General features: G+C 45.7%; 1 protein-coding gene across 2 annotated transcripts; it reads right to left on the bottom strand.

Moving 5' to 3' along the window:
• Positions 1–9,305: 9,305 nt before the first annotated feature.
• On the bottom strand, positions 9,306–93,159 carry LOC109884564 (high affinity cationic amino acid transporter 1). Of its 2 annotated transcripts, none has more exons than XM_031808164.1 (13): positions 92,906–93,159; positions 85,207–85,449; positions 75,120–75,302; positions 69,386–69,544; positions 69,097–69,262; positions 68,699–68,832; positions 60,646–60,868; positions 46,842–46,978; positions 23,973–24,075; positions 16,429–16,637; positions 15,942–16,093; positions 12,010–12,118; positions 9,306–11,011 (listed from the first exon to the last, which is right to left on the bottom strand). In XM_031808164.1, the coding sequence occupies exons 2-13, from the start codon at positions 85,391–85,393 to the stop codon at positions 10,815–10,817; spliced, it is 1,959 nt and encodes a 652-aa protein (XP_031664024.1). In that variant the 5' UTR covers positions 85,394–85,449; positions 92,906–93,159; the 3' UTR covers positions 9,306–10,814. The 2 variants fall into 2 exon arrangements, with proteins under 2 accessions (XP_031664024.1, XP_031664025.1); XM_031808165.1 differs by having other exon boundaries at positions 85,207–85,394.
• Positions 93,160–123,250: the final 30,091 nt, after the last annotated feature.

Below are 123,250 nucleotides of genomic sequence, written 5' to 3'. Positions count from 1 at the left end.
ACGTCTCCCAGATGTTTACATGAGCAGTATAAACTAACACGTCTCCCAGATGTTTACATGAGCAGTATAAACTGACACGTCTCCCTGATGTTTACATGAGCAGTATAAACTAACACGTCTCTCTGATGTTTAAATGAGCAGTATGAACTAACACGTCTCTCTGATGTTTAAATGAGCAGTATAAACTACAGAATCCACAGAATCCCTGTGGGATGCAGAAACTGACAGAGAACTTTTTTGTACAACAATGTCTCTGGAAAACTTCCATATTAGTTCCAGGATTATCCGCTTCGATAACCGAGACACCGGACCAGCTCAGCGGCAGAGAGACAAGCTAGCTGCTATCAGATCAGTGCAGAGAGACAAGCTAGCGGCAATCAGATCATTGCAGAGAGACAAGCTAGCTACAATCAGGTCAGTGCAGAGAGATAAGCTAGCTGTAATCAGGTCAGTGCAGAGAGACAAGCCAGCTGCAATCAGGTCAGTGCAGAGAGACAAGCTAGCTGCAATCAGATCAGTGCAGAGAGACAAGCTAGCGGCTATCAGATCCGTGCAGAGAGACAAGCTAGCTGCAATCAGATCATTGCAGAGAGACAAGGTAGCTACAATCAGGTCAGTGCAGAGAGACAAGCTAGCTGTAATCAGGTCAGTGCAGAGAGACAAGCTAGCTACAATCAGGTCAGTGTAGAGAGACAGGCTAGCTGCAATCAGGTCAGTGTAGAGAGACAGGCTAGCTGCAATCAGGTCAGTGCAGAGAGACCAGCTAGCTGCTATCAGGTCAGTGCAGAGAGACAAGCTAGCTGCAATCAGGTCAGTGCAGAGAGACCAGCTAGCTGTAATCAGGTCAGTGCAGAGAGACAAGCTAGCTACAATCAGATCAGTGCAGAGAGACAAGCTAGCTGCAATCAGATCAGTGCAGAGAGACAAGCCAGCTGCAATCAGGTCAGTGCAGAGAGATAAGCTAGCTGCAATCAGATCAGTGCAGAGAGACAAGCCAGCTGCAATCAGGTCCGTGCAGAGAGACAAGCTAGCTGCAATCAGGTCAGTGCAGAGAGACAAGCCAGCTGCAATCAGGTCAGTGCAGAGAGACAAGCTATCTGCAATCAGGTCAGTGTGGGACTAGTGGGTGGAACTCCTTCCCCTGTTTTACAACCCTGGGCCCAAAGTTACTGTTGATGAGCAGCTTATGCCATTTAGGGGCCGCTGCCCCTTCAGACAGTACATACGGTCTAAACCCGCAAAATATGGAATGAAGATCTGGGCTGCCTGTGATTCTGCTTCATCATATGTGTGGAACTTCAAGTGTATATGGGGAAGCCAGATGGAGGAGCCCCTGAGAAGAATCAAGGGATGCGGGTTGTCCTGGACGTGACTCAGAGACTCCGTGGCCACAACATCACGTGATAACTTTTTTACTTCTCACAAGCTGGGACAGGTGCTCCTCAAGAGGAAGCTGATGATGGTAGGAACAGTATGAAAAAAACAAGCCAGAGATCCCACCTCAGCTGAATACACGGAACAGACCTGTCAATTCCTCTAAGTTTGTGTTCACTGCTGACACATTCCTAGTGTCCTACATGCCAAAGAAAGGCAACAATGTGACTCAAATTGTAGCAAGATTTGAAATGTATTTTATCTTACATTGGATAAGACTCAGAGCTAGAAAATGGTATATCGTACACTAGAGTTGAGGAAAAATGTGAATGTAATTTTGCTTTTAAAGTTGATAAACTTGTAAACTCACTTTTGAGAAAATGGCCTTTGAATGTTTTGGCACCTACTGGAGATCTCTTCTTTGTCTACACCCATTCAGCATCGTTCACACCCTCTTAAGCCTCAGCCCCACCCATCTCATTAAGGATTCACATGTGAGGTCATGTGTTCACCAGTGAGTAGTGTAGTAAAGATTAAGACTAAAAGTGGTAGTAGCCTATAATAAGGAACAACAGTGTCCAGATAATTGTTTTAATAAATATTATAAACTTACCCAGACACACTTGTCTAAATTGATGGGTCATGTGATAGAAACGCTGTAACCACATCCAATGGTGGAGAAAGTACTACATTGTCATACTTGAGTAAAAGTATAAATAATTTCAACTTCCTTATATTAAACCAGACGGCACAAATTTTTTTCTTCTTTTTGACGATAGCCAGGGACACATAACATAATTTACAAATGAAGCATTTGTGTTTAGTCCACCAGATCAGAGTCAGTAGGGACGACCAGGGATGTTCTCTGTTTAGTGAGTCCTCCAGATCAGAGGCAGTAGGGATGACCTGGGATGTTCTCTGTTTAGTGAGTCCACCAGATCAGAGGCAGTAGGGATGACCAGGGATGTTCTCTGTTTAGTGAGTCCACCAGATCAGAGGCAGTAGGGATGACCAGGGATGTTCTCTGTTTAGTGAGTCCTCCAGATCAGAGGCAGTAGGGATGACCAGGGATGTTCTCTGTTTAGTGAGTCCTCCAGATCAGAGGCAGTAGGGACGACCAGGGATGTTCTCTGTTTAGTGAGTCCTCCAGATCAGAGGCTGTGGCCCCATCCGATGACACCCCCGGACAGGGGCAAACAGTGGCATGATTTATTAATTCAATGATTACCAAAAATTGTCACCTTAGTTTGTAAATATATGTAAACATGTCAACGTGCAATGTTGAAATGTTACTCCACATTTTGACAGACAGATGACACAATCTTCAATCAAGAATTACAATTACATTTTAGTCAAATGAAATTACATTTAGTGCATCCACCAATGTGTCACAGTCATATTAAGTACATGTTCCCTCAATAAAGTAGCTAAGAAAAGTGTACGTGCAAAAAAGGCAAGGGAGTTCATTAATCTACACTACAGGGGATTATAATGAGAGATTAAGACTATTCTACACTATAGGGGATTGTAATGAGAGATTAGGACTATTCTACACTATAGGGGATTATAATGAGAGATTAAGACTTTTCTACACTATAGGGGATTATAATGAGAGATTAAGACTATTCTATTCTATAGGGGATTATAATGAGAGATTAAGACTATTCTACACTATAGGGGATTATAATGAGAGATTAGGACTATTCTACACTATAGGGATTATAATGAGAGATTAAGACTATTCTATTCTATAGGGGATTATAATGAGAGATTAAGACTATTCTACACTATAGGGGATTATAATGAGAGATTAAGACTATTCTACACTATAGGGGATTATAATGAGAGATTAAGACTTTTCTACACTTTAGGGGATTATAATGAGAGATTAGGACTATTCTACACTATAGGGGATTATAATCAGAGATTAAGACTATTCTACACTATAGGGGATTATAATGAGAGATTAAGACTTTTCTACACTTTAGGGGATTATAATGAGAGATTAGGACTATTCTACACTATAGGGGATTATAATCAGAGATTAAGACTATTCTACACTATAGGGGATTATAATGAGAGATTAGGACTATTCTACACTATAGGGGATTATAATGAGAGATTAAGACTTTTCTACACTTTAGGGGATTAGGTGTGTTTTTCCCCCTGTCAGAATGGATCTGTTACCTCAGGTGTGTTCCTCCCCCTGTCAGAATGGAGCTGTTACCTCAGGTGTGTTCCTCCCCCTGTCAGAATGGAGCTGTTACCTCAGGTGTGTTCCTCCCCCTGTCAGAATGGAGCTGTTACCTCACGTGTGTTCCTCTCCCTTTCAGAATAGAGCTGTTACCTCAGGTGTGTCCCTCCCCCTGTCAGAATGGAGCTGTTACCTCAGGTGTGTTCCTCCCCCTGTCAGAATGGAGCTGTTACCTCAGGTGTGTTCCTCCCCCTGTCAGAATGGAGCTGTTATGTAAAGTAATCCTGTAGATTACATCTATCATCCTAATGTAGGTGTAGATCACATATCATCCTAATGGAGGAGTAGATTACATCTATCATCCCTGTTACATTCCCCAGATTATGTGTTGTAGTTTGTGTATTTGCATGTGTTTATTTCAGGAAATGGCTTCCTGAAATCCCTCAAGCAGCTGATTGGTCGACTCCATGGTTAATTGGAGAGCTGACCCCGCCCCCTCGTCAAGACACAGCTGTCTCCAATTACCCATTCCTTCAGAAGCTATATAAAAGCCAGTGTTCTGTTCAGGAGAGAGAGATTTTCTGGGAGGTCATTGCAGAGATTTTGCTAGAGAGATTTTGCTAGAGAGATTTTGCTAGAGAGATTTTGCTAGAGAGATTTTGCTAGAGAGATTTTGCTAGAGAGATTTTGCTAGAGAGATTTTGCTAGAGAGATTTTGCTAGAGAGATTTTGCGAGAGAGATTTTGCGAGAGAGATTTTGCTAGAGAGATTTTGCTAGAGATTTTGCGAGAGAGATTTTGCGAGAGAGATTTTGCGAGAGATTTTGCGAGAGAGATTTTGCGAGAGAGATTTTGCGAGAGAGATTTTGCGAGAGAGATTTTGCGAGAGAGATTTTGCGAGAGAGATTTTGCGAGAGAGATTTTGCGAGAGAGATTTTGCGAGAGAGATTTTGCGAGAGAGATTTTGCGAGAGAGATTTTGCGAGAGAGATTTTGCGAGAGAGATTTTGCGAGAGAGATTTTGCGAGAGAGATTTTGCGAGAGAGATTTTGCGAGAGATTTTGCGAGAGAGATTTTGCGAGAGAGATTTTGCGAGAGAGATTTTGCGAGAGAGATTTTGCGAGAGAGATTTTGCGAGAGAGATTTTGCGAGAGAGATTTTGCGAGAGAGATTTGTTAGAGATTTTGCTGGAGGTAGGGATTGCTGAGATTGATTGTGATAGAGGTTGATTTTGCTGGGAGGTCATTGCTGAGATTTGGTGTGTTCTGTGAGTTTGTTGCTCAGATAGAGCTTATTTGATGTCCTTTGTTTCTTAGTTTGTTTGTGAAATTGTTTAATATTCTGTTTCATTTGTTCCCAGGGGGGAAGGGGAAGGCACCTAGGGAGTGCTTAGGCAAGAGGCCCGCGGGCATACATATACCCGTAGTATATTCACTGTCTAGGCACACTAGGTAAGACCTGGGCGGACCACCCCCTGTATTTTGGTTAGGGCACCAGGTGGTGCTAAATTAGGTAAGTAGTGGGTAGGCAGGTAAGATAGGAGAGGGGGGGGGGGGGGCTTTGAGATTTACTTTCTTTGGTTCCATCCAGCCCCTTTTCCCCATATTACCGTGTAAAGGAATAAAGTCCTTGTAAACGGTACCACATTCTGCCTGTTATCATTCTTACTCACACCTACAGTCCATACCTTTTTCACTTCAGAGTTTAGTTGTAGCAGGATGTTGTGTTCCCTCTTCATAGAGGTGTGCGTAACAATCCCAATGGAGGTGGAGATTGGATTTCTCTTAATTCGACCAATGTCAACGTCTGCTTTAGTTCTAATACCAGGAGCTGTTGTGGATTTGACAGCTCTAACACAGTTCCACCTCTGGCACCATTGTTACAACAGCCTTCTCTTTGGCTCCCCACTCCCATCCAGCTCAGGTGTTCGGCGTTGCCTTCTAGCTGCTGCCCAACCTGTTGCTGGCAAGCACCCTTCAGTCATCAATCCCGAACTTGTCTCGTCATCATTACACACCTGGTTCCAATCCCCACTCTATCACTGTATACGTACCTCCCCTGTCATTTGTCTTTTGTCGGTCATTGTAAATATGGCTTGTTTTCCTGAGAGGAATCTCTCTTACTATTTCCTTAGTACTTAATATTTTCACTTTGGGTTCGCCCGGTGCTTTTTTGTTTATGAAGATATATTTTTAGAACAACAGCGTTTGGGTTTCGTCCAGCTTTGTTCTATGGTGTTTAAATAAATTCTGTAGCTCTAAACCTGCGAATTCCTCCTGCCTCTACTACTCCTCTCTACACCAGTGACAACCATCGAAACATCAACTAGGTGGATTTCAGCTGAAGCGGATCTGATTGAATCGAGCCTTAAGTTAACATATTGTAAAACTTTAATATCCAGAGGCGTTTGTTTGCTGAAATAACTGAACACAACAGCCGCTTATTAAAGACAGGCTTCTATTTGAGCATCCTCTTTTCTTAAGAGCAAAAGCTGTGTGCATTAAGTTAATTGTTTAATTCCAGCATTCACTTCCTGCATGTTTAAAACATTTATTGTTATCATTTTCACACTGTCAAATGTATTTTCTCTTAATATGCCTCAATAAAAAAGTGACATTGACTATTCTGTCAAAGGAAATATTTCTCCTCTTTGATTGTGCATTTTTGACCGATTTCTGGGTGTTTGTGCTCCTAAAGTTGTCTTTTTATGCTGTCGGTTCTCAGCTGTTTCTTACTGGCGATTAAAAACGGACGATTGACGTCGTTTTTTCAAGTCATTACTGAATTATTTTATGTAACAAATCAAACATTAAACCTTGTGAATAATTCATAGTAATTAATGATAACCTCAAACAATTAATTGATTTGAAACAGGTGTTTATTTGCTGAAATGTGTGTCTTTGCCCGGCTATTAAAAGGGAGAGTCAGCTTTCTGAGACAGCGTTTAATTGAAGTTTTACGGTATGTCAAATACATTCGCTCTACGCCCAAAACATTCAGACACATAAACCCATAGACTATGTGATAAAACATTTAAAACATTCAGTGTAGCACGATCGGACACACAAACCCATGCACTTTGGCAAAAAAACATTTAAAAGCACATTTTTGGTAATTTACAAATTTACTGCAAGAAATATATACAATATGTTACATGCAGAAAATGCATTGAGCATATTACAACAGGTATACATAAAGTATCTCTGCTATTCATATTCTCGCCTCTAGAAAACATAGCATTTAAAAACATTTATCCATTCCCTATATCTAAATTAATAACACATTGAAGTATGTGGACATCTGTCCATTGAACTTCCAAAATCACTTGGAGTTTGTCTGCTCTAACTGGATCTCGCGTTGTGCAGCATTGTCATGCTGAAACAGGAAAGGGCCTTCCCCAAACTGTTGCCAAAAAGTTGGAAGCACAGAATCCTCTAGAATGTCATTCAATGCTGCATCGTTAAGATTTCCCTTCACTGGAACAAAAGGGCCTAGCCCGAACCATGAAAAACAACCCCAGACCATTATTCCTCTTTCACCAAACTTTACAATTGGCACTATGCTTTCAGGCAGGTATCAATCTCATGGCATGCACCAAACCCAGATTTGTCTGTGGACAACGTGATTCGTAATTTCAGAGAACACTTTTCCACTGCTCCAGAGTCCAATGGCGGCGAACTTAGGCTTGTGTGCGGCTGCATGGCCATGGAAACCCATTTCATGAAGCTCCCCATAAACAGTGAATAGTTATTGTGCTGACGTTGCTTCCACAGGTAGATTGTTGCAACTAAGACTGTTTTACTGGCTGAGAAGTTGTTGCTCTTAGACATTTCTTAGACATTTCCACATAACAGCACTTACAGTTGACCGGGGCAGCTCTACCAGGGAGGAAATTTGATGAACTGACTTATTGGTAAGGTGGCATCCTATGACAGTGACACATTGAAGGCCAGTGAGCTCTTCAGTAAGGCCATTGTACTGATATTGTTTGTCTAAGGACATTGAATGACTGTGTGCTCAATTTTAAACACCTCTCAGCAATGGGTGTGCCTGAAATAGCTGAATCCACTCATTTGAAGGGGTATCCACAAACTTTCGCAAAGTATTCAGGGCCCTTGACTTTTTCCACATTTAGTTACGTAAAAGGCACATGACAGCTTTCTTTCAGCTTGCTTTCAAAAGGCACCTAAAGACTTTCAGACCATGAGAGTCTGATCTGGTTTGATGAAACCCAGGTTGAACTCTTTGGCCTGAATGCCAAGTGTCATGTCTGGATGAAACCTGGCACCATCTCTATGGTGAAGCATGGTCGTGGCAGCATCATGCTCTGGGGATGTTTTTCAGCGGCAGGGTCTGGGAGACTAGTCAGGATCAAGGGAAAGATGAACTGAGCAAAGTACAAAGAGATCCTTGATGAAACCTGCTCCAGAGTGCTCAGGACCTCGGACTGGGACGAAGGTTCACCTTCCAACAGGACAACAACCCTAAGCACACAGCCAAGACAATGCAGGAGTGGCTTCGGGACAAGTCTCTGAATGTCATTGAGTGGCCCGGCCAGAGCCCGGACTTGAACCCACTCTAACATTCATGGAGAGATCTGAAAATAGCTGTGCAGCGATGCTCCCCATCCAACCTGACAGAGCTAGACATGATCTGCAGAGAGAATGGGAGAAACAACCCAAATACAGGTGTGCCGAACTTGTAGCGTCATACCCAAGAAGACTCGAGGCCGCGGGGCCCGACGCGAGCCTACCAGAGGAGCTAAATGCCTTTTATGCTCTTTTATGCTCTTTTATGTTCACCACAACCAACATCATTACTCAGTTTGCAACAGAGGTGGTAGACCTGATCACCGACGATGATGAGACAGCCTGTAGGGAGGAGGTCAGAGAGCTGGCAGTGTGGTGCCAGGACAACAACCTCTCCTTCAATGATGAGACAGCCTGTAGGGAGGAGGTCAGAGAGCTGGCAGTGTGGTGCCAGGACAACAACCTCTCCCTCAATGTGAGAAAGATAAAGGATCTGATCGTGGACTATAGGAAAAGTAGGGCTGAAGTAGGGCTCCATTAACATCGACTGAGCTGAAGTGGATGAGAGGTAGAGAGTTTCAAGTTCCTTGGGACCATATTTACTCAGGAGACTGAATGGGTCCCCAGATCCTCAAAAAGTTATACAGCCGCACCATCGAGAGCATGACTGGTTGCATCACTGCCTGGTATGGAAACTGCTCGGTATCTGACCGTAAGGCACTACAGAGGGTAGTGTGTACGGCCCAGTACATCACTGGGGCCAAAGCTTTAAAAAAAAAACATGTATTTAACCTTTATTTAACTAGGCAAGTCAGTGAAGAACAAATTCTTATTTACAATGACAGCCTAGGAACAGTGGGTTAACTGCCTAACCCAGCCAAACTCTAACCCGGATGACGCTGGGCCAATTGTGCGCAACCCTATGGGACTGCCAATCACAACCAGTTGTGATACAGCCTGGAATTGAACCAGGGTCTGTAGTGACATCTCTGAGATGCAGCCCTTTAGACCGCTGCGCCACTCGAGAGCTTCCTGACATCCAGGACCTATACTAGGTGTTGTCAGAGGAAGGCCCCAAACATTGTAGATTATGCCATTCACCCAACTCATAGACTTTTCTCTCTGCTACCACACTGCAAGCGGTACCGAAGCGCCAAGACTTGTACCAAAAGGCTCCTTAACAGCTTCTACCCCCAAGCCATAAGACTGCTGAAAAATGTATCAAATGGCCACCGGACTATTACATTGACATCCGCTTTGTTTTTACACTGCTACTTTTCGCTGTTACCTATCTATGCATAGCCACTTTACAAATTACTTTGAGAAACCTGTGCCCTCTGCACATTGACTCGGTATCACCTGTATATAGCCTCATTAATGTTTTGTCATTTTCTTGTGTTACTTTTTGATATTACATTTTTTCACGTTAGTATATTTAGTAAATATTTCCTGAACTCTTTCTTGAACTGCATTGTCGGTTAAGGGCTTGTAAGTAATGATTTCACGGTAAAGTCTACGCCTGATGTATTCGGCGCAGGTGTTGAACACAATTTTATTTCATTTGATGTGAAAGGTCTACTGACGTTGTGTGATACACAGTGACCTCTAGTGGTGAGCCACAGCCACTACATCACAGGGAGATAACGGAAGTTTACAACAAGGTAGCCTATATCCTGCTAGGGGAGGTTGTAACAGTTGAGACTAGAAAATACACTGTTTCAGAGGAAACACACATATATAGCTCATCCATGGTTTTAGCAGATCTAAAGGTAGAGTATATTAGTAGTTAGTTATTAATTATTATTATTATTATACTAGTTATTAATTATTTAACACCATGTCTGGTGTTTACCCTTCTAGACAGGTTGACAATCATCTGAAAATGTTGAGAGTAAATATGACCGATATAACAGTATGATTATCTTGAAGATTACCCGACAGTTTCCATGGCTAGCCGTTACAAAGTCATCTGAGTGACCCGGTGATGTTTTCTGACATCTCTGGAGTGACAACCCTAATGCACAACCTTAACTCTAACTAATCCATTAGGATGTTAACCAACAGATAGTCCTTCCTGAGCTGTGAGAGAACCGTGTGCCAGCTAGTTGAGTATCCTCACTGCACACAGACGTCAATTCAACGTCTATTCAGCGTTAATTCAACGTAACTTAATTGAAATGATTTGGAAACAACGTTGATTCAACCAGTGGGTCCAATCAAACCCAGTCCTCAACAGCAACATTACCCCACTCCCACCACATCAACCCACACTCTCCCTAAAATGGAGGAGGACAAGATCCAAGATGTCTGCTCAGTTTCTCTAGGTTTCCCTGGGTTGATATGGTTCTCCTGTCTGTAGTAGGAAACCCCCTGTGAGCTCACAATACGCCCTCAGGAGCAAACAGCAGTCTATCCTCTCTTCCTTCTTTTTCTCTAATCCTTTATTTTCTGCATTAGAATTGTATTTCCCCTACCCAGAAACACCTGCGAGAAGCTACATGTGCATACGCCACTGTGAGATGTTAGACTAAAGTCTAAATCCAGGACTCTGTTAAAAAACGGCATGGTACATCCCAAAATGAGACGGTTCATTCCAAGAGGGTTCTATCCTGTTTGATAAAGGTTCCAGACAGACAAAAGTTCCAAAGGGGCGTGATAAGGTGTGGTATGTAGGGTGGTCAGGGCAGGCTGTGGCAGTTGTCAGCTGGGTCCTAGCACTCTACAGGTCTCGGTCCTCCTCTCCCCGGGCCTCCAGACCATTGTGTAGAAACGCCTCTTTCTCAGGAGACATGGGCTCCATGTTGTGTGAGTGGCTGGCTATGTAGCCGTTCAGCTCTACATCAGACCCAGGAGAGGAGCGGTCCAGAGCCGCCTCAGCACTGTGGTGGATCCCGTAGCCAAAGTAGATCACAAACCCTGCAATAAACAGAGGGGTTAATAATGGAATGTCTTGGAAGAGGATATATTTATTTTATTTTTGATTGAACCCTTGGATATGTTTTTAGACCAGAGGACAGAGTGCCTCCAAAACCTGCAGCATCTGGTCTCCCATCCAGGGACTGACCAGGACCAACGCTGCTTAGCTTCAGAGCCAAGCCAGCAGCATCTGGTCTCCCATCCAGGGACTGACCAGGATCAACCCTGCTTAGCTTCAGAGCCAAGCCAGCAGCATCTGGTCTCCCATCCAGGGACTGACCAGGACCAACGCTGCTTAGCTTCAGAGCCAAGCCAGCAGCATCTGGTCTCCCATCCAGGGACTGACCAGGACCAACGCTGCTTAGCTTCAGAGCCAAGCCAGCAGCATCTGGTCTCCCATCCAGGGACTGACCAGGATCAACGCTGCTTAGCTTCAGAGCCAAGCCAGCAGCATCTGGTCTCCCATCCAGGGACTGACCAGGACCAACGCTGCTTAGCTTCAGAGCCAAGCCAGCAGCATCTGGTCTCCCATCCAGGGACTGACCAGGACCAACGCTGCTTAGCTTCAGAGCCAAGCCAGCAGCATCTGGTCTCCCATCCAGGGACTGACCAGGATCAACGCTGCTTAGCTTCAGAGCCAAGCCAGCAGCATCTGGTCTCCCATCCAGGGACTGACCAGGACCAACGCTGCTTAGCTTCAGAGCCAAGCCAGCAGCATCTGGTCTCCCATCCAGGGACTGACCAGGACCAACGCTGCTTAGCTTCAGAGCCAAGCCAGCAGCATCTGGTCTCCCATCCAGGGACTGACCAGGACCAACCCTGCTTAGCTTCAGAGCCAAGCCAGCAGCATCTGGTCTCCCATCCAGGGACTGACCAGGACCAACCCTGCTTAGCTTCAGAGCCAAGCCTCTCTATAGAGGAGCTGATAATATTCTGATAATGTCTTGGAAGAGGATATCTCTATAGAGATGACATTGTTATAGAAAATAGTTTCTTACCTATAGCCATCCAGACAGCGAAGCGTATCCACGTGCCTCTGTCCAGTTGCATCATTAGGTAGACGTTGACAAACATGCTGACCACTGGGATGAACGGCAACAGGGGCACCTTAAGGGGTCGGAGGTAAAATACAAAGATCATGCAGAGGTCAGTGAGTCAGAAACAAGAGGCGTAATCCAAGTCGATATTCACCTTAAAATAAGAAATTCTCCTCGACCGAGCCCACAAATTGGAGAAAACGTGTAAAAGAACTTTGTCGTAAATTTTCTGTTATACAGAAATAATGAAACATGACAACAATATAATAATGTTGTTCAGGTCAAAAAGAAATGTAAAATATCCCAACCTACTCCCACGTAGGGATATATAGAGCCTGTGAGAAGAGTCTATTCGGTGTGGGAGACGGTGTCCAAGCAAGACACACGAAGGTATGTGTGTGGAAAACATTTAATCAAAGACATTTAACTTGTTTAGTCTGTTAGTAACTCCACTCACTATTTGTAGCTACAGTGGGGAAGATAAGTATTTGATACACTGCTGATTTTGCAGGTTTTCCTACTTACAAAGCATGTAGAGGTCTGTAATTTTCATCATAGGTACACGAAATTCTAGAAAATCACATTGTACGATTTATGCATGACATAAGTATCTGATACATCAGAAAAGCATAACTTAATATTTGGTACAGAAACCTTTGTTTGCAATTACAGAGATCATACGTTTCCTGTAGTTCTTGACCAGGTTTGCACACACTGCAGCAGGGATTTTGGTGCACTCCTCCATACAGACCTTCTCCAGATCCTTCAGGTTTCGGGACTGTCACTGGGCAATACGGACTTTCAGCTCCCTCCAGAGATTTACTATTGGGTTCAGGTCTGGAGACTGGCCAGGCCACTCCAGGACCTTGAGATGCTTCTTATGGAGCCACTCCTTAGTTGCCCTGGCTGTGTGTTTCGGGTCATTGTCATGCTGGAAGACCCAGCCACGACCCATCTTCAATGCTCTTACTGAGGGAAGGAGGTTGTTGGCCAAGATCTCGCTATACATTGTCCCTTCCATCCACCCCTCAATATGGTGCAGTCATCCTGTCCCCTTTACAGAAAAGCATCCCCAAAGAATGATGTTTCCACCTCCATGCTTCACGGTTGGGATGGTGTTCTTGGGGTTGTTCTCATCCTTCTTCTTCCTCCAAACACGGCGAGTGGAGCTTAGACCAAAAAGCTCTATTTTTGTCTCATCAGACCACATGACCTTCTCCCATTCCTCCTCTGGATCATCCAGATGGTCATTGGCAAACTTCAGAAGGGCCTGGACATGCGCTGGCTTGAGCAGGGGGGCCTTGCGTGTGCTGCAGGATTTTAATCCATGACGGTGTAGTGTGTTACTAATGGTTTTCTTTGAGACTGTGGTCCCAGCTCTCTTCAGGTCATTGACCATGTCCTGCCGTGTAGTTCTGGGCTGATCCCTCACCTTCCTCGTGATCATTGATGCCCCACGAGGTGAGATCTTGCATGGAGCCCCAGACCGAGGGTGATTGACTGTTATCTTGAACTTCTTCCATTTTCTAATAATTGTGCCAACAGTTGTTGCCTTCTCACCAAGCTGCTTGCCTATTGTCCTGTAGCCCATCCCAGCCTTGTGCAGGTCTACAATTTTATCGCTGATGTCCTTACACAGCTCTCTGGTCTTGGCCATTGTGGAGAGGTTGGAGTCTGTTTGACTGAGTGTGTGGACAGGTGTCTTTTATACAGGTAACGAGTTCAAACAGGTGCAGTTAATACAGGTAATGAGTGGAGAGCAGGAGGGCTTCTTAAAGAAAAACTAACAGGTCTGTGAGAGACGGAATTCTTACTGGTTGGTAGGTGATCAAATACTTATGTCATGCAATAAAATGCAAATTAATTACTTTAAAATCATACAATGTGATTTTCTGGATTTGTATTTTAGATTCTGTCTCTCACAGTTGAAGTGTACCTATGATAAAAAATTACAGACCTCTACATGCTTTGTAAGTAGGAAAACCTGCAAAATCGGCAGTGTATCAAATACTTGTTCTCCCCACTGTATATAGTCTGTTGGTTTGTGTTGTTGTTCTTGGCTAGCTTAATGTTCCGGTCGTTAGCTAGCTAGTACTCATTCACATGGCTGCTAGGACATCACAAGGGGCATTTTATTTAACCTTCATTTAACTAGGCAAGTCTTATTTATAATGACGGTTTAGGAACAGTGAGTTAACTGGTCTAGGAACAGTGGGTTAACTGGTCTAGGAACAGTGGGTTAACTGGTCTAGGAACAGTGGGTTAACTGCTCTAGGAACAGTGGGTTAACTGGTCTAGGAACAGTGGGTTAACTGGTCTAGGAACAGTGGGTTAGCTGCCTTGTTCAGGGGCAGAACAACAGATTTTTACCTTGTCAGCTCGGGGATTAGATCTTGCAACCTTTCGGACACTAGTCCAACACTCTAACCACTAGGCTACCTGCTCTAACCACTATGCTACCTGCCCTAACCACTAGGCTACGCTGCTCTAACCACTAGGCTACCTACTCTAACCACTAGACTACCTGCCTCTAACCACTAGGCTACCTGCCCTAACCACTAGGCTACCTGCCCTAACCACTAGGCTACCTGCTCTAACCACTAGGCTACGCTGCTCTAACCACTAGACTACGCTGTTCTAACCACTAGACTACCTGCCTCTAACCACTAGACTACCTGCTCTAACCACTAGACTACCTGCCTCTAACCACTAGGCTACCTGCTCTAACCACTAGGCTACCTGCTCTAACCACTAGGCTACGCTGCTCTAACCACTAGACTACCTACTCTAACCACTAGGCTACCTACTCTAACCACTAGACTACCTGCCTCTAACCACTAGGCTACCTACTCTAACCTACCTACTCAGACCATGAGACATGAAGATGGGGTGTTGGAGGTGTTTGTCAGACCATGAGACATGAAGATGGGGTGTTGGAGGTGTTTGTCAGACCATGAGACATGAAGATGGGGTGTTGGAGGTGTTTGTCAGACCATGAGACATGAAGATGGGGTGTTGGAGGTGTTTGTCAGACCATGAGACATGAAGATGGGGTGTTGGAGGTGTTTGTCAGACCATGAGACATGAAGATGGGGTGTTGGAGGTGTTTGTCAGACCATGAGGCATGACGATGGGGTGTTGGAGGTGTTTGTCAGACCATGAGACATGAAGATGGGCTGTTGTAGGTGTTTGTCAGACCATGAGACTTGAAGATGGGCTGTTGGAGGTGTTTGTCAGACAATGAGACATGAAGATGGGGTGTTGGAGGTGTTTGTCAGACCATGATACATCCCAAAAATCGTTATTCTCACAAAATCGTTCATAGCATCCGAATGGTTAGGCCTATAAACTATTATGACCTATCTATGGAAAGATGAGACTCTAACAAACACGATGGTGTTCTACGCTTTACTTTACAGTCTGAAGTCAGTACAGCAGATCTGCCAACTTATGTCTGTGATTATCACAGTGAGTTCAGGTGTGACTAGTTGGCAGGAGAGGTGATTATCACAGTGAGTTCAGGAGAGGTGATTATCACAGTGAGTTCAGGAGAGGTGATTATCACAGCGAGTTCAGGTGTGACTAGTTGGCAGGAGAGGGGGCGTGTCAAGAGGGTGATTGGGAGTTTGTGGAATGGGCAGGACCCTTCAAAGCAGGCTAGATTGGCAGAAAGGTAACAGCTAGGAGGTTATTTGGTCCAATGTGCTTTATCTTGTTGGGGTGAGAGGTTTTAGTATGGGGTGGATTGGTCTTGGTGTTGGGGTCTTGGTGTTGGGGTGTTGGTGTTGGGGTCTTGGTGTTAGGGTCTTGGTGTTAGGGTGTTGGGGTCTTGGTGTTAGGGTGTTGGGGTCTTGGTGTTGGGGTCTTGGTGGGGTTAGGTATTGTATACCCACCTTAAAGGACAGCTTGGTCTTGCTCTCTGGTTGTCTCCAGATTATAAAGGTGAGGAGAACACACACCATGAAGATGACGGTCAGAGCTACGATGTTCCACACTGCAAATCCACCCTGTACTGCTAGTATACTGAACACCAGGATCAGAATGCCTATAGGAGGAGGAGGAGGAGAGGAAGAGGGGAAGAGAGGGAGGAGAGGAGGAAAACACACACCATGAAGATGACGGTCAGAGCTACGATGTTCCACACTGCAGGGAGGCGGGAGGAGAGGGAGGGAGGGAGGAGAGGAGGTGGAAGAGGGGAGTAGAGGGAGGAGCATGGAGGAGAGGAGGGCAGGCAATGGAGGAGAGGGGAGGGCAGTTAATAGATGACAGAGGAGAGATAGAAAGGGATGAGAAGGGAGGAGACGACGGAGAAGGATGGGAGGGGAGGTGTGTGTGTGTGTCTGTGTAGCTTATCTGTAGTCTTCCTGTACCCCCCTTTACCCATGAGGCTGACAGTGATGTTGACAGTGAAGCCGGACAGGGCTGAGGGTTCAGTGTTGTCAGGGAAGAGGACAGTCTTCAGGCTGAAGTGCTCCTTCACACCAGGCAGGATGCCCATACTGGGGGCGGAGATACCATCACTTAGCTCCATCTCCTCCACGGTACTGGCCATCTGATAGGCCAAGGAGCTGGGATGCTCTGGTTGGTACCTGGAACAGAGAGGAGTTTTACTGTGTCCCAAATGTTCTCCTAACCTACTGTGTTAGTTCTCCTAACCTGCTATTTCCATATTGCAGTGTTTCTTAACCCTTCTCCTTGCGGACTCCCAGATGTTTCATGATTTTTTTGTAGCTCTGAACGGTCAAAGTTTTGATTAGATTTTTTATTTATTTCACCTTTATTTAACCAGGTAGGCTAGTTGAGAACACCTTTATTTAACCAGGTAGGCTAGTTGAGAACACCTTTATTTAACCAGGTAGGCTAGTTGAGAACACCTTTATTTAACCAGGTAGGCTGGTTGAGAACACCTTTATTTAACCAGGTAGGCTAGTTGAGAACACCTTTATTTAACCAGGTAGGCCAGTTGAGAACAAGTTCCCATTTACAACTGCTACCTGGCCAAGATAAAGCATAGTGCGACACAAACAACAACACAGAGTTACACATGGAATAAACAACCGTACAGTCAATAACACAATAGAAAAAAATAAGTCTATATACAGTGTGTGCGAATGGCGTGAGGAGGTAAGGCAATAAATAGGCCATAGTAGCGAAGTAATTACAATTTAGCAAATTAACACTGGAGTGATAGATGAGCAGATGATGATGTGCAAGTAGAAATACTAGTGTGCAAAGGAGCAGAAAAGTCAAATAAAAACAATATGGGGATGAGGTAGAATGGGTGCGCTATTTGCAGATGGGCTATGTACAGATGCAGCGATCGGTTAGCTGCTCAGATAGCTGATGTTAAAAGGTAGTGAGGGAAATAAAAGTCTCCAGCTTCAGCAATTTTTGCAATTTGTTCCAGTCATTGGCAGCAGAGAACTGGAAGGAAAGGCGACCAAAGGACAAGTTGGCTTGCTACAGGTGGGTGTTGCTATGGTGACCAGTGAGCTGAGATAAGGCGGAGCTTTACCTAGCAAAGACTTATAGATGACCTGGATCCAGCGGGTTTGGCGACAGATATGTAGTGAGGGCCAGCCAACGAGAGCATAGAGGTCGCAGGGGTGGGTAGTATATGGGGCTTTGGTAACAAAATGGATGGCACTGTGATAGACTATCTAGTTTTCTGAGTAGAGTATTGGAAGCTATTTTGTAAATGACATTGCCGAAGTCGAGGATCGGTAGGATAGTCAGTTTTACAAGGGTATGTTTGGCTGCGTGAGTGAAGGCGGCTTGTTGCGAAATAGGAAGCCAATTCTAGATTTAATTTTGGATTGGAGATGTTTAATATGAGTCTGGAAGGAGAGTTTACAGTCTAGCCAGACACCTAGGTATTTGTAGTTGTCCACGTATTCTAAGTTAGAACCGTCCAGAGTAGTGATGCTAGTCGGGCAGGTGGGTGTGGGCAGCGAACGGTTGACAAGCATGCATTTAAGAGCAGTCGGAGACCACGGAAGGAGTGTTGTATGTCATTGAAGCTCGTTTGGAGGTTAGTTAACACAGTGTCCAATGAAGGGCCAGATGTATACAGAATGGTGTCGTCTGCGTAGAGGTGGATCAGGGAATTACCTGCAGCAAGAGCGACGTCGTTGATATATACAGAGAAAAGAGTCGCCCCGAGAATTGAACCCTGTGTTACCCCCATAGACTGCCAGAGGTCAGGACAACAGACCCTCCGATTTGACACACTGAACTCTGTCTGAGAAGTAGTTGCTGAACCAGGCGAGGCAGTCATTTGAGAAACGAAGGCTATTGAGTCTGCCGATAAGAATACGGTGAAAAAAAAGCCTTGGCAAGGTCGATGAAGACGGCTGTACTGTAATGTCTTTTATCAATGGAGGTTATGATATCATTTAGTACCTTGAGCATGGCTGAGGTGCACCCGTGACCAGCTCGGAAACTGGATTGTACAGCGGAGAAGGTACGGTGGGATTTGAAATGGTCAGTAATCTGTTTATTGACAGATTGGTAACATGACCGAATACAAACAGTGCAGCTATTCCCTCCGCAAGGCTATCAAACAAGCTAAGCGTCAGTACAGAGACAAAGTAGAATCTCAATTCAACGGCTCAGACACAAGAGGCATGTGGCAGGGTCTACAGTCAATCACGGACTACAAGAAGAAATCCAGCCCAGTCACGGACCAGGATGTCTTGCTCCCAGGCAGACTAAATAACTTTTTTGCCCGCTTTGAGGACAATACAGTGCCACTGACACGGCCTGCAATGAAAACCTGCGGACTCTCCTTCACTGCAGCCGAGGTGAGTAAGACATTTAAACGTGTTAACCCTCGCAGGGCTGCAGGCCCAGACGGCATCCCCAGCCGCGCCCTCAGAGCATGCGCAGACCAGCTGGCCGGTGTGTTTACGGACATATTCAATCAATCCCTATACCAGTCTGCTGTTCCCACATGCTTCAAGAGGGCCACCATTGTTCCTGTTCCCAAGAAAGCTAAGGTAACTGAGCTAAACGACTACCGCCCCGTAGCACTCACTTCCGTCATCATGAAGTGCTTTGAGAGACTAGTCAAGGACCATATCACCTCCACCCTACCTGACACCCTAGACCCACTCCAATTTGCTTACCGCCCAAATAGGTCCACAGACGATGCAATCTCAACCACACTGCACACTGCCCTAACCCATCTGGACAAGAGGAATACCTATGTGAGAATGCTGTTCATCGACTACAGCTCAGCATTCAGCACCATTGTACCCTCCAAGCTCGTCATCAAGCTCGAGACCCTGGGTCTCGACCCCGCCCTGTGCAACTGGGTAGTGGACTTCCTGACGGGCCGCCCCCAGGTGGTGAGGGTAGGCAACAACATCTCCACCCCGCTGATCCTCAACACTGGGGCCCCACAAGGGTGCGTACTGAGCCTTCTCCTGTACTCAAGTTTGCGGACGACACAACAGTGGTAGGCTTGATTACCAACAACGACGAGACTGCCTACAGGGAGGAGGTGAGGGCCCTCGGAGTGTGGTGTCAGGAAAATAACCTCACACTCAACGTCAACAAAACTAAGGAGATGATTGTGGACTTCAGGAAACAGCAGAGGGAACACCCCCCTATCCACATCGATGGAACAGTAGTGCAGAGGGTAGCAAGTTTTAAGTTCCTTGGCATACACATCACAGACAAACTGAATTGGTCCACTCACACAGACAGCATCGTGAAGAAGGCGCAGCAGCGCCTCTTCAACCTCAGGAGGCTGAAGAAATTCGGCTTGTCACCAAAAGCACTCATAAACTTCTACAGATGCACAATCGAGAGCATCCTGGCGGGCTGTATCACCGCCTGGTACGGCAACTGCTCCGCCCACAACCGTAAGGCTCTCCAGAGGGTAGTGAGGTCTGCACAACGCATCACCGGGGGCAAACTACCTGCCCTCCAGGACACCTACACCACCCGATGTTACAGGAAGGCCATAAAGATCTTCAAGGACATCAACCACCCGAGCCACTGCCTGTTCACCCCGCTATCATCCAGAAGGCGAGGTCAGTACAGGTGCATCAAAGCTGGGACCGAGAGACTGAAAAACAGCTTTCAAGGCCATCAGACTGTTAAACAGCCACCACTAACATTGAGTAGCTGCTGCCAACACACTGACACTGACACTGACTCAACTCCAGCCACTTTAATAATGGGAATTGATGGGAAATGATGTAAATATTTCACTAGCCACTTTAAACAATGCTACCTTATATAATGTTACTTACCCTACATTATTCATCTCATATGCATACGTATATACTGTACTCTATATCATCGACTGCATCCTTATGTAATACATGTATCACTAGCCACTTTAACTATGCCACTTTGTTTACATACTCATCTCATATGTATATACTGTACTCGATACCATCTACTGTATCTTGCCTATGCTGCTCTGTACCATCACTCATTCATATATCCTTATGTACATATTCTTTATCCCCTTACACTGTGTATAAGACAGTAGTTTTGGAATTGTTAGTTAGATTACTTGTTGGTTATTACTGCATTGTCGGAACTAGAAGCATTTCCCTACACTCGCATTAACATCTGCTAACCATGTGTATGTGACAAATAACATTTGATTTGATTTGATTTGATTTGACTTGGCTTTCGAAGATTTTAGAAAGGCAGGGCAGGATGGAAATCGGTCTGTAACAGTTTGGGTCTAGAGTGTCACCCCCTTTGAAGAGGGGGATGACCGCGGCAGCTTTCCAATGTTTAGGGATCTCGGACAATACGGAATAGAGGTTGAACAGACTGGTAATAGGGGTTGCAACAATGGCGGCGGATAATTTTAGAAAGAGAGGGTCCAGATTGTCTAGCCTGGCTGATTTGTACGGGTCCAGGTTTTGCAGCTCTTTCAGAACATCTGCTGTCTGGATTTGGGTGAAGGAGAAGCTGGGAAGCTGGGGAGGCTTGGGCAAGAGACTGCGGGGAATGCGGAGCATTTGGCCGAGGTTGGGGTAGCCAGGAGGAAAGCATGGCCAGCTGTAGAAAAATGCTTCTTGAAATTCTCGATTATCGTGTATACCCACCTGATGATTTATCGGTGGTGACAGTGTTTCCTAGCCTCAGTGCAGTGGGCAACTGGGAGGAGATGTTCTTATTCTCCATGGACTTTACAGTCCCAGAACTTTTTGGAGTAAAAGGATGCACATTTCTATTTGAAAAAGCTAGTCCTTGCTAGTATTTGACTGCTTGTAGTGGTTCCTGACTTCCCTGAAAAGTTGCATATCGCCGGGACTATTCGATGCTAGTGCAGTCCGCCACAGGATGTTTTTGTGCTGGTCAAGGGCAGGCAGGTCTGGAGTGAACCAATGACTATATCTTTTCTTAGTTCTACATTTTTTGAAAGGGGCATGCTTATTTAAGATGGTGAGATAATTACATTTAAAGAACAACAATGCATCCTCTACTGACAGGATGAGGTCAATATCCTTCCAGAATACCTGGGACAGGTCGATTAGAAAGCATGCTGCTCGCAGAAGTGTTTTAGGGAGCGTTTGACAGTGATCAGCTGTGGTCGTTTGACCGCAGACCCATTAAGGCAAGAGGCAGTGATCGCTGAGATCCTGATTGAAAACAGCAGAGGTGTATTTGGAGGGCAAGTTGGTCAGGATAATATCTATGAGAGTCCCCATCTTTAGGGATATAGGGTTATACCTGGTGGGTTCCTTGATAATTTGTGTGAGATTGAGGGCATCTAGCTTAGATTGTAGGACTGCCGGGGGTGTTAAGCATATCCCAGTTTAGGTCACCTAACAGAACAAACTCTGAAGATAGATGGGGGGCAATCAATTCACATATGGTGTCCAGGGCACAGCTGGGAGCTGAGGGGGGTCTTTAACAAGTGGCAACAGTGCAAGACTTGTTTCTAGAGAGATTCATTTTTAAAATGAGCAGCTCGAACTGTTTGGGCACAGACCTGGAAAGTATGACAGAACTTTGCAGGCTATCTCTGCAGTAGATTGCAACTCCTCCCCCTTTGGCAGTTCTATCTTGATGGAAAATGTTGTAGTTGTGTATGGAAATCTCAGAATTTGTGGCGGCCTTCCTAAACCAGGATTCAGAAATGGCAAGGACATCAGGGTTGGCGGAGTGTGCTAAGGCAGTGAGTAAAACAAACTTAGGGAGGAGGCTTCTGATGTTTTTGGTTACAGAATTCAGCAAATGAGAGCACCTGGGGACACACAGGGCCTGGGTTAACCTCCACATCACCCGAGGAACAGAGGGGGAGTAGGATGAGGGTACGGCTAAAGGCTGTCAAGACTGGTCATCAACGTTGAGGACAGAGAATAAAAGGAGCAGATTTCTGGACGTGGTAGAATAGATTCAGGGCTTAATGTGCAGACAGGGCTATGGTGGGGTGTGTGTACAGCTGAGGTAAGCCCAGGCACTGGGTGATGATAAGAGAGGTTGCGTATCTGGACATGCTGGTTATACTGGGTGAGGTCACCGCATGTGTGGGGGTGGGACAAAGGAGGTATCTGAGGCATGTTGATTGGGACTAGGGGCTCCACAGTAAACTAAAACAATGATAACTATCCTAAACAACAGTATACAAGGCATTTTGACATTTGAGAGAGACATAAAGCGATGATGATTAATTGTTAAGTTGAATCAGGTAGTTCTGGAATATATTAAATACATGGAACCGCTGGGGAGAGGCTTTCCCAGAGGAAAGGTTTGAGAAACACTGTCCTATTGTACTATGTAGGTAATCTGGTGGACAGACTATGTAAACATAAATGGTAGCGTTGATCTGTCATGATACAACGAGATGCATATGAGATAACAAGCAGCAGTGCTTTGGATAAATCGTGATTTTGTATCTTTCACATTTCGGAAGGGGAGGCTCATAGACTTGCCCGTAACTTGCAAAGAGAGAGGGTGGAGCTCTTTGTTCTGGTGTTATGATACTGATGATTTGTTGCCACAGACGGTTTGTTTACCTTTCTGGCTATCTAGTAGTGACATTGGGGACAACAATTCACTTTATCATTGTAGCAAAACCGAACCTTTTTCCTAACATTAAACCTCATCCTTGTAACCTGCTAAATTAATTCAGCTAAACTGCTAAATTAGTTCTCCTAGTCTGCCAATTTAATTATCCTAACCTGCTGTGTTAGTTCTCCTAACCTGCTCTGTTTGTTCTCCTAACCTGCCTCGTTAGTTCTCCTAACCTGCTGTGTTAATCATCCTAACCACTTGGCTTAGTTCTCCTAACCTGCTGTGTTAGTTCTCCTAACCTGCTGTGTTATTTCTCCTAACCTGCTGTGTTAGTTCTCCGAACCTGCTGTGTTAGTTCTCCTAATCTGCTGTGTTAGTTCTCCTAACCTGCTGTGTTAGTTCTCCTAACCTGCTGTGTTAGTTCTCCTAACCTGCTGTGTTAGTTCTCCTAACCTGCTGTGTTAGTTCTCCTAACCTCCCGCGTTAGTTCTCCTAACCTGCCTCGTTAGTTCTCTTAACCTGCTCTGTTAACAGACCATCAGTATTACCACGCCAGTACTCTTAAGGTTAGAGGATTCAATCTCTTAGGTTTAGAGGACACAGTCAGAACGAGGATCAATCTCTTAGGGTTAGAGGACACAGGCAGACCATTGCAGATGGAGATAATCCTTTTTTAATGGGCGTCATCTGTTGATAGATATGATTGTCCTCTAACCTGAGTACCAGAACACAGGGTTTAGGGTACAGGATACTAACCTGAGTACCAGAACACAGGCTAACACCAGGGTTCAGGATACTAGCCTGAGTACCAGAACACAGGCTAACACCAGGATTCAGGATACTAACCTGAGGACCAGAACACAGGCTAACACCAGGGTTCAGGATACTAACCTGAGTACCAGAACACAGGGTGTAGGGTTGAGGATACTAACCTGAGTACCAGAACGCAGGCTGCCACCAGGGTGTAGGCCAGTAGAGTACCAATAGACATCAGATCTACCAGGTCCTTCAGGTCAAACAGAAAGGCCATGATAGCTGGAGGAGAGACAGAAAGGCCATGTTAGCTGGGGGAGAGACAGAAAGGCTATGATAGCTGGGGGAGAGACAGAAAGACCATGATAGCTGGGGGAGAGACAGAAAGGCCACGATAGCTGGGGGAGAGACAGAAAGGCCATAAGGCCATGATAGCTGGAGGAGAGACAGAAAGGCCATAAGAGCTGGAGGAGAGACAGAAAGGCCATGATAGCTGGGGGAGAGACAGAAAGGCCATGATAGCTGGAGGAGAGACAGAAAGGCCATAAGGCCATGATAGCTGGGGGAGAGACAGAAAGGCCATGATAGCTGGGGGAGAGACAGAAAGGCCATAAGGCAATGATAGCTGGGGGAGAGACAGAAAGGCCATGATAGCTGGGGGAGAGACAGAAAGGCCATGATAGCTGGAAGAGGGCCAGAAAGGCCATGATAGTTGGGGGAGAGACAGAAAGGCCATGATAGTTGGGGGAGAGACAGAAAGGCCATAAGGCCATGATAGCTGGGGGAGAGACAGAAAGGCCATGATAGCTGGAGGAGAGACAGAAAGGCCATAAGGCCATGATAGCTGGGGGAGAGACAGAAAGGCCATGATAGCTGGAGGAGAGACAGAAAGGCCATAAGGCCATGATAGCTGGGGGAGAGACAGAAAGGCCATAAGGCCATGATAGCTGGGGGAGAGACAGAAAGGCCATGATAGCTGGAGGAGAGACAGAAAGACCATGATAGCTGGAGGAGAGACAGAAAGACCATGATAGCTGGGGGAGAGACAGAAAGACCATGATAGCTGGGGGAGAGACATAAAGGCTATGATAGCTGGGGGAGAGACAGAAAGACCATGACAGCTGGAGGAGAGACAGAAAGACCATGATAGCTGGGGAAGAGACAGAAAGGCCATGACAGCTGGAGGAGAGACAGAAAGACCATGATAGCTGGGGGAGAGACAGAAAGGCTATGATAGCTGGGGGAGAGACAGAAAGACCATGACAGCTGGAGGAGAGACAGAAAGACCATGATAGCTGGGGAAGAGACAGAAAGGCCATGACAGCTAGAGGAGAGACAGAAAGACCATGATAGCTGGAGGAGAGACAGAAAGGCCATGATAGCTGGAGGAGAGACAGAAAGGCCATGATGGCTGGGGGAGAGACAGAAAGGCCATGATAGCTGGAGGAGAGACAGAAAGACCATGATAGCTGGGGGAGAGACAGAAAGGCTATGATAGCTGGGGAAGAGACAGAAATGCCATGACAGCTGGGGAGAGACAGAAAGACCATGATAGCTGGGGGAGAGACAGAAAGGCCATGATAGCTGGAGGAGAGACAGAAAGGCCATGATAGCTGGAGGAGAGACAGAAAGGCCATGATAGCTGGGGGGGAGACAGAAAGGCCATGATAGCTGGGGGAGAGACAGAAAGACCATGATAGCTATAGGAGAGACAGAAAGACCATGATAGCTGGAGGAGAGACAGAAAGACCATGAGGCCATGATAGCTGGAGGAGAGACAGAAAGGCCATGACAGCTGGAGGAGAGACAGAAAGACCATGATAGCTGGGGAAGAGACAGAAAGGCCATGACAGCTGGAGGAGAGACAGAAAGACCATGATAGCTGGAGGAGAGACAGAAAGGCCATGATAGCTGGAGGAGAGACAGAAAGGCCATGATAGCTGGGGGAGAGACAGAAAGGCCATGATAGCTGGGGGTGAGACAGAAAGAGCATGATAGCTGGAGGAGAGACAGAAAGGCCATGATAGCTGGAGGAGAGACAGAAAGGCCATGATAGCTGGGGGGGAGACAGAAAGGCCATGATAGCTGGGGGAGAGACAGAAAGACCATGATAGCTATAGGAGAGACAGAAAGACCATGATAGCTGGAGGAGAGACAGAAAGACCATGAGGCCATGATAGCTGGAGGAGAGACAGAAAGGCCATGATAGCTGGGGGAGAGACAGAAAGGCCATGATAGCATAGGGGAGAGACAGAAAGGCCATGATAGCTGGGGGAGAGACAGAAAGGCCATGATAGCTGGGGGAGAGACAGAAAGGCCATGATAGCTGGGGGAGAGACAGAAAGGCCATGATAGCTGGGGGAGAGACAGAAAGGCCATGATAGCTGGAGGAGAGACAGAAAGGCCATAAGGCCATGATAGCTGGGGGAGAGACAGAAAGACCATGATAGCTGGAGGAGAGACAGAAAGGCCATAAGGCAATGATAGCTGGGGGAGAGACAGAAAGGCCATGATAGTTGGGGGATAGACAGAAAGGCAATAAGGCAATGATAGCTGGGGGAGAGACAGAAAGGCCATAAGGCAATGATAGCTGGGGGAGAGACAGAAAGGCCATTATAGCTGGAGGAGAGACAGAAAGGCCATAAGGCCATGATAGCTGGGGGAGAGACAGAAAGGCCATAAGGCCATGATAGCTGGGGGGGAGACAGAAAGGCCATGATAGCTGGAGGAGAGACAGAAAGGCCATAAGGCCATGATAGCTGGGGGAGAGACAGAAAGACTATGATAGCTGGAGGAGAGACAGAAAGACCATGATAGCTGGGGGAGAGACATAAAGGCTATGATAGCTGGGGGAGAGACAGAAAGACCATGACAGCTGGAGGAGAGACAGAAAGACCATGATAGCTGGGGAAGAGACAGAAAGGCCATGACAGCTGGAGGAGAGACAGAAAGACCATGATAGCTGGGGGAGAGACAGAAAGGCCATGATAGCTGGGGGAGAGACAGAAAGACCATGATAGCTGGAGGAGAGACAGAAAGACCATGATAGCTGGAGGAGAGACAGAAAGGCCATGATAGCTGGGGGAGAGACATAAAGGCTTTGATAGCTGGGGGAGAGACAGAAAGACCATGACAGCTGGAGGAGAGACAGAAAGACCATGATAGCTGGGGAAGAGACAGAAAGGCCATGACAGCTAGAGGAGAGAGAAAGACCATGATAGCTGGAGGAGAGACAGAAAGGCCATGATAGCTGGAGGAGAGACAGAAAGGCCATGATGGCTGGGGGAGAGACAGAAAGGCCATGATAGCTGGAGGAGAGACAGAAAGACCATGATAGCTGGGGGAGAGACAGAAAGGCTATGATAGCTGGGGAAGAGACAGAAATGCCATGACAGCTGGGGAGAGACAGAAAGACCATGATAGCTGGGGGAGAGACAGAAAGGCCATGATAGCTGGAGGAGAGACAGAAAGGCCATGATAGCTGGAGGAGAGACAGAAAGGCCATGATAGCTGGGGGGGAGACAGAAAGGCCATGATAGCTGGGGGAGAGACAGAAAGACCATGATAGCTATAGGAGAGACAGAAAGACCATGATAGCTGGAGGAGAGACAGAAAGACCATGAGGCCATGATAGCTGGAGGAGAGACAGAAAGGCCATGACAGCTGGAGGAGAGACAGAAAGACCATGATAGCTGGGGAAGAGACAGAAAGGCCATGACAGCTGGAGGAGAGACAGAAAGACCATGATAGCTGGAGGAGAGACAGAAAGGCCATGATAGCTGGAGGAGAGACAGAAAGGCCATGATAGCTGGGGGAGAGACAGAAAGGCCATGATAGCTGGGGGTGAGACAGAAAGAGCATGATAGCTGGAGGAGAGACAGAAAGGCCATGATAGCTGGAGGAGAGACAGAAAGGCCATGATAGCTGGGGGGGAGACAGAAAGACCATGATAGCTGGGGGAGAGACAGAAAGACCATGATAGCTATAGGAGAGACAGAAAGACCATGATAGCTGGAGGAGAGACAGAAAGACCATGAGGCCATGATAGCTGGAGGAGAGACAGAAAGGCCATGATAGCTGGGGGAGAGACAGAAAGGCCATGATAGCATAGGGGAGAGACAGAAAGGCCATGATAGCTGGGGGAGAGACAGAAGGCCATGATAGCTGGGGGAGAGACAGAAAGGCCATGCTAGCTGGGGGAGAGACAGAAAGGCCATGATAGCTGGGGGAGAGACAGAAAAACCATGATAGCTGGGGGAGAGACAGAAAGGCCATGATAGCTGGAGGAGAGACAGAAAGGCCATAAGGCCATGATAGCTGGGGGAGAGACAGAAAGACCATGATAGCTGGAGGAGAGACAGAAAGGCCATAAGGCAATGATAGCTGGGGGAGAGACAGAAAGGCCATGATAGTTGGGGGATAGACAGAAAGGCAATAAGGCAATGATAGCTGGGGGAGAGACAGAAAGGCCATAAGGCAATGATAGCTGGGGGAGAGACAGAAAGGCCATTATAGCTGGCTGAGAGACAGAAAGGCCGTAAGGCCATGATAGCTGGGGGAGAGACAGAAAGGCCATAAGGCCATGATAGCTGGGGGGGAGACAGAAAGGCCATGATAGCTGGAGGAGAGACAGAAAGGCCATAAGGCCATGATAGCTGGGGGAGAGACAGAAAGACCATGATAGCTGGAGGAGAGACAGAAAGGCCATAAGGCCATGATAGCTGGGGGAGAGACAGAAAGGCCATGATAGCTGGAGGAGAGACAGAAAGGCCATAAGGCCATGATAGCTGGGGGAGAGACAGAAAGGCCATGATTGCTGGAGGAGAGACAGAAAGGCCATAAGGCCATGATAGCTGGGGGACTGACAGAAAGGCCATAAGGCCATGATAGCTGGGGGAGAGACAGAAAGGCCATAAGGCCATGATAGCTGGGGGAGAGACAGAAAGGCCATGATAGCTGGAGGAGAGACAGAAAGACCATGATAGCTGGAGGAGAGACAGAAAGACCATGATAGCTGGGGGAGAGACATAAAGGCTATGATAGCTGGGGGAGAGACAGAAAGACCATGACAGCTGGAGGAGAGACAGAAAGACCATGATAGCTGGGGAAGAGACAGAAATGCCATGACAGCTGGAGGAGACAGAAAGACCATGATAGCTGGGGGAGAGACAGAAAGGCCATGATAGCTGGGGGAGAGACAGAAAGACCATGATAGCTGGAGGAGAGACAGAAAGACCATGATAGCTGGAGGAGAGACAGAAAGGCCATGATAGCTGGAGGAGAGACAGAAAGGCCATAAGGCCATGATAGCTGGGGGAGAGACAGAAAGGCCATGATAGCTGGAGGAGAGACAGAAAGGCCATAAGGCCATGATAGCTGGGGGAGAGACAGAAAGGCCATGATAGCTGGAGGAGAGACAGAAAGGCCATAAGGCCATGATAGCTGGGGGAGAGACAGAAAGGCCATAAGGCCATGATAGCTGGGGGAGAGACAGAAAGGCCATAAGGCCATGATAGCTGTGGGATAGACAGAAAGGCCATCTGGCAATGATAGGTGGGGGAGAGACAGAAAGGCCATGATAGCTGGAGGAGAGACAGAAAGGCCATAAGGCCATGATAGCTGGGGGATAGACAGAAAGGCCATAAGGCCATGATAGCTGGGGGGGAGACAGAAAGGCCATGATAGCTGGAGGAGAGACAGAAAGGCCATAAGGCCATGATAGCTGGGGGAGAGACAGAAAGACCATGATAGCTGGAGGAGAGACAGAAAGGCCATAAGGCCATGATAGCTGGGGGAGAGACAGAAAGGCCATGATAGCTGGAGGAGAGACAGAAAGGCCATAAGGCCATGATAGCTGGGGGAGAGACAGAAAGGCCATGATAGCTGGAGGAGAGACAGAAAGGCCATAAGGCCATGATAGCTGGGGGAGAGAAAGAAAGGCCATAAGGCCATGATAGCTGGGGGTGAGACAGAAAGGCCATAAGGCCATGATAGCTGGGGGAGAGACAGAAAGGCCATGATAGCTGGAGGAGAGACAGAAAGACCATGATAGCTGGAGGAGAGACAGAAAGACCATGATAGCTGGGGGAGAGACATAAAGGCTATGATAGCTGGGGGAGAGACAGAAATGCCATGATAGCTGGGGGAGAGACAGAAAGACCATGATAGCTGGAGGAGAGACAGAAAGACCATGATAGCTGGGGAAGAGACAGAAAGGCCATGATAGCTGGGGGAGAGACAGAAAGACCATGATAGCTGGAGGAGAGACAGAAAGACCATGATAGCTGGAGGAGAGACAGAAAGGCCATGATAGCTGGAGGAGAGACAGAAAGGCCATAAGGCCATGATAGCTGGGGGAGAGACAGAAAGGCCATGATAGCTGGAGGAGAGACAGAAAGGCCATAAGGCCATGATAGCTGGGGGAGAGACAGAAAGGCCATGATAGCTGGAGGAGAGACAGAAAGGCCATAAGGCCATGATAGCTGGGGGAGAGACAGAAAGGCCATAAGGCCATGATAGCTGGGGAAGAGACAGAAAGGCCATAAGGCCATGATAGCTGGGGGAGAGACAGAAAGGCCATGATAGCTGGAGGAGAGACAGAAAGACCATGATAGCTGGAGGAGAGACAGAAAGACCATGATAGCTGGGGGAGAGACATAAAGGCTATGATAGCTGGGGGAGAGACAGAAAGACCATGACAGCTGGAGGAGAGACAGAAAGACCATGATAGCTGGGGAAGAGACAGAAAGGCCATGACAGCTGGAGGAGAGACAGAAAGACCATGATAGCTGGGGGAGAGACAGAAAGGCCATGATAGCTGGGGGAGAGACAGAAAGACCATGATAGCTGGAGGAGAGACAGAAAGACCATGATAGCTGGAGGAGAGACAGAAAGGCCATGATAGCTGGGGGAGAGACATAAAGGCTATGATAGCTGGGGGGAGAGACAGAAAGACCATGACAGCTGGAGGAGAGACAGAAAGACCATGATAGCTGGGGGAGAGACAGAAAGGCCATGATAGCTGGGGAGAGACAGAAAGACCATGATAGCTGGAGGAGAGACAGAAAGACCATGATAGCTGGAGGAGAGACAGAAAGGCCATGATAGCTGGAGGAGAGACAGAAAGGCCATGATAGCTGGGGGAGAGACAGAAAGGCCATGATAGCTGGATGAGAGACAGAAAGACCATGATAGCTGAGGGAGAGACAGAAAGGCTATGATAGCTGGGGAAGAGACAGAAAGGCCATGACAGCTGGGGGAGAGACAGAAAGGCCATGATAGCTGGGGGTGAGACAGAAAGACCATGATAGCTGGAGGAGAGACAGAAAGGCCATGATAGCTGGAGGAGAGACAGAAAGGCCATAAGGCCATGATAGCTGGGGGAGAGACAGAAAGGCCATAAGGCCATGATAGCTGGGGGAGAGACAGAAAGACCATAAGGCCATGATAGCTGGGTGAGAGACAGAAAGGCCATAAGGCCATGATAGCTGGGGGGGAGACAGAAAGGCCATGATAGCTGGAGGAGAGACAGAAAGGCCATAAGGCCATGATAGCTGGGGGAGAGACAGAAAGGCCATAAGGCCATGATAGCTGGGGGGAGACAGAAAGGCCATGATAGCTGGAGGAGAGACAGAAAGGCCATAAGGCCATGATAGCTGGGGGAGAGACAGAAAGGCCATGATAGCTGGAGGAGAGACAGAAAGGCCATAAGGCCATGATAGCTGGGGGAGAGACAGAAAGGCCATGATAGCTGGAGGAGAGACAGAAAGGCCATAAGGCCATGATAGCTGGGGGAGAGACAGAAAGGCCATGATAGCTGGAGGAGAGACAGAAAGGCCATAAGGCCATGATAGCTGGGGGAGAGACAGAAAGGCCATAAGGCCATGATAGCTGGGGGAGAGACAGAAAGGCCATAAGGCCATGATAGCTGGGGGAGAGACAGAAAGGCCATGATAGCTGGAGGAGAGACAGAAAGGCCATGATAGCTGGAGGAGAGACAGAAAGACCATGATAGCTGGGGGAGAGACATAAAGGCTATGATAGCTGGGGGAGAGACAGAAAGACCATGACAGCTGGAGGAGAGACAGAAAGACCATGATAGCTGGGGAAGAGACAGAAAGGCCATGACAGCTGGAGGAGAGACAGAAAGACCATGATAGCTGGGGGAGAGACAGAAAGGCCATGATAGCTGGGGGAGAGACAGAAAGACCATGATAGCTGGAGGAGAGACAGAAAGACCATGATAGCTGGAGGAGAGACAGAAAGGCCATGATAGCTGGGGGAGAGACATAAAGGCTATGATAGCTGGGGGAGAGACAGAAAGACCATGACAGCTGGAGGAGAGACAGAAAGACCATGATAGCTGGGGAAGAGACAGAAAGGCCATGACAGCTAGAGGAGAGACAGAAAGACCATGATAGCTGGAGGAGAGACAGAAAGGCCATGATAGCTGGAGGAGAGACAGAAAGGCCATGATAGCTGGGGGAGAGACAGAAAGGCCATGATAGCTGGAGGAGAGACAGAAAGACCATGATAGCTGGGGGAGAGACAGAAAGGCTATGATAGCTGGGGAAGAGACATAAATGCCATGACAGCTCGGGAGAGACAGAAAGACCATGATAGCTGGGGGAGAGACAGAAAGGCCATGATAGCTGGGGGTGAGACAGAAAGACCATGATAGCTGGAGGAGAGACAGAAAGGCCATGATAGCTGGAGGAGAGACAGAAAGGCCATGATAGCTGGGGGGGGAGACAGAAAGGCCATGATAGCTGGGGGAGAGACAGAAAGACCATGATAGCTATAGGAGAGACAGAAAGACCATGATAGCTGGAGGAGAGACAGAAAGACCATGAGGCCATGATAGCTGGAGGAGAGACAGAAAGGCCATGACAGCTGGAGGAGAGACAGAAAGACCATGATAGCTGGGGAAGAGACAGAAAGGCCATGACAGCTGGAGGAGAGACAGAAAGACCATGATAGCTGGAGGAGAGACAGAAAGGCCATGATAGCTGGAGGAGAGACAGAAAGGCCATGATAGCTGGGGGAGAGACAGAAAGGCCATGATAGCTTGGGGTGAGACAGAAAGAGCATGATAGCTGGAGGAGAGACAGAAAGGCCATGATAGCTGGAGGAGAGACAGAAAGGCCATGATAGCTGGGGGAGAGACAGAAAGGCCATGATAGCTGGGGGAGAGACAGAAAGACCATGATAGCTATAGGAGAGTCAGAAAGACCATGATAGCTGGAGGAGAGACAGAAAGACCATGAGGCCATGATAGCTGGAGGAGAGACAGAAAGGCCATGATAGCTGGGGGAGAGACAGAAAGGCCATGATAGCATAGGGGAGAGACAGAAAGGCCATGATAGCTGGGGGAGAGACAGAAAGCCCATAAGGCCATGATAGCTGGGGGAGAGACAGAAAGGCCATGATGGCTGGGGGAGAGACAGAAAGGCCATGATAGCTGGGGGAGAGACAGAAAGGCCATGATAGCTGGGGGAGAGACGGAAAGGCCATGATAGCTGGGGGAGAGACAGAAAGGCCATGATAGCTGGGGGAGAGACAGAAAGGCCATGATAGCTGGAGGAGAGACAGAAAGGCCATAAGGCCATGATAGCTGGGGGAGAGACAGAAAGACCATGATAGCTGGAGGAGAGACAGAAAGGCCATAAGGCAATGATAGCTGGGGGGGAGACAGAAAGGCCATGATAGTTGGGGGATAGACAGAAAGGCCATAAGGCAATGATAGCTGGGGGGAGAGACAGAAAGGCCATGATAGCTGGAGGAGAGACAGAAAGGCCATGATAGCTGGGGCAGAGACAGAAAGGCCATGATAGCTGGGGGTGAGACAGAAAGAGCATGATAGCTGGAGGAGAGACAGAAAGGCCATGATAGCTGGAGGAGAGACAGAAAGGCCATGATAGCTGGGGGGGAGACCGAAAGGCCATGATAGCTGGGGGAGAGACAGAAAGACCATGATAGCTATAGGAGAGTCAGAAAGACCATGATAGCTGGAGGAGAGACAGAAAGACCATGAGGCCATGATAGCTGGAGGAGAGACAGAAAGGCCATGATAGCTGGGGGAGAGACAGAAAGGCCATGATAGCATAGGGGAGAGACAGAAAGGCCATGATAGCTGGGGGAGAGACAGAAAGGCCATGATAGCTGGGGGAGAGACAGAAAGGCCATGATAGCTGGGGGAGAGACAGAAAGGCCATGATAGCTGGAGGAGAGACAGAAAGGCCATAAGGCCATGATAGCTGGGGGAGAGACAGAAAGACCATGATAGCTGGAGGAGAGACAGAAAGGCCATAAGGCAATGATAGCTGGGGGAGAGACAGAAAGGCCATGATAGTTGGGGGATAGACAGAAAGGCCATAAGGCAATGATAGCTGGGGGAGAGACAGAAAGGCCATAAGGCAATGATAGCTGGGGGAGAGACAGAAAGGCCATTATAGCTGGAGGAGAGACAGAAAGGCCATAAGGCCATGATAGCTGGGGGAGAGACAGAAAGGCCATAAGGCCATGATAGCTGGGGGGGAGACAGAAAGGCCATGATAGCTGGAGGAGAGATACAGAAAGGCCATAAGGCCATGATAGCTGGGGGAGAGACAGAAAGGCCATGATAGCTGGAGGAGAGACAGAAAGGCCATAAGGCCATGATAGCTGGGGGAGAGACAGAAAGGCCATGATAGCTGGAGGAGAGACAGAAAGGCCATGATAGCTGGGGGACTGACAGAAAGGCCATAAGGCCATGATAGCTGGGGGAGAGACAGAAAGGCCATGATAGCTGGAGGAGAGACAGAAAGACCATGATAGCTGGAGGAGAGACAGAAAGACCATGATAGCTGGGGGAGAGACATAAAGGCTATGATAGCTGGGGGAGAGACAGAAAGACCATGACAGCTGGAGGAGAGACAGAAAGACCATGATAGCTGGGGAAGAGACAGAAAGACCATGACAGCTGGAGGAGACAGAAAGACCATGATAGCTGGGGGAGAGACAGAAAGGCCATGATAGCTGGGGGAGAGACAGAAAGACCATGATAGCTGGAGGAGAGACAGAAAGACCATGATAGCTGGAGGAGAGACAGAAAGGCCATGATAGCTGGAGGAGAGACAGAAAGGCCATAAGGCCATGATAGCTGGGGGAGAGACAGAAAGGCCATGATAGCTGGAGGAGAGACAGAAAGGCCATAAGGCCATGATAGCTGGGGGAGAGACAGAAAGGCCATGATAGCTGGAGGAGAGACAGAAAGGCCATAAGGCCATGATAGCTGGGGGAGAGACAGAAAGGCCATAAGGCCATGATAGCTGGGGGAGAGACAGAAAGGCCATGATAGCTGGAGGAGAGACAGAAAGGCCATAAGGCCATGATAGCTGGGGGAGAGACAGAAAGGCCATGATAGCTGGAGGAGAGACAGAAAGGCCATAAGGCCATGATAGCTGGGGGACTGACAGAAAGGCCATAAGGCCATGATAGCTGGGGGAGAGACAGAAAGGCCATAAGGCCATGATAGCTGGGGGAGAGACATAAAGGCCATGATAGCTGGAGGAGAGACAGAAAGACCATGATAGCTGGAGGAGAGACAGAAAGACCATGATAGCTGGGGGAGAGACAGAAAGGCCATGATAGCTGGAGGAGAGACAGAAAGGCCATGATAGCTGGAGGAGAGACAGAAAGGCCATAAGGCCATGATAGCTGGGGGAGAGACAGAAAGGCCATGATAGCTGGAGGAGAGACAGAAAGGCCATAAGGCCATGATAGCTGGGGGAGAGACAGAAAGACCATGATAGCTGGAGGAGAGACAGAAAGACCATGATAGCTGGAGGAGAGACAGAAAGGCCATGATAGCTGGAGGAGAGACAGAAAGGCCATAAGGCCATGATAGCTGGGGGAGAGACAGAAAGGCCATGATAGCTGGAGGAGAGACAGAAAGGCCATAAGGCCATGATAGCTGGGGGAGAGACAGAAAGGCCATGATAGCTGGAGGAGAGACAGAAAGGCCATAAGGCCATGATAGCTGGGGGAGAGACAGAAAGGCCATAAGGCCATGATAGCTGGGGGAGACAGAAAGGCCATAAGGCCATGATAGCTGGGGGAGAGACAGAAAGGCCATAAGGCAATGATAGCTGGGGGAGAGACAGAAAGGCCATGATAGCTGGAGGAGAGACAGAAAGGCCATAAGGCCATGATAGCTGGGGGATAGACAGAAAGGCCATAAGGCCATGATAGCTGGGGGGGAGACAGAAAGGCCATGATAGCTGGAGGAGAGACAGAAAGGCCATAAGGCCATGATAGCTGGGGGAGAGACAGAAAGACCATGATAGCTGGAGGAGAGACAGAAAGGCCATAAGGCCATGATAGCTGGGGGAGAGACAGAAAGGCCATGATAGCTGGAGGAGAGACAGAAAGGCCATAAGGCCATGATAGCTGGGGGAGAGACAGAAAGGCCATGATAGCTGGAGGAGAGACAGAAAGGCCATAAGGCCATGATAGCTGGGGGAGAGAAAGAAAGGCCATAAGGCCATGATAGCTGGGGAGAGACAGAAAGGCCATAAGGCCATGATAGCTGGGGGAGAGACAGAAAGGCCATAAGGCCATGATAGCTGGGGAGAGACAGAAAGACCATGATAGCTGGAGGAGAGACAGAAAGACCATGATAGCTGGGGGAGAGACAGAAAGGCCATGATAGCTGGAGGATAGACAGAAAGGCCATGATAGCTGGAGGAGAGACAGAAAGGCCATACGGCCATGATAGCTGGGGGAGAGACAGAAAGGCCATGATAGCTGGAGGAGAGACAGAAAGGCCATAAGGCCATGATAGCTGGGGGAGAGACAGAAAGGCCATGATAGCTGGAGGAGAGACAGAAAGGCCATAAGGCCATGATAGCTGGGGGAGAGACAGAAAGACCATGATAGCTGGAGGAGAGACAGAAAGACCATGATAGCTGGAGGAGAGACAGAAAGGCCATGATAGCTGGAGGAGAGACAGAAAGGCCATAAGGCCATGATAGCTGGGGGAGAGACAGAAAGGCCATGATAGCTGGAGGAGAGACAGAAAGGCCATAAGGCCATGATAGCTGGGGGAGAGACAGAAAGGCCATGATAGCTGGAGGAGAGACAGAAATGGCCATAAGGCCATGATAGCTGGGGGAGAGACAGAAAGGCCATAAGGCCATGATAGCTGGGGGAGACAGAAAGGCCATAAGGCCATGATAGCTGGGGGAGAGACAGAAAGGCCATAAGGCAATGATAGCTGGGGGAGAGACAGAAAGGCCATGATAGCTGGAGGAGAGACAGAAAGGCCATAAGGCCATGATAGCTGGGGGATAGACAGAAAGGCCATAAGGCCATGATAGCTGGGGGGGAGACAGAAAGGCCATGATAGCTGGAGGAGAGACAGAAAGGCCATAAGGCCATGATAGCTGGGGGAGAGACAGAAAGACCATGATAGCTGGAGGAGAGACAGAAAGGCCATAAGGCCATGATAGCTGGGGGAGAGACAGAAAGGCCATGATAGCTGGAGGAGAGACAGAAAGGCCATAAGGCCATGATAGCTGGGGGAGAGACAGAAAGGCCATGATAGCTGGAGGAGAGACAGAAAGGCCATAAGGCCATGATAGCTGGGGGAGAGAAAGAAAGGCCATAAGGCCATGATAGCTGGGGAGAGACAGAAAGGCCATAAGGCCATGATAGCTGGGGGAGAGACAGAAAGGCCATAAGGCCATGATAGCTGGGGGAGAGACAGAAAGACCATGATAGCTGGAAGAGAGACAGAAAGACCATGATAGCTGGGGGAGAGACAGAAAGGCCATGATAGCTGGAGGATAGACAGAAAGGCCATGATAGCTGGAGGAGAGACAGAAAGGCCATACGGCCATGATAGCTGGGGGAGAGACAGAAAGGCCATGATAGCTGGAGGAGAGACAGAAAGGCCATAAGGCCATGATAGCTGGGGGAGAGACAGAAAGGCCATGATAGCTGGAGGAGAGACAGAAAGGCCATAAGGCCATGATAGCTGGGGGAGAGAAAGAAAGGCCATAAGGCCATGATAGCTGGGGAGAGACAGAAAGGCCATAAGGCCATGATAGCTGGGGGAGAGACAGAAAGGCCATAAGGCCATGATAGCTGGGAGAGAGACAGAAAGACCATGATAGCTGGAGGAGAGACAGAAAGACCATGATAGCTGGGGGAGAGACAGAAAGGCCATGATAGCTGGAGGAGAGACAGAAAGGCCATGATAGCTGGAGGAGAGACAGAAAGGCCATAAGGCCATGATAGCTGGGGGAGAGACAGAAAGGCCATGATAGCTGGAGGAGAGACAGAAAGGCCATAAGGCCATGATAGCTGGGGGAGAGACAGAAAGACCATGATAGCTGGAGGAGAGACAGAAAGACCATGATAGCTGGAGGAGAGACAGAAAGGCCATGATAGCTGGAGGAGAGACAGAAAGGCCATAAGGCCATGATAGCTGGGGGAGAGACAGAAAGGCCATGATAGCTGGAGGAGAGACAGAAAGGCCATAAGGCCATGATAGCTGGGGGAGAGACAGAAAGGCCATGATAGCTGGAGGAGAGACAGAAAGGCCATAAGGCCATGATAGCTGGGGGAGAGACAGAAAGGCCATAAGGCCATGATAGCTGGGGGAGACAGAAAGGCCATAAGGCCATGATAGCTGGGGGAGAGACAGAAAGGCCATAAGGCAATGATAGCTGGGGGAGAGACAGAAAGGCCATGATAGCTGGAGGAGAGACAGAAAGGCCATAAGGCCATGATAGCTGGGGGATAGACAGAAAGGCCATAAGGCCATGATAGCTGGGGGGGAGACAGAAAGGCCATGATAGCTGGAGGAGAGACAGAAAGGCCATAAGGCCATGATAGCTGGGGGAGAGACAGAAAGACCATGATAGCTGGAGGAGAGACAGAAAGGCCATAAGGCCATGATAGCTGGGGAGAGACAGAAAGGCCATGATAGCTGGAGGAGAGACAGAAAGGCCATAAGGCCATGATAGCTGGGGGAGAGACAGAAAGGCCATGATAGCTGGAGGAGAGACAGAAAGGCCATAAGGCCATGATAGCTGGGGGAGAGAAAGAAAGGCCATAAGGCCATGATAGCTGGGGAGAGACAGAAAGGCCATAAGGCCATGATAGCTGGGGGAGAGACAGAAAGGCCATGATAGCTGGAGAAGAGACAGAAAGACCATGAAAGCTGGAGGAGAGACAGAAAGGCCATGACAGCTGGAGGAGAGACAGAAAGACCATGATAGCTGGGGGGAGAGACAGAAAGGCCATGATAGCTGGGGAGAGACAGAAAGACCATGATAGCTGGAGGAGAGACAGAAAGACCATGATAGCTGGAGGAGAGACAGAAAGGCCATGATAGCTGGAGGAGAGACAGAAAGGCCATAAGGCCATGATAGCTGGGGGAGAGACAGAAAGGCCATGATAGCTGGAGGGAGAGACAGAAAGGCCATAAGGCCATGATAGCTGGGGGAGATTCAGAAAGGCCATGATAGCTGGAGGAGAGACAGAAAGGCCATGATAGCTGGAGGAGAGACAGAAAGGCCATAAGGCCATGATAGCTGGGGGAGAGACAGAAAGGCCATGATAGCTGGAGGAGAGACAGAAAGGCCATAAGGCCATGATAGCTGGGGGAGAGACAGAAAGGCCATGATAGCTGGGGGAGAGACAGAAAGGCCATGATAGCTGGGGGAGAGACAGAAAGACCATGATAGCTGGAGGAGAGACAGAAAGACCATGATAGCTGGAGGAGAGACAGAAAGGCCATGATAGCTGGGGGAGAGACATTAAGGCTATGATAGCTGGGGGAGAGACAGAAAGACCATGACAGCTGGAGGAGAGACAGAAAGACCATGATAGCTGGGGAAGAGACAGAAAGGCCATGACAGCTGGAGGAGAGACAGAAAGGCCATGATAGCTGGGGAAGAGACAGAAAGGCCATGACAGCTGGAGGAGAGACAGAAAGGCCATGATAGCTGGGGGAGAGACATTAAGGCTATGATAGCTGGGGGAGAGACAGAAAGACCATGACAGCTGGAGGAGAGACAGAAAGACCATGATAGCTGGGGAAGAGACAGAAAGGCCATGACAGCTGAGGAGAGACAGAAAGGCCATGATAGCTGGGGGAGAGACAGAAAGACCATGATAGCTGGAGGAGAGACAGAAAGACCATGATAGCTGGAGGAGAGACAGAAAGGCCATGATAGCTGGAGGAGAGACAGAAAGGCCATGATAGCTGGGGGAGAGACAGAAAGGCCATGATAGCTGGAGGAGAGACAGAAATACCATGATAGCAGGGGGAGAGACAGAAAGGCTATGATAGCTGGGGAAGAGACAGAAAGGCCATGACAGCTGGGGAGAGACAGAAAGACCATGATAGCTGGGGGAGAGACAGAATGGCCATGATAGCTGGAGGAGAGACAGAAAGGCCATGATAGCTGGGGGGGAGACAGAAAGGCCATGATAGCTGGGGGAGAGACAGAAAGACCATGATAGCTATAGGAGAGACAGAAAGACCATGATAGCTGGAGCAGAGACAGAAAGACCATGAGGCCATGATAGCTGGAGGAGAGACAGAAAGGCCATGATAGCTGGGGGAGAGACAGAAAGGCCATGATAGCATAGGGGAGAGACAGAAAGGCCATGATAGCTGGGGGAGAGACAGAAAGGCCATAAGGCCATGATAGCTGGGGGAGAGACAGAAAGGCCATGATAGCTGGGGGAGAGACAGAAAGGCCATGATAGCTGGGGGAGAGACAGAAAGGCCATAAGGCAATGATAGCTGGAGGAGAGACAGAAAGACCATGATAGCTGGAGGAGAGACAGAAAGGCCATAAGTCCCCTCTATCTCCTCTATCTACACCAACCCCTCTATCTCCTCTATCTACACTAACTCCTCTATCTCCTCTGTCAACACTAACCCCTCTATCTCCTCTGTCTAGACTAACCCCTCTATCTCCTCTGTCAACACTAACCCCCCTATCTCCTCTATCTCCTCTATCTACACTAACCCCTCTATCTCCTCTGTCAACACTAACCCCTCTATCTCCTCTGTCTACACTAACCCCTTTATCTCCTCTATCTCCTCTGTCTACACTAACCCTCTATCTCCTCTGTCAACACCAACCCCTCTAACCCCTCTATCTCCTCTGTCTACACTAACCCCTCTATCTCCTCTGTCTACACTAACCCCTTTATCTCCTCTGTCTACACTAACCCCCTCTATCTCCTCTATCTACACTAACCCCTCTATCTCCTCTATCTCCTCTATCTACACTAACCCCTTTATCTCCTCTGTCAACACTAACCCCTCTATCTCCTCTATCTACACTAACCCCTCTATCTCCTCTATCTCCTCTGTCAACACTAACCCCTCTATCTCCTCTATCTCTCTATCTACACTAACCCCTCTATCTCCTCTATCTCCTCTATCTACACTAACCCCTCTATCTCCTCTATCTACACAAACACCTCTATTCTCCTCTATCTCCTCTATCTACACTAACCCCTCTATCCTCCTCTATCTCCTCTATCTACACTAACCCCTTATCTCCTCTGTCTACACTAACCCCTCTATCTCCTCTATCTTCCTCTGTCTACACTAACCCTCTATCTCCTCTATCTCCTCTGTCTACACTAACCCCCCTCTATCTCCTCTATCCCCTCTGTCTACACTACCCCTCTATCTCCTCTATCTCCTCTGTCTACACTAACCCCTCTATCTCCTCTATCTACACTAACCCCTCTATCTCCTCTGTCTACACTAACCCCCTCTATCTCCTCTATCTCCTCTGTCTACACTAACCCCTCTATCTCCTCTATCTACACTAACCCCTCTATCTCCTCTGTCTACACTAACCCCTCTATCTCCTCTATCTACACTAACCCCTCTATCTCCTCTGTCTACAACTAACCCCTCTATCTCCTCTGTCTACACTAACCCCTCTATCTCCGCCTAATCTCCTCTCTACACTAACCCCTCTTTCTCCTCTATCTACACTAACCCTCTATCTCCTCTATCTAACACTAACCCCTCTATCTCCTCTGTCTACACTAACCCCTCTATCTCCTCCTCTGTCTACACTAACCCCTCTATCTCCTCTGTCTACACTAACCCCTCTATCTCCTCTATCTACACTAACCCCCTCTATCTCCTCTGTCTACACTAACCCCTCTATCTCCTCTGTCTACACTAACCCTCTGTCTACACTAACCCCTCTATCTCCTCTATCTACACTAACCCCTCTATCTCCTCTGTCTACACTAACCCCTCTATCTCCTCTATCTACACTAACCCCTCTATCTCCTCTGTCTACACTACCCCTCTATCTCCTCTATCTCCTCTGTCTACACTAACCCTCTATCTCCTCTATCTCATCTGTCTACACTAACCCCTCTATCGCCTCTGTCTACACTAACCCCTCTATCTCCTCTATCTACACTAACCCCTCTATCTCCTCTATCTCCTCTATCTACACTAACCCCCTTTATCTCCTCTGTCAACACTAAGCCTCTATCTCCTCTATCTACACTAACCCCTCTATCTCCTCTATCTCCTCTGTCAACACTAACCCCTCTATCTCCTCTATCTCCTCTATCTACACTAACCCCTCTATCTCCTCTATCTCCTCTATCTACACTAACCCCTCTATCTCCTCTATCTACACAAACACCTCTATCTCCTCTATCTCCTCTATCTACACTAACCCCTCTATCTCCTCTATCTCCTCTATCTACACTAACCCCTTTATCTCCTCTGTCTACACTAACCCCTCTATCTCCTCTATCTCCTCTGTCTACACTAACCCCTCTATCTCCTCTATCTCCTCTGTCTACACTAACCCCCTCTATCTCCTCTATCCCCTCTGTCTACACTAACCCCTCTATCTCCTCTATCTCCTCTGTCTACACTAACCCCTCTATCTCCTCTATCTACACTAACCCCTCTATCTCCTCTGTCTACACTAACCCCTCTATCTCCTCTATCTCCTCTGTCTACACTAACCCCTCTATCTCCTCTATCTACACTAACCCCTCTATCTCCTCTGTCTACACTAACCCCTCTATCTCCTCTATCTACACTAACCCCTCTATCTCCTCTGTCTACACTAACCCCTCTATCTCCTCTGTCTACACTAACCCCTCTATCTCCTCTGTCTACACTAACCCCTCTATCTCCTCTATCTACACTAACCCCTCTATCTCCTCTGTCTACACTAACCCCTCTATCTCCTCTGTCTACACTAACCCCTCTGTCTACACTAACCCCTCTATCTCCTCTATCTACACTAACCCCTCTATCTCCTCTGTCTACACTAACCCCTCTATCTCCTCTATCTACACTAACCCCTCTATCTCCTCTGTCTACACTAACCCCTCTATCTCCTCTATCTCCTCTGTCTACACTAACCCCTCTATCTCCTCTATCTCATCTGTCTACACTAACCCCTCTATCGCCTCTATCTACACTAACCCCTCTATCTCCTCTATCTACACTAACCCCTTTATCTCCTCTATCTCCTCTATCTCCTCTGTCAACACTAACCCCTCTATCTCCTCTGTCAACACTAACCCCTCTATCTCCTCTGTCAACACTAACCCCTTTATCTCATCTATCTCCTCTGTCAACACTAACCCCTCTATCTCCTCTGTCAACACTAACCCCTCTATCTCCTCTGTCAACACTAACCCCTTTATCTCCTCTATCTCCTCTATCTACACTAACCCCTGTATCTCCTCTATCTCCTCTGTCAACACTAACCCCTCTATCTCCTCTATCTCCTCTGTCAACACTAACCCCTCTATCTCCTCTATCTCCTCTGTCAACACTAACCCCTCTATCTCCTCTATCTACACTAACCCCTCTATCTCCTCTGTCAACACTAACCCCTCTATCTCCTCTGTCTACACTAACCCCTCTATCTCCTATATCTCCTCTGTCTACACTAACCCCTCTATCTCCTCTGTCTACACTAACCCCTCTATCTCCTCTATCTACACTAACCCCTCTATCTCCTCTATCTCCTCTATCTACACTAACCCCTCTATCTCCTCTGTCTCCTCTATCTACACCAACCCCTTTATCTCCTCTATCTACACTAACCCCTTTATCTCCTCTATCTACACTAACCCCTTTATCTCCTCTATCTCCTCTATCTACACTAACCCCTTTATCTCCTCTATCTACACTAACCCCTTTATCTCCTCTATCTACACTAACCCCTCTATCTCCTCTGTCTACACTAACCCCTCTATCTCCTCTGTCTCCTCTATCTACACTAACCCCTTTATCTCCTCTATCTACACTAACCCCTTTATCTCCTTTATCTCCTCTATCTACACTAACCCCTTTATCTCCTCTATCTACACTAACCCCTCTATCTCCTCTATCTACACTAACCCCTCTATCCCCTCTATCTCCTCTGTCAACACTAACCCCTCTATCTCCTCTATCTACACTAACCCCTCTTTCTCCTCTATCTACACTAACCCCTCTATCTCCTCTATCTACACTAACCCCTCTATCTCCTCTGTCTACACTAACCCCTCTATCTCCTCTGTCTACACTAACCCCTCTATCTCCTCTGTCTACACTAACCCCTCTATCTCCTCTATCTACACTAACCCCTCTATCTCCTCTGTCTACACTAACCCCTCTATCTCCTCTGTCTACACTAACCCCTCTGTCTACACTAACCCCTCTATCTCCTCTATCTACACTAACCCCTCTATCTCCTCTGTCTACACTAACCCCTCTATCTCCTCTATCTACACTAACCCCTCTATCTCCTCTGTCTACACTAACCCCTCTATCTCCTCTATCTCCTCTGTCTACACTAACCCCTCTATCTCCTCTATCTCATCTGTCTACACTAACCCCTCTATCGCCTCTATCTACACTAACCCCTCTATCTCCTCTATCTACACTAACCCCTTTATCTCCTCTATCTCCTCTATCTCCTCTGTCAACACTAACCCCTCTATCTCCTCTGTCAACACTAACCCCTCTATCTCCTCTGTCAACACTAACCCCTTTATCTCATCTATCTCCTCTGTCAACACTAACCCCTCTATCTCCTCTGTCAACACTAACCCCTCTATCTCCTCTGTCAACACTAACCCCTTTATCTCCTCTATCTCCTCTATCTACACTAACCCCTGTATCTCCTCTATCTCCTCTGTCAACACTAACCCCTCTATCTCCTCTATCTCCTCTGTCAACACTAACCCCTCTATCTCCTCTATCTCCTCTGTCAACACTAACCCCTCTATCTCCTCTATCTACACTAACCCCTCTATCTCCTCTGTCAACACTAACCCCTCTATCTCCTCTGTCTACACTAACCCCTCTATCTCCTATATCTCCTCTGTCTACACTAACCCCTCTATCTCCTCTGTCTACACTAACCCCTCTATCTCCTCTATCTACACTAACCCCTCTATCTCCTCTGTCTCCTCTATCTACACCAACCCCTTTATCTCCTCTATCTACACTAACCCCTTTATCTCCTCTATCTACACTAACCCCTTTATCTCCTCTATCTCCTCTATCTACACTAACCCCTTTATCTCCTCTATCTACACTAACCCCTTTATCTCCTCTATCTACACTAACCCCTCTATCTCCTCTGTCTACACTAACCCCTCTATCTCCTCTGTCTCCTCTATCTACACTAACCCTTTATCTCCTCTATCTACACTAACCCCTTTATCTCCTTTATCTCCTCTATCTACACTAACCCCTTTATCTCCTCTATCTACACTAACCCCTCTATCTCCTCTATCTACACTAACCCCTCTATCTCCTCTGTCAACACTAACCCCTCTATCTCCTCTGTCTACACTAACCCCTCTATCTCCTCTGTCTACACTAACCCCTCTATCTCCTCTATCTCCTCTGTCTTTACTAACCCCTCTATCTCCTCTATTTACACTAACCCCTCTATCTCCTCTATCTACACTAACCCCTCTATCTCCTCTGTCTACACTAACCCCTCTATCTCCTCTGTCTACACCAACCCCTCTATCTCCTCTGTCTACACTAACCCCTCTATCTCCTCTATCTACACTAACCCCTCTATCTCCTCTGTCTCCTCTATCTACACTAACCCCTCTATCTCATCTCCTCTGTCTACACTAACCCCTCTATCTCATCTCCTCTGTCTACACTTACCCCTCTATCTCTAACTCCTCTCCCTACTATCTCCTGCCTCTCCCTACTCTCTGCTCTCTCTCTTCTCCCTACTCTCTCTCCTCTCCCTACTCTCTCTCCTCCCCCTACAATCTCTCCTCCCCCTACTCTCTCTCCTCCCCCTACTCTCTCTCCTCCCCCTACTCTCTCTCCTCCCCCTACTCTCTCTCTCCTCTCCCTACTCTCTCTACTCTCTCATTTCCCTACTCTCTCTCCTCCCCCTACAATCTCTCCTCCCCCTACTCTCTCTCCTCTCCCTACTCTCTCTACTCTCTCATTTCCCTACTCTCTCTCCTCTCCCTCAACTCTTTTCATTCGTATGCTTGATAATAGTTGTCAGATAAGTAAAGTATCACTGGGCCGAGACCTCTGAAAGAGTGACAACAATACTACAAACTGATGATGTGTGGTTCAAACACAGAACAGCTTGGCCACATCATCCACAGAGCTGGGGTCCAATCTGACTGTAGGTCCTCAGGTGACTAACTGGGTCACAGCACTCTGAACACCAGGTTGATTTATTATTATGTATTTATGAACTTTAACCTCTCTCTTCGAGGAGATGACAGCTAGGTAAACAACGACACCATGCAGCTGCTCGCTCTACCACTGATGGGTGTCTTCCCTAACCTCTAACCTCTAACCCCTACCCCTGACGCTGCTTACCAGACATGACCCCAGCGGCCATGGTGGACATGATGGGTGTCTTCCCACCTCTAACTCTTGTAATTTAACCCCTGACGCTGCTTACCAGACATGACCCCAGCGGCCATGGTGGACATGATGGGTGTCTTCCCTAACCTCTAACCTCTAACCCCTAACCCCTGACGCTGCTTACCAGACATGACTCCAGCAGCCATGGTGGACATGATGGGTGTCTTCCTCTCACTGATGCGGGCCAAGAAGGAGAAGAGGAGGCCGTCTCGAGACATGGCAAATATTATACGAGGGAGAGGGAACATCGAGCCCAGGAGACTGGGGGGAGGAAGGGAGGGAGAGGAAAGGGATGAGGAGAGAGGGAACATAAAGCCCAGGAGACTGGGGGGAGGAAGGAAGTGAGGGGAGAGGGTCGAGGAGAGAGGGAACATAAAGCCCAGGAGACTGGGGGGAGGAAGGGAGGGAGGGGAGAGGGTTGAGGAGAGAGGGAACAGTGAGCCCAGGAGACTGGGGGGAGGAAGGGAGGGAGGGAGGGGAGAGGGTTGAGGAGAGAGGGAACAGTGAGCCCAGGAGACTGGGGGGAGGAAGGGAGGGAGGGGAGAGGAGAGGGTTGAGGAGAGAGGGAACAGTGAGCCCAGGAGACTGGGGGGAGGAAGGAAGTGAGGGGAGAGAATTGAGGAGAGAGGGAACAGTGAGCCCAGGAAACTGGGGGGAGGAAGGGAGGGAGAGGAAAGGGATGAGGAGAGAGGGAACAGTGAGCCCAGGAGACTGGGGGGAGGAAGGAAGTGAGGGGAAAGGGATGAGGAGAGAGGGAACATAAAGCCCAGGAGACTGGGGGGAGGAAGGAAGTGAGGGGAGAGGGTCGAGGAGAGAGGGAACATAAAGCCCAGGAGACTGGGGGGAGGAAGGGAGGGAGGGGAGAGGGTTGAGGAGAGAGGGAACAGTGAGCCCAGGAGACTGGGGGGAGGAAGGGAGGGAGGGGAGAGGGTTGAGGAGAGAGGGAACAGTGAGCCCAGGAGACTGGGGGTAGGAAGGAAGTGAGGGGAGAGAATTGAGGAGAGAGGGAACAGTGAGCCCAGGAGACTGGGGGGAGGAAGGGAGGGAGAGGAAAGGGATGAGGAGAGAGGGAACAGTGAGCCCAGGAGACTGGGGGGAGGAAGGAAGTGAGGGGAAAGGGATGAGGAGAGAGGGAACATAAAGCCCAGGAGACTGGGGGGAGGAAGGAAGTGAGGGGAGAGGGTCGAGGAGAGAGGGAACATAAAGCCCAGGAGACTGGGGGGAGGAAGGGAGGGAGGGGAGAGGGTTGAGGAGAGAGGGAACATAAAGCCCAGGAGACTGGGGGGAGGAAGGGAGGGAGGGGAGAGGGTTGAGGAGAGAGGGAACAGTGAGCCCAGGAGACTGGGGGGAGGAAGGGAGGGAGGGGAGAGGGTTGAGGAGAGAGGGAACAGTGAGCCCAGGAGACTGGGGGGAGGAAGGGAGGGAGGGGAGAGGGTTGAGGAGAGAGGGAACAGTGAGCCCAGGAGACTGGGGGGAGGAAGGAAGTGAGGGGAGAAAATTGAGGAGAGAGGGAACAGTGAGCCCAGGAGACTGGGGGGAGGAAGGGAGGGAGAGGAAAGGGATGAGAAAGGGAGATTTTGGTAGAATGGTAGGTATAAGAGGGGTGAGGGTAAAGTGGGGGAACAGGGGAGGAGAATTTGGTAGAGAAGAGGAAGAAGGGTTGAGGGGAAGAGATTTGATAGAGGAGGAGGAAGAGTTGAGGGGAGGAGGAAGGGTTGTGGGCAGGAGGAAGGGTTGAGGGCAGAGAGACTTGATAGATGAGAGGAGGAAGGGTTGAGGGGCATAGGAAGAGTTGAGGGGAGGAAGAAGAGTTGAGGGGAGGAGGAAGAGTTGAGGGGAGGAGGAAGGGTTGAGGGGCTGGGGACTTGATAGAGGAGAGGAGGAAGGGTTGAGGGTAGAGATTTGATAGAGGAGAGGAGGAAGGGTTGAGGGGAGGAGGAAGGGTTGAGGGAGGAGATTTGATAGAGGGGAGGAGGAAGGCTTGAGGGGGGAGGAAGGGTTGAGAGAAGAGAGACTTGATAGAGGAGAGGGGGGGAGGAGGGGAGGAGGAAGGGTTGAGAGGGAGATATTCGATAGGAGAGAGGGTGAAGTGACAATCAAGGGAGGAGGAGGGTGACGGCTTAATAGAGGGTCAAACTAGTATAGAGCAGGAAGAGACAAGGAGTCAAACAACAAAATCCACCTGTAATGTAGCTGTAACGTAGCTCCCTGTAATGTAGCTCCCTGTAATGTAGCTGTAACGTAGCTCCCTGTAATGTAGCTCCCTGTAATGTAGCTGTAACGTAGCTCCCTGTAATGTAGCTGTAACGTAGCTCCCTGTAATGTAGCTGTAACGTAGCTCCCTGTAATGTAGCTGTAACGTAGCTCCCTGTAATGTAGATGTAACGTAGCTCCCTGTAACGTAGCTGTAACGTAGCTCCCTGTAATGTAGCTGTAATGTAGCTCCCTGTAATGTAGCTGTAACGTAGCTCCCTGTAATGTAGCTCCCTGTAATGTAGCTCCCTGTAATGTAGCTGTAATGTAGCTCCCTGTAATGTAGCTCCCTGTAATGTAGCTCCCTGTAATGTAGCTCCCTGTAATGTAGCTCCCTGTAATGTAGCTGTAACGTAGCTCCCTGTAACGTATCTCCCTGTAATGTAGCTGTAACGTAGCTCCCTGTAACGTAGCTCCCTGTAATGTAGCTGTAATGTAGCTCCCTGTAACGTAGCTCCCTGTAATGTAGCTGTAACGTAGCTCCCTGTAATGTAGCTGTAACGTAGCTCCCTGTAATGTAGCTCCCTGTAATGTAGCTTCCTGTAATGTAGCTCCCTGTAATGTAGCTGTAATGTAGCTCCCTGTAATGTATCTCCCTGTAATGTATCTCCCTGTAATGTAGCTCCCTGTAATGTAGCTCCCTGTAATGTAGCTCCCTGTAATGTAGCTGTAATGTAGCTCCCTGTAACGTAGCTCCCTGTAATGTAGCTGTAACGTAGCTCCCTGTAACGTATCTCCCTGTAATGTAGCTGTAATGTAGCTCCCTGTAACGTAGCTCCCTGTAATGTAGCTGTAATGTAGCTCCCTGTAACGTAGCTCCCTGTAATGTAGCTGTAACGTAGCTCCCTGTAACGTAGCTCCCTGTAATGTAGCTGTAATGTAGCTGTAATGTAGCTCCCTGTAACGTAGCTCCCTGTAATGTAGCTCCCTGTAATGTAGCTCCCTGTAATGTAGCTCCCTGTAATGTAGCTCCCTGTAATGTAGCTGTAATGTAGCTGTAACGTAGCTCCCTGTAACGTAGCTCCCTGTAATGTAGCTGTAATGTAGTTCCCTGTAATGTAGCTGTAACGTAGCTCCCTGTAATGTAGCTGTAACGTAGCTCCCTGTAATGTAGCTGTAACGTAGCTCCCTGTAATGTAGCTCCCTGTAATGTAGCTGTAACGTAGCTCCCTGTAATGTTGCTGTAATGTAGCTCCCTGTAATGTAGCTGTAATGTAGCTGTAATGTAGCTCCCTGTAATGTAACTCCCTGTAATGTAGCTGTAATGTAGCTCCCTGTAATGTAGCTCCCTGTAATGTAGCTGTAATGTAGCTCCCTGTAACGTAGCTCCCTGTAATGTAGCTCCCTGTAATGTAGCTCCCTGTAATGTAGCTCCCTGTAATGCAGCTCCCTGTAACGTAGCTCCCTGTAATGTAGCTCCCTGTAATGTAGCTCCCTGTAATGTAGCTCCCTGTAACGTAGCTCCCTGTAATGTAGCTCCCTGTAATGTAGCTCCCTGTAATGTATCTCCCTGTAATGTAGCTCCCTGTAATGTAGCTCCCTGTAATGTAGCTCCCTGTAATGTTGCTGTAATGTAGCTCCCTGTAATGTAGCTCCCTGTAATGTCTCTGTAATGTAGCTCCCTGTAACATAGCTCACTGTAATGTAGCTCCCTCTAATGTAGCTGTAACACAGCTCCCTGTAACGTAGCTACCTGTACTGTAGCTCCCTGTAATGTAGCTGTAACATAGATCCCTGTAATGTAGCTTCCTGTAATGTAGCTGCAATGTAACTCCCTGTAATGTAGCTCCCTGTAATGTAGCTGTAATGTGTCTCCCTGTAATGTAGCTGTAATGTAGCTCCCTCTAATGTAGCTGTAACATAGCTCCCTGTAACGTAGCTCCCTGTAATGTAGCTCCCTGTAACGTAGCTCCCTGTAATGTAGCTCCCTGTAATGTAGCTCCCTGTAATTTAGCTCCCTGTAATGTAGCTGTAATGTAGCTCCCTGTAACATAGCTCCCAGGAATGTTGCTGTAACGTAGCTCCCTGTAACGTAGCTCCCTGTAATGTAGCTCCCTGTAATGTAGCTCCCTGAAATGTTGCTGTAATGTAGCTCCCTATAATGTAGCTCCCTGTAATGTAGCTGTAATGTAGCTCTCTGTAATGTAGCTGTAACATAGCTCCCTGTAATGTAGCTCCCTGTAATGTAGCTGTAATGTAGCTCCCTGTAATGTGTCTCCATGTAATGTAGCTCCCTGTAATGTAGCTGTAATGTATCTCCCTGTAATGTAGCTCCCTGTAATGTAGCTGTAATGTAGCTCCCTGTAATGTGTCTCCATGTAATGTAGCTCCCTGTAATGTAGCTGTAATGTATCTCCCTGTAATGTAGCTCCCTGTAATGTAGCTGTAATGTAGCTCCCTGTAATGTTGGTGTAATGTAACTCCCTGTAATGTAGCTGTAATGTAGCTCCCTGTAATGTAGCTGTAATGTAGCTCCCTGTAATGTGTCTCCCTGTAATGTGGCTGTAATGTAGCTCCCTGTAATGTAGCTCCCTGTAATGTAGCTGTAATGTAGCTCCCTGTAATGTGTCTCCCTGTAATGTAGCTCCCTGTAATGTAGCTCCCTGTAATGTAGCTCCCTGTAATGTAGCTCCCTGAAATGTAGCTGTAATGTAGCTCCCTGTAATGTAGCTCCCTGTAATGTAGTTCCCTGTAATGTAGCTCCCTGAAATGTAGCTGTAATGTAGCTCCCTGTAATGTAGCTGTAATGTACCTCCCTGTAATGTGTCTCCCTGTAATGTAGCTGTAATGTAGCTCCCTGTAATGTATCTCCCTGTAATGTATCTCCCTGTAATGTAGCTGTATTGTGGCTCCCTGTAATGTAGCTGTAATGTACAGTGCCTTGCGAAAGTATTCGGCCCCCTTGAACTTTGCGACCTTTTGCCACATTTCAGGCTTCAAACATAAAGATATAAAACTGTATTTTTTTGTGAAGAATCAACAACAAGTGGGACACAATCATGAAGTGGAACGACATTTATTGGATATTTCAAACTTTTTTAACAAATCAAAAACTGAAAAATTGGCCGTGCAAAATTATTCAACCCCCTTAAGTTAATACTTTGTAGCGCCACCTTTTGCTGCGATTACAGCTGTAAGTCGCTTGGGGTATGTCTCTATCAGTTTTGCACATGGAGTTTTCCCATTCCTCCTTGCAAAACAGCTCGAGCTCAGTGAGGTTGGATGGAGAGCATTTGTGAACAGCAGTTTTCAGTTCTTTCCACAGATTCTCGATTGGATTCAGGTCTGGACTTTGACTTGGCCATTCTATCACCTGGATATGTTTATTTTTGAACCATTCTATTGTAGATTTTGCTTTATGTTTTGGATCATTGTCTTGTTGGAAGACAAATCTCCGTCCCAGTCTCAGGTCTTTTGCAGACTCCATCAGGTTTTCTTCCAGAATGGTCCTGTATTTGGCTCCATCCATCTTCCCATCAATTTTAACCATCTTCCCTGTCCCTGCTGAAGAAAAGCAGGCCCAAACCATGATGCTGCCACCACCATGTTTGACAGTGGGGATGGTGTGTTCAGGGTGATGAGCTGTGTTGCTTTTACGCCAAACATAACGTTTTGCATTGTTGCCAAAAAGTTCAATTTTGGTTTCATCTGACCAGAACACCTTCTTCCACATGTTTGGTGTGTCTCCCAGGTGGCTTGTGGCAAACTTTAAACGACACTTTTTATGGATATCTTTAAGAAATGGCTTTCTTCTTGCCACTCTTCCATAAAGGCCAGATTTGTGCAATATACGACTGATTGTTGTCCTATGGACAGAGTCTCCCACCTCAGCTGTAGATCTCTGCAGTTCATCCAGAGTGATCATGGGCCTCTTGGCTGCATCTCTGATCAGTCTTCTCCTTGTATGAGCTGAAAGTTTAGAGGGACGGCCAGGTCTTGGTAGATTTGCAGTGGTCTGATACTCCTTCCATTTCAATATTATCGCTTGCACAGTGCTCCTTGGGATGTTTAAAGCTTGGGAAATCTTTTTGTATCCAAATCCGGCTTTAAACATCTTCACAACAGTATCTCGGACCTGCCTGGCGTGTTCCTTGTTCTTCATGATGCTCTCTGCGCTTTTAACGGACCTCTGAGACTATCACAGTGCAGGTGCATTTATACGGAGACTTGATTACACACAGGTGGATTGTATTTATCATCATTAGTCATTTAGGTCAACATTGGATCATTCAGAGATCCTCACTGAACTTCTGGAGAGAGTTTGCTGCACTGAAAGTAAAGGGGCTGAATAATTTTGCTGTTTTGGCTTTCTAGTGGTGATGAAGGAGAGTCGGACCAACTGCAGCGTGTCGATTGCAGACTGACAGCTCTAGCTGCTTCATGCAGACTGACAGCTCTGGCTGCTCCATGTAGACTGGCTGCTTCATGCAGACTGGCAGCTCGGGCTCCTTCATGTAGACTGACAGCTCTGGCTGCTCCATGCAGACTGGCTTCTCCATGCAGGCTGGCAGCTCCAGCTGCTCCCTGCAGGCTGGCAGCTCTGTCTGCGCTGAACAGGCGGGAGACTCCGCCAGCGCAGGAGAGGAGAGAGGCTCTGGTTGCGCTGAACAGGCGGGAGACTCCGGCAGCGCAGGAGATGAGAAAGGCTCTAGCTTCGCTAAACAGGCGGGAGACTCCAGCAGCGCAGGAGAGGAGAGAGGCTCTGGTTGCGCTGAACAGGCGAGGCGCACTGAAGGCCTGGTGCGTAGTGCTGGAACTGGTGGTACTGGATCGAGGACACGCACAGGAAGCCTGGTGCGGGGAGCTGCTACCGGAGGACTGGTGCGTGGAGGTGGTGACGGATAGACCGGGCCGTGCAGGCACACTGGAGCTCTTGAGCACCGAGCCTGCCCAACCTTACCTGGTTGAATGCTCTCGGTTGCCCTGCCAGTGCGGCGAGGTGGAATAGCCCGCACTGGGCTATGCAGGCGAACCGGAGACACCGAGCGCAAGGCTGGTGCCATGTAAGCCGACCCAAGGAGACGCACTGGGGACCAGATGCGTAGAGCTGGCTTCATGGCATTTGGCTCGACGCTCAATCTAGCCCGGCCGATACGCGGAGCACAGGGAGTTTGCGCAGGTCTCCTACCTGGCATAGCCATACTCCCTGTGAGCCCCCCCCCCCCCCCAAGAAATGTTTGAGGCTGACTCTCAGGCTTCCATCCGCGTTGCCGTGCTGCTTCCTCATATCTGCGCCTCTCAGCTTTCGCCGCCTCTAGTTCTTCTTTGGGACGGCGATATTCTCCAGCCTGAGCCCAGGGTCCTTTACCGTCCAGTTCGTCCTCCCATGTCCATTTATCCAGGTGGTGCAGCCTCTCCCACTGCAGCTGCTGCTCCTGCTGCTGCTGCCTCTGTTGCCTCTGTTCCTGCTGCTCCCTTGGGCGGCTACACTCCCCTGGTTTAGCCCAGGGTCCTCTCCCGTCGAGGATTTCCTCCCATGTCCAGAAATCCTTCTTGAGCATCTCCTTTTTCGGCTGCTCCTGCCTGTTGACACGCCGCTTGGTCCGTTGGTGGTGGGTGATTCTGTTACGGCTTTCTAGTGGTGATGAAGGAGAGTCGGACCAAACTGCAGCGTGTCGATTGCGATCCATGTTTATTAGACAAACGTAAAACACGAACTAAACACGAACACTACAAAAACAAATAAACGAAAACCGAAAACAGCCTATACTTGTGTCAACTAACATAAACAAGGACATCAAGACAAATAGGACAATCACCCACGACAAACTCAAAGAATATGGCTGCCTAAATATGGTTCCCAATCAGAGACAACGATAAGCACCTGCCTCTGATTGAGAATCAATCCAGACAGCCATAGACTTTGCTAGATAACCCCACTAGCTACAATCCCAAATATATACACACCAAAACCCCAAGGCAAAACACACCACAATACAAAAACTCCATGCCACACCCTGGCCTGACCCAATACATGAAGAAAAAACACAAAATACTTAGACCAGGGCGTGACATTTGCACTGCCAATTTTTCAGTTTTTGATTTGTTAAAAAAGTTTGAAATATCCAATAAATATCGTTCCACTTCATGATTGTGTCCCACTTGTTGTTGATTCTTCACAAAAAAATACAGTTTTATATCTTTATGTTTGAAGCCTGAAATGTGGCAAAAGGTCACAAAGTTCAAGGGGGCCGAATACTTTCGCAAGGCACTGTATCTCCCTGTAATGTAGCTGTAATGTAGCTCCCTGTAATGTAGCTCCCTGTAATGTAGCTGTAATGTAGCTCCCTGTAATGTAGCTCCATGTAATGTAGCTTTAATGTAGCTCCCTGTAATGTTGCTCCATGTAACGTAGCTGTAATGTATCTCCCTGTAATGTAGCTCCGTGTAACGTAGCTCCCTGTAACGTAGCTCCCTGTAATGTAGCTCCCTGTAATATCTTTATGTTTGAAGCCTGAAATGTGGCAAAAGGTCACAAAGTTCAAGGGGGCCGAATACTTTCGCAAGGCACTGTATCTCCCTGTAATGTAGCTGTAATGTAGCTCCCTGTAATGTAGCTCCCTGTAATGTAGCTGTAATGTAGCTCCCTGTAATGTAGCTCCATGTAATGTAGCTTTAATGTAGCTCCCTGTAATGTTGCTCCATGTAACGTAGCTGTAATGTATCTCCCTGTAATGTAGCTCCGTGTAACGTAGCTCCCTGTAACGTAGCTCCCTGTAATGTAGCTCCCTGTAAAGTAGCTCCCTGTAATGTAGCTCCCTGTAATGTAGCTGTAACATTAGCTCCCTGTAATGTAGCTCCCTGTAATGTTGCTCCCTGTAACGTAGCTGCCTGTAACATAGCTCCCTGTAATGTAGCTCCATGTAATGTAGCTTTAACGCAGCTCCCTGTAAAGTAGCTCCCTGTAAAGTAGCTCCCTGTAAAGTAGCTCCCTGTAACGTAGCTCCCTGTAAAGTGGCTCCCTGTAATGTAGCTCCATGTAATGTAGCTTTAACGTAGCTCCCTGTAAAGTAGCTCCATGTAATGTAGCTTTAACGTAGCTCCCTGTAAAGTAGCTCCCTGTAATGTAGCTCCCTGTAATGTGTCTCCCTGTAATGTAGCTCCCTGTAACGTAGCTCCCTGTAATGTAGCTCCCTGTAAAGTAGCTCCCTGTAATGTAGCTCCATGTAATGTAGCTTTAACGTAGCTCCCTGTAAAGTAGCTCCCTGTAATGTAGCTCCCTGTAATGTAGCTCCCTGTAATGTGTCTCCTTGTAATGTAGCTGTAATGTAACTCCCTGTAATGTAGCTCCCTGTAATGTAGCTCCCTGTAATGTAGCTCCCTGTAATGTGTCTCCTTGTAATGTAGCTGTAATGTAGCTCCCTGTAATGTATCTGTAATGTCGCTCCCTGTAATGTAGCTCCCTGTAATGTGTCTCCCTGTAATGTAGCTCCCTGTAATGTAGCTCCCTGTAGTGTAGCTGTAGTGTAGCTCCCTGTAATGTGTCTCCCTGTAATGTAGCTGTAATGTAGCTCCCTGTAATGTAGCTCCCTGTAATGTGTCTCCCTGTAATGTAGCTGTAATGTAGCTCCCTGTAATGTGTCTCCCTGTAATGTAGCTGTAATGTAGCTCCCTATAATGTAGCTCCATGTAATGTAGCTGTGATGTAGCTCCCTGTAACATAGCTCCCTGTAATGTAGCTGTAATGTATCTCCCTGTAATGTAGCTGTAATGTTGCTCCCTCTAATGTAGCTCCCTGTAATGTAGCTCCCTGTAATGTAGCTCCCTGTAATGTAGCTGTAATGTTGCTCCATGTAATGTAGCTGTAATGTTGCTCCTTGTAATGTAGCTGTAATGTAGCTGTAATGTAGCTCCCTGTAATCTAGCTCCATGTAATGTAGCTGTAATGTATCTCCCTGTAATGTAGCTCCCTGTAACGTAGCTGTAATGTAGCTCCCTGTAATGTAGCTCCCTGAAATGTAGCTCCCTGTAATGTAGCTGTAATGTTGCTCCATGTAACGTAGCTGTAATGTTGCTCCCTGTAATGTAGCTGTAATGTAGCTGTAACGTAGCTGTAATGTTGCTCCCTGTAATGTGTCTCCCTGTAATGTAGCTGTAATGTAGCTGTAATGTTGCTCCCTTACTAGACCTGACCCTTCCAACATTAACCTCTTGTGTCTAGTGCGGGTACCAGTCTGTTTCAGCATATCATGATCTTGGCTTCCGTTATTGATGTCCCTCTGTCTGGCTACCACCTTGTTGTTAGCGATAACCATGTTGCTAGCGATAGCCATGTTGTTAGCGATAACCATGTTGTCAGTGACAACCTTATTGTTAGCGACAACCATGTTGTTAGCGACAACCTTGTTGTTAGCGACAACCATGCCGTTAGCGATAACCATGTCGTTAGCGATAACCTAGTTGTTAGCGATAACCTAGTTGTTAGCGATAACCATGTTGTTAGTGATAACCATGTTGTTAGCGAAAACCATGTCGTTAGTGATAACCATGTCGTCAGTGATAAAAATGCTGTTAGTGATAACCATGGTGCTAGTGATAACCATGGTGTTAGTGATAACCATGGTGTTGGTGATAACTGTGTTGTTAGTGATAACCATGTTGTTAGCTATACCATGCCATTAGTGATAACCTTGTTGCTAGCGATAACCATGTGGTTAGAGATAACCATGCCATTAGCGATAACCATGTTGTTGGTGATAGCATGGTGTTAGCGATAACCACGTTGTTAGCGATACCCATGTTGTTAGCGATAACCATGCCATTAGCGATAACCATGTTGTTAGTGATAACATGTCGTTAGCGATAACCATGCCATTAGCGATAACCATGTCGTTAGTGATACCATGTTGTTAGCGATAACCATGTTGTTAGTGATAACCATGTTGTTAGTGATAACCTTGTTGTTAGCGATATCCATGTTGTTAGTGATAACCTTGTTGTTAGCGATATCCATGTTGTTAGTGATAACCTTGTTGTTAGTGATAACCATGTTGTTAGTGATAACCTTGTTGTTGCTGATAACCATGGTACCATGGTATTTTGGTGAGAGGGCTGACCATAAAGCCAGAGGTGAGGGTGGGGATTAGGGGTGTTTTGGTGCTATGGCTTGTCTCTGCTATGTACTTGAACAGCAGAACATCATTCGCCATGGCCCAGATCACACGAGGCATAGGGAACATAGCTCCCAACAGGCTACACACACACACAGACACATACAGGCACAAGATGGACGATCACACAGACGCATGCATGCACACACACACATGCACAAACTGACACAAACACACAGCTGGACAGCCGGACACATACAGACAGAATACAGGCAATGCCACGCAGGCCAGTCACGTGGAGAGTTAATCACAGAGCAGCTAACACATTCAATTGATTCCAAATAGTAGATAAATATACATATGTCGTAATTGTTTTAGGCTTATGTTCTTTTGGAAGGTTTGAGCAGATTTATTTTTTGTTGATTTGTTGCAAGTGATTGAAGGTCCATGGATGGAGTTATGGAAAGACAGTATCATTTGAACATTTTGGTTTGATTGGACTTTTATTTCCAAAGGGGTGTGATTTTCCCGCACTTACGACGTATGAGCAGGGTGCTGAGATTTGACTGAAGGCTGGGGCATCCAATCACAGGACTGAAAGTGTTAGCAGGCGGGGGTTACGATAGTGATGAAGGGTGTTAGTGAGAGCAATTACCATTTTAAATAGTTAATATTCCTTCATGCATAAACACAGAGTTAGAGGCTCAATCCCAAACGGCATCGTACTCCCTATATTGCTCACTTCTTTAGACAAGACCCCTATGGACCCTGGTGTAATGTAGTGCACTATAAAGCCCTATGGACCCTGGTGCAATATAGTGCATTATAAAGCCCTATGGACCCTGGTGTAATGTAGTGCACTATAAAGCCCTATGGACCCTGGTGTAATGTAGTGCACTATAAAGCCCTATGGACCCTGGTGTAATGTAGTGCACTATAAAGCCCTATGGACCCTGGTGTAATGTAGTGCACTATAAAGCCCTATGGACCCTGGTGTAATGTAGTGCACTATAAAGCCCTATTGACCCTGGTGTAATGTAGTGCACTATAATGAGAATAGGATGCCATGTGGAACAAATTCAAAATCATGAAACAGGCAATTCAGACAGAGAGATCAAGGTTGAAATAAAACACATTTCATTTTGGAATATCAGAAGACGCTAATCATTTAGACATCTTATCACAGACACGGAATGGAACTACACCCTCAGGGAAAAAAGGTGCCCTCTAGAACCTAAAAGGGTTATTCGACTGTCCCCATAGAAGAACCCTTTGAAGAACACTTGTTGGTTCCAGGTAGAACCTTTTTGGTTTTAAGTAGAGCTGTTTTGGCTTCAATGTAGAATCCTTTTCACACAGCATTTTACATGGTACCCAAAATGGTTCTTCCTGGAACCAACAAGGGTTATCCTATGGGGACAGCCGAAGAACCCTTTTGAAACACTTTTTTCTAACGTCTACAACTCAATGCCTTTAGAACTGCTAACGGGCAGGTGGTATATTGGCAATATATCACAAACCCCCGAGAGCTTTATATCTATTATAAACTGGTTATCAACGAAGCAGGAAAACTACATGTTTTGTCATATCCGTAGTATACGGTCTGATATACAGTATATCCTGCCTGTTTGGCCCTATCCGGGGGTGTCATCAGACGGGGCCACAGTGTCTCCTGACCCCTCCTGTCTCAGCCTCCAGTATTTATGCTGCAGTAGTTATGTGTCAGAGGGCTAGGGTCAGTTTGTTATATCTGGAGTACTTCTCCCGTCCTATCCGGTGTCCTGTGTGAATTTAAGTATGCTCTCTCTAATTCTCTCTCTCTAGTTCTCTCTCTAATTCTCTCTCTCTAATTCTCTCTCTCTAGTTCTCTCTCTAATTCTCTCTCTCTTTCTTGGAGGACCTGAGCCCTAGGACCATGCCTCAGGACTACCTGGCATGATGACTCCTTGCTGTCCCCAGTCCACCTGGCCGTGCTGCTGCTCCAGTTTCAACTGTTCTGCCTGTGATTATTATTATTTGACCATGCTGGTCATTTATGAACATTTGAACATCTTGGCCATGTTCTGTTATAATCTCTACCCGGCACAGCCAGAAGAGGACTGGCCACCCCTCATAGCCTGGTTCCTCTCTAGGTTTCTTCCTAGGTTTTTGTCTTTCTAGGGAGTTTTTCCTAGCCAACGTGCTTCTACACCTGCATTGCTTGCTGTTTGGTGTTTGGGGTTTTAGGCTGGGGTTCTGTACAGCACTTTGTGACATCAGCTGATGTAAGAAGGGCTTTATAAATACATTTGATTGATTGATTTGATATACCATGTCTGTTATCCAATCAGCATTCAGGGCTCAAACCACCCAGTTTATAATGAACATGATATACCTGTTAGATTTATGGGACAATATGACAGATCTCTCTACTGATATTAATAGACAGCTGGGGAATCAAATACCCCCATGGTTAAATATATACTCACTAAGAGACAGACACACGCACACACCTGGTGGTGTGAGCTAAACTCACTGATCACATTAGCAGGGTGTGTGTGTACATACAGGTTAGTTTGTCTAGGTGAGGCTAGGTGTGTGTGTTGAATCACCTTCTATACATAGATGTACAGTATGTGTACTAACCTGGTGGACAGAGCACACAGTGACCCTACAGCCACAGCGTAAGTGGCTCCCTCCCAGCCTACATATTTAAAGGCTGCGGGCAGAGGACTGTTGTTATCTAGGAGGTAGTAGGGCATCATCATGGTGAGAGCAGCAGACACTCCGAAGTAGGCCACGAAGCAGATGAGGAGAGACGACACGATGCCTATGGGAATGGCCTTCTGAGGGTTCTTCACCTCCTCACCTGTGGGCAGAGGTCAGAGGTTAGAGGTCAGATGTCAGGGGTTAGATGTCAAAGGTTCCTCAAGATCTACACAACCTATTTCACGAGAAAGAAAGTTAATGTTCTAAATGAATGAAGACGTCTTCGTTGCGTAGGTCTTCACACCCCAGAATTAATTATTGGTGGGAGCACCTTGGGCAGCCATAATAGCTGTCAATCATTTTGAATAATATTCAAAAAATATGTATATCATTTTGTGATTCCGATCTTGTCTCATCTCTGCAACTCCCCAACGTGCTCGGGAGAGGCGTATGTCGAGTCATGCGACCAAACCGTACTTCTTAATATCACCCATCCGCTTAGCCAGGAAGCTGCACCAATGTGTCGGAGGAAGCACCGTTTAACTGACGACTGAAGTCAGCCTGCACTTTCCCAGCCAACCCAAGGAGTCGCTAGAGCGCAATGAGCCACGTAAAGCCCCTCCGGCCAAACCCTCCCCTAAACCGGACGATGCTGGGCCAATTGTGCACCGCCCTATGGGACTGCTGGTCACGGCCGGTAATGAACCCCAGGTTGTCGTGTTGAATAATATTCAGAAAGTATTCAGACCTATTGATTTATTCCACGTTTTGTGACATTACAGCCTTATTCTAACATATATATATTTTTATCCTCAGCAATCTACTCACAATACCCCATAATAACAAAGTGAAAACCTGTTTGGATAATTGTTTTGCATTAAAAATAAATGACAGATACCTTATTTAAATAAGGATTCAGACCCTTTGCTATGAGACTTGAAATTGAGCTCAGGTGCATCCTGTTTCCATTGATCATCCTTGAGATGTTTCTATGACTTTAGATTCCAAGATGGCGTAGAAGTCTTGGTCTTGTCCCGTCCCGTGTATATTTCGTTTCATCATACAGTGGGGAGAACAAGTATTTGATACACTGCCGATTTGCAGGTTTTCCTACTTACAAAGCACGCAGAGGTCTGTCATTTCTATCGTAGGTACACTTCAACTGTGAGAGACGGAATCTAAAACAAAAATCCAGAAGATCACATTGTATGATTTTTAAGTAAATAATTTTCATTTTATTGCATGACATAAGTATTTGGTACTTCAGAAAAGCAGAACGTAATATTTGGTACAGAAACCTTTGTTTGCAATTACAGAGATCATACGTTTCCTGTAGTTCTTGACCAGGTTTGCACACAGCTGGTCTGCCGACCATTCGATGTGGTTTAAACTCTTCCGTCCCTGGATGCCTGCTGTCTGAATCGCTGTGTCTCTAGCTCGCCTAGCATACTGCTGAATTGGCTCCCTGACTCAGCTATTGCTACTCACTGGACCCTATGATCACTCGGCTACACATGCCTCGCCCTAATGCCAGTTTGCCTATTGCTGTTTTGGTTACTGATTATTATTAGTGCACTACATTGTCCATAACTGTTTTTGTTAGTTATTTCACTGTAGAGCCTCCAGCCCTTTTTTAAATATTTTTTTTATTTATTTCACCTTTATTTAACCAGGTAGGCTAGTTGAGAACAAGTTCTCATTTGCAACTGCGACCTGGCCAAGATAAAGCATAGCAGTGTGAGCATACAACAAAGAGTTACACATGGAGTAAACAATTAACAAGTCAATAACACAGTAGAAAACAAAGGGGGGGTCTATATACAATGTGTGCAAAAGGCATGAGGAGGTAGGCAAATAATTACAATTTTGCAGATTAACACTGGAGTGATAAAAGATCAGATGGTCATGTACAGGTAGAGATATTGGTGTGCAGAAGAGCAGAAAAGTAAATAAATAAAAACAGTATGGGGATGAGGTAGGTGAAAAGGGTGGGCTATTTACCAATAGACTATGTACAGCTGCAGTGATCGGTTAGCTGCTCAGATAGCTGATGTTTGAAGTTGGTGAGGGAGATAAAAGTCTCCAACTTCAGCGATTTTTGAAATTCGTTCCAGTCACAGGCAGCAGAGTACTGGAACGAAAGGCGGCCAAATGAGGTGTTGGCTTTAGGGATGATCAGTGAGATACACCTGCTGGAGCGCGTGCTACGGATGGGTGTTGCCATCGTGACCAGTGAGCTGAGATAAGGCGGAGCTTTACCTAGCATAGACTTGTAGATGACCTGGAGCCAGTGGGTCTGGCGACGAATATGTAGCGAGGGCCAGCCGACTAGAGCATACAAGTCGCAGTGGTGGGTGGTATAAGGTGCTTTAGTGACAAAACGGATGGCACTGTGATAGACTGCATCCAGTTTGCTGAGTAGAGTGTTGGAAGCCATTTTGTAGATGACATCGCCGAAGTCGAGGATCGGTAGGATAGTCAGTTTTACTAGGGTAAGCTTGGCGGCTTGAGTGAAGGAGGCTTTGTTGCGGAATAGAAAGCCGACTCTTGATTTGATTTTCGATTGGAGATGTTTGATATGAGTCTGGAAGGAGAGTTTGCAGTCTAGCCAGACACCTAGGTACTTATAGACGACCACATATTCTAGGTCGGAACCATCCAGGGTGGTGATGCTAGTCGGGCATGCAGGTGCAGGCAGCGACCGGTTGAAAAGCATGCATTTGGTTTTACTAGCGTTTAAGAGCAGTTGGAGGCCACGGAAGGAGTGTTGTATGGCATTGAAGCTTGTTTGGAGGTTAGATAGCACAGTGTCCAAAGCTGCAGCCCTGCCCAATATGCCTTGGCTAGCCCTTTAATTCCACCCCCCACTCATGCGTGACCTCACCTGGCTTAACTGGTGCCTCTAGAGACAAAACCTCTCTCATTGTCACTCAATGCTTAGGTTTACCTCCACTGTACTTATATCCTTCCATAGCCTTGTCTAAACATTATGCCTTGAATCTATTCTTCCGTGTCGAGAATTCTGCTCTTTTTACTCTCTGTTCCGAGCGCACTAGACGACCAGTTCTTATAGCCTTTAGCCGTGTTCTTATCCTACTCCTCCTCTGTTCCCCTGGTAATGAAGAGGTTAATCCAGGCCCTGCAGCCCCCAGCACCACTTCTATTCTCTAGGCGCTCTCTTTTGTTGACTTCTGTAACCGTAATAGCCTTGGTTTCATGCATGTTAACATTAGAAGCCACCTCCCTAAGTTTGTTTTATCCACTGCTTTAGCACACTCCATCAACCCGGATTTCCTAGCCGTGTCTCAATCCTGCCTTAGGAAGGCCACCAAAAATCCTGACATTTCCATCCCTAACTATAACATTTTCCGACAAGATAGAAATGCCAAAGGGGGCGGAGTTGCAATCTGCTGCAGAGATAGCCTGCAGAGTTCTGTCATACTATCCAGGTCTGTGCCCAAACAGTTCGAGCTTTAACTTTTAAAAATCCACCTTTCCAGAAACCAGTCTCTCACCGTTGCCGCTTGTTATTAACCCCCTTCAGCTCACAGCTGTGCACTCGATACCACATGTGAATTGATTGCCCCCTCTCTATATACAGAGGTCGTCCTGTTAGGTGACCTAAACTGGGACATGCTTAACACCCTGGCCGTCCTACAATCTAAGCTAGATAGCCTCAATCTCACACAAATGATCAAGGAACCTACCAGGTAGAACCCTAAATCCGTAACCATGGGCACCCTCTTAGATATCATCCTGACCAACTTTCCCTCTAAATACACCTCTGCTGTCTTCAACCAGGATCTCAGCGATCACTCATTGCCTGCGTGCATAATGGATCCACGGTCAAACGACCACCCCTCATCACTGTCAAACACTCCCTAAAACACTTCAGCGAGCAGGCCTTTCTAATCGACCTGTCCCGGGGATCCTGGAAGGATATTGACCTCATTCCATCAGTAGAAGATGCCTGGTTGCTCTTTAGAACTGCTTTCCTCACCATCTTAAATAAGCATTCCCCATTCAAAAAATAGAACTAAGAACAGATATAGCCCTTGGTTCACCCCAGACTTGACTGCCCTCGACCAGCACAAAAACATCCTGTGGCGTACTGCATTAGCATCAAATAGCCCCTGCGAGTCAGGAACCAATTTACTCAGTCAGTTAGGAACCAATATACCCACCACTGCGACCTGTATGCTCTCGTTGACTGGCCTTCACCATATATTTGTCACCAAACCCACTGGCTGCAGGTCATCTATAAGTCTCTGCTAGGTAAAGCCCTGCCTTATCTCAGCTCACTTGTCACCATAGCAACACCCACCTGTAGCACGTTCTCCAGCAGGTATATTTCACTGGTAACCATAGCAACACCCACCTGTAGCATGCTCTCCAGCAGGTATATCTCACTGGTCACCATAGTAACACCCACCTGTAGCACGTTCTCCAGCACGTATATTTCACTGGTCACCATAGTAACACCTACCTGTAGCACGTTCTCCAGCAGGTATATTTCACTGGTCACCATAGCAACACCCACCTTTAGCATGCTCTCCAGCAGGTATATTTCATTGGTCACCATAGTAACACCCACCTCTAGCACGTTCTCCAGCAGGTATATTTCACTGGTCATCATAGTATCACCAACCTGTAGCACGTTCTCCAGCAGGTATATTTCATTTGTCACCATAGTAACACCCACCTGTAGCACGTTCTCCAGCAGGTATATTTCATTTGTCACCATAGTAACACCCACCTGTAGCATGCTCTCCAGCAGGTATATTTCACTGCTCACCATAGCAACACCCACCTGTAGCACATTCTCCAGCAGGTATATTTCACTGGTCACCATAGCAACACCCACCTGTAGCATGCTCTCCAGCAGGTATATCTCACTGGTCACCATAGTAAAACCCACCTGTAGCACATTTTCCAGCAGGCATATTTCACTGGTCACCATAGCAACACCCGCCTGTAGCATGCTCTCTGGCAGGTATATTTCACTGGTCACCATAGTAACACCCACCTGTAGCACATTCTCCTGCAGGTATATTTCACTGATCACCATAGTAACACCCACCTGTAGCACGTTCTCCAGCAGGTATATTTCACTGGTCACCATAGTAACACGCACCTGTAGCACATTCTCCAGCAGGTATATTTCACTGTTCTTCCCCAAAGGCCTTGGCCCCCTTTCCTTCCAGTTCTCTGCTGCCAATGATTGGAACGAATTGCAAAAATCACTGAAGCGGGAGACTTATATCTCCCTCCCTAACTTTAAGCACCAGTTGTCAGAGCAGCTTATCGATCATTGTACCTGTACACAGCCCATCTGTAAATAGCCCATCCAACTACCTCATCCCCATATTGTTATTTATCTTCTTGCTCACTATCTCTACTTGCACATCATCATCTGCACATCTATCACTCCAGTGTTTAATTTGCTAAATTGTATTTATTATTATCCTCTATGGTGTATTTATTGCCTACCTCCCTAATCTTACCTAATTTGAACACACTGTATATAGATTGTTCTATTGTGTTATTGACTGTATGTTTGTTTATGTGTAACTCTGTGTTGTTGTATGCGTCGAACTGCTTTGCTTTATCTTGGCCAGGTCGCAGTTGTAAATGGTAACTTCTTCTCAACTGGCCTACCTGGTTAAATAAAGGTGTTCTCAACTGGCCTACCTGGTTAAATAAAGGTGTTCTCAACTAGCCTACCTGGTTAAATAAAGGTGTTCTCAACTGGCCTACCTGGTTAAATAAAGGTGTTCTCAACTGGCCTACCTGGTTAAATAAAGGTGAAATAAATAAAATACTTGATTGGAGTCCTCCTGTGGTAAATTCAATTGATTGGACATGATTTGGAAAGTCCCACACCTCTCTATATAAGGTCCTACAGTTGACAGTGCATGTCAGAGCAAAAACCAAGCTATTAGGTTGAAGGGATTGTCCATAGTGCTCTGAGACAGGATTGTGTCGAGGCACAGAGTACTGAGTAAAGGGTCTGAATCCTTGTGTAAATGTGATAGATACATTTTTGATATACTTTTGCAAAAAATTCTAAAAACCTGTTTATCCTTTGTCATCATGGGGTATTGTGTGCAGATGAGGAAAATAAACTTAAATAGTAATTTTGTAATGTTACAAAATGTGGAAATAGTCAAGGGGTCTGAATACTTTTCGTATCCACTGTCCACAGGAAAAACAGCCTGGTTCAACTGATTTAGAGGCAGTGGAAATGTGTAGTGACTGTCTGACTGGACAGCAACTTAGCCCATGTCCTCAATGACCTCTGACCCCTGTAGAACCTCCTAACCCTAAACCCTATCCCTAACCTTAACCCTAACCCTAACCCCTGTGACTGTCTGACTGGACAGCAGCTTAGCCCATGACCTCAATGACCTCTGACCCCTGTAGAACCTCCTAACCTTAAACCCTATCCCTATCCCTAACCTTAACCCAAAACCCTGTGACTGTCTGACTGGACAGCAGCTTAGCCCATGACCTCAATGACCTCTGACCCCTGTAGAACCTCCTAACCCTAAACCCTTTGACTGTCTGACTGGACAGCAGCTTAGCCCATGACCTCAATGACCTCTGACCCCAGTAGAACCTCCTAACCCTAAACCCTATCCCTAACCCTAAACCCTGTGACTGTCTGACTGGACAGCAGCTTAGCCCATGACCTCAATGACCTCTGACCCCTGTAGAACCTCCTAACCTTAAACCCTATCCCTAACCTTAACCCAAAACCCTGTGACTGTCTGACTGGACAGCAGCTCAACCCATGACCTCAATGACCTCTGACCCCTGTAGAACCTCCTAACCTTAAACCCTATCCCTAACCTTAACCCAAAACCCTGTGACTGTCTGACTGGACAGCAGCTCAACCCATGACCTCAATGACCTCTGACCCCTGTAGAACCTCCTAACCCTAAACCCTATCCCTAACCTTAACCCTAAACCCTGTGACTGTCTGACTGGACAGCAGCTCAACCCATGACCTCAATGACCTCTGACCCCTGTAGAACCTCCTAACCCTAAACCCTATCCCTAACCTTAACCCAAAACCCTGTGATTGTCTGACTGGACAGCAGCTCAACCCATGACCTCAATGACCTCTGACCCCTGTAGAACCTCCTAACCCTAAACCCTATCCCTAACCTTAACCCTAAACCCTGTGACTGTCTGACTGGACAGCAGCTTAGCCCATGACCTCAATCATCCCCTTATCCACACCGTCTTTGTGGAACAATCGGTTTTAAATTCACTGCTTCACTGAGGACCCTAGATATAATTGTATTTGTGGCCTACTGAGATTAGGTCGTCATTCAAAAATCATGTTTGACACTATTATTGCAACTTACTACGTGACATGTTAAGCACATTTTTACTCCTGAACTTATTTAGGCCATAACAACAAAGAGGTTGAATACTTGACACAAGACTTTTCAGATTTTCTTTTTTAAATTAATTTGTTCATTTTTAGAAAATATAATTCCACTTTGACATAATGGGGTATTGTGTGGAGGTCAGTCACAACAACTCTCTATGTTTTAAATTCAGGCTGTAACTCAACAAACTGTAGAAAATGTGAAGCGGTGTGAATTCTTTCTGAAGAGACTGAATGTTTCCCTAAGAGTTGATTCAAGTTGGTAGAATACGTTCTGAAGAGACTGAATGTCTCCCTAAGAGTTGATTCAGGTTGGTAGAATCATATTCCAAATGATTCCCAGCTGTAATGGCTGCCAAAGGTGTTTCCACCGAGTAATACCTCAGGGGGGTGAAGACATCAATCATTCATCTTCATCTTAGAAATGTCACAGCGTTTTATTTATCTTTTGAAAAGGTTTAGTAAGTTGTGTAGATTGATAGTAAAAAAACAATCCCTTTTAGATGTAATTTGAAGACCGTGGAGGTTTCACCAGCGACGTGTGTTTCAGTACCTCCACTGGTGATGTAAGTTGGCGCCTCCCACACTGACCTGTCGTGGCGATACAGTCGAATCCCACGAAGGCGTAGAAACAGGTGGCAGCGCCTGATAGGACACCGGTGAAGCCAAATGGCATGAACCCGCCCACTCCTAGACTCTCCGCCGACAGCAAGGGCTCTGTCATGCTGAGAGAAAGAGAGATCATTAAATACACACTAGTATACTGTGTGTGTGTGTGTGTGTGTGTGTGTGTGTGTGTGTGTGTGTGTGTGTGTGTGTGTGTGTGTGTTTATTTGGCCACGTCTTCCTGGGGTTCACACAAGACATAAAACATCATACAGAACATTAATAGACAAGAACAGAAAAAGAACATTTATTATGTATTATTTTATTTAACCTTCATTTAACTAGGCAACTACATACGTGTGTGTGTGTGTGTGTGTGTTTACTTTTGGCTGGAGTTGTTGTGTAAGATGACATCAGGGTCCAGGTGCCAGTTCTTCAGGGTTCCTTTGACCAGTCCAGAGACCACCATAAATAACAACACCAGGACGTTGATACACGTAAACACCTTGTTGACAACAGCTGACTCCTTCACTCCAAACGACAACAGACCTACAGAGAGAGAACGTTTATAATAAAATAGGAAAAAGGGAAGAAGAGAGAGTTGAAGATTAGAGCTGAAAAGACGGGTGAAGGTGTGTGTGTGTGTGTGTGTGTGTGTGTGTGTGTGTGTACCTGTGAGGGTGATGATGATGAGCACAGCGAACATGTCAGGGTACTCTGCCAGTATCCCAGGTGCTTTCATGGTCATGTACTGTTTGCAGAACGCCTCTATGTGTTTCCCTGTCAACTCATCAAACGTAGCGCTCCATGCCCGTGCTACACTGGAGGTACCTGGCAGCGGGAGGGAGAGACACAGACAGACAGAGGGAGAGACAGAGACAGACAGAGGAAGAGACAGAGGGAAAGACAGAGGGAGAGACAGAGACAAACAGAGGAAGAGACAGAGACAGACAGAGAGACAGAGAGGGAGAGACAGAGACAGACAGAGGGAGAGACAGAGACAAACAGAGGAAGAGACAGAGGGAAAGACAGAGGAAGAGACAGAGACAGAGAGGGAGAGACAGAGACAAACAGAGGGAGAGACAGAGACAGAGACAGAGAGGGAGAGACAGAGACAGACAGAGGGAGAGACAGAGACAAACAGAGGAAGAGACAGAGGGAAAGACAGAGGAAGAGACAGAGACAGACAGAGAGGGAGAGACAGAGACAAACAGAGGGAGAGACATAGGGAGAGACAGAGACAGATAGAGGGAGAGACAGAGACAAACAGAGGAAGAGACAGGGACAGACAGAGGGAGAGACAGAGGGAGAGACAGAGACAAACAGAGGAAGAGACAGAGACAAACAGAGGAAGAGACAGAGGGAAAGACAGAGGAAGAGACAGAGACAGAGACAGAGAGGGAGAGACAGAGACAAACAGAGGGAGAGACAGAGACAAACAGAGGAAGAGACAGAGGGAAAGACAGAGGAAGAGACAGAGACAGAGACAGACAGAGAGACAGAGAGGGAGAGACAGAGACAAACAGAGGGAGAGACAGAGGGAGAGACAGAGACAAACAGAGGAAGAGACAGAGACAGACAGAGAGACAGAGAGGGAGAGACAGAGACAGACAGAGGGAGAGACAGAGACAAACAGAGGAAGAGACAGAGGGAAAGACAGAGGAAGAGACAGAGACAGAGAGGGAGAGACAGAGACAAACAGAGGGAGAGACAGAGACAGAGACAGAGAGGGAGAGACAGAGACAGACAGAGGGAGAGACAGAGACAAACAGAGGAAGAGACAGAGGGAAAGACAGAGGAAGAGACAGAGACAGACAGAGAGGGAGAGACAGAGACAAACAGAGGGAGAGACATAGGGAGAGACAGAGACAGATAGAGGGAGAGACAGAGACAAACAGAGGAAGAGACAGGGACAGACAGAGGGAGAGACAGAGGGAGAGACAGAGACAAACAGAGGAAGAGACAGAGACAAACAGAGGAAGAGACAGAGGGAAAGACAGAGGAAGAGACAGAGACAGAGACAGAGAGGGAGAGACAGAGACAAACAGAGGGAGAGACAGAGACAAACAGAGGAAGAGACAGAGGGAAAGACAGAGGAAGAGACAGAGACAGAGACAGACAGAGAGGGAGAGACAGAGACAAACAGAGGGAGAGACAGAGGGAGAGACAGAGACAAACAGAGGAAGAGACAGAGACAGACAGAGGGAGAGACAGAGACAAACAGAGGAAGAGACAGAGGGAAAGACAGAGGGAGAGACAGAGACAAACAGAGGAAGAGACAGAGACAGAGACAGACAGAGAGACAGAGAGGGAGAGACAGAGACAGACAGAGGGAGAGACAGAGACAAACAGAGGAAGAGACAGAGGGAAAGACAGAGGAAGAAACAGAGACAGAGACAGACAGAGAGACAGAGAGGGAGAGACAGAGACAAACAGAGGGAGAGACATAGGGAGAGACAGAGACAGATAGAGGGAGAGACAGAGACAGATAGAGGGAGAGACAGAGACAAACAGAGGAAGAGACAGGGACAGACAGAGGGAGAGACAGAGACAAACAGAGGAAGAGACAGGGACACACAGAGGGAGAGACAGAGACAAACAGAGGAAGAGACAGGGACAGACAGAGGGAGAGACAGAGACAAACAGAGGAAGAGACAGGGACAGACAGAGGGAGAGACAGAGGGAGAGACAGAGACAAACAGAGGAAGAGACAGAGACAGACAGAGGGAGAGACAGAGACAGACAGAGCGAGAGACAGAGGGAAAGACAGAGGGAGAGACAGAGACAAACAGAGGGAGAGACAGAGACAGACAGAGCAAGAGACAGAGGGAAAGACAGAGGGAGAGACAGAGACAAACAGAGGGAGAGACAGAGACAGACAGAGCAAGAGACAGAGGGAAAGACAGAGGGAGAGACAGGGACAGACAGAGGGAGAGACAAACAGAGGCAGAGACAGAGACAAAAAGAGGAAGAGACAGAGACAGACAGAGGGAGAGACAGAGACAAACAGAGGAAGAGACAGAGACAGACAGAGGAAGAGACAGAGGGAAAGACAGAGGGAAAGACAGAGACAGAGACAGATAGAGGGAGAGACAGAGACAGACAGAGAGACAGAGAGGGAGAGACAGAGACAAACAGAGGAAGAGACAGAGAAAGACAGAGGGAGAGACAGAGACAAACAGAGGAAGAGACAGAGACAGACAGAGGGAGAGACAGAGACAAACAGAGGAAGAGACAGACAGAGGGAGAGACAGAGACAAACAGAGGGAGAGACAGAGGGAAAGACAGAGACAGAGACAGAGAGAGATAGAGGGAGAGACAGATAGAGGGAGAGACAGACGGAGAGACAGATAGAGGGAGAGACAGAGACAGACAGAGAGACAGAGAGGGAGAGACAGAGACAAACAGAGGAAGAGACAGAGACAGACAGAGGGAGAGTCAGAGACAGAGACAGACAGAGGGAGAGACAGAGACAAACAGAGGAAGAGACAGAGACAGACAGAGGGAGAGACAGAGACAAACAGAGGAAGAGACAGACAGAGGGAGAGACAGAGACAAACAGAGGGAGAGACAGAGGGAAAGACAGAGACAGAGACAGAGAGAGATAGAGGGAGAGACAGATAGAGGGAGAGACAGATAGAGGGAGAGACAGAGACAGACGGAGAGACAGATAGAGGGAGAGACAGAGACAGACAGAGAGACAGAGAGGGAGAGACAGAGACAAACAGAGGAAGAGACAGAGGGAAAGACAGAGGGAGAGGGAGAGACAGATAGAGGGAGAGACAGAGACAGATAGAGCGAGAGACAGATAGAGGGAGAGACAGAGACAGACGGAGAGACAGATAGAGGGAGAGACAGATAGAGGGAGAGACAGAGGGAGAGACAGATAGAGGGAAAGACAGAGGGAGAGACAGATAGAGGGAGAGACAGATAGAGGGAGATACAGAGACAGGCAGAGAGACAGATAGAGACAGAGACAGACAGAGAGACAGATAGAGGGAGAGACAGAGACAGACGGAGAGACAGATAGAGGGAGAGACAGAGAGGAAGAGACAGATAGAGGGAGAGACAGAGAGAGGGAGAGACAGAGACAGAGATAGGGAGAGACAGAGACAGAGACAGATAGAGGGAGAGACAGAGAGAGGGAGAGACAGAGACAGAGATAGGGAGAGACAGAGACAGAGACAGATAGAGGGAGAGACAGAGAGAGGGAGAGACAGAGAGATGAAAAGAGAGTGAAATATATGAACCAAACATTTGCATATATAATGTATTTAAAGAACCAACTCAACCCCTAGCCCGTTCTAAACTACCTAACTCTCTACCCAACTCTCTACCTAACTCTCTACCCAACACTCTACCCAACTCTCTACCCAACACTCTACCCAACTCTCTACCCAACACACTACACAACTCTCTACCCAACTCTCTACCCAACTCTCTACCCAACACACTACCCAACTCTCTACCCAACACTCTATCCAACTCTCTACCCAACACTCTATCCAACTCTCTACCCAACTCTCTACCCAACACACTACCAACACTCTACCCAACTCTCTACCCAACACACTACCAACACTCTACCCAACTCTCTACCCAACTCTCTAACCAACTCTCTACCCAACTCTCTACCCAACTCTCTACCCAACTCTCTACCCAACTCTCTAACCAACTCTCTACCCAACTCTCTACCCAACTCTCTACCCAACTCTCTACCCAACTCTCTACCCAACTCTCTAACCAACTCTCTACCCAACTCTCTACCCAACTCTCTACCCAACACACTACCCAACTCTCTACCCAACACTCTATCCAACTCTCTACCCAACACTCTATCCAACTCTCTACCCAACTCTCTACCCAACACACTACCAACACTCTACCCAACTCTCTACCCAACACACTACCAACACTCTACCCAACTCTCTACCCAACTCTCTAACCAACTCTCTACCCAACTCTCTACCCAACTCTCTACCCAACTCTCTACCCAACTCTCTAACCAACTCTCTACCCAACTCTCTACCCAACTCTCTACCCAACTCTCTACCCAACTCTCTAACCAACTCTCTACCCAACTCTCTACCTAACTCTCACCACATATGAAGCAAGTTAGTGATCTAACAATAAAAGCTCTGTCTTTACACTGAGTATACAAAGGATTAGGAGCACCATGACATAGACTGACCAGGTGAATCCAGGTGAAATCTAGGATCCCTTATTGATAAATCCCCTTAAATCAGTGTAGATGAAAGGGAGGAGACGGGTTAAAGAAGGATTGTAAAGTCTTGATAGAGTTTAAACATGGATTGTGTATGTGTGCCATTCATAGGGTGACTGGGCAAGACTATAAAAGGGCCTTTGAACAGGGTATGGTAGAAGGTGCCAGGTGCACCGGTTTGTGTCAGGAACTACAACTCTGCTGGGCGTTTCATGTTCAACAGTTCCCTGTGTGTATCCACCAGCCAAATGACATCCAGCCAACTTGACACAACTGTGGGAAGCATTGGAGTCAACATGGGCCAGTATCTCTGTGGAAGGCTTTCCACACATTGTAGAGTCCATGCCCCGACGAATATATTAGGAAGATGTTCTTAATGCTTTGTACACTCAGAGTATTCTTCAGTTTCTCCTGTCCTATCCGGTGTCCTGTGTGAATTTAAGTATGCTCTCTCTAATTATCTCTATTTTCTCTCTCTCGGAGGACCTGAGCCCTAGGACCATGCCTCAGGACTACCTGACATGATGACTCCTTGCTGTCCCCAGTCCACCTAGCCGTGCTGCTGCTCCAGTTTCAACTGTTCTGCCTGTGATTATTATTATTTGACCATGCTGGTCATCTATGAACATTTGAACATCTTGGCCATGTTCTGTTATAATCTCGGCACAGCCAGAAGAGGACTGGCCACCCCACATCGCCTGGTTCCTCTCTAGGTTTCTTCCTAGGTTTTGGCCTTTCTAGGGAGTTTTTCCTAGCCACCGTGCTTCTACACCTGCATTGCTTGCGGTTTGGGGTTGTAGGCTGGGTTTCTGTACAGCACTTTGAGATATCAGCTGATGTACGAAGGGCTTTATAAATACATTTGATTTGAAAATTTTTATTCGATTTGAGTTTCATCGCCCAGCTTGTAGCTGATAAACATTTTCAATTCTGGTTAAAATAAAGGTAGACGGACACAAAACACCACAGATATTGAGATCAGCTTGATGCAAGACTTCCACATTCCTTCATACGGTGTCTGTGGTGCGCTACATGCTGCTACGGGACGGGCCGAAAACAGAGGTCAAGTTTAGCCTCGCTCTTCAACACTCTTAGTTGTTGTGGAAATTAATCCGCGTTGTGTTTACATTGTGCATCTTGCTTAGTCTACCTTTTAATAATACCAATGTCTGCCTGTCTCACCGATAACGTAAGAGAGGATGAGGTTCCATCCCGTGATGAAGGCCCAGAGTTCTCCCACTGTGACGTAGCTGTACAGGTAGGCTGAGCCCGTCTTGGGGACGCGGGCCCCAAACTCAGCATAACACAGACCAGCCATCACAGAGGCCAGCGCTGCGATGAAGAAGGATAGGACAATGGCAGGACCTGGGGACAGGGAGAGGGTTGGGATGATCATCAGATTTAGTCAAATCCAGTAAATATACTTCAGCTTCCAGAGTAATACCCCCACGTATTACCACTATATTACTAATATATTACCACTATATTACTAATATATTACTACTATATTACTAATATATTACTACTCTATTACTAATATATTACCACTATATTACCACTATATGACCACTATATTACCACTATATGACCACTATATTACCACTATATGACCACTATATTACTAATATATTACTACTATATTACTAATATATTACTACTATATTACTAATATATTACTAATATATTACTACTATATTACTACTATATTACTACTATATTACTACTCTATTACTAATATATTACCACTATATTACCACTATATGACCACTATATTACTAATATATTACTACTATATTACTAATATATTACTAATATATTACCACTATATTACCACTATATGACCACTATATTACCACTATATTACTACTATATTACTACTATATTACTAATATATTACTACTATATTACTACTATATTACTACTATATTACTAATATATTACTACTATATTACTACTATATTACTACTATATTACTACTATATTACTACTATATTACTAATATATTACTACTATATTACTAATATATTACCACTATATTACTACTATATTACTACTATATTACTAATATATTACTACTATATTACTACTATATTACTACTATATTACTACTATATTACTAATATATTACTAATATATTACTACTATATTACTACTATATTACTAATATATTACTACTATATTACTAATATATTACTACTATATTACTAATATATTACTACTATATTACTAATATATTACTAATATATTACTACCATATTACCACTATATTACTACTATATTACCACTATATTACTAATATATTACCACTATATTACCACTATATGACCACTATATTGCTAATATATTACTACTATATTACTAATATATTACTAATATATTACTAATATATTACTAATATATTACTACTATATTACTACTATATTACTAATATATTACTACTATATTACTACTATATTACTACTATATTACTACTATATTACTACTATATTACTAATATATTACTACTATATTACTCATATATTACCACTATATTACTACTATATTACTATTATATTACTAATATATTACTACTATATTACTACTATATTACTACTATATTACTACTATATTACTAATATATTACTAATATATTACTACTATATTACTACTATATTACTACTATATTACTAATATATTACTACTATATTACTACTATATTACTAATATATTATTAATATATTACCACTATATTACTACTATATTACTACTATATTATTACTATATTACTACTATATTACTAATGTATTACTACTATATTACTAATATACTACTACCGTGCATTACCTCCATTTTCTCTGGCCACGGCTCCAGCCAGGACTTAAATCACTCCCAGAGAACCGCCCACCACCAAAATAGTACTACAAAACTAATATTATACTAATACAGTACTACTTTACTGCTATACTACACTATACTACCACCAGTACTACCACTATACTAATACATCACTACTACTACTATGCTACACTATAATACTATTACTATACTAATGCAGTACTACTTCTACTATACTACACTATACTACTACTACAAGACTAATGCGGTACTACTACTACTATAATACTGCTACTATATTAATACCGTACTACTACCACAACTACTACTATACTAAATCACACTACCACTACTACCACTTCTGAATCAAATCAAATCAAATCAAATTTTATTTGTCACATACACATGGTTAGCAGATGTTAATGCGAGTGTAGCGAAATGCTTGTGCTTCTAGTTCCAACAATGCAGTAATAACCAACAAGTAATCTAACTAACAATTTCAAAACTACTGTCTTATACACAGTGTAAGGGGATAAAGAATATGTACATAAAGATATATGAATGAGTGATGGTACAGAGCAGCATAGGCAAGATACAGTAGATGGTATTGAGTACAGTATATACATATGAGATGAGTATGTAAACAAAGTGGCATAGTTAAAGTGGCTAGTGATACATGTATTACATAAGGATGCAGTAGATGATATAGAGTACAGTATATACGTATGCATATGAGATTAATAATGTAGGGTATGTAACATTATATTAGGTAGCATTGTTTAAAGTGGCTAGTGATATATTTTACATCATTTCCCATCAATTCCCATTATTAAAGTGGCTGGAGTTGAGTCAGTGTCAGTGTCAGTGTGTTGGCAGCAGCCACTCAATGTTAGTGGTGGCTGTTTAACAGTCTGATGGCCTTGAGATAGAAGCTGTTTTTCAGTCACTCGGCCCCAGCTTTGATGCACCTGTACTGACCTCGCCTTCTGGATGATATCGGGGTGAACAGGCAGTGGCTCGGGTGGTTGTTGTCCTTGATGATCTTTATGGCCTTCCTGTAACATCGGGTGGTGTAGGTGTCCTGGAGGGCAGGTAGTTTGCCCCCGGTGATGCGTTGTGCAGACCTCACTACCCTCTGGAGAGCCTTACGGTTGTGGGCGGAGCAGTTGCCATACCAGGCGGTGATGCAGCCCGCCAGGATGCTCTCGATTGTGCATCTGTAGAAGTTTGTGAGTGCTTTTGGTGACAAGCCAAATTTCTTCAGCCTCCTGAGGTTGAAGAGGCGCTGCTGCGCCTTCTTCACGATGCTGTCTGTGTGAGTGGACCAATTCAGTTTGTCTGTGATGTGTATGCCGAGGAACTTAAAACTTGCTACCCTCTCCACTACTGTTCCATCGATGTGGATATGGGGGTGTTCCCTCTGCTGTTTCCTGAAGTCCACAATCATCTCCTTAGTTTTGTTGATGTTGAGTGTGAGGTTATTTTCCTGACACCACACTCCGAGGGCCCTCACCTCCTCTCTGTAGGCCGTCTCGTCGTTGTTGGTAATCAAGCCTACCACTGTTGTGTCGTCCGCAAACTTGATGATTGAGTTGGAGGCGTGCGTGGCCACGCAGTCGTGGGTGAACAGGGAGTACAGGAGAGGGCTCAGAACACACCCTTGTGGGGCCCCCTTGTTGAGGATCAGCGGGGTGGAGATGTTGTTGCCTACCCTCACCACCTGGGGGCGGCCCGTCAGGAAGTCCAGTACCCAGTTGCACAGGGCGGGGTCGAGACCCAGGGTCTCGAGCTTGATGACGAGCTTGGAGGGTACTATGGTGTTGAATGCCGAGCTGTAGTCGATGAACAGCATTCTCACATAGGTATTCCTCTTGTCCAGATGGGTTAGGGCAGTGTGCAGTGTGGTTGAGATTGCATCGTCTGTGGACCTATTTGGGCGGTAAGCAAATTGGAGTGGGTCTAGGGTGACCGGTAGGGTGGAGGTGATATGGTCCTTGACTAGTCTCTCAAAGCACTTCATGATGACGGAAGTGAGTGCTACGGGGCGGTAGTCGTTTAGCTCAGTTACCTTAGCTTTCTTGGGAACAGGAACAATGGTGGCCCTCTTGAAGCATGTGGGAACAGCAGACTGGTATAGGGATTGATTGAATATGTCCGTAAACACACCGGCCAGCTGGTCTGCGCATGCTCTAAGGGCGCGGCTGGGGATGCCGTCTTGGCCTGCAGCCTTGCGATGGTTAACACGTTTAAATGTCTTACTCACCTCGGCTGCAGTGAAGGAGAGTCCGCATGTTTTCGTTGCAGGCCGTGTCAGTGGCACTGTATTGTCCTCAAAGCGGGCAAAAAAGTTATTTAGTCTGCCTGTGAGCAAGACATCCTGGTCCGTGACTGGGCTTATTTCCTTCTTGTAGTCCGTGATTGACTGTAGACCCTGCCACATACCTCTTGTGTCTGAGCCATTGAATTGAGATTCTACTTTGTCTCTGTACTGGCGCTTAGCTTGTTTGATAGCCTTGCGGAGGGAATAGCTGCACTGTTTGTATTCGGTCATGTTACCAGTCACCTTGCCCTGATTAAAAGCAGTGGTTCGTGCTTTCAGTTTCACGCGAATGCTGCCATCAATCCACGGTTTCTGGTTAGGTAATGTTTTAATCGTTGCTATGGGAATGACATCTTCAACGCAAGTTCTAATGAACCTGCACACCGAATCAGCTTATTCGTCAATGTTGTTATCTGACACAATACGAAACATCTCCCAGTCCACGTGATGGAAGCAAGGATTTCATCAACCTTGTTGTCAAGAGACTGGACATTGGCGAGAAGAATGCTAGGGAGTGGTGCACGATGTGCCCGTCTCCGGAGTCTGACCAGGAGACCGCCTCGTTTCCCTCTTTTACGGAGTCTGTTTTTTTTGGGTCGCCGCATAGGATCCACTCCGTTGTCCTGGTTGAAAGGCAGAACACAGGATCCGCTTCGTGAAAATCATATTCTTGGTCGTACTGATGGTGAGTTGACACTGATCTTATATTCAGTAGTTCTTCTAGACTGTATGTAATGAAACATAAGATGACCTGGGGTACTAATGTAAGAAATAAAACGTAAAAAAACTAAATACTGCATAGTTTCCTAGGAACGCGAAGCGAGGCGGCCATCTCTGTCGGCGCCGGAAGTATACATTAATTCGGTACTACTACTCCTATAATACTTTTATACTACTACTACTACTATACTACTACTATATTAATACAGTACTGCTACCACTACTACTACTACTACTACTACTACTACTACTACTACTACTACACTAATGCGGTACTACGACTACTATACTGCTACTATACTACTACTATGTTAATGCAGTACTGCTACCACTACTACTACTACTACTACTACTACTACACCAATGCGGTACTACTACTATAATACTACTATACTACTACTATATTAATACAGTACTGCTACCACTACTACTACTACACTAATGCGGTACTACTACTACTATAATACCACTATACTAATACTATACTACGACTATATTAATACAGTACTGCTACCACTACAACTACTACTTCTACTACTATACTAAACCACACTACCACTACTACTACTACTACTACTACTACTACTACTATACTAAACCACACTACTACTACTACTACAATACTAAACCACACTACCACTACCACTACCACTACTGTTACTATACTACACTACTACTACTACTACTACTACTACTGCTATACTAATACATTATTATTACTACTATACAACACTATAACACTACCACACTGTTTCTATACTACACTACTACTACTACTACTACTACTATACTAAAACACACTACCACTACTACTACTGTTACTATACTACACTACTACTACTACTACTACTACTACTACTGCTATGCTAATATGGTATTACTACTACTTTACAACACTATACCACTACTACTTAAACTACTATGATTAGTACTACTACTACTACTACTATACTAATACAGTACTACTACTACTACTACTACTGCTACAATAAACCATACTACTACTACTACTACTACTATACAACACTATACCACTACTACTACTACTACTACTACTACTACTATTACTACTACTACTACTACTACTACTACTATACAACACTATACCACTACTACTACTACTACTACTACTACTACTACTACTACTACTACTACTACTACTACTACTATACTAATACAGTACTACTACTACTACAATAAACCATACTACCACTACTACTACTGTTACTATACTACACTACTACTACTGCTATGCTAATAGGGTATTACTACTACTTTACAACACTATACCACTACTACTTAAACTACTACGATTAGTACTACTACTACTATACTAATACAGTACTACTACTACTGCTACAATAAACCATACTACTACTACTACTACTACTATACAACACTATACCACTACTACTACTACTACTACTACTACTACTATTACTACTACTACTACTACTACTACTACTACTATACTAATACAGTACTACTACTACTACAATAAACCATACTACCACTACTACTACTAACTCTACAGCTAACCCTCAGCCCCTCCCATCTATCTCTAGCTGTCATGTATTTTTCCACTGTGCTGTGATGTTTCACACAAGTTCTGAACATTTCTATTCTAATAGTTTCTTCAGATATCAAAAACTATATTTCATTTAGAAAGTGTATTATTATATTATTGACTTTCCAGATCACCCAGTAGTGCTGTCTGCAGAGTTAGCTCCAGGTAAATATTACATTTAGAAAGTGTATTATTATATTATTGACCTTCCAGATCACCCAGAAGTGCTGTCTGCAGAGTTAGCTCCAGGTAAATATTACAAATCTTCAGCCATTCATGAACATCGATCCAAAAACTAGCTACATAAGGACGGTAACAAAACAAATGATCTAATGATTCTGTCTCTTCACAACAAAATAGGCAGAGCTGGAAAGGTTGTATCCCCCATATAGAGAAGTTTGGACACACCTACTCATTCCACAGTTTTTCTTTTTTGGTTACTACATGATTCCATATGTGTTATTTTATACTTTTGATGTCTTCACCATTATTCTACAATGTAGAAAAATTTAGAAATATAGAAAACCCTTGTATGGCACAGTCGTCAACCTGTATGGCACAGTCGTCAACCTGTATGGACCAGCTGTCAACCTGTATGGACCAGCTGTCAATCTGTATGGAACAGCTGTCAATCTGTATGGAACAGCTGTCAACCTGTATGTAACAGCTGTCAACCTGTATGGACCAGCTGTATGGACCAGCTGTCAATGTGTATGGACCAGCTGTCAACCTGTATGGACCAACTGTCAACCTGTATGGAACAGCTGTTTTTGGGTCCTTAAATTTAACTGGTATACTTTTTTATTTATCACAATTTTCTTTAGCCAATTTTGCTCTTTAATGCCGACAGACAAGTTCCTTACCTACTCCCACTTGCCTGTAATTCTGCGATCAGTTGGTTTTACTTTTGGATAGAGCAGATATTTCCATATATTTTTGTTAGCTGCTTGTGTGACATAAGTCCACCATTCCTATTGGTTATATCCTTTACATATTTATACATTATACAATACGTTTTTAATTTTTATCAACTAGTATATTTGAGTTGAACCACAATATTTGTGGTAATATTTGTTCTGTCTTTTCTGGTAGATTAAACTGAAATTGCAACCAACTTTCTATTGCTTGTTTTAAAAATTGTGATATTTTGGAGATGTTTTTATTTAAAAATAACTCAAAGTGAGAGGTTGTTATCTGAATAAAGGGAAAACATGGGGTAAGCCATTCTTACTAATCTGCTACAGAACCAGTCGGATTAAAGAATATTTTTTTGTAAGACTGAAGCCTTTAGTGAGAGGTCCAATGCTTTAATATTTAATCATTTCTGCCCTCCGAATTCGTATTCACTATATAAATAGGCCTGTTTAATTTTGTCTGGCTTGCTGTTCCAAATAAAGTGGAATATTCTTTGCTCATTATTATTAAAACTAATCGTAGGCTGTAGGCTGGGCCATACGTAAATAGGTTAACTGTGACATGACTATAGAATTAATCAGGGTGATTTTTCTCCACAAATAGACAGGTGTTGTCCTTTCCACGGTAGCAAGATTTGATCTAATTTGGCTAACTTTCTATTAAAATATATTGTAGTGAGATTATTTCATTTATTTTTGGATATGAATACTGAGTTTGTCCACTTATATTTTTATGTGAATCAATATGTAATATGGTACAATATATACTGATATATATAAGTAATATATACTTTGGGTTGTAATCCAGAGAGGTTAGAAAAATTATCTAGATCCTGTATGTGGCTGTGGAGGGATCCAAATTGAGGATTTAAGGGAAAACATCAATCGTCAACACCTTTGTTTTTAAGCCCATTGATGCTACTGTTGGATCTAATTTAACAGTTAACATTTTGATGGCCATGGTAAATAAATATGCTAAAAGTGAACAACCTTGTTTTTACTCCTCTTGACAGTTTAATACATTCTGAGACTTAGCCACTATTTGACACATTTTGTGGTTACTATACATAACTTTACCCCATTGTGTAAGAGATTCTCCAAACCACTAGGTTTGTCCTAACCACTAGGCTACCTGCTGGTTACTAGTCCAATGCTCTACCCATTAGTCTACCTGCTGGTTACTGGCCCAACGCTCTAACCACTAGTCTACCTGCTGATTACTGGCCCAACGCTCTAACCACTAGTCTACCTGCTGATTACTGGCCCAATGCTCTAACCACTCATCTACCGCCCCACTTATATTATCTCCAATGTATCGTCCATGTAAAAAAAAACTGTCTGATAAGGATAAGGTAAATAATATCTGACAATACCTTTTTAATTCAATGTTTTCTACATTTTGCAAGAATATTTGCATCACTACACTGATGTGTAAGGGGTCCCCAGTTTTTTTTAAATGGACTGGATCTTTATATTTACCACCCGGGTCCTGTTACTGTTCTTCTTGCTGAGTATCTGATAGTCTGCCATTTTATAGAAGTGGTTAAAACATGAGTACATTAAAAAAGGTTTGATCAACTGCTATGACATCCAGCCCTGGAGTTTTCCAGGACTTAAAGATTTTAATTGCATCAAGAGGTTCCTCTGTATTTTCACATGAGTCTTTCTCTACAGATGATCATTTTACATTATTAATAGAACACAAATCTTTCCAATTACTCTATGTTGTTGTCTTAGGTCTCTCTTTATGTAGTGTTGTGTTGTCTCTTGTCGTGATGTTTTGTCTTACTTCACCTCTGTTGTACTCCATCTTAAAAAATACAAATCTTGATTATCTTCATTTATTCCCACAATTGACAAATAATACACATCATAATATAAGCCTTCAATGAAGGATTGTTACCCGTAACAAGGTATACTACTATTATATTACCACTATACTACTATACTACTACTATTATACTACTACTATACTACTATACTACTACGATTTTACTACTATACTACTACTATACTACTACTATACTACTACTATATTACTCCACACTACTGCAGCACTACTACTATTATACTACCACTATACTACTCTACACTACTACAGTACTAATACTATTATACTACCACTATACTACTCTTAACTACTACAGTACTACTACTATACTACCGTTATACTTTCTCTCCGCTACTACAATTACACTACCACTATACTACTCTACACTAATACGATACTACTACTATTATACTACTACTATACTACTACTATTATACTACCACCATACTACTGCTATACTACTACGTTTATACTACGTTTATACTACTGCTATTGTACTACTACTATACTATGACTACTATACTACTACTATTATACTACCACTATACTACTCTAAACTACTACACTACTACTACTATACTCCCGTTATACTACTCTCCGCTACTACAATTACACTACCACTATACTACTCTACACTAATACGATACTACTACTATTATACTACTACTATACTACTACTATTATCCTACTATTACACTACTGCTATTATACTACTACTATTATACTACTATTATACTACTGCTATTGTACTACTACTATACTATGACTACTATACTACTACTATTATACTACCACTATACTACTAGTATTATACTACTGCTATACTAGTACTACTATACTACTACTATTAAACTACTACTACCACTTCTACAGTACTACTACTACTACTACTACTACTACTGCTACTACTACTACTATTATAGTACACTATACTACTACTACAGTACTACTACTATAAAACTACACTACTACTACTACAACTATTTTGCTACTACTAGTACTACTAGCACTACTACCACTACTACAACTACTACTACAACTACTATTACAACTACTAAAACTCCTATTACTACTACTACTACTACTATACTACAGTACATTACCTGCATTCTCTCTGGCCACGGCCCCAGCCAGGACGTAGACCCCAGCTCCCAGAGTACTGCCCACCCCCAAAGCCACCAGGTCGAAGGTGTTGAGACATCGGGACAGACGGGAATCTTCACTGTTACAGTCCACAACCTTGACACGCAACAGCTGCTTCCCAAAGCCTAGCAGCTTCTCCAGGGCCATGCTGGGGGGTCACAGTAAGACGGAGGTCAAAGGTCAGAGGGGAGAGGTCACATACACTTGAGGGAGAGAGAGGGCGAGAAAGAGGATGGGACAGATAGAACACATTAGAATGCTGATAAGAACACAGTAGCAGAACTACAGCCATCCAAGGTAGGGACTGTTTATATGCTCCTCCTGTCTCTCCCTACCCTCTCCCCTCTTTCTCCTACCCCCCCTTCCACCTCTCTCCCCTCTTTCTCCCTACCCCCTTTCCACCTATCTCCCGTCTTTCTCTCTACCCCCCTTTCTCCTCTCTTTCTCCCTACCCCCCTTTCCACCTCTCTCCCCTCTTTCTCCCTAGCACCTTTCCACCTCTCTCCTCTCTTTCTCCCTAGCACCTTTCCACCTCTCTCCTCTCTTTCTCCCTACCCACCTTTCCCTCCCTCTCCTCTCTTTCTCCCTACCCCCTTAACCCCTCTCTCCTCTCTTTCTCTCTACCCCCCTTTCCCCCTCTCTCCTCTCTCTTCCACTGCAATACTATACAGGACAATATCATGTAGGACTGAGACAGACACTAAACATACTATATATTGATATTCACTGAGGCAACAGTAGGCAAACAGAGAGGAAGAGGAAGTGACAGGGCAACGTACAGATGTAAACCTAGAGAAAGAGGAAGTGACAGGACAACGTACAGATGTAAACAGAGAGGAAGTGACAGGACAACATACAGATGTAAACAGAGAGGAAGAGGAAGTGACAGGACAACGTACAGATGTAAACAGAGAGGAAGTGACAGGACAACGTACAGATGTAAACAGAGAGGAAGAGGAAGTGACAGGACAACGTACAGATGTAAACAGAGAGGAAGAGGAAGTGACAGGACAACGTACAGATGTAAACAGAGAGGAAGTGACAGGACAACGTACAGATGTAAACAGAGAGGAAGTGACAGGACAACATACAGATGTAAACAGAGAGGAAGAGGAAGTGACAGGACAACGTACAGATGTAAACCTAGAGGAAGTGACAGGACAACATACAGATGTAAACAGAGAGGAAGAGGAAGTGACAGGACAACGTACAGATGTAAACAGAGGTGAAGAGGAAGTGACAGGACAGCTTACAGATGTAAACAGAGAGGAAGAGGACATGACAGGACAACGTACAGATGTAAACAGAGAGGAAGAGGAAGTCACAGGACAACGGACAGATGTAAACAGAGAGGAAGAGGAAGTCACAGGACAACGGACAGATGTAAACAGAGAGGAAGAGGAAGTCACAGGACAACGTACAGCAGCTTCAGAACGGTCATGTTGTTATGATCTCCTGATATAGGTGGAGGCACTTGGCATCCAGTCAAATCTGAGAAAAACTACTTTAAATAGTAAATTAAACTACTTTAAATAGTAAATTAAACTACTTTAAATAGGACTTGTGCACGTTGTTTATATGCCTGCTCCCGGTGTTGTGTGTTTTTCGAGCATTGTGGTGTGTTATGATGTGTTGTGGTGTGTTATGATGTGTTGTGGTGTGTTGTGGTATGTTGTGGTGTGTTGTGGTGTGTTATGATGTGTTGTGGTGTGTTGTGGTGTGTTGTGGTGTGTTATGGTGTGTTGTGGTGTGTTATGATGTGTTGTGGTGTGTTGTGGTGTGTTGTGGTGTGTTATGATGTGTTGTGGTGTGTTGTGGTGTGTTGTGGTGTGTTGTGGTGTGTTATGATGTGTTGTGGTGTGTTGTGGTGTGTTGTGGTGTGTTATGATGTGTTGTGGTGTGTTGTGGTGTGTTGTGGTGTGTTATGATGTGTTGTGGTGTGTTGTGGTGTGTTATGATGTGTTGTGGTGTGTTGTGGTGTGTTGTGGTGTGTTATGATGTGTTGTGGTGTGTTGTGGTGTGTTATGATGTGTTGTGGTGTGTTGTGGTGTGTTGTGGTGTGTTATGATGTGTTGTGGTGTGGTGTGTTGTGATGTGTTGTGTGTTTTTCGAGCATTGTGTTGTGTTATGGTGTGTTGTGGTGTGTTGTGTGTTTTTCGAGCATTGTGCTGCGTTATGTGTTGTGGTGTGTTGTGCTGTGATGTGTTGTGGTGTGGTGTGTTGTGGTGTGATGTGTTGTGATGTGTTGTGTGTTTTTCGAGCATTGTGCTGCGTTATGATGTGTTGTGGTGTGTTGTGCTGTGATGTGTTGTGGTGTGTTGTGCTGTGATGTGTTGTGGTGTGTTGTGCTGTGATGTGTTGTGGTGTGATGTGTTGTGGTGTGATGTGTTGTGTTATGATGTGTTGTGGTGTGGTGTGTTGTGCTGTGTTGTGATGTGTTGTGGTGTGATGTGTTGTGGTGTGTTGTGCTGTGATGTGTTGTGGTGTGATGTGTTGTGGTGTGATGTGCTGTGATGTGTTGTGGTGTGATGTGTTGTGGTGTGTTGTGCTGTGATGTGTTGTGGTGTGATGTGTTGTGGTGTGATGTGTTGTGTTATGATGTGTTGTGGTGTGGTGTGTTGTGCTGTGTTGTGATGTGTTGTGGTGTGTTGTGGTGTGATGTGTTGTGCTGTGTTGTGATGTGTTGTGTTGTGTTGTTGTGATGTGTTGTTGTTGTTGTGTTGTTGTTGTGTACGTTGTAGGGTGTACGTCCGTATATTTCTGTGTTTCACTTCTCTGTGTCCAATGTTTACATAAAGTTTGTGTTGAGTGGTTGGTAGGTGGGCTGGTCAGGCATTTCCTGTCCCTAGAGTGATGAAGACAGCAGGAGACCCTTTATAGGGATAAGAGACAGTCCACCAGAATGATCATGTCTCCAGCTCACAACAGCACAACTCATTTAAACTGGTAATAATAACACAACTCAGAGCTGTAGTCCATGGTGTGACAGAGTTTGTAGTCCATGGTGTGACAGAGTTTCTAGTCCATGGTGTGACAGAGCTGTAGTCCATGGTGTGACAGAGTTTGTAGTCCATGGTGTGACAGAGTTTCTAGTCCATGGTGTGACAGAGCTGTAGTCCATGGTGTGACAGAGCTTGTAGTCCATGGTGTGACAGAGCTTGTAGTCCATGGTGTGACAGAGCTTGTAGTCCATGGTGTGACAGAGCTTGTAATCCATGTGTGATAGAGCTGTAGTCCAAGTCCATGGTGTGACAGAGCTTGTAGTCCATGGTGTGAAAGCTGTCATAATACAAATGTGTTAGGCTGTGGTCCTGGTGATAGCTGTTTACTCGGGGTAAGGTCGTTCAGTTCAGTTCATATTCCACAAACGTGTGTGTGTGTGTTATAAGAGTTTTGTGATTCCTAATACTTGGTACTTCAATATGTATTATGTGTGTAATCTGGTTATAATGATCTTTAAGATGTGTAGAACCCCGGTTTCAGCTTGCACATGATAATTACACAACAACGTGACCTCTGCATTTACATTCAAGTGATTGGTTGTCTAGCAGTCATACTGTATGTAGGGTGTGTGTGGTGGGGTGTGTGTGTTGGGTACTGTATGTAGGGTGTGTATTGGGTACCCTATGTAGGGTGTGTATTGGGTACTGGTATGTAGGGTGTGTGTGGTGGGGTGTGTGTGTTGGGTACTGTATGTAGGGTGTGTATTGGGTACCCTATGTAGGGTGTGTATTGGTTACTGGTATGTAGGGTGTGTGTGGTGGGGTGTGTGTGTTGGGTACTGTATGTAGGGTGTGTGTGGTGGGGTGTGTGTATTGTGTACTGTATGTAGGGTGTGTATGGTGGGGTGTGTGTATTGGTTACTGTGTGTAGGGTGTGTATGGTGGGGTGTGTGTATTGGTTACTGTGTGTAGGGTGTGTGTGGTGGGGTGTGTGTGTTGGGTACTGTATGTAGGGTGTGTATGGTGGGGTGTGTGTGGTGGGGTGTGTGTTGGGTACTGTGTGTAGGGTGTGTGTGGTGGGGTGTGTGTGTTGGGTACTGTGTGTAGGGTGTGTGTGGTGGGGTGTGTGTTGGGTACTGTATGTAGGGTGTGTGTGGTGGGGTGTGTGTGTTGGGTACTGTATGTAGGGTGTGTATTGGGTACCCTATGTAGGGTGTGTGTGGTGGGGTGTGTGTGTTGGGTACTGTAAATAGCAGTGGAGGCTGGTGAGGGGAGGACGACTCATAATAACGACTGGAATGGAGTGTCTGATGTATTTGATACCATTCCACTCATTCCGCTCCAGCCATTACCAGGAGCCACGTATTCCCCAATACACCCTACATACTGTACCCACTACACACCCTACATACTGTACCCTATACACCCCTACATACTGTACCCACTACACCCCCTACATACTGTACCCACTACACACCCTACATACTGTACCCAATACACACCCTACATACTGTACCCACTACACACCCTACATACAGTACCCAATACACTCCCTACAGACAGTACCCAATACACTCCCTACATACAGTACCCACTACACCCCCTACATACTGTACCCACTACAACCCCAACATAATGTAGCCAATACACACCTTACATACTGCATCAAATACACACCCTACATACGGTGCCCAATACACAACCTACATACTGTACCCACTACACACCCTACATACTGTACCCACTATAAACCCTACATACTGTACCCAATACACACCCAACATACTGTACCCACTACACAACCTACACGCCTACATACTGTACCCACTACACCCCTACATACTGTACCCACTACACAGCCTACATACTGTACCCAATACACCCTACATACTGTACCCAATACACACCCTACATACTGTACCCACTACACCCCTACATACTGTACCCAATACACCCCCTACATACTTTACCCACTACACACAGCCTACATACTGTACCCACTACACAGCCTACATACTGTACCCAATACACCCCTACATACTGTACCCAATACACACCCTACATACAGTACCCACTACACATCCTACATACTGTACCCACTACACACCCTACATACTGTACCCAATACACATCCTACATACTGTACCCACTACACACCCTACATACCACAGTAGGTTGGTGCTACGTTAATTGGGGAGGACGTGGCTCGTGGTAATGGCTGGAGCGGAATGAGTGGAATGGTATCAAATACATCAGACACTCCATTCCAGTCGTTATTATGAGTCGTCCTCCCCTCACCAGCCTCCACTGCTATTTACAGTACACAATACACACACCCCACCATACACACCCTACATAGGGTACCCAATACACACACCCCACCATACACACCCTACATACAGTACCCAACACACACACCCCACCATACACACCCTACATACAGTACCCAACACACACACCCCACCACACACACCCTACATACAGTACCCAACACACACACCCCACCACACACACCCTACATACAGTACCCAACACACACACCCCACCACACACACCCTACATACAGTAACCAACACACACCCTATATACAGTACCCAACACACACACCCCACCATACACACCCTACATACAGTACCCAACACACACACCCCACCACACACACCCTACATACAGTACCCAACACACACACCCCACCATACACACCCTACACACAGTAACCAATACACACACCCCACCACACACACCCTACATACAGTACCCAACACACACACCCCACCACACACACCCTACATACAGTATGACTGCTAGACAACCAATCACTTGAATGTAAATGCAGAGGTCACGTTGTTGTGTAATTATCATGTGCAAGCTGAAACCGGGGTTCTACACATCTTAAAGATCATTATAACCAGATTACACACATAATACATATTGAAGTACCAAGTATTAGGAATCACAAAACTCTTATAACACACACACACACGTTTGTGGAATATGAACTGAACTGAACGACCTTACCCCGAGTAAACAGCTATCACCAGGACCACAGCCTAACACATTTGTATTATGACAGCTTTCACACCATGGACTACAGCTCTGTCACATCATGGACTTGGACTACAGCTCTATCACACATGGATTACATGCTCTGTCACACCATGGACTTCAGCTCTGTCACACTATGGACTACAAGCTCTGTCACACCATGGACTACAGCTCTGTCACACCATGGACTACAGCTCTGTCACACCATGGACTACAGCTCTGTCACACCATGGACTAGAAACTCTGTCACACCATGGACTACAGCTCTGTCACACCATGGACTACAAGCTCTGTCACACCATGGACTACAGCTCTGTCACACCATGGACTACAGCTCTGTCACATCATGGACTACAAGTTCTGTCACACCATGGACTACAGCTCTGTCACACAATGGACTTGGACTACAGCTCTGTCACACCATGGACTACAGCTCTGTCACACCATGGACTACAGCTCTATCACACCATGGACTACAGCTCTGTCACACCATAGACGACAAGCTCAGTCACACCATGGACTACAGCTCTGTCACACCATGGACTACAGCTCTGTCACACCATGGACTACAGCTCTGTCACACCATGGACTTGGACTACAGCTCTGTCACACCATGGACTACAACTCTGTCACACTATGGACTACAACTCTGTCACACCATGGACTACAGCTCTGTCACACCATGGACTACAAGCTCTGTCACACCATGGACTACAGCTCTGTCACACCATGGACTACAGCTCTGTGACACCATGGACTACAGCTCTGTCACACTATGGACTACAGCTCTGTCCCACCATGGACTACAGCTCTGTCACACCATGGACTACAGCCCTGTCACACCATGGACTATAGCTCTGTCACACCATGGACTACAGCTCTGTCACACCATGGACTACAGCTGTGTCACACCATGGACTACAGCTCTGTCACACCATGGACTACAGCTCTGTCACACCATGGACTACAGCTTTGTCACACCATGGACTACAGCTTTGTCACACCATGTACTACAACTCTGTTACACCATGGACTTGGACTACAGCTCTGTCACACCATGGACTACAGCTCTGTCACACCATGGACTACAGCTCTGTCACACCATGGACTACAGCTCTATCACACCATGGACTACAGGTGTGTCACACCATGGACTACAGATCTGTCACACCATGGACTACAGCTCTGTCACACCATGGACTACAAGCTCTGTCACACCATGAACTACAGCTCTGTCACACCATAGACTACAGCTCTGTCACACCATGGACTACAGCTCTGTCACACCATGGACTACAGCTCTGTCACACCATTAACTACAAGCTCTTTCACACCGTGGACTACAAGCTCTGTCACACCATGGACTACATCTCTGTCACACCATGGACTATAGCTCTGTCACACCATGGACTACAGCTCTGTCACACCATGGACTACAGCTCTGTCACACCATGGACTACAGCTCTGTCACACCATGGACTACAGCTCTGTCACACCATGGACTACAAGCTATGTAGTGACTATTCTGAAATTAGATGCAACAAGTTCCTAAACACACAGATTAACAGAACAAGTTCCTTAACACAGATTAACAGAACAAGTTCCTTAACACACAGATTAACAGAACAAGTTCCTAAACACACAGATTAACAGAAGGGAAGCATTTACTCACTCACAACCAACCGCCAGGAGATATACTTGAAAGAGAGGACGGAGAGAGAGAGATAGAGAGAGAGAGAGAGAGAGAGAGAGAGAGAGAGAAAGGAAGGAAGGAAGGAAGAGAGACGGACAGAGAGCATAGTAGATTGATTAGTAGGTATATCTGTTAACTCCTCTAGTGGGAGTGCTGGTGGTGTAGAGACCAGTGCTGTTCTAAAATAGAACCATGAGGAATCACATGGCAGCACAGCTATTCCAGGCAGCTAGCTCCTCTGACTGCAAGGCTACAGCTCCTCCCCACTCGAACACTGTCTTACAAACAAACAGAAAGAGGCATATAGGCACACGCTCACATGTACGAGCACACACACACAGACAGCTACACTGACTACTCACCCACTGACCTACATTTTTTACGCTCACGGAAACAAAAGTACATACACACAAATCTCACACGAACATGCTGTGTGCTGTCATCTACACATCCCAATCCCTCTGGAAGGCTGTGACAAATAACTAAAGCTGCGATGCACAAACCCTCATGCCAGTCGGTATAGAATGTAAGAAAGAGGAGAGCAACCTGTCTGGTGAAGTCCACAGAACCAGAGAGCAACCTGTCTGGTGAAGTCCACAGAACCAGAGAGCAACCTCTGTCTGGTGAAGTCCACAGAACCAGAGAGCAACCTCTGTCTGGTGAAGTCCACAGAACCAGAGAGCAACCTCTGTCTGGTGAAGTCCACAGAACCAGAGAGCAACCTCTGTCTGGTGAAGTCCACAGAACCAGAGAGCAACCTCTGTCTGGTGAAGTCCACAGAACCAGAGAGCAACCTCTGTCTGGTGAAGTCCACAGAACCAGAGAGCAACCTGTCTGGTGAAGTCCACAGAACCAGAAGCAACCTCTGTCTGGTGAAGTCCACAGAACCAGAGAGCAACCTCTGTCTGGTGAAGTCCACAGAACCAGAGAGCAACCTCTGTCTAGTGAAGTCCACAGAACCAGAGAGCAACCTCTGTCCGGTGAAGTCCACAGAACCAGAGAGCAACCTCTGTCCGGTGAAGTCCACAGAACCAGAGAGCAACCTCTGTCTGGTGAAGTCCACAGAACCAGAGAGCAACCTCTGTCCGGTGAAGTCCACAGAACCAGAGAGCAACCTCTGTACGGTGAAGTCCACAGAACCAGAGAGCAACCTCTGTCTGGTGAAGTCCACAGAACCAGAGAGCAACCTCTGTACGGTGAAGTCCACAGAACCAGAGAGCAACCTCTGTACGGTGAAGTCCACTAAGCATATTGCATGTAACAGACATGACCTATAGAATGGTCAAGTAAGTTAATGTTAATGACTACTAAACAATGACTACTAAACAACTATTGATTTAGAACTACAGAGATTTCCTGCAATCCCAGAGAAAACAGGAGCTGCCTCCACTATTCCAGCACCATTTCAACAACAGGAGCTGCCTCCACTATTCCAGCACCATTTCAACAACAGGAGCTGCCTCCACTATTCCAGCACCATTTCAACAACAGGAGCTGCCTCCACTATTCCAGCACCATTTCAACAACAGGAGCTGCCTCCACTATTCCATCACCATTTCAACAACAGGAGCTGCCTCCACTATTCCAGCACCATTTCAACAACAGGAGCTGCCTCCACTATTCCAGCACCATTTCAACAACAGGAGCTGCCTCCACTATTCCATCACCATTTCAACAACAGGAGCTGCCTCCACTATTCCAGCACCATTTCAACAACAGGAGCTGCCTCCACTATTCCAGCACCATTTCAACAACAGGAGCTGCCTCCACTATTCCAGCACCATTTCAACAACAGGAGCTGCCTCCACTATTCCAGCACCATTTCAACAACAGGAGCTGCCTCCACTATTCCAGCACCATTTCAACAACAGGAGCTGCCTCCACTATTCCAGCACCAGTTCAACAACAGGAGCTGCCTCCACTATTCCAGCACCATTTCAACTTGAACATTTCAACATCATCAAATCACCCACTGTATGTTTAGTCTCATACAGAGATGACTAAATTATACCAAAAATGATTTAGTCCAATCAACAATATGACGTGGTTGTCCATGGTACTGACTTATCTGTGTGTGTGTGTGTGTGTGTGTGTGTGTGTGTGTGTGTGTGTGTGTGTGTGTGTGTGTGTGTGTGTGTGTGTGTGTGTGTGTGTGTGTGTGTGTGTGTGTGTGTGTGTGTGTGTGTGTGTGTGTGTGTGTGTGTGTGTGTGTGCAAGTAGAGACAACATGTTTACTCACCCTATTTGTAGAGAAATGCCAATCCATCCTCCTCTCTTTCATGTTGACCAAACGGTCTATGACTCCGTCATACAGTACACACTTTTAGTTGTTGTTGTCCTAGGCTACCTGGATAAAATACTTGCTCGTTAGCCTGTCTTCCCTTCATGGGAAATGATACACCAGGCCAGCTAGTTAACATTAGCCTTCTACGTCTAGCTACATTGAACTTCCATCCTCTCAGGGACAAAACAATGTACGACTTAATGGTTGGATCAGAATCGCCGTTATAATCATTAGCCAGTACGGAGAATCAAGCAAAACCACAAATCTTCATCCGTGGTTAATTTAGGCAAGGGACGATTTTAGCTAGCTAGTTAGCCACCGGAGGACAACACAACGAGATGCAACAATTCAAGTTGTTTTCTGTCAATGACGTTTGGCTTCTGATGTGATGTGATTGGTGTGAAGTCAAATCCAAACCGTCTTCCCTTGATACTTTTTTTTGGTGCGCCAGGACCAATCACAGCTGAGCTCACACAGTATATCTCAATGCTGATTGGCTATTATTTGACCCTTTTTTTTAGGAGGTCAAATGCTCACTGGCTTCCCTTCCATTCAATGTTACATGGGGCAACAACGTCATACTCAGCATTGGATAGATACGGATAGACAGACGCTGTTTTGTTCATCAGATGTTTTCTCCGGTGAGATACATTCAGCTTCTTGCAAATTTAAGGAAATTTCTGAAACACAAAGAGAGATTATTTTGCATATTTTTGTCTTGGTAATTCATTTTGTTTTTTGGGGGGAGGAGGGGGGGGGGTCTGGGTTCCCTTGGCATCCGTCATAGACGTTTGATTCATAGACGTTTGATTCATAGACGTTTGATTCATAGACATTTGATTCATAGACGTTTGATTCATAGACGTTTGATTCATAGACGTTTGATTCATAGATGTTGATTCATAGACGTTTGATTCACAGACGTTTGATTCATAAACATTTGATTCATAGACGTTTGATTCATAGTTGTTTGATTCATAGTTGTTTGATTCATATATTTTTGTGAGATTGACCATAATTTACAGCTTCACTGCCAGAGAGAAGCTGTATGTTAGTAAAAGTTATGAAATCTGAAGATGGTTACGTTAATTAACACATTAAACTGATCTTATTCACTGTTTCAGGTGTATGGATCGTCTTTATTTTGTCTTTTCAATGCAATAAGCTCAGTGGTTTCTTTAACAAGGAATCTGTTTTGCCTGATTTTTAACAAAAAAACAATAAAGAAGTCTGCAGTGTTGAATGACACCAATCGTTATGTCAAGCAAAGCTCATAACCGTGCCAAGACTCTCTTCATTTCTATTTAGTTCGACTTGCCATAAATTCTTCCACAAATTCTTCCACCCTCTCACCCATGCCCTCTCAACCACACCCTCTCACCCACAGATTCTCACCCACACCCACACCCTCACCCTGTCACCCACAGCCTCTCACCCACACCCTCTCACCCACACCCTCTCACCCACACCCTCTCAACCACACCCTCTCACCCACACCCTCTCACCCACACCCTCTTACCCACAGACTCTCACCCACACCCTCACCCTGTCACCCACACCCTCTCAACCACATCCTCACACCCTCTCAACCACACCCTCACACCCTCTCAACCACACCCTCTCACCCTCTCAACCACACCCTCTCACCCACACAGAAACTCACACCCTCTCACCCACACCCTCTCGCCCACACGCGGACTCACACCCTCTCACCCACACCCTCTCACCCACACCCTCTCGCCCACACGCGGACTCACACCCTCTCACCCACAGCCTCTCACCCACATGCGGACTCACACCCTCTCACCCACACCCTCTCACCCACACACATCTCAATTCACGGCCAGCTGGACCTTAATGAGCTATTTGAGATACACTACGTGGCCAAAAGTATGTGGACACCTGTTCATCGAACATCTCATTCTGAAATCATGGGCATTAATATGGAGTTGGTCCCCCCTTTGCTGCAATAACAGCCTCCACTCTTCTGGGAAGGCTTTCCACTAGATGTTGGAACATTGCTGCTATAACAGCCTCCACTCTTCTGGGAAGGCTTTCCACTAAATGTTGGAACATTGCTGCTATAACAGCCTCCACTCTTCTGGGAAGGCTTTCCACTAGATGTTGGAACATTGCTGCTATAACAGCCTCCACTCTTCTGGGAAGGCTTTCCACTAGATGTTGGAACATTGCTGCTATAACAGCCTCCACTCTTCTGGGAAGGCATTAATATGGAGTCGGTTCTCCCTTTGCTGCTATAACAGCCTCCACTCTTCTGGGAAGGCTTTCCACTAGATGTTGGAACATTGCTACGGGGACTTGCTTCCATTGAGCCACAAGAGCATTAGTGAGGTTGGGCAATTAGGCCTGGCTCGCAGTCGGCGTTCCAATTCATCCCAAAGGTGTTTGATGGGGTTAAAATACACCTTATGGAACAGCGGGGACTGTGAAGCAACACATAGGCACAGACACATGCATACACACATGATAACATAAACACTACACACACACGTACACATGGCTTTAGTACTGTAGATAAGTGGTAGTGGTGGAGGAGGGGCCTGAGGGCACACAGTGTGTTGTAGATATGTGGTAGTGGTGGAGGAGGGGCCTGAGGGCACACAGTGTGTTGTAGATATGTGGTAGTGGTGGAGGAGGGGCCTGAGGGCACACAGTGTGTTGTGAATGTATTGTAATGTTTTAAAATTGTATAATATAATAATAAATAATAATAAACTGCTTTAATTTTGCTGGACCCCAGGAAGAGTAGCTGCTGCCTTGACAGGAACTAATGGGGATCCATAATAAACCCCAGGAAGAGTAGCTGCTGCCTTGACAGGAACTAATGGGGATCCATAATAAACCCCAGGAAGAGTAGCTGCTGCTTTGGCAGGAACTAATGGGGATCCATAATAAACCCCAGGAAGAGTAGCTGCTGCCTTGGCAGGAACTAATGGGGATCCATAATAAACCCCAGGAAGAGTAGCTGCTGCCTTGGCAGGAACTAATGGGGATCCATAATAAACCCCAGGAAGAGTAGCTGCTGCCTTGGCAGGAACTAATGGGGATCCATAATAAACCCCAGGAAGAGTAGCTGCTGCCTTGGCAGGAACTAATGGGGATCCATAATAAACCCCCAGGAAGAGTAGCTGCTGCCTTGGCAGGAACTAATGGGGATCCATAATAAACCCCAGGAAGAGTAGCTGCTGCCTTGACAGGAACTAATGGGGATCCATAATAAACCCCAGGAAGAGTAGCTGCTGCCTTGACAGGAACTAATGGGGATCCATAATAAACCCCAGGAAGAGTAGCTGCGGCCTTGACAGGAACTAATGGGGATCCATAATAAACCCCAGGAAGAGTAGCTGCGGCCTTGACAGGAACTAATGGGGATCCATAATAAATCCCAGGAAGAGTAGCTGCGGCCTTGACAGGAACTAATGGGGATCCATAATAAACCCCAGGAAGAGTAGCTGCGGCCTTGACAGGAACTAATGGGGATCCATAATAAACCCCAGGAAGAGTAGCTGCGGCCTTGACAGGAACTAATGGGGATCCATAATAAACCCCAGGAAGAGTAGCTGCGGCCTTGACAGGAACTAATGGGGATCCATAATAAACCCCAGGAAGAGTAGCTGCGGCCTTGACAGGAACTAATGGGGATCCATAATAAACCCCAGGAAGAGTAGCTGCTGCCTTGGCAGGAACTAATGGGGATCCATAATAAACCCCAGGAAGAGTAGCTGCGGTCTTGACAGGAACTAATGGGGATCCATAATAAACCCCAGGAAGAGTAGCTGCTGCCTTGACAGGAACTAATGGGGATCCATAATAAACCCCAGGAAGAGTAGCTGCGGTCTTGACAGGAACTAATGGGGATCCATAATAAACCCCAGGAAGAGTAGCTGCTGCCTTGACAGGAACTAATGGGGATCCATAATAAACCCCAGGAAGAGTAGCTGCTGCCTTGGCAGGAACTAATGGAGATCCATAATAAACCCCAGGAAGAGTAGCTGCTGTCTTGACAGGAACTAATGGGGATCCATAATAAACCCCAGGAAGAGTAGCTGCTGCCTTGGCAGGAACCAATGGAGATCCATAATAAACCCCAGGAAGAGTAGCTGCTGCCTTGACAGGAACTAATGGGGATCCATAATAAACCCCAGGAAGAGTAGCTGCTGCCTTGGCATTAGTTCCTGTGTTAAAGGGTCTATCTATATCGGCCAGTGAGACAGGCAGAGGCACATGTTGAAGCAGGAATCTGGAGACCTGCCACTGGTTTGGATAAAGTAGAACACCTAGTGATATACTACAGCCCCGAGAGATGGGGGGAGGGGGGGGGGGGGGGTTCAAATGCATAGCAGATGTGGAGAGAAATCGGGTGAGAACGGAGGAGGAGAGAAGGGGGGAGAGAATGGTGAGGAGAGACGGGGGAGGAGCGACGGGGGAGGAGAGAAGGGGGAGGAGCGATGGGGGAGGTTGACGTGGGAGGAGAGAAGGGGGAGGAGCGAAGGGGGAGGTTGACGGGGGAGGAGAGAAGGGGGAGGTGGGAGACGGGGGGGTTGATGGGGAGGAGAGACGGGGGAGGGGAGAAGGGGGAGGAGAGACGGGGGAGGAGAGACGGGGGAGGAGAGACGGGGGAGGAGAGAAGGGGGAGGAGAGACGGGGGAGGAGAGAAGGGGGAGGAGCGACGGGGGAGGAGAGACTGGGGAGGAGAGACTGGGGAGGAGAGACTGGGGAGGAGAGACGGGGGAGGAGAGAAGGGGGAGGAGAGACTGGGGAGGAGAGAAGGGGGAGGAGAGACGGGGGAGGGGAGAAGGGGGAGGAGAGACGGGGGAGGAGAGACGGGGGAGGAGAGACGGGGGAGGAGAGAAGGGTGAGGAGAGAAGGGTGAGGAGAGACGGGGGAGGAGAGAAGGGGGAGGAGAGACGGGGGAGGAGAGAAGGGGGAGGAGAGACTGGGGAGGAGAGACTGGGGAGGAGAGAAGGGTGAGGAGAGAAGGGGGAGGAGAGACGGGGGAGGAGAGAAGGGGGAGGAGAGACTGGGGAGGAATGAGATTAAGTAAAGGGGTCTGAATTCTCCAACAGGCCTCCACAGAACCCTCCAGCTCACCATCCCACCCCCAAACCAAAGCATGTTGTGGTCTGAGAGGGGGCAGGTCCAGTGTGGTCCAATCAGATGGCTGGGTGTGTGAGTCAGAGCCTAGTAACAGAGGTACAGAGCAGGCCATCACATGTTCATCACCCAACAACACTCATAACTGTGTGTGTGTGTCTCCCTCTGTGTGTGTGTGTGTGTGTCTCTCTCTTTCCGTGTGTGTGTGTGTGTGTGAGCCCCAACCTAGAAAATGGGGCTGGTCTGCTGTCGTCCAATCATATTGCTAGGTGTGAGAGTGGTAGCAGCACCCTCAGGTCATTACAAAATCCTGATGTACGGCCTGGAGAAAGACAGCAATGGGATTGAACCTGATGGATTCCTGTCAACACTCAACCCTAGATTACATAGAGCCATCAACAACACTCAACCCTAGATTACATAGAGCCATCAACAACATTCAACCCTAGATTACATAGAGCCATCAACAACACTCAACCCTAGATTACATAGAGCCATCAACAACATTCAACCCTAGATTACATAGAGCCATCAACAACACTCAGCCCTAGATTACATAGAGCCATCAACAACATTCAACCCTAGATTACATAGAGCCATCAACAACACTCAACCCTAGATTACATAGAGCCATCAACAACACTCAACCCTAGATTACATAGAGCCATCAACAACACTCAACCCTATATTACATAGAGCCATCAACAACATTCAACCCTAGATTACATAGAGCCATCAACAACACTCAACCCTAGATTACATAGAGCCATTGTGCAGGATAAAGCTGTTCACCACTGTAATGTCGACAAAGTGTCGACATGTATCACCAGCCAAGGTGGCATAGCAGTTCAGACGTCTTTTGTCCTCGTCTTGTCGTGTCCTGTATATATATATATATATATATTTACTAGCAAGCTCCGTCAATCACTCCTGAGTTCCATCAATCACACCTGGGCTGCAGTCACCTATCCGGACCCGTTTTACTGCCTTCGCGGAGCCCCACCGGGCCTTCACAACTGGACTGCCGACGTTATCTACCCGAAGGAGTTATTCGGCTGGCTCCTCCGTCGCGACGTTACCTGAACGCCCATCTGCGGCCTGCTAACCGTTAGCTGTCTTACCGGCTGCTATCTGAATAGACAATCGGACAATTTTTTTAAATATTTTTTTATTTTATTTATTATTATTATTATGTTTTCTTCTTGGGCCTCTATAACTATATCTATTGTTTTTATTTTTGTTGTTGTTGTGTGATTTGGATTAATCCCCTCTACCACACGGAACCCCACTAATCTACTGACGGAACGCAAGAGGTGGCTAACAACAGACCTCCATCCTATGCTAGCTTGCTACCGATGCCCTGGCTAGCTATCTAAATCACCAACCAACCTCTCCACTCACCGGACCCTTTTGATCACTCGACTAAGCATGCCTCTTCTTAATGTCAATATGTCTTGTCCATTGCTGTTCTGGTTAGTGTTTATTGGCTTATTTCACTGTAGAGCCTCTAGTCCTGCTCACTATACCTTATCCAACCTATTAGTTCCACCACCCACACATGCAATGACATCTCCTGGTTTCAACGATGTTTCTAGAGACAATATCTCTCTCTTCATCACTCAATACCTAGGTTTACCTCCACTGTATTCACATCCTACCATACATTTGTCTGTACATTATACCTTGATGCTATTTTATCGCCCCCAGAAACCTCCTTTTACTCTATGTTCCAGACGTTCTAGACGACCAATTCTCATAGCTTTTAGCCGTACCCTTATTCTACTCCTCCTATGTTCCTCTGGCGATGTAGAGGTGAATCCAGGCCCTGCAGTGCCTAGCTCCACTCCTATTCCCCAGGCGCTCTCTTTTGACGACTTCTGTAACCGTAATAGCCTTGGTTTCATGCATGTTAACATTAGAAGCCTCCTCCCTAAGTTTGTTCTATTCACTGCTTTAGCACACTCTGCCAACCCGGATGTTCTAATTGTGTCTGAATCCTGGCTTAGGGAAGACCACCAAAAATTCAGACATTTTAATTCCAAACTACAACATTTTCAGACAAGATAGAACTGCCAAAGGGGGCGGTGTTGCAATCTACTGCAAAGATAGCCTGCAGAGTTCTGTCCTACTATCCAGGTCTGTACCCAAACAATTTGAACTTCTACTTTTAAAAATCCACCTCTCTAAAAACAAGTCTCTCACCGTTGCCACCTGCTATAGACCACCCTCTGCCCCCAGCTGTGCTCTGGACACCATATGTGAACTGATTGCCCCCCATCTATCTTCAGAGTTCGTGCTGCTAGGCGACCTAAACTGGAACATGCTTAACACCCCAGCCATCCTACAATCTAAACTTGATGCCCTCAATCTCACACAAATTATCAATGAACCTACCAGGTACCTCCCCAAAGCCTTAAACACGGGCACCCTCATAGATATCATCCTAACCAACTTCCACTCTAAATACACCTCTGCTGTCTTCAACCAAGATCTCAGCGATCACTGCCTCATTGCCTGCATCCGTAATGGGTCAGCGGTCAAACGACCTCCACTCATCACTGTAAAACGCTCCCTGAAACACTTCTGCGAGCAGGCCTTTCTAATCGACCTGGCCGGGGTATCCTGGAAGGATATTGATCTCATCCCGTCAGTAGAGGATGCCTGGATATTTTTTTTAAATGCCTTCCTAACCATCTTAAATAAACATGCCCCATTCAAGAAATTTTGAACCAGGAACAGATATAGCCCTTGGTTCTCCCCAGACCTGACTGCCCTTAACCAACACAAAAACATCCTATGGCGTTCTGCATTAGCATCGAACAGCCCCCGTGATATGCAGCTGTTCAGGGAAGCTAGAAACCATTATACACAGGCAGTTAGAAAAGCCAAGGCTAGCTTTTTCAAGCAGAAATTTGCTTCCTGCAACACTAACTCAAAAAAGTTCTGGGACACTGTAAAGTCCATGGAGAATAAGAACACCTCCTCCCAGCTGCCCACTGCACTGAAGATAGGAAACACTGTCACCACTGATAAATCCACCATAATTGAGAATTTCAATAAGCATTTTTCTACGGCTGGCCATGCTTTCCACCTGGCTACTCCTACCCCGGACAACAGCACTGCACCCCCAACAGCAACTCGCCCAAGCCTTCCCCATTTCTCCTTCTCCCAAATCCATTCAGCTGATGTTCTGAAAGAGCTGCAAAATCTGGACCCCTACAAATCAGCCGGGCTAGACAATCTGGACCCTTTCTTTCTAAAATTATCTGCCGAAATTGTTGCCACCCCTATTACTAGCCTGTTCAACCTCTCTTTCGTGTCGTCTGAGATTCCCAAAGATTGGAAAGCAGCTGCGGTCATCCCCCTCTTCAAAGGGGGGGACACTCTTGACCCAAACTGCTACAGACCTATATCTATCCTACCGTGCCTTTCTAAGGTCTTCGAAAGCCAAGTCAACAAACAGATTACCGACCATTTCGAATCTCACCATACCTTCTCTGCTATGCAATCTGGTTTCAGAGCTGGTCATGGGTGCACCTCAGCCACGCTCAAGGTCCTAAACGATATCTTAACCGCCATCGATAAGAAACATTACTGTGCAGCCGTATTCATTGATCTGGCCAAGGCTTTCGACTCTGTCAATCACCATATCCTCATCGGCAGACTCGACAGCCTTGGTTTCTCAAATGATTGCCTCGCCTGGTTCACCAACTACTTCTCTGATAGAGTTCAGTGTGTCAAATCGGAGGGTCTGCTGTCCGGACCTCTGGCAGTCTCTATGGGGGTGCCACAGGGTTCAATTCTTGGACCGACTCTCTTCTCTGTATACATCAATGAGGTCGCTCTTGCTGCTGGTGAGTCCCTGATCCACCTCTACGCAGACGACACCATTCTGTATACTTCCGGCCCTTCTTTGGACACTGTGTTAACAACCCTCCAGGCAAGCTTCAATGCCATACAACTCTCCTTCCGTGGCCTCCAATTGCTCTTAAATACAAGTAAAACTAAATGCATGCTCTTCAACCGATCGCTACCTGCACCTACCCGCCTGTCCAACATCACTACTCTGGACGGCTCTGACTTAGAATACGTGGACAACTACAAATACTTAGGTGTCTGGTTAGACTGTAAACTCTCCTTCCAGACCCATATCAAACATCTCCAATCCAAAGTTAAATCTAGAATTGGCTTCCTATTTCGCAACAAAGCATCCTTCACTCATGCTGCCAAACATACCCTTGTAAAACTGACCATCCTACCAATCCTCGACTTTGGCGATGTCATTTACAAAATAGCCTCCAATACCCTACTCAACAAATTGGATGCAGTCTATCACAGTGCAATCCGTTTTATCACCAAAGCCCCATATACTACCCACCATTGCGACCTGTACGCTCTCGTTGGCTGGCCCTCGCTTCATACTCGTCGCCAAACCCACTGGCTCCATGTCATCTACAAGACCCTGCTAGGTAAAGTCCCCCCTTATCTCAGCTCGCTGGTCACCATAGCATCTCCCACCTGTAGCACACGCTCCAGCAGGTATATCTCTCTAGTCACCCCCAAAACCAATTCTTTCTTTGGCCGCCTCTCCTTCCAGTTCTCTGCTGCCACTGGAACGAACTACAAAAATCTCTGAAACTGGAAACACTTATCTCCCTCACGAGCTTTAAGCACCAACTGTCAGAGCAGCTCACAGATTACTGCACCTGTACATAGCCCACCTATAATTTAGCCCAAACAACTACCTCTTTCCCAACTGTATTTAATTTTTATTTATTTATTTATTTTGCTCCTTTGCACCCCATTATTTTTATTTCTACTTTGCACATTCTTCCATTGCAAAACTACCATTCCAGTATTTTACTTGCTATATTGTATTTACTTTGCCATCATGGCCTTTTTTGCCTTTACCTCCCTTCTCACCTCATTTGCTCACATTGTATATAGACTTGTTTATACTGCATTATTGACTGTATGTTTGTTTTTACTCCATGTGTAACTCTGTGTCGTTTTATCTGTCGAACTGCTTTGCTTTATCTTGGCCAGGTCGCAATTGTAAATGAGAACTTGTTCTCAACTTGCCTACCTGGTTAAATAAAGGTAAAATAAATAAATAAAAAATAAAAAAGTGGTAGAACTATCACGTTTTAGGGAAGACCCAGATGCAGACAGTGTTGAAGTAACAAACGTTTATTACTTAGAACAAGAGGCAGGCAAAATGACAGGTCAAGGGCAGGCAGAGGTCAGTAATCCAGGTCAGAGTTCATAAGGTACAGAACGGCAGGCAGGCTCAGGGTCAGGGCAGGCAGAGGTCAGTAATCCAGGTCAGAGTTCATAAGGTACAGAACGGCAGGCAGGCTCAGGGTCAGGGCAGGCAGAGGTCAGTAATCCAGATCAGAGTCAAAAGGTACAGAACGGCAGGCAGCGTCAGAGTCAGGGCAGGCAGAATGATCAAAACCGGGAAAACTAGAAAACAGGAACCATAGAAAAAGGCGCAAGGGGAAAACCACTGGTAGGCTTAACAGACAAAACGAACTGGCAACAGACAAACAGAGAACACAGGCATAAATACATTGGGGATAATGGGGAAGATGGGCGACACCTGGAGGGGGGTGAAGACAAGTACAAAGACAAGTGAAACAGATCAGGGAGTGACAAGAACAGTTTCTGGTACCACTTTGGCATCTTCATCTACGTTTTTACACTTCCAGAGGACATCAGACATCTACCCCCATTAACCCTTGTGATGTTCATGTTTTTGTTCTTCACCCAATGTTCTGATGGACCCACATCATTATTGGGTTTTTATAACAATTTACCTAAACATACTTAATACTTAAACTTTACATGGAAGGTAAATTCTAACTAAATCAGTAGCCACGCCAAAGTGAATAGACATTGTGTAGACATGAGGAACCAACCCCTTTTCCACTCATGAATAAAAGCCTCCGTGACGAAAAGTCACCTCAGTTCCAAATACCGTGAGGGTTTAAAAAGGCTCCTTCTAATTTCAACTCTACAGTCCAGGAACCTTGACAGCTCCACACGTGAAATGGTATGATCTCTGAACTGTTGATCACCTGAAGAAGAAGTGCATACTAAACTAGCATACAGTATATCATACTGCGTCTGAACATCTGAACACTGACCGACGCGGAAGCATCTCCAGAGTGAGACAAACTTCTCACACGACGACCTGGAAGATTCCACAAAGGACAATGGTGACATCGACTGGGCAAACCAGAGCCTCACATCACCAGCTCAACAACCGAAGCCAGCTACAATGCATTGCTTTGCCAAATGAGCGATCCTTAGTGGCATATGTATTTATGTGAGAATAGTGTCGTGTCTTTGGCTATGCCGGATTAATTGATAAAACATGCTATTCTATAAAATAATTTATCCAGTAATTAAAATCACCTGATTGAGCTAATCATGTAAATGTAATTAACTAGAGAGTCGGGCACCATGAAATAATATTTATAGAGCTGTTATCCTTTTACGACTAGGGGGCAGGATTTTCATTTTTGGATAAAAAACGTTCCCGTTTAAACAAGATATTTTGTCACGAAAAGATGCTCGACTATGCATATAATTGACAGCTTTGGATAGAAAACACTCTGACGTTTCCAAAACTGCAAAGATATTGTCTGTGAGTGCAAAAGAACTGATGTTACAGGCATAACCCAGATAAAAATCCAATCAGGAAGTGCCGCATTTTTTGAAACCACCTCATGCCAATGACTCCTTATATGGCTGTGAATGAGCTACGAATGAGCTTACGTTTTCTACATATTCCCCAAGGTGTCTACAGCATTGTGGCGTCTTTTTACGCATTTATTTTGAAGAATAGCCGTAAGGGACCACATTTAGCAAGTGGTCACATGATGTCTCCCGCAGAAAATCTTGCGTAAAGTACTGAGGTAGCCATTTTTCCAATCGCTTCTTATGAGAAACCAATTGTCTCGACGGATATATTATCGAATAGATATGTTAAAAACACCTTTAGGATTGATTCTAAACAACGTTTGCCATGTTTCTGTCCATATTATGGAGCTAATTTGGAAAAAGGTTCGGAGTTGTAGTGACCGCATTTTCTGGTCGATTTCTCAGCCAAATGTGAAGAACAAACGGGAGCTATTTCGCCTACAAATATAATATTTTTGGAAAAAAGGAACATTTGCTATCTAACTGGGAGTCTCCTGAGTGAAAACATCCGAAGTTCTTCAAAGGTAAATTATTTAATTTGATTGCTTTTCTTATTTTCATGAAAATTTGCCTGCTGCCAGCAGAGCCTAGCATAGCATTATGCCATGACAAACTTACACAAATGCTTGTCTAGCGTTGGCTGTAAAGCATATTTAGAAAATCTGAGATGACAGTGTGATTAACAAAAGGCTAAGCTTTGTCTCAATATATTTAATTTGTGATTTTCATGAATAGGAACATTTTCCTGCGTTATGCTAATTAGTTTGAGGCTATGATTACGCTCCCGGGTTTGAGAGTCACAAGAAGATTTATCTTACGAATAAACTCTTAAAGACCTAGTAATATTTTACATCAATAGCAGTCAATATCAATCGTCATTTTACTTCAGTCTCATAATCTGAAAGTTGTAAATTCTTGTCTATCTGCAAGAACCCTGGCTAACAATTTGAATCAGCAATACAAAATTGGGTTTAATTATTTATTTACTAAATATCTAACTAATCACACAGAATTCACATACACACAATTAATCATAACTTGATTGCAAATTACGTCATAAAGGAAAACGTCCCTAGCTGGCAGATATGACAGCTTGTTACACAAAGGAAAAGGGCCTGGGTTTGAGTGAAAGAGCGGGAGACTGAGTAACAAAGGAAGAAGCTGTGCTATCGTAAATACAGTATCTTATGCATTCTAAATTACCGCCCATTTGGAAAAGGAAAATGCAATAAATATTTACTCTGAGCTGCGCTTCAGTAGGTTGGTGGTAGATGGAAGGCCGTGTTGCCAAACCGAGTCCTTTGTCCTTTGAAGAATGTCTCTGGTTGTCAATTGGATACGTTGTAGTAACGTCGTTGGGTGATAGACGGGAAACTCTGTCTGTTCCTTCCTAACCCTTGGTGCATCTGCTGTTGCAAACTCAACAGCCTGGAGGTATCACTTCTGTAGTGAATATGAGTTCAAAGTTCATACCATTCGCAACCAAAGCTCACGCTGATGTTGGCTTCGTTCTGTAGTTATTATCTGAACCATTCTGACATAGGACCGTCGTCCCCACATCTTTGGAACAGGAAGTTCTGTTGTCGTCAAGGCTTTATATAGGAAGGGAGAAGAGGGCGTGTTTGAAAAGTTTTATAGCCCATGTCCCTTCACAGAGGCGGGCCACTGAGTGAGCAGCCCTAATTTATGAAAACCCACATCTCACATTTTAGAAGCTAAAATCACATTTCATCCTGTCACAAATCATTTAAAATTCAAACATTTAAATTGAACAACAAGTCCATGTGAATCCGATAACTCTGATGTGTAGACTTTCCACTGTAGAGTTCATGTCATCTTATCATTGATGAGAATGTCTCAGATGACAACCGAACTGACATCATATTCATTAAGTACCTCCGCATATGTTCAATTGGTCGGATTACCAGAATATAGTTTATTTCCCCCCACCTTCTGATGTTCCCAGAATCTCTATGTTTAAAAAAAAGTAACCTCAGTAGAGTAGAGAGAGGAAAAAGGGGGTAAGAGGTATTTATGACTGTCATAAACCTACCCCCCCAGGCCAACGTCATGACAGTAGCTACCCAGGTCCGATAGAGACCCATGTTCCTTTGTCTTCCTTACAAAACCCCCTTCTCTTCTTTCTGAATCTATCATGTTATAACCAAACTGTTCTTGGTCTGTCCACTAGGGACGATACTTACAGTATAATCTTATTATGTATTGTATATTCTGTAATTGTTTAATTAATTAGTAAATAAATAGTTGAGCCAATTTGTGTATGTATGATTTATAAGTAAAGCCTGGGTTCTTACAGATAACCAATAACTTTCCGACGTTCAGATGAGATTGATATTAGGTAAAACATTATTAATGACTGATTGACTGCTATTGACATGTAAGTTATTCAGATCTTCAAGAGAGAAAATCTTCACACATCGCAGAGCTTCTTCTTGTAGCTACCAGCTGCAATCTAGAATGATGAAAACACTTAGTTCAGGAATGTTACTAATATCTCACTCACTCACTCATTTCTAGTTACAGCGGGCCAAGGTTGACATCACTCACACTTACTTCCGGTATTGGAGTTGTTGGTTCTGTGGGTCGGGCGGATGGGGCACCAGCATCCTCCTCCTGAATCCTCCTAATCCTCCTAACAATGGCTGCAGAAGCTGGGGTCCTTGGGATATGTTGCCTCCTCTGGATTTGAGGTCTTACCAATGCCTTGCCCAGCTCTGCCAAACGCGCCCCTAAACGGCATAAACTGCTCATCAACAGTAACGTTGGGCCCAGGGTTGTAAGACAGGGGAAGGCGGTCCACCCACTTGTCCCACACTGACCTGATAGCAGCTACGGTAGCTTGTCTCTCTGCCGCTGAGCTGGTCTGGTGTCTGTGGTTATCGAAGCGGATAATCCTGGAACTAATACGGAAGTTTTCCAGAGACATTGTTGCACAAAAACGTTCTCTGCCAGTTTCTGCATCCCACAGGGATTCTGTCGATTATCCACGGATCTGAAAACACCAGCAAGGATAAGAAGCCCAAAGTATGCATGTAAATGAGTTTGGTCCATCTCCTTCCATCTCTCTCCAAAAACACACCTTCCCTCCAAATTAGTGCAGAATGATTTTCTGGATGGTGTCTGGGATGAACAGTTCAAAGGAAGACTTTATGTCCGCCATCCGCATCGGCCCTGGTTGCATCCTCATCACATTGGCAGCCATGCGGAGTGGCTCATTCCTTAGGCAAGAAGACCATTCAATTTAAAAAAAATTGGACATCCATGTTTCTCCTCCTGGAGGCTGCTGATGAGCTGGTTGCTGACAGGCTGGTCCTGGGGCTGGCTGCTGACGGGCTGGTCCTGGGGCTAGTCCTGGGGCTGTTGCTGACGGGCTGGTCCTGGGGCTGGTCCTGGTCCAGAGGCTGGTTGCTGACAGGATGGCCCTGGTCCTGGGGCTGGTTGCTGACGGGCTGGTCCTGGGGCTGGTTGCTGATGGCAGGTCCTGGGGCTGGTTGCTGATGGGCTGGTCCTGGGGCTGGTGCTGACGGGCTGGTTCTGGAGCTGGTTGCAGACGGACTGGTCCTGGGACTGGTCCTGGGGCTGTTGCTGACAGGCTGGTCCTGGGGCTGGTCCTGGTCCAGAGGCTGGTTGCTGACAGGCTGACCCTGGTCCTGGGGCTGGTTGCTGATGGGCTGGTCCTGGGACTAGCCCTGGGGCTGTTGCTGACGGGCTGGTCCTTGGGCTGGTCCTGGTCCAGAGGCTGGTTGCTGACAGGCTGGCCCTGGTCCTGGGGCTGGTTGCTGATGGGCTGGTCCTGGGGCTGGTGCTGACGGGCTGGTTCTGGAGCTGGTTGCAGACGGGCTGGTCCTGGGGCTGGTTGCTGATGGGCTGGTCCTGGGGCTGGTTGCTGATGGGCTGGTCCTGGAGCTGGTTGCTGATGGGCTGGTCCTGGGGCTGGTTGCTGACGGGCTGGTCCTGGGGCTGTTGCTGACGGGCTGGTCCTGGGTCTGGTTGCTGATGGGCTGGTCCTGGGGTGGTTGCTGATGGGCTGGTCCTGTGGCTGCTTGCTGACAGGCTGGTCCTGGTTGCTGAGGCTGGACCAGAACACCACATATGTAATATAAATGTATAGGGGGTCCAGTGGACCAGAACACCACATATATAATATGTCATATATAATATGTCTCTCATGCCGTCCCTGGAAGGGGTGCGTCACCTGAGTGGGTTGATTCACTGTTGTGGTCATCCTGTCTGGGTTGGCGCCCCCTCTTGGGTTGTGCCATGGCGAAGATCTTTGTGGGCTATACTCGGCCTTGTCTCAGGATGGTAAGTTGGTGGTTGAAGATATCCATCTAGTGGTGTGGGGGCTGTGCTTTGGCAAAGTGGGTGGGGTTATATCCTTCCTGTTTGGCCCTGTCCGGGGGTGTCCTCGGATGGGGCCACAGTGTCTCCTGACCCCTCCTGTCTCAGCCTCCAGTATTTATGCTGCAGTAGTTTATGTGTCGGGGGGCTAGGGTCAGTTTGTTATATCTGGAGTACCTCTCCTGTCCTATTCGGTGTCCTGTGTGAATCTAAGTTTGCGTTCTCTAATTCTCTCTTTCTCTCTCTCTCTCGGAGGACCTGAGCCCTAGGACCATGCCCCAGGACTACCTGACATGATGACTCCTTGCTGTCCCCAGTCCACCTGGCCATGCTGCTGCTCCAGTTTCAACTGACCTGAGCCCTAGGACCATGCCCCAGGACTACCTGACATGATGACTCCTTGCTGTCCCCAGTCCACCTGACCGTGCTGCTACTCCAGTTTCAACTGTTCTGCCTTATTATTATTCGACCATGCTGGTCATTTATGAACATTTGAACATCTTGGCCATGTTCTGTTATAATCTCCACCCGGCACAGCCAGAAGAGGACTGGCCACCCCACATAGCCTGGTTCCTCTCTAGGTTTCTTCCTAGGTTTTGGCCTTTCTAGGGAGTTCTTCCTAGCCACCGTGCTTCTACACCTGCATTGCTTGCTGTTTGGGGTTTTAGGCTGGATTTCTTTACAGCACTTTGAGATATCAGCTGATGTACGAAGGGCTATATAAATACATTTGATTTGATTTGAAATAAATGTATGGGGGGTCCAGTGGACCAGAACACCACATATATAATATACATGTATAGGGGGTCCAGTGGACCAGAACACCACATATATAATATAAATGTATAGGGGGGTCCAGACCAGAACACCACATATATAATATAAATGTATAGGGGGTCCAGACCAGAACACCACATATATAATATAAATGTATAGGGGGGTCCAGACCAGAACACCACATATATAATATAAATGTATAGGGGGTCCAGACCAGAACACCACATATATAATATAAATGTATAGGGGGTCCAGACCAGAACACCACATATATAATATAAATGTATAGGGGGTCCAGTGGACCAGAACACCACATATATAATATAAATGTATAGGGGGTCCAGACCAGAACACCACATATATAATATAAATGTATAGGGGGTCCAGACCAGAACACCACATATATAATATAAATGTATAGGGGGTCCAGTGGACCAGAACACCACATATATAATATAAATGTATAGGGGGTCCAGTGGACCAGAACACCACATATATAATATACATGTATAGGGGGTCCAGTGGACCAGAACACCACATATATAATATAAATGTATAGGGGGTCCAGTGGACCAGAACACCACATATATAATATAAATGTATAGGCGGTCCAGTGGACCAGAACACCACATATATAATATAAATGTATAGGGGGTCCAGTGGACCAGAACACCACATATATAATATAAATGTATAGGGGGGTCCAGTGGACCAGAACACCACATATATAATATAAATGTATAGGGGCTCCAGACCAGAACACCACATATATAATATAAATGTATAGGGGGTCCAGACCAGAACACCACATATATAATATAAATGTATAGGGGGTCCAGACCAGAACACCACATATATAATATAAATGTATAGGGGGTCCAGTGGACCAGAACACCACATATATAATATAAATGTATAGGGGGTCCAGTGGACCAGAACACCACATATATAATATAAATGTATAGGGGGTCCAGTGGACCAGAACACCACATATATAATATAAATGTATAGGGGGTCCAGACCAGAACACCACATATATAATATAAATGTATAGGGGGTCCAGTGGACCAGAACACCACATATATAATATAAATGTATAGGGGGGTCCAGTGGACCAGAACACCACATATCTAATATACATGTATAGGGGGTCCAGACCAGAACACCACATATATAATATAAATGTATAGGGGGTCCAGACCAGAACACCACATATATAATATACATGTATAGGGGGGTCCAGACCAGAACACCACATATATAATATAAATGTATAGGGGGGTCCAGACCAGAACACCACATATATAATATAAATGTATAGGGGGTCCAGTGGACCAGAACACCACATATATAATATAAATGTATAGGGGGTCCAGACCAGAACACCACATATATAATATAAATGTATAGGGGGGTCCAGTGGACCAGAACACCACATATATAATATAAATGTATAGGGGGGTCCAGACCAGAACACCACATATATAATATAAATGTATAGGGGGTCCAGTGGACCAGAACACCACATATATAATATAAATGTATAGGGGGTCCAGTGGACCAGAACACCACATATATAATATAAATGTATAGGGGGGTCCAGTGGACCAGAACACCACATATATAATATAAATGTATAGGGGGTCCAGTGGACCAGAACACCACATATATAATATAAATGTATAGGGGGTCCAGTGGACCAGAACACCACATATATAATATAAATGTATAGGGGGGTCCAGTGGACCAGAACACCACATATATAATATAAATGTATAGGGGGGTCCAGTGGACCAGAACACCACATATATAATATAAATGTATAGGGGGTCCAGTGGACCAGAACACCACATATATAATATAAATGTATAGGGGGGTCCAGTGGACCAGAACACCACATATATAATATAAATGTATAGGGGGTCCAGACCAGAACACCACATATATAATATAAATGTATAGGGGGTCCAGACCAGAACACCACATATATAATATAAATGTATAGGGGGTCCAGTGGACCAGAACACCACATATATAATATAAATGTATAGGGGGTCCAGTGGACCAGAACACCACATATATAATATAAATGTATAGGGGGGTCCAGACCAGAACACCACATATATAATATAAATGTATAGGGGGTCCAGTGGACCAGAACACCACATATATAATATAAATGTATAGGGGGTCCAGACCAGAACACCACATATATAATATACATGTATAGGGGGTCCAGTGGACCAGAACACCACATATATAATATAAATGTATAGGGGGTCCAGACCAGAACACCACATATATAATATAAATGTATAGGGGGGTCCAGTGGACCAGAACACCACATATATAATATAAATGTATAGGGGGGTCCAGTGGACCAGAACACCACATATATAATATAAATGTATAGGGGGTCCAGTGGACCAGAACACCACATATATAATATAAATGTATAGGGGGGTCCAGTGGACCAGAACACCACATATATAATATAAATGTATAGGGGGGTCCAGTGGACCAGAACACCACATATATAATATAAATGTATAGGGGGGTCCAGTGGACCAGAACACCACATATATAATATAAATGTATAGGGGGTCCAGTGGACCAGAACACCACATATATAATATAAATGTATAGGGGGTCCAGACCAGAACACCACATATATAATATAAATGTATAGGGGGTCCAGTGGACCAGAACACCACATATATAATATAAATGTATAGGGGGTCCAGACCAGAACACCACATATATAATATAAATGTATAGGGGGTCCAGACCAGAACACCACATATATAATATAAATGTATAGGGGGTCCAGACCAGAACACCACATATAGAATATAAATGTATAGGGGGTCCAGTGGACCAGAACACCACATATATAATATAAATGTATAGGGGGGTCCAGTGGACCAGAACACCACATATATAATATAAATGTATAGGGGGGTCCAGACCAGAACACCACATATATAATATAAATGTATAGGGGGTCCAGTGGACCAGAACACCACATATATAATATAAATGTATAGGGGGTCCAGACCAGAACACCACATATATAATATACATGTATAGGGGGTCCAGTGGACCAGAACACCACATATCTAATATACATGTATAGGGGGTCCAGTGGACCAGAACACCACATATATAATATAAATGTATAGGGGGTCCAGTGGACCAGAACACCACATATATAATATAAATGTATAGGGGGTCCAGTGGACCAGAACACCACATATATAATATAAATGTATAGGGGGTCCAGACCAGAACACCACATATATAATATAAATGTATAGGGGGTCCAGTGGACCAGAACACCACATATATAATATAAATGTATAGGGGGTCCAGACCAGAACACCACATATATAATATACATGTATAGGGGGTCCAGTGGACCAGAACACCACATATATAATATAAATGTATAGGGGGTCCAGTGGACCAGAACACCACATATATAATATAAATGTATAGGGGGTCCAGACCAGAACACCACATATCTAATATAAATGTATAGGGGGTCCAGACCAGAACACCACATATATAATATAAATGTATAGGGGGTCCAGTGGACCAGAACACCACATATATAATATAAATGTATAGGGGGTCCAGACCAGAACACCACATATCTAATATAAATGTATAGGGGGTCCAGACCAGAACACCACATATATAATATAAATGTATAGGGGGTCCAGTGGACCAGAACACCACATATATAATATAAATGTATAGGGGGTCCAGTGGACCAGAACACCACATATATAATATAAATGTATAGGGGGTCCAGTGGACCAGAACACCACATATAGAATATGAATGTATAGGGGGTCCAGTGGACCAGAACACCACATATATAATATAAATGTATAGGGGGTCCAGACCAGAACACCACATATATAATATAAATGTATAGGGGGTCCAGTGGACCAGAACACCACATATAGAATATAAATGTATAGGGGGTCCAGACCAGAACACCACATATATAATATAAATGTATAGGGGGTCCAGTGGACCAGAACACCACATATATAATATAAATGTATAGGGGGTCCAGTGGACCAGAACACCACATATATAATATAAATGTATAGGGGGTCCAGTGGACCAGAACACCACATATATAATATAAATGTATAGGGGTGTCCAGACCAGAACACCACATATATAATATAAATGTATAGGGGGTCCAGTGGACCAGAACACCACATATATAATATAAATGTATAGGGGGTCCAGTGGACCAGAACACCACATATATAATATAAATGTATAGGGGGTCCAGTGGACCAGAACACCACATATATAATATAAATGTATAGGGGGTCCAGTGGACCAGAACACCACATATATAATATAAATGTATAGGGGGTCCAGACCAGAACACCACATATATAATATAAATGTATAGGGGGTCCAGACCAGAACACCACATATATAATATAAATGTATAGGGGGTCCAGACCAGAACACCACATATATAATATAAATGTATAGGGGGTCCAGACCAGAACACCACATATATAATATAAATGTATGGGGGGTCCAGTGGACCAGAACACCACATATATAATATAAATGTATAGGGGGTCCAGACCAGAACACCACATATATAATATAAATGTATAGGGGGTCCAGACCAGAACACCACATATATAATATAAATGTATAGGGGGTCCAGTGGACCAGAACACCACATATATAATATAAATGTATAGGGGGTCCAGTGGACCAGAACACCACATATATAATATAAATGTATAGGGGGTCCAGACCAGAACACCACATATATAATATAAATGTATAGGGGGTCCAGTGGACCAGAACACCACATATATAATATAAATGTATAGGGGGGTCCAGTGGACCAGAACACCACATATATAATATAAATGTATAGGGGGTCCAGTGGACCAGAACACCACATATATAATATAAATGTATAGGGGGGTCCAGTGGACCAGAACACCACATATATAATATAAATGTATAGGGGGTCCAGTGGACCAGAACACCACATATATAATATAAATGTATAGGGGGTCCAGACCAGAACACCACATATATAATATAAATGTATAGGGGGTCCAGACCAGAACACCACATATATAATATAAATGTATAGGGGGTCCAGTGGACCAGAACACCACATATATAATATAAATGTATAGGGGGTCCAGTGGACCAGAACACCACATATATAATATAAATGTATAGGGGGTCCAGTGGACCAGAACACCACATATATAATATAAATGTATAGGGGGTCCAGACCAGAACACCACATATATAATATAAATGTATAGGGGGTCCAGTGGACCAGAACACCACATATATAATATAAATGTATAGGGGTCCAGACCAGAACACCACATATATAATATAAATGTATAGGGGGTCCAGTGGACCAGAACACCACATATATAATATAAATGTATAGGGGGTCCAGACCAGAACACCACATATATAATATAAATGTATAGGGGGTCCAGTGGACCAGAACACCACATATATAATATAAATGTATAGGGGGCCCAGACCAGAACACCACATATATAATATAAATGTATAGGGGGTCCAGACCAGAACACCACATATATAATATAAATGTATAGGGGGTCCAGTGGACCAGAACACCACATATATAATATAAATGTATAGGGGGTCCAGTGGACCAGAACACCACATATATAATATAAATGTATAGGGGGTCCAGTGGACCAGAACACCACATATATAATATAAATGTATAGGGGGTCCAGACCAGAACACCACATATATAATATAAATGTATAGGGGGTCCAGTGGACCAGAACACCACATATATAATATAAATGTATAGGGGTCCAGACCAGAACACCACATATATAATATAAATGTATAGGGGGTCCAGTGGACCAGAACACCACATATATAATATAAATGTATAGGGGGTCCAGTGGACCAGAACACCACATATATAATATAAATGTATAGGGGGTCCAGTGGACCAGAACACCACATATATAATATAAATGTATAGGGGGTCCAGTGGACCAGAACACCACATATATAATATAAATGTATAGGGGGTCCAGACCAGAACACCACATATATAATATAAATGTATAGGGGGGTCCAGACCAGAACACCACATATATAATATAAATGTATAGGGGGGGGGTCCAGTGGACCAGAACACCACATATATAATATACATGTATAGGGGGGTCCAGACCAGAACACCACATATATAATATACATGTATAGGGGGGGGGTCCAGTCTGCATTCAATGGAAATGTGTTATTTGACATGTTCTTCACAGAAAAATAAGTTATACATTATCTTGTAATTTGGAGGTAACATCAGTTTAAGTCAAGTTAATTTGTTGGTGAGCTGGCATGAGGATTTAGCTAGCTACTGTCACTGTGTTAGCCCAGAACACTGAACATATTGTGGCTTTCTCTAGGACAGACATGCTCACAATCCTAATCTGTCAAACAAAAATCCATAGCAGAATTTCCAGAACCTTGACAAATCTCTGACGTAGTAAAGGAAGAAACAGCGACTTCACTGTGCCACAAAATGTGAGTTCTCATCTTTTGATAGGACTAACACAGTTGTTATAGTGCTGTGCAAAGTTGATATGACGTTCATAAAGATATGTATAATATTTTTTATTTTAATTATTTGTATTTTTTTTCATTTCAAGAGGCAAAATAATGTATCAGAGGAGCAGAGGATCGTAGTCTGGCTGAGGTGTGAATGGTTCTGTATGCCCCAATGTTAGAGGAATTTAACTCCTATATGTTCATTAACCAATTCAATTAAAACACTCTGTCCATTTATAAGAATTTGTAAGATACTTATTTGCATAAATTGGACAGAGACCAGTCTCAAAATCAATTAATAGCGTTTATTCTCGAGTGTACTGAACATAATCACAAAGTACAGTTAGTTTATCTAACACACATTGCGTCATGTCTTGCGAAAATGTCCCTCCTCCTCCTGGACCATGACAAAGCCGTTTTTCAATTCCATTCCAACACATTGCTTATCTTCTGCTACCATATGTTCTACAATCTACTACACACCCAACGGGTTTCTCCCCTCCCTGGTTGGGGACAAGACATATTTCCTGTTGTTAACTGTGATCACGAGTTGTCTGTTGACCCTTCCTCTTGGCCTATGCACAGAGTTCCTCTGTGGAGATGGGAGAACCTTCCAGAAGGTCAACCATCTCTGCAGCAATCCACCATTCAGGCCTTTATGGTAGAGTGGCCAGACGGAAACCACTCCTCAGTAAAAGGCATAGAGCTTGCCAAATGGCACTTAAAGGACTCTCAGACCATGAGAAACAAGATTGTCTAGTCTGATGAAACCAAAATGTAACTCTTTGGCCTGAATGCCAAGCGTTACGTCTGGAGGAAACCTGGCACCATCCCTACGGTGAAGCATGTTGGTGGCAGCATCACGTCTGGAGGAAACCTGGCACCATCCCTATGTTGAAGCATGTTGGTGGCAGCATCACGTCTGGAGGAAACCTGGCACCATCCCTACGGTGAAGCATGTTCATGGCAGCATCATACTATGGGCATGTTTTTCAGCTGCAAGGACCGGGACACTAGTCAGAATTGAAGGAAAGATTAACATCCTTGATGAAAACTTGATGAAAGCCATACCAGGAACCATACCAGGCTACTATACCAGGCTAGCATACCAGGCTACCATACCATGCTACCATACCAGGCTAGCATACCAGGCTACCATACAAGGCTACCATACCAGGCTAGCATACCAGGCTACCATAGAAATACAAAACACCTAGATGACCCACCCAAGTCACAATCACGCCCCAACCAACACAGAGAATAAACAGCTTACTATGGTCAGGGCTTAACAGGTGGTGCCATTTTTGGGCATATGAGTTTAAATAAACAAGCTTTCAATGTCACACCCTGATCTGTTTAAACCTGTCCTTGTGATTGTCTCCACCCCCTCCAGGTGTTGGTTATTTTCCCCAGCGTATTTATCCCTGTGTTTCCTGTGTCTCTGTGCCAGTGTATTTATCCCTGTGTTGCCTGTGTCTCTGTGCCAGTGTATTTATCCCTGTGTTTCCTGTGTCTCTGTACCAGTGTATTTATCCCTGTGTTTCCTGTCTCTCTGTAACAGTGTATTTATCCCTGTGTTCCTGTCTCTCTGTACCAGTGTATTTATCCCTGTGTTTCCTGTTTCTCTGTACCAGTGTATTTATCACCTGCCCTGACCTCGAGCCTGCCTGACCATTCTGCCTGCCCTGCCCTGACCTCGAGCCTGCCTGACCATTCTGCCTGCCCTGCCCTGACCTCGAGCCTGCCTGACCATTCTGCCTGCCTTGACCTGACCTCGAGCCTGCCTGCCATTCTGTACCTCAATTTCTGAACTGGTTTTGACCTTTTGCCTTTCCACGACCATTCTCTTGCCTACCCCTTTTGAATTGTTAATAAACATCTTGGACTCTAACCATCAAATCAAATTTATTTGTCACATACACATGGTTAGCAGATGTTAATGTGAGTGTAGCGAAATGCTTGTGCTTCTAGTTCCGGCAATGCAGTAATAACCAACGAGTAATCTAACCTAACAATTCTACAACTACTACCTTATACACACAAGTGTAAAGGGATAAAGAATATGCACATAAAGATATATGAATGAGTGATGGTACAGAGCGGCATAGGCAAGATGCAGTAGATGGTATCGAGTACAGTATATACATATGAGATGAGTAATGTAGGGTGTGTAAACCTTTTCTAAAGTCATTGTGACACACATGTTGTTGCCTCCTCAGCTCCCGGTATAGCATGCATTAGTCCCCAGACAGAGTATAAGGTCAGAGACAGGGACAGAGCTAATGAGATGGAAGTAGTAGAACATGGCTTGTAAAAACTCTCTCTCTCACACACACAGAGAGAGAGGGACAGAGTGGTTGAGAGGTGTGTGTATATGTATGTATATATATATATATATATATCCAGAGAGAGAGAGACTACCATTCAAAAGTTTGGGGTCACTTAGAAATGTCCTTGTTTTTGAAAAGAAAAGCACTTTTTTTAAATGGAATATCTACAGAGGTGTACAGAGGCCCATTCAAGGTTATCATTTTAAAGGGCTAATTGATCATTAGAAACCCCTTTTGCAATTATGTTAGCACGGCTGAAAACTGTTGTTCTGTTTAAAGAAGCAATAAAACTGTCCTTCTTTAGACTAGTTGAGTATCTGTAGCATCAGCATTTGTGGGTTCAATTACAGGCTCAAAATGGCCGGTACAAAGACATTTCTTCTGAAACTCATCAGTCTATTCATGTTCTAAGAAATGAAGGCTATTCCATGCTTGAAATTGCCAAGAAACTGAAGATCTCGTACAACGCTGTGTACTATTCCCTTCACAGAACAGCGCAAACTGGCTCTAACCAAAATAGATAGAGGAGTTGGAGGCCCCAGTGCACAACTGAGCAAGAAGATAAGTACATTAGAGTGTCTAGTTTAAGAAACAGATGCCTCACAAGTTTTAACAGGCAGCTTCATTAAATAGTACACGCAAAACAACAGTCTCAACATCAACAGTGAAGAGGCAACTCCGGGATGCTGGCCTTTTAGGCAGAGTTCCTCTATCCAGTGTCTGTGTTCTTTTATCCATCTTAATCTTTTATTTTTATTGGCCAGTCTGAGATATGGATTTTTCTTTGCAACTCTGCACAGGATCGGTACATCCGAACATCACACCTGCGGGACAGGTAAAGGATGGCAACAACAACTGCCCGAGTTACACCAGGAACGCAAAATACCTCCATCAGAATGTCCGCAGTAGGCTGAGAGAGGCTGGACTGAGGACTTGTAGGCCTTGGAAAGGCAGGTCCTCACCAGACATCACCAGCAACAGCATTGTCTATGGGCACAAACCCACTGTTGCTCACCAGACAGGACTGGCAAAAAGTGCTCTTCACTGGCGAGTCTCGGTTTTGTCTCACCAGGGGTGATGGTCAAATTCGCATTTATCATCGAAGGAATGAGCGAGGCCTGTACTCTGGAGCGGGATCGAGGTGGATGGTGTCAGGGAAATATTACATACTTACCTGATTTGTTTTGATACTTCTTAGCACACGGATCCCGCTAGCGGGAAGAAATTCGACAACATCCGGTGAAATTGCAGAGCGCCAAATTCAAAAAAAAAAATCATAATATTAAACATTCATGGAAATACAAGTGTCTTACATCATTCAAAAGCTTCGATTCTTGGTAATCGACTGTCAAATTTTTAAAAGGCTTGACAGCGAAAGCATAGTATTCGATTATCTGAGGACAGCGCCATATTTTTCAAACCAGCACAGGCGTCACAAAATCAGAAATAGCGCTAAAATAAATCACTTACCTCTGTTTGCATTCCCAAGGGTCCCAGCTACACAATGAATGGTTGTTTTGTTCAATAAAGTCCTTCTTTATAACCATAAAAGTATGTTTAGGTGGCGCCATTGATTTCAGTAATCCACTCGTTCAACATGCAGACAAAGGAATCCAAACAGTTACCGGTAAAGTCCAAACAAGTCAAACGATGTTTCTAATTAATCCTCAGGTACTCTAATATCCAAATAAAAAAATCATATTTAATACGGAGAATAGCATGTTCAAAAGGGTAGATAAATAGCGAAGAGAGCGCCCTCATTCACGCGCGTCACAAGACTACTTTCCTAATGAGGGACACCTTGGATAAACTACAACTACTTTTTTAAGGATGAAGCCTGAAACCTTCTATAAAGACTGTTGACATCTAGTGGAAGCCATAGATACTGTATTCTGGGGGCTATTTATTTGTATATCCCATAGGCTTCCATTAAAAATGACAGCGACCCCCCCCCAAAAAAAACTTTTACGGATTTTCCTCTAGTTTCTGCCTGCGATATCAGTTATGTTACCCTGTGGAGTGTAGGGGGCAGTGTTTTGATGTTTGGATGAAAAACGTACCCAAATGTACACGCCTATTTCTCAGGCCCAGAATCTAGAATATGCATATAATTGTCAGATTAGGATA

Source organism: Oncorhynchus kisutch, linkage group LG28, assembly GCF_002021735.2.
Source record: "Oncorhynchus kisutch isolate 150728-3 linkage group LG28, Okis_V2, whole genome shotgun sequence".
Taxonomy (NCBI): Eukaryota; Metazoa; Chordata; class Actinopteri; order Salmoniformes; family Salmonidae; genus Oncorhynchus; species Oncorhynchus kisutch.
The sequence above is the reverse complement of the archived record's forward strand: the minus strand, read 5'-3'. Positions and strand labels throughout refer to the sequence as shown.

What these genes read in the sequence shown, in the direction of transcription:
- LOC109884564 (XM_031808164.1), bottom strand. Translation starts at nt 85,393, where the DNA reads ATGGCCCTGGAGAAGCTGCTAGGCTTTGGGAAGCAGCTGTTGCGTGTC. An exon ending in CGTGGCCAGAGAGAATGCAG is followed by an intron (nt 75,303 to 85,206) that starts GTAATGTACTGT and finishes CCCTGTCCCCAG; the next exon opens with GTCCTGCCATTGTCCTATCC. An exon ending in CGCTGTCTGGATGGCTATAG is followed by an intron (nt 11,012 to 12,009) that starts GTAAGAAACTAT and finishes TGTTTATTGCAG; the next exon opens with GGTTTGTGATCTACTTTGGC.